A 144,179-nucleotide genomic window follows, 5' to 3' on the forward strand; every position below is an offset into this window, starting at 1 on the left:
ATGTCTATAAATATTAACTAGTTCATAGCATGCTGGGATGGCAGAGGCTCAATGGGGCATTGGGCCGTCCCTGACAACAGAAGGCAAGAGGGGGACAGGTTGTGTGTGTGTGATACTTTGTATGGGTTATGTTTATGTAGAAATGGTTAAGCAATGTGTACAGATTTGAACATTTATATTAATATAAAAATGTTTGTATGTAAGTAAAAACAATGTATGAATGTGCACAGAAGTGTTCAAAAGTCTCTGTCCACACCAAAATCTACATTTAAAATCTAATTTAACCCTTCAAGGGGGGGGGGGGGGTTCTCCCATTTTCTCCCCAATTTGGCATGCCCAATTCCCAATGCGCTCAATGTCCTCGTGTTGGCGTAGTGACTTGACCTTAATCCGGGTGGCAGAGGACAAATATCAGTTGTCTCCGTACAGTATTACAAATATTATATATCCTAATGTCCAAAAATGTCTCCAAACAAATACAACACAATAATTGTACATAAGAACTGATTACACATGAAAACACAACAATGACTAAAGGTATGCTCTATCTCCAAAGCATGCAGGCATGAGTAACTAGATCTCATTCAGTTCCCATTCTGTATCATTTGAGCCATCACTGTGTCATTTACTTGGTGCCATCTCCTGGTGGATATATGTAATTAGAGTGAATGATCCTCTATGCCCATATTTGAATGACTTCCACCTCTGGTTACAGCAATCTGAATCCTAAAACCTTTGGTTCAGAGTTTCATGATGTTGTCCACAACATACTACATAATGTCCAATAAACTCATTTGATCCAGGAAAGGTAACATATATTTAGCCAGATTGCACATTATGTGTTGTGTGCCCATTGTGTTTGTGTGGATTATATAAGGATCTTTGCATCCACATTTCGTTGTTTGTGCTTTCTTTTTAATGGGAATTCACTCTAAGTAATGGTATGTCATATTTTATGTTGTTTATTTTTCGTGAAGTTATAAGTGAAAATGCAGCTTAAAAGCAACACCTGTTTGTAACATGTATGTCAAGGACATGTACTTAGCTGTTTCTCGCTATATTTTTGTCTGTGAGTAAAATAAATATGCTGGTTGTATTCTACTCATTGAGTAGAAGTAAAGCTTCTAAGCTTTAAAATAATACCCATTTTGTTTTGGTTTTTTCTCAATCCAAGCTTAAAGGGTTAAACCTGGAAATTAACAGAAAGTTTCAGGATTTTGACAAATTTACAACAAAATAATATGAAATGAATAAGAACAATTTAATATTCTGCACTACTTCTAGGTCTCAAATCCAAAAAGCAAAGAGGGCTTCCTCTTATAATGTGTCCTGTTTAATGTGTCCTCCTCAAAGGGCCAAACTGTTTTGTCAGAAATTGTGTGATCCTGGTTTGAGAACGTTTTGAGGTTGATGAGTGTACGCTATGTTTTTGCATCTACTAGGATGGAACGTGGCAGACACACCCTCATGCTACCTGTGAGGATCTCCAGCAATCAGACAATGAAGCCACTGACACATCAAAACAGATGGAGAGAGAGAAGGGGAGAGCTCTCCTGACAGGCAGGAAATGATGCAGTGCACAATGCAGGTGTTGATCAGCAACCCTGTGCAATAGCAATATCTTTACTTGATATGGAACATTTCTTACTTTACATATGTTACTGTTTGTATAATGTAAATTTGTGTATGAGACTGTATATGTTTCTGTACTTCTGTTTTTATTAAGATGCAGTTACAGTATGTAGCTCTATATTTAAATATGGAGTGTTAGATTTAAAAACCTAATATTTGAACAATATTTTTCATCTCATTCTTGGATGCACTGGTTTCACATTATACTTTAAAAGTCCTAATAATTGTTCTAGTATATTGGAGTAATTTCTTCCATGGAGAACATGATGCAGCCTATAAAAGTATTATTTTCAATCTTCTTTCCAACAAATGAATGTATTGAATTAAAATTACTGTATTCATATAACCTGTAACTTCATATATGTACTTGCTTAGACTGGAGATTGTTCAGATAGTGGAATGCAACAGGATACATGAAACAACCACTTTTAAAAGGGTTGTCAAATGGAAATATAGAATGTATTAAGATCACATCGGGTTTTAATGTTCTCCTTTTTCTCATTATTTATATAACAGAGGAATCTTTGCACCCTTGATGTTTTCTTGATTTGTTTGTTTTGATGATTGTACCAGGTCTTTTCTTTTTAAAAATGCAAAGAGAGAAATTCAGTGAGGCCCAGTGTACAAAGGTTTAATGTAAATATCATGGTAATGTCTTTATTAATAATTAAAATAAAAAAATCATTTCAACCGTGGCATGTTGTGATTTTATTTTATTTTTTTTCCAACAAGTAGCAGCTATTAAACATGCAAAAAACACATATGTGAATAGGGGGACTAAGTTGTAAAATTTTAAATAATACCAAGCTATAGAAAGTCAACTTTTTTATTATGTTTCCAGGAGTGAAGGTTATTCATGTTTTTGAGACATTACAGCTGATTTTCTGTAAAGCTACTTTGAAACAATGTGAATTGGGAGCGGCACAAATAAAAAAGTATACAAATAAAAATTATTAGACTTGATTTGACTTGTTACAATGCTTTGTCTGCTTTGGCAATAAAATACAAAATAAATCTTAATGTTTTCTCTTTGCATTGTCAAACAAACAAGTTATAGCCAGTGCTGAAGCATTTTACCAATCAGAAATGACTATATTTGTAATATAAGTAATGGCCAGTATCGTAAAATCACAGCCAACCATGTTCAAATAAAATTATACATTATAAATTCTGAATCTATGACATGATTACCATTTTCCCATGTCTGCCAAACATGTTGAGTGGTTCAAACATCATATGCAGCCTGAAAGTGAACTTTTAATCAGATGTAAGGAGTGAATGCAATTGGCTTCATAGGAAAGCAATAGAATCCCTTTCTCCCTATTAAGTGAATGACTTAACCTCCAGTGTTCGCCGACTGATCTCCTTTTAAACTGAGATCAGTCGGTTTAAATGAAATGGAATTATGTGTTGCGTATAGCGAAGCCAAAATACAACGTCCATGCATCTGTAAGCCGGGTCACACAAGGCTATAGAATACAAGGCAAGTCTCTATAGTACAATGGTAATTCAAAGTTCTTTATTTAGATATAATAAAGAGAAATGGTAACAATTTACAGCAAGGTTCCATTGGTTAATATTAGTTAAGAATATTCATTCAATAAAACTAACAATGAACAATAATTTTACAGCATCTTGGTTAAATGTTACTCTCTATTAAATCTTGGTTGATGTTAATTTGTATGTGATTTGAATGTGGCTACTGTTGGGGTACATCTTCTAAAAGCTGTACATAATTAACAATGATAAAATCACAATTCCTATATATTAATAATATAGGAATGTCTTTAATATTATTCTAATCTATAACACCACGTTTATAACAAAGTTTTCATCCGCAACACGAGATGGCGATACATCAATACTGACGTTGGCGTGTCCGCCGGATACTGTGTTTTGCGCACGGTTATATCCCAGAATTCCTTTCTCGCTGTTCCTCTTTCCCGTTCGGCGGCAATGTCGAAGAGTGGTAAGAAACACACACGAAAATCCACAATCATCCATAACATGAGGTACAGTGCAGCATCCTAAAGTAACAAGTTGTTTTTATTTATTATAGGGCTTTCGCGGTTTTGGCATATTGTTGTCAATTCGCAATGATATCGTTGGTAAAAACAATCATTTGCTGCTAGCAGCCGAAGCCATGTTTACGAGGTACGCAGATGTGTTGACCCGTGTGGCTTTTCGTGTAATTATCAAGCTAACTTTTTCGAGCGGTGTGAAACATTGGTTTATGCTAAATGTATGTTTTAATTAAACACTGATATTTAGAGCTCCAGATGTGCGTGCAGTGGAGTTATAACAAGCGAAGACTCAAGTAGACACAGCTGAATGGTAATGAGGGAAAAACACGTTGGTTTGTTGGTGTATTGAAATGTAATAGATCAAGTTGAAATTTGCCAACTGTTTAAAAGGTTGAGTTCGCGGTTTATATTAACCGTAGAAAACGGAATTGTGTCGAGTCGGATAAGACCGTCAGGCATCCAATCTCCGTTCGCTAATTTAAACAGTAGCTCCAACTGTTTGTTTTGTAGTGTCTCATAAAATCGCTAGCTTTCTCGTCAATAAATGGTCTTTTAATTGAGCGACATCTTGGTCTTCAGTTTATTGGATGCAGGATTGTGTGTGTTGGGCAACTAAGTTGTCGTCGTTCTGTGCTGTTGTAAAACGTTGGATGTACTTTTTCTTTTGCTGTTTAGGACGTGGTGGGTCATCGGGAGCCAAGTTCCGTATCTCACTGGGTCTCCCGGTAGGAGCGGTCATCAACTGCGCTGACAACACTGGTATGAGATCTGCCAACATAAAGCATAACAATTTTATCCTTCTCTAAAGCACTTGCTTTGTCTGGTCAGTGGCTGGGTGAGTTGTCGTGGAAGGAAATAGCAAATACCATTGCTCTTGGGTGAGATGACTGTCGCCATGTGCTGTTTAATCTCAATCAGTGATGGCACAAATGTTTGCAATTTTTTTTTGGATGTAGCAATATATGTGCAGTATGAAGCATGCATTAGCGTTCCAGTCAGCGTAAATGTTGCATATATTGAAAATGAATAAATAAGGTTCTATTTGTTAACTTTAATTAACAGTGGACAATACTTGGGCATTTATTAAACCTACTTAATCTTTCAACATGGTAATACATTTTAACATCCAGATTGGTATACATTAACATTAGTTGATGAACTATAACCATAATATTTATGGAGTAGTTCACACAGAAATAAAAATTATCATTCCCTTACCCTGATACTATCTCAGATGTGTGACTGACTGTCTTCAGCAGAACACAAATTAAGATATTTAGAAGATTGTGCTCTGTCAGGTCCTTCTAATAGAAGTACACAGTTGGCTGCTGTTTAACAGTCCAAAAGTCATATTTAGGCAGCAGAAGTAATCTATTGGGATGCTCAATATTTCGGTTCACATTATATGCATTTAGAACTGCACCAGTGGTGCATTTGACCAGAATTTTAATAACTACTGTGAACTTGCCTACAAACGGACACGCAGGATTTCCTGGAGTTTAGAATGTCAAAATAAAAATGAGGGTTTAAAAAGTGCATGATTTAAATGTGTAAATTAAGCCAATAATATTAATTTATTTTTATTGTCATTTAGTATTTGTTTACAATTTATAACAAGTTGAATGAGTTCCAAAAAATAACCGTCTGAATGAAAACTGGACTGATGTATTGCAACTAAATTGAGCAAGGAGATCTGCATCCTTAAAGTCCAGATGCAAGTTCTTTTCTGAAAAGAAAAGGGCAAAAATAAAACACTGGTTTATTTTCTCCTGAAGATTGTAATTACTGTTAATTTTGCTGCTACATTATCCTGTAGACTAGTTAATAATATAAGCTATACATTTATATTGAAATATGTAGAGGTGTGTTTCTTTACATGTTAAATAGTACTCCCAATTAGTTCCACAATAATGTAAAGAGATTATCTGATGCTGATTGAAATGGCCAAACTCTCACGTGACTTTCGTTCTTCTGTTGTTAATAAGCGTAGTTTGTTTATCGCCGACGCAATTCCACATATGATATTAAATTTTGGGTGAATTATCCCTTTAGTGAACTACGAAGTGTTATTCATTTGCATTAAAAATATGAATAAATGTAAAATATATTGTTAGTAGTTTGTTCATGATACTAATGTTAACGAATGGAACCTTATTGTAAAGTGTTACTGCGTACTCGAAAAATGCACTTTTTTTTTATTTATTTTTTTAAAAACGATTTCTGAACTAATCTGTCCTCCTCGTCCCAAGAAGCTGTACATCATATCCGTCAAAGGCATCAAGGGTCGTCTGAACAGGCTCCCTGCCGCTGGTGTGGGCGACATGGTTATGGCCACAGTGAAGAAAGGCAAGCCAGAGCTCAGGAAAAAGGGTGAGTGTTAGGCCCACAGCAGGGTCTGGGCTTCTGTTAGCTGGTTTTGATTGCACATCAATTGTTGCCTTTTTAAACTAATGTTGCCTTTTATCATAGTTGTGATTTTTGGTTTTGAATACCATGGGTGTTCTGAATATATCTGTAGTTAGGATGCTGTGTAGTCTTGAGAGATTTTCAATGATGGTGACCTTATTGCCAGGTAAGCACTTCTACAACTGTCTGTTCTCTTTTAATCTAGTGCATCCTGCGGTGGTGATACGACAAAGGAAGTCGTGTCGGCGAATAGATGGCGTGTTTCTGTACTTCGAAGGCAATGCAGGGGTCATAGTGAATAACAAAGGAGAAATGAAAGGTGAGTTGTAAATAACTTATTTGTTTTGATCTCCTTCTCTAAAGCACTTGCTTTGTCTGGTCAGTGGCTGGGTGAGTTGTCGTGGAAGGAAATAGCAAATACCATTGCTCTTGGGTGAGATGACTGTCGCCATGTGCTGTTTAATCTCAATCAGTGATGGCACAAATGTTTGTAGTTTTTTTGGATGTAGCAATATATGTGCAGTATGAAGCATGCATTAGCGTTCCAGTCAGCGTAAATGTTGCATATATTGAAAATGAGTAAATAAGGTTCTATTTGGTAACTTTAACAGTGGACAAAACTTGGGCATTTATTAAACCTACTTAATCTTTCAACATGGTAATACATTTTAATGTCCAGATTGGTATACATTAACATTAGTTGATGAACTATAAACTAACCATAATATTTATGGAGTAGTTCACCCAGAAATAAAAATTCTCATTCCCTTACGCTGATACTATCCCAGATGTGTGACTGACTGTCTTCAGCAGAACACAAATTAAGATATTTAGAAGATTGTGCTCTGTCAGGTCCTTCTAATAGAAGTACACAGGTGCCTGCACTTTGACAGTCCAAAAGTCATATTTAGGCAGCAGAAGTAATCTATTGGGATGCACTGATCTGATACCCGGCTCCGATACTGAAGCTTTTAGACTGATCGGTTCTAGTTCCCACAAGCCTGATCCAAATCCGATACTGTATGTTAGTTAAGTTACTGTCAAGCTCCAAAAATGTCGTTGAAGAACCATCAAAATACAATTAAAGTAGCTCATATGACTCGTGCATTTTATTCAAAGCTACTCGAAGACGTGCGATAGCCCTGTGAATTACTAAAGACTGTTTAATAAGTAAATGTATTGTATGCATTAGTGAATAGTGCTGCTCTATTAACAAACTCACACACAGGCTGGTGATGCACTTGTTGCTATTTTTAACCTTTACAGCCATGCATATTATTTGAGCGCTACTCAAGAACACCATCTCATGTAGATGCTCAATATTTTGGTTCACTTTATATGTATTTAGAACTGCACCAGTGGTGCATTTGACCAGAATTTTAATAACTACTGTGAACTTGCCTACAAACGGACACGCAGGATTTCCTGGAGTTTAGAATGTCAAAATAAAAATGCGATGGTTTAAAAAGTGCACGATTTTAAATATATTACTGTTGTATTTAAATTAAGCCAATAATAACAATTTTTTTTTATTGTCATTTAGTGTTCAATTACAATTTATAACAATTAAGTTGAATGTGTTCCAAAAAAATAACCGTCTGAATGAAAACTGGACTGATGTATTGCAACTAAATTGAGCAAGGAGGTCTGCATCCTTAAAGTCCAGATGCAAGTTCTTTTCTGAAAAGAAAAGGGCAAAAATAAAACACTGGTTTATTTTCTCCTGAAGATTGTAATTACTGTTAATTTTGCTGCTACATTATCCTGTAGACAAGTTAATAATTTAAGCTATACATTTATATTGAAATATGTAGAGGTGTGTTTCTTTACATGTTAAATAGTACTCCCAATTAGTTCCACAATAATGTAAAGAGATTCTCTGATGCTGTTTGAAATGGCCAAACTCTCACGTGACTTTCGTTCTTCTGTTAATAAGCGTAATTTCCAAAATCTTATGTGGAATCGGCAACTCACTTGCATCAGGAAGTGCTTTTTAAAAGTTTATAAATGTATCGATTTGCTTCAGAAGACATTAATTGACTGGAGTCGTGTAGATTACTTAAGTCATATTTAGGCAACAAAAGTGCTGGCACACGCGTACTTCTATTATAAGGACCTGACAGAGCTCTACTAATAAATCTTTTGTGTTCTGCTGAAGAAAGACAGTCATACACATCTTGGATGGCAACAAAGTAAATTAGGGAATTTTAAATTTTGGGTGAATTATCGCTTTAGTGAACTACGAAGTGTTATTTATTTGCATTTAAAAATATGAATAAATGTAAAATATATTGTTAGTAGTTTGTTCATGATACTAATGTTAACGAATGGAACCTTATTGTAAAGTGTTACTGCGTACTCGTAAAATGCACTTTAAAATGTCGTTTTTTTTTTTTTTTTTTTTTTTTTTTTAAATACGATTTCTGAACTAATCTGTCCTCATCCCATTTAGGTGCCTAGAACCTGTACATCATATCCGTCAAAGGCATCAAGGGTCATCTGAACAGGCTCCCTGCCGCTGGTGTGGGCGACATGGTTATGGCCACAGTGAAGAAAGGCAAGCCAGAGCTCAGGTTTTTTGCTTAGGAGTGTTAAGCAAAAAACTGAGAAATAAACACAGGAGACATTTCTACATGGAAAAAAAGCGGCATACAGATAAAAAAAATACCATTTAACGCATGCCATTTAAAAGTCACTCACAAGACCTAACATCTTTACCAGTCTTTAGTGAAATAATTTACAAGAACAAAAACAAAACGAGTGACACAGGGTCTGGGCTAGTGTTGTCATGGTACCAAAATTTCTGGTATCGTAAATAATTTGAGTACTGACTTGGTACCGGTATTTTGACAACACTCGTCTGGGCTTTTGTTAGCTGGTTTTGATCGCACATCAATTGTGTTGACTTTAAACTAATGTTGCTTTTTATCATAGTTGTGATTTTTGGTTTTGAATACCATGGGTGTTCTGAATATATCTGTAGTTAGGATGCTATGTAGTCTTGAAAGATTTTCAATGATGGTGACCTTATTGCCAGGTAAGCACTTCTACAACTGTCTGTTCTCTTTTAATCTAGTGCATCCTGCGGTGGTGATACGACAAAGGAAGTCGTATCGGCAAAAAGATGGCGTGTTTCTGTACTTCGAAGACAATGCAGGGGTCATAGTGAATAACAAAGGAGAAATGAAAGGTGAGTTGTAAATAACTTATTTGTTTTTTATCTCCTTCTCTAAAGCACTTGCTTTGTCTGGTCAGTGGCTGGGTGAGTTGTCGTGGAAGGAAATAGCAAATACCATTGCTCTTGGGTGAGATGACTGTCGCCATGTGCTGTTTAATCTCAATCAGTGATGGCACAAATGTTTGCAATTTTTTTTGGATGTAGCAATATATGTGCAGTATGAAGCATGCATTAGCGTTCCAGTCAGCGTAAATGTTGCATATATTGAAAATGAATAAATAAGGTTCCATTTGGGAACTTTAACAGTGGGCAATACTTAAAATATTTTAAGTAAAATATTTATTAAACCTACTTAATCTTTCAACATGGTAATACATTTTAACGTCCAGATTGGTATACATTAACATTAGTTGATGAACTATAAACTAACCATAATATTTATGGAGTAGTTCACCCAGAAATAAAAATTCTCATTCCCTTACCCTGATACTATCTCAGATGTGTGACTGACTGTCTTCAGCAGAACACAAATTAAGATATTTAGAAGATTGTGCTCTGTCAGGTCCTTCTAATAGAAGTACACAGGTGCCTGCACTTTGACAGTCCAACAGTCATATTTAGGCAGCAGAAGTAATCTATTGGGATGCACTGATCTGATACCCGGCTCCGATACTGAAGCTTTTAGACTGATCGGTTCTAGTTCCCACAAGCCTGATTCAAATCCGATACTGTATGTTAGTTAAGTTACTGTCAAGCTCCAAAAATGTCGTTGAAGAACCATCAAAATACAATTAAAGTAGCTCATATGACTCGTGCATTTTATTCAAAGCCACTCGAAGACGTGCGATAGCCCTGTGAATTACTAAAGACTGTTTAATAAGTAAATGTATTGTATGCATTAGTGAATGGTGCTGCTCTATTAACAAACTCACACACAGGCTGGTGATGCACTTGTTGCTTATATTAACCGTAGAAAACGGAATTGTGTCGAGTCGGATAAGACCGTCAGGCATCCAATCTCCGTTCACTAATTTAAACAGTAGCTCCAACTGTTTGTTTTGTAGTGTCTTATAAAATCGCTAGCTTTCTCGTCACTAAATGGTCTTTTAATTGAGCAACATCTTGGTCTTCAGTTTATTGGATGCAGGATTGTGTGTGTTGGGCAACTAAGTTGTCGTCGTTCTGTGCTGTTGTAAAACGTTGGATGTACTTTTTCTTTTGCTGTTTAGGACGTGGTGGGTCATCGGGAGCCAAGTTCCGTATCTCACTGGGTCTCCCGGTGGGAGCGGTCATCAACTGCGCTGACAACACTGGTATGAGATCTGCCAACATAAAGCATAACAATTTTATCCTTCTCTAAAGCACTTGCTTTGTCTGGTCAGTGGCTGGGTGAGTTGTCGTGGAAGGAAATAGCAAATACCATTGCTCTTGGGTGAGATGACTGTCGCCATGTGCTGTTTAATCTCAATCAGTGATGGAACATTCATTCCTGAGTTTTCACTTCAGTTTTAAAATTTCACTTATTTTGCTAAATTGTAAAAAAAAAAAAAAATGTAGTCTCTATCACAGGACCCGTAGCCAAGGAATGTGCAGACCTGTGTCCCAGGATTGCTTCCAATTGCCGGAAATTGTGTGACCCTTGTTTGAGAACTTGTTGAGGTTGATGAGTGTACGCTATGTTTTTGCATCTACCAGGATGGAACGTGGCAGACACACCCTCATGCTACCTGTGAGGATCTCCAGCAATCAGACAATGAAGCCACTGACACATCAAAACAGATGGAGAGAGAGAAGGGGAGAGCTCTCCTGACAGGCAGGAAATGATGCAGTGCACAATGCAGGTGTTGATCAGCAACCCTGTGCAATAGCAATATCTTTACTTGATATGGAACATTTCTTACTTTACATATGTTACTGTTTGTATAATGTAAATTTGTGTATGAGACTGTATATGTTTCTGTACTTCTGTTTTTATTAAGATGCAGTTACAGTATGTAGCTCTATATTTAAATATGGAGTGTTAGATTTAAAAACCTAATATTTGAACAATATTTTTCATCTCATTCTTGGATGCACTGGTTTCACATTATACTTTAAAAGTCCTAATAATTGTTCTAGTATATTGGAGTAATTTCTTCCATGGAGAACATGATACAGCCTATAAAAGTATTATTTTCAATCTTTCCAACAAATGAATGTATTGAATTAAAATTACTGTATTCATATAACCTGTAACTTCATATATGTACTTGCTTAGACTGGAGATTGTTCAAATAGTGGAATGCGACAGGATACATGAAACAACCACTTTTAAAAGGGTTGTCAAATGGAAATATAGAATGTATTAAGATCACATCAGGTTTTAATGTTCTCCTTTTTCTCATTATTTATATAACCGAGGAATCTTTGCACCCTTGATGTTTTCTTGATTTGTTTGTTTTGATGATTGTACCAGGTCTTTTCTTTTTAAAAATGCAAAGAGAGAAATTCAGTGAGGCCCAGTGTACAAAGGTTTAATGTAAATATCATGGTAATGTCTTTATTAATAATTAAAATTAAAAAAAATCATTTCAACCGTGGCATGTTGTGATTTTATTTTATTTTTTTTCCAACAAGTAGCAGCTATTAAACATGCAAAAAACACATATGTGAATAGGGGGACTAAGTTGTAAAATTTTAAATAATACCAAGCTATAGAAAGTCAACTTTTTTATTATGTTTCCAGGAGTGAAGGTTATTCATGTTTTTGAGACATTACAGCTGATTTTCTGTAAAGCTACTTTGAAACAATGTGAATTGGGAACGGCACAAATAAAAAAGTATACAAATAAAAATTATTAGACTTGATTTGACTTGTTACAATGCTTTGTCTGCTTTGGCAATAAAATACAAAATAAATCTTAATGTTTTCTCTTTGCATTGTCAAACAAACAAGTTATAGCCAGTGCTGAAGCATTTTACCAATCAGAAATGACTATATTTGTAATATAAGTAATGGCCAGTATCGTAAAATCACAGCCAACCATGTTCAAATAAAATTATACATTATAAATTCTGAATCTATGACATGATTACCATTTTCCCATGTCTGCCAAACATGTTGAGTGGTTCAAACATCATATGCAGCCTGAAAGTGAACTTTTAATCAGATGTAAGGAGTGAATGCAATTGGCTTCATAGGAAAGCAATAGAATCCCTTTCTCCCTATTAAGTGAATGACTTAACCTCCAGTGTTCGCCGACTGATCTCCTTTTAAACTGAGATCAGTCGGTTTAAATGAAATGGAATTATGTGTTGCGTATAGCGAAGCCAAAATACAACGTCCATGCATCTGTAAGCCAGGTCACACAAGGCTATAGAATACAAGGCAAGTCTCTATATATAGTACAATGGTAATTCAAAGTTCTTTATTTAGATATAATAAAGAGAAATGGTAACAATTTACAGCAAGGTTCCATTGGTTAATATTAGTTAAGAATATTCATTCAATAAAACTAACAATGAACAATAATTTTACAGCATCTTGGTTAAATCTTACTCTCTATTAAATCTTGGTTGATGTTAATTTTTAACATTAGTATACTATGAACTAACGTTAACTATTTGTTAATTGTAAATTTAAAAATAATAATTTTGTATCCCCTTTTCTCCCAATTTGGAATGCCCAATTCCCACTGCTTAGTAGGTCCTCGTGGTGGCGCGGTTACTCACCGCAGAGGATAAGTCACAGTTCCCTCAGCTTCTAAGACCGTCAATTCGCGCATTTTACCATGTGGATCATTGTGCATGACACCGCGGAGACTCACAGCATGTGGAGACTCATGCTACTATCCACGGTCCACGCACAACTTACCACGCGCCCCATTGAGAGCGAGAACCACTAATCATGACCACGAGGGGGTTACACCATGTGACTTTACCCTTCCTAGCAACATGGCCAATATGGATGCTTAGGAGACCTGGCTGGAGTCACTCAGCACACAATTGTTAGTTCATGATCTATAACTAATGTTAACGAATGGAACCTTATTGTAAAGAGTTACAGAAAAATAGAAGACACATAAAACTATTTAAACCAACCCTTAACACAAAGAATTTAAATGGATTCAAATGTATATAAAAAATAAATACTTACATAAAAATCAAACATTACAATCAGTGATTTAGAGCAAAGTGTTCAGTCAAGGAATGCATACTACAGATGTGTTTTCAGTCTGGATTTGAATGTGGCTACTGTTGGGGTACATCTTCTAAAAGCTGTACATAATTAACAATGATAAAATCACAATTCCTATATATTAATAATATAGGAATGTCTTTAATATTATTCTAATCTATAACACCACGTTTATAACAAAGTTTTCATCCGCAACACGAGATGGCGATACATCAATACTGACGTTGGCGTGTCCGCCGGATACTGTGTTTTGCGCACGGTTATATCCCAGCATTCCTTTCTCGCTTTTCCTCTTTCCCTTTCGGCGACAATGTCGAAGAGAGGTAAGAAACACACATGAAAATCCACAATCATCCATAACATGAGGTACAGTGCAGCATCCTAAAGTAACAAGTTGTTTTTATTTATTATAGGGCTTTCGCGGTTTTGGCATATTGTTGTCAATTCGCAATGATATCGTTGGTAAAAACAATCATTTGCTGCTAGCAGCCGAAGCCATGTTTACGAGGTACGCAGATGTGTTGACCCGTGTGGCTTTTCGTGTAATTATCAAGCTAACTTATTCGAGCGATGTGAAACATTGGTTTATGCTAAATGTATGTTTTAATTAAACACTGATATTTAGAGCTCCAGATGTGCGTGCAGTGGAGTTATAACAAGCGAAGACTCAAGTAGACACAGCTGAATGGTAATGAGGGAAAAACACGTTGGTTTGTGGGTGTATTGCAATGTAATAGATCAAGTTGAAATTTGCCAACTGTTTTTTAAAAGGTTGAGTTCGCGGTTTATATTAACCGTAGAAAACGGAATTGTGTCGAGTCGGATAAGACCGTCAGGCATCCAATCTCCGTTCGCTAATTTAAACAGTAGCTCCAACTGTTTGTTTTGTAGTGTCTCATAAAATCGCTAGCTTTCTCGTCACTAAATGGTCTTTTAATTGAGCGACATCTTGGTCTTCAGTTTATTGGATGCAGGATTGTGTGTGTTGGGCAACTAAGTTGTCGTCGTTCTGTGCTGTTGTAAAACGTTGGATGTACTTTTTCTTTTGCTGTTTAGGACGTGGTGGGTCATCGGGAGCCAAGTTCCGTATCTCACTGGGTCTCCCGGTGGGAGCGGTCATCAACTGCGCTGACAATACTGGTATGAGATCTGCCAACATAAAGCATAACAATTTTATCCTTCTCTAAAGCACTTGCTTTGTCTGGTCAGTGGCTGGGTGAGTTGTCGTGGAAGGAAATAGCAAATACCATTGCTCTTGGGTGAGATGACTGTCGCCATGTGCTGTTTAATCTCAATCAGTGATGGCACAAATGTTTGTAATTTTTTTTTGGATGTAGCAATATGTGCAGTATGAAGCATGCATTAGTGTTCCAGTCAGCGTAAATGTTGAAAATGAATAAATAAGGGTCTATTTGTTAACTTAAATTAACAGTGGACAATACTTGGGCATTTATTAAACCTACTTAATCTTTCAACATGGTAATACATTTTAACATCCAGATTGGTATACATTAACATTAGTTGATGAACTATAAACTAACCATAATATTTATGGAGTAGTTCACCCAGAAATAAAAATTCTCATTCCCTTGATACTATCTCAGATGTGTGACTGACTGTCTTCAGCAGAACACAAGATATTTAGAAGATTGTGCTCTGTCAGGTCCTTCTAATAGAAGTATACAGTTGTCTGCAGTTTAACAGTCCAAAAGTCATATTTAGGCAGCAGAAGTAATCTATTGGGATGCTCAATATTTCGGTTCACATTATATGCATTTAGAACTGCACCAGTGGTGCATTTGACCAGAATTTTAATAACTACTGTGAACTTGCCTACAAACGGACACGCAGGATTTCCTGGAGTTTAGAATGTCAAAATAAAAATGAGGGTTTAAAAAGTGCATGATTTAAATGTGTAAATTAAGCCAATAATATTAATTTATTTTTATTGTCATTTAGTATTTGTTTACAATTTATAACAAGTTGAATGAGTTCCAAAAATAACCGTCTGAATGAAAACTGGACTGATGTATTGCAACTAAATTGAGCAAGGAGGTCTGCATCCTTAAAGTCCAGATGCAAGTTCTTTTCTGAAAAGAAAAGGGCAAAAATAAAACACTGGTTTATTTTCTCCTGAAGATTGTAATTACTGTTAATTTTGCTGCTACATTATCCTGTAGACTAGTTAATAATATAAGCTATACATTTATATTGAAATATGTAGAGGTGTGTTTCTTTACATGTTAAATAGTACTCCCAATTAGTTCCACACAATAATGTAAAGAGATTATCTGATGCTGATTGAAATGGCCAAACTCTCACGTGACTTTCGTTCTTCTGTTGTTAATAAGCGTAGTTTATTTATTGCCGACGCAAAATTCCACATATGATTTTACATTTTGGGTGAATTATCCCTTTAGTGAACTACGAAGTGTTATTTATTTGCATTAAAAATATGAATAAATGTAAAATATATTGTTAGTAGTTTGTTCATGATACTAATGTTAACAAATGGAACTGTTTATTTGCATTAAAAATATGAATAAATGTAAAATATATTGTTAGTAGTTTGTTCATGATACTAATGTTAACAAATGGAACCTTATTGTAAAGTGTTAAAGCGTACTCGTAAAATGCACTTAAATTTTTTTTTTAAATAATATTTCTGAACTAATCTGTCCTCGTCCCATTTTAGGTGCTAAGAACCTGTACATCATATCCGTCAAAGGCATCAAGGGTCGTCTGAACAGGCTCCCTGCCGCTGGTGTGGGCGACATGGTTATGGCCACAGTGAAGAAAGGCAAGCCAGAGCTCAGGAAAAAGGGTGAGTGTTAGGCCCACAGCAGGGTCTTTGCTTCTGTTAGCTGGTTTTGATCGCACATCAATTGTGTTGACTTTTTAAACTAATGTTGCCTTTTATCATAGTTGTGATTTTTGGTTTTGAATACCATGGGTGTTCTGAATATATCTGTAGTTAGGATGCTATGTAGTCTTGAGACATTTTCAATGATGGTGACCTTATTGCCAGGTAAGCACTTCTACAACTGTCTGTTCTCTTTTAATCTAGTGCATCCTGCGGTGGTGATACGACAAAGGAAGTCGTATCGGCGAAAAGATGGCGTGTTTCTGTACTTCGAAGACAATGCAGGGGTCATAGTGAATAACAAAGGAGAAATGAAAGGTGAGTTGTAAATAACTTATTTGTTTTGATCTCCTTCTCTAAAGCACTTGCTTTGTCTGGTCAGTGGCTGGGTGAGTTGTCGTGGAAGGAAATAGCAAATACCATTGCTCTTGGGTGAGATGACTGTCGCCATGTGCTGTTTAATCTCAATCAGTGATGGAACATTCATTCCTGAGTTTTCACTTCTTCAGTTTTAAAATTTCACTTGTTGTTTTGCTAAATTGTAATTTCTTCTTTGTAGGCTCTGCCATTACAGGACCCGTAGCCAAGGAATGTGCAGACCTGTGGCCCAGGATTGCTTCCAATGCTGGTAGCATTGCCTGAGCTCAAATGTGGCTTGATTTAAATAAAACACTCAAAAGTTTACAAGTGTCACAGTTTGTTGATTGCTGGAATTTAGAGTATTACGAGGTGATTCATTTTGGATCACTTTGTGCAGGAGTTCAATAAGGTTTTACAGATGCCCACTAACCATTTTTAAGTAAAGCACTCAAGAGAAATGTTTGACTATAGTTCATGTGTTTGTAAATGCAGAATTGATTTATTTATTTTTATCTCCATATATGTTCGTTGAACTTGTAAAATTATTTGTTCTATTAAACTATTCAAGACTTTTTGTCAGATGTATAGGCCTATTTAATTTGCTTAGTTTTGATGATGGTAATATCAGTCATAAAGGGCTGTCTTTTATTGTGATGTGTCACATTCACATTAAAATCCAGTTGACATTCCCGAAACTTTGCAGAATGGCCAGAATAATATCAATTAGGTTGGATTGGAGTAATTTGGGACGATTTATGCAATTTTCTTATTTCAGAGCAACAAATGGGACCTCAACTACATTACAAGCTTCATATACTAGATATTTAGTACACAAATAATAGTGTGGAGCAAGAAATCTATAAAATGGTTCAGAAATTACACATTACACCATGTCCCATATTGGCCTAATTCACCCAATCTGAATGTGTTCTGGTTTCCTAAAAGGAATATTCTGGGGTAATTAATAGTTTAGATCAATCTACAGTATTTGTGGCATAATGTCGATTAAACTTAGTTTTGACTCCCTTAAAGCACATGAGTTTTCAGTGAGGCACTTGCAGTGATCGTGAATGGGGCCAATTTCTGGATTGTTTTAAGAAGGACAGATGAAACTTCTAATCTTCGAATAGCTTTTACATTACTACTTTTGCCGAAACTTGTGTATTTGAGCTTTTAAAAAACAAAATCGCATTTGAAGTCGTTTTGGTGTATTTGGCTGAAATAAGGGGACAAGTCGAAATCTATTTTTGTGATAAAAGCTGTCAAATGAGGTTAATTTGAACCGGATATTTATTTTCAGTATTAACAGTTGTTGAGTTAGTGTGTTCACCCTGTTGGCATTTGTTGGGCCGGTTTGATCATGTAATTTATGCTTCTCAAAATTCTTAATTCAGCTGCCAACTTTAGAATGTAATATTTTGTTTAGACAGTGTAAATTGGTAGTCATGACGATGAGTTTGTTATGGAAATGCTGCGTGTGAGCCGTAAAGTTAGCAGCAGTCCAATTTGGCTCACTGATGAAGTCGGCTTCTGTATATAGATAAAGGTAAATTGGGTGAATTGGTACGGTCGTATATTTAGGTAAACCGTAAGAGCAGGTATGGATAAGAATTTGTTATAAATTTCTGTGCCCTTGAAAAAGATCTGAAAACGGTTCTGGAAGCTGACTGGAAAGACCAGAGGGAAAACGACGTCGTGCATTACATCAAAATGTCGCCAGCTACTAGGAATTCAGTTGAGCTTTAAGCTACTTTGTCGCTGCATGTCACCAGTGGCTGGCTGTATAGTCACTAGTGGTGGGTATGGAGAGTCTAAACAGAACTTTCTTTACAATTAATATTATTATTAAAATATTAGGATTACGTCAGCTCTAGCATATTCTCTGGTATTGGCTGTCGTCCCCCGAAAATCGCTCTTTATTTGCATAAATTAAAACATTTCTCAACTTTGTCGCGTTGTTGGACACGCCCACATCCGGTCGCCAACGGTCATTGAAAATGAATGAGATGAGGTCGTTTTGTGGCTGCTTGTCGCTGGCAGTGTGAACGCAGCTTTAGTTGTATGCCATACTCAATATTTTACCAAGACAACATATGAAATACCTTATAAGGTAGTCAACCTCTCCAACAACCCTTATCTCGGTCTCACCTGATAGTATGCATACCCACGGAAATGGCTCACCCCGAAAACAGCCATTGAATACAATTGCTGCAGGAATAAAGCATGAAAGCCCCTTATTAGAAGAGGAGGTCCAGCTAAGATGTTCTAGAAACCTTTAAGTTCCTCACATGAATGAATGGCTAGTTTGCTATTAAGCATCTCATCTCTCTTGTGCATGAAATTAGTAACTTATTTACTATCTGTCTTTATTTTCAGACTATTACCTGAGATCCAACCAAGAAGTACATCAGAATTCAGTCATCACTGGCGCAGGTTTGCTGGGAGCTCATATGAAAAGTATAACCTCCTTGTCAGTCTGGGAGGCAAAGCTTTGCTGGAAATCTTCAGCACTGAGTTTGCCTTTGGCTTTCTAGGAGGGTTCATTCTGATTCTATCACAGTGTCTCAAGTCAGAGAACAAGGAAAAAGTGATCGGAGTGTTGGACGGGCTCTCCAAGACTGGCCGTTTTAGCCTCAACCAATCTCTGCTTAGTCAGGCGGAACAAAAATCCTGTGAGGAGTTTTTCAACAAGCTGCAGGTTGCAGTTGGAGAACGTCATCGTTCTAAAGAGGATTCTTCTTGCTTTTCTGTGGGCAGCAATAAACCTTCAGGGGTTTTTGTGAGCCAGTCAGCCAAATGTGAATGCAGATGACAATGGCATAATGGTAAAACTCAAAGTAATGTAAAAATATAGCCTCCAATATATTTAATAATAGTTCATATTGAAATATTACCAGTGTGTGTAGATTTTATATTTTTATTTCAACCACTTGTGTGGACAGTAGAGTCACTTGAGAATATATTCAACATTCTAGGAAGTATCCCGCTCTTAGGAAATGCAAAGACATGTGTTATGGCACAAATATGCTAAATGAAGTGCTTGTAATTAGTTTTTTGGCAATCTGCCCTTTGTTAATTTCTGCCTATGAGGCCCCTGAGGATAAACAAGACATCTTTGCAAGCAAGGCCTGTCCTGCATTTCTTGTCTTTGAGAATTTTGCCTTGCTAGTTGACATGACAATTGAACTGCCTTGTCACTGTAAGCCAGAGGAAGTTCACTCAGTGGTATGGTACTATCAAAAACAAATTGGCTCCATGAACACCAAGATCCTGACAGACTTTGAAGGTACCAAAGTGCTGGAATCTTCCAAAGTTGGCAGAGGATCGGATCTGCACAGGCGCTTTTCCATCCGTTTGTTTAGCCTTCTCATCTTCAGGGTTCAGAGAACTGACTCAGGGCACTATATATGTGGCACAGCCTCTGGGGAATTCTTCTATGGCCACAATGTTGATGTCCAGCAGGTCCATCAAGTTTTATTTCCCTGGAACCTCAATCAGAATACACAAGCAGCAGAACCCAGCACTATTAAAACCGAGCTGTTCCAGGTGTTCACCAGCTACAGAGCATGGTCTAATTGTGACCGCTGTGACATCCAGGGGGAGCAGACCCGTGTGGGCCTTTGTTATGTTAAAAGCATCTACCTCCATGTACGTTACCACCATGAATCGGACACAGTGGCTCCTTGTGGCTCCTCAGCTGTTCCCCAGAGCTTTGGACTTTCAAGCAGGAGTTTTGGAGCAAAGCTTGAGGTGAGGAACTGTCATACTTCCTGCCCTCCAAAACCTAAAGTAACCCCAGAGAAACAAGCTCTGTTGAAGTTTCTTGAGTATGATAATCGAGATTCAGCAGAAGTTTCCATCCACTTCCACAACCACCCTGTAGACTCTGATCTGGTCTTGACCTGCCCTGGCGCCAAACCACAGTATGCCGTGGCCTGGGATAAAGGCTCAGTACCGCTTTATCTCTCTCAATATATGGAGGGACTGAATAAGACTTCTCGTGTCTTCATTGATACAGGTCACCACCTACACTTCAGGCCAGTATGGTTAGAGGATAAAGGCTCATATTTCTGTTGGCTCCAAGGAAAGCTAGCAGCAGAGATCAGACTGGGAGTATATCTGCGCTTGGGTCGCTTGCGCCAAATCTATGACCCAGAGTCTGCGTATGCCCTTCAAGCAATACTTGTTTGCTACATTTGTATTTCTGTTCTGTTTCTCCTCACTGTGTTAGCAAGATTTGTTTGGCAGTTCATCAATGAAGAAAAGACTGCAGATATGAACAGAACTTAAATTTGTTGTAGTTTAACCAATGCATGATTACTGTTAAATGCAAGATGAAAAGGGAATAAATATACTGCAAAGACTATGAGTCATCTTTCAAACTACTTTTTAATGAATGTTTATGGTATTTGATCTTTCAAACACAAATTGAGAGTGATGATAAATAATAAACTGTTATGTGGTTTGTTGATGCTTAACATGTCCTTGAGCTTTCTTGTAATAATTGAAACAATGTCAGAAGGTTTAAATTAAAATGTATGTATATGGAAAAGTGTATATTACAGGTTGCCCTGCAGTGTGGCAGATTAATTTACAAATATTCCATGTAGTCTAGAGTCTAGATTGATGAAAAGGTGAACATTTATTAAAGGAATATTATAGGTTCAGTACAATTTAATTACAATCGAGAGCTTTTGTAACATGATTATCACAAAAATAATTTCAATTTATTTCCTCCTTTTCTTTAAAAGCAAAACTTGAGGTTACAATGAACCGCTTACAATGGAAGTGAATGGGGCCAATTTTTGGAGGGTTTAATAGCAGAATTTTTTTTTTAAAGCACTTACATTGGGGGCCTGTGTAACTCAGCAAGTAAAGATGCTGACTATCACCCTGGAGTTGCGAGTTCAAATCCTGGGTGTGCTGAGTGACTCCAGCCAGGTCTCCAAACAAATTGGCCCAGTTGAGGAGTCACTACACCACCATGTAGGCTAAATGCCTCACTGTAACCTAGATGTCGAAAATAATTTTTATGTTGATAAAAAGTATGCTATAAATACCATCGATTGAGATTAACTTGTACTAAACAAGGAATTGTCCTTCAATCAAATTTATGGAGGTAACAAAAAACGGTATGCATAATAATCATGAATCTTAAAAATAATGTTTAAAATTATTTTAGATGGAGCATAACATCACACCACTGGACATGCCAATTGAAATGCCAACTTCTCAAAAGTTTTTAAACGTAAACTATCCGTAATACATTACATAGTAATTGATCATTTACACAGTTAATAACGATTTAACCGGAAGAGGGCGATTCTTCACCACGTATGTTACAGCTCACAGCCACTGATGGGACTAGCAGCTTTACACTGTTTAATAACCAGTTTCCGAAATAAGCGCGAAGTGACATTTAGGGGTCCAGTAACTTCAGATGCTAATTAATATCAACATCTTTAAATTAAATTAATATGGCGACTAAATTAGCATAATTTCCTCATCCTTTCACACTTTCTCATCAGTTGTGCTGCGAACTTCTCGTTTGTGACAGAAGGCATGGCGGATGGTAAGCTGACTGACAGACATCAATAGTTTGCTGTCACACAGGGAGGTTTCCGGAGCTTAAACGTGTGTCTCTCTGCATTTTGCGCAATGAAGGACCAAAACGGAGAAGAAATAAAAAAAATACTGGAAGAGGCCCCCTCTGCTCGTAAAGCACTTGTAGAGAACTACGAGAATTTACACAAAGTAGCTGAATACTGCGAGAGGAACTACCTGCAGGTAAGACACTGAAATGCGCCCGAGATATGCGATGCAACAGGTTCACATGAAAGCAACAGGTTCACATGAAACTGTAGAGCAGATGTACCCAGATTAATTGATTTAGTTCACCTTTTTTGGGAACTGCTGTTTGTGAGATACAAATGATAAGTCTTGGAGTGTCTTGTTCTCGTTACTTGTGAAATGATTGAACAGACAGAAGCAAAGAAAAAACAGCTGAACTTTTGCAGTTTTACTTGACCTGTTCACGCTCATCTTGCTATTTATATGAATGACGTTCAATATATATATTTGCTCTTGCAGCTTACATCATTCTGGAAGGAAGATAAAGTACAGCAAACCTGTCTTCCTCATACATTAGAGATCATTTCTGTATTGTATGTCTTTTGTGTAGCTGTGTGTGTGTGTTCAGCAGCAGAAGTCGCTTTATACTTGCATCTAAAACATTTATTTCCTTTCATCTGGCCACAGAATTAAATTAAATAAGGGCAATGACAGTAGTTTGGTGTGAAATAGTTAATACAGTTTATTTAGCATGTACTGACTTAGGAATTGTGTAATTGCACACATACAATGTGACTTTGCAATAATGTTGTGGCATGTAAATCAAGATGAAGCGTGTATGTAGCTTGCATTTATATGTCGTTTCTGTATAACCATTGAATTAAAGGATGTTTCTAACCCTACAGTCTGGTAATGACACCGACAAAGCACTGGAGGAGACCAAGGCATTTACTACCCAGTCCTTGGCTAGTGTGTGCTATCAGATCAGCTCTATGGCCGCCAATGTGCTCAAACTGCTGGATGCACAGACCCTACAGCTTCGCAAGATAGAGTCATCCATCAACCAGATTGGACAGGTATTGGTCCCTCCTCAAAGTACAGCACAAATTGAAGTCAGATGTTTACATACACTTAGGTTGTAAGCCATTAAACCTAATTTTTTAACTTCTCCACAGATTTCATATTAGCAACTATAGTTTTGGCAAGTCGTTTAGGACATCTACTTGTGCACGACACAAGCAATATTTCCAACAATTGTTTACAGACAGATTGTTTCACTTTTAATTTACTATATCACAATTCCAGTGGGTCAGAAGTTTACATCCACTTAGTTAACTGTGCCTTTAAGCAGCTTGGAAAATTCCAGAAAATTATGTCAAGTCTTTAGGCAATTAGCCAATTAGCTTCTGAGGCTAATTGGAGTCATTTGGAGGTGTACCTGTGGATTTATTTTTTGGCTTACCTTCAAACTCAGTGCTTCTTTGCTTGACATCATGGGAAAATCAAAATAATTCAGCCAAGACCTCAGAAAAAGAATTGTGGACCTCCTCAAGTCTTAGGCCCTGTCCCAAATGGCGCACTTCATGCGGACTTTCGGTCTCGTGGACTTAAATTGCGCGTGCTCGCTGAGTCTACGAGTCCGTAGGCCGTCCCATTTAGCATTTTAACGCTCTGAAGTGTGCTCAGCAGCGCCCCCTTTGTACCCTTGAAGCGGTCTTCCGCGAAGCCCGCATAGATCCAGGCTTCATGCACTTCAAGTACCCAGGAGTCCTTGCGAAAGGCCAATCAGACAACTGGTGTGAAGAGCGCTTTCGCTCACAGACACAGACAATTGATAACATGGCTGAGAAGAAAATATTTAAGTGTAAGTATCATTATGGTTTTTATGACTGTGTACATTTTACCAGTTGTTACCTACAGTTTATACAAACATTATGGTTATCGACCAGTAGTTGATGTCTCAAACATAGTAATAGCGCGCTGAATAATAGGCTGATCGCATAACGATTCATTATATAGAACCGAATGGCAGGGCTTTACTGAGTCATATGTAAGTGAAGTATGGATATTTAAACCTGTAAATTAAAAAGCGACATAAAAAAACAAGGTACACATAAAAATATAAAATACATACATATATATGTATATAAAGAAAAAAGAAAATCAAACAGTAAATCAAATAATAATGACTTAATGCATTAACGACTTTTGACAAGTTATATGTTTATCTACAAAGTCAATAACATTTACTTGCTTACCCTTTCCTCCGTGCATAACATCAGCATTTGTATGCATGAAAAATAATCTTGTCTTCTACGACGTCGGAGCGTATAAATGTGATTTCTCTTCATGGCAAGCCATCTCGCAAACACAATAGTAAAAACAACAACAATAGGCAGCATATTTCCCCGAACCGAACCTGCAGCTCCTGTCCAACAATAACCACGCTTCACGATCGAGTCTGTCCCAAAAATACTTCTCAATGCGCCCTTGTGGACTTGCGCGAGGGGCCCTATAAGTCTGCACTACATGACGTCACCGAAGTGTGGACTCTGAGGAAGTCCACATGTCCGGAGTGTGCCATTTGGCACAGGGCCTTATTCACCCTTGGGAGCAATTTCCAAACTCCTGAAGGCACCACGTTCATCTGTACAAACAATAGTACACAAGTATAAACACCATGGGACCACACAACCATCATGCTGCTCAGGAAGGAGACACATTCTGTCTCTTAGAGATGATTGAAGTTTGTTGCAAAAAGTGCTAATCAATCACAGAACAACAGCAAAGATTCTGGAGGAAACAGGTGGACAAGTATCTATATACACAGTAAAACGAGACTTATATCGACATAACCTGGAAGGCTGCTCAGCATGGAAGTTGTCACTGCTCCAAAACTGCTATAAAAAAGCTAGACTATAGTTTCATAGTGTTATACAGATTCATGGAAAAATGGAAAATGTAACATTCAGAAATACAAAATAATTATTTTAGCCTGCATTGATATAATTCTATAAATTTATGACATTTAAAACACATTTGACAACCTCCCCAGATGAAAGCATGACAACGTTCCCTGACTTTCATGTAAAATACCTTTGTCCTAAGAACATATTTAAACATTTTGGGAAACAGCTGCCTTCATAATATAGTTTGCCCTTCCATTAGTGTATGCCAGTATGGTTTGATTATGTTTGCTAGTTATCCTTAAAACTATAACAAAATAATTATGATAGTAAAAATTTTACCATCTTTGGATGGTATAATACACAAAAAGTATTCAAATTTAAGAGGGTTTTGAACTAGGTGTTTAAAACCAACTCTGCTCTAGAAAACACAAATTTGCACCATTGGACTTTTGATTCCAAATCTTAGCATTACTGAGATATTTACTACTGATATACTACTGATCCTGTGGAGGAACAGTAGTCGTTACAGATAGGATGGAGGACTAATCGAAGTGGCTCTGATTGGCCATTGCCGTTTCATTGCTCAACGGACATGTTAGTGATTGGTTAGAATACTCAACCGCTGCAAAAACACGTTGATCCTTTGTAATTATTTTGGATTCATTGCATATTGCACCGCTCGCTGTGAACGGATTTGTTAAATACACTGCAAATGTGCAACATGACAAAACTAAAACGATCCCGTTCTAATCAAGGCACAGACGCAGTGTAAATAATTGATTTATTTGTTTTTAATGAGAGCATTCGTGAGAGTGCAGAACATTGAGCGGAGTGTCATGAGCTTGCATTGAAATGCAGGTCTCAATCAGAGTAAACCTGCAGTGAGTGACCGCAGTCATTGTAATGGGAGAGTTTGACGCATTGTTCGATTTCTGTGTACAATTTATTAAAAATGTAATTACAGTTTTGTTTTGTCATGTTAATAAGTAGACCAATGTGAATTTGATTTGTACAAAACAGCAATAAAATAATTCAGCTCAACTGTTCTAAGTGTGTTTGGAGGTGTAGCAAACAGAAAGAATATGGCATGAATAGCATATTTCAGGAATCACCGTCATTGTTATGCCATGCAGCTGGTATTGGTAGATTTAACATTTTCAGGAATCGCATAAACTCTGATCGCAAATGACTGTTTTTAATTTTCAAAGTGCAAATACTGAGGCCAAAAATTATCGAACGAAGATCTTGCATGAACAAGATCACCATTGAAGATCTAACGGGATGAATGGTCCCCTGTCTAGCCACCTAAGGGCTTACTGAATGCAGTTTGAATACTGAATATGCCATATTATTTACTGTACATGGACTTATAATTTAACCAGTAATTTAGCAATAATTCAATGTATTCTATACCATAGGTATCAATTTACAATAATTTTAATTTGCCTTACCTTAACAAACATTATTACAATATAAAATACAATACAATATAATGCTTAAAAGAAACTGGAATGCTCATATCCACCATTAAAAACTTCTACTCTGAAGAACCTCAAGGTTGCTTAATTTTTAACATTTTAATTGACATTAATAATCGCGATTACAATATCAAGAGCAAAAATCGACAATTATGATTTTTGCTATAATCATGCAGCCCTATGTAAAACCATCTGTCCCAGGAGCTTTGCCTGTAGGCTAGGCCTTAATTACCTTGCCGAGCTCCTTCAAGGTTATCTCAGAATTGAGAATTTGTTTGTTCAGTCATCAGTTTAGGCCATACTAATGGTTCCACAAAGTTTCTAATATCTTCATTGGTAGACCAAGATGTGTAACTGTAAAGATCATTATAGAATTCTTTAAAAGCATTATTAATATCAATGGCTGAGGTAAATATTTCACCACCGGCAGATTTTACTGAGGGAATGGTATAGAAAAAGACTCTCTGCTTTATGTATCCAGCCAAAAGCTTCCCTGCTTTGTCACCATACTCAAAGTATGACTGTCTTGCCCTGAATATCCAAAACTCAATCTTCTGCTAAACAAAATAGTATTATATCTGTATTTCAATTGAGTCAATTCTCTCAGGCATTAGATGACATTCGGCTCTGCCTTGGCACTTTTTATATTCCCTTCCAACTCCACAAGTTCTCGTGCTTTGGATTTTTTTGATGAATGAGGCATACTGTAGGATTCTACCTCTAAGAACTGCTATAAGTGCCTCCCAAGCCATGCCCACAGAGGATACTGAGGACCAGTTGGTTTTATTCCAGTTGTCCATTTAAACATTGATTTTAGCCTGTAACATTTATTGAAATTCAGGATTTTGCAAAAGGGATACATTAAAGCGCCAACTATATGATTCCTTTTTCTCCATATGTGGCAACACATCTAAACTCACCAGGGAGTGATCTGAGACTAAAATGTTTCCAATTGAGCAACTGATGAAAAAAATGTATAGTCCCTCCTAGTTGGGTTTAAAAGTCTCCAAATATCTGTAAGGCCAATATACACTTTTGCTTCACTATAATCAAGTCCATCAAAAGATTAATGTCTCCTCCCAATATTATATTATGAGGAGTGCCAGCGGCTTGCAACATCCCTTCAAGATCTATAAAAAGCTGTGATCATCAGCTTTGGGTGCGTATATATTAGCCAAAATCAACCTTTGCCCCTGAATTTCTGCTAAAATAATAATGATTCTTCCTAATTTCTTTAATTTGTTTGAGACATTTGAATTGTAGATGTTTACTTATCAATGTAATGACTCCCTTGCTCTTACTGCCCACCTCATATCTTGCCAAATTTTTCAGCTTGCTGCTGGGGATAGATGTGTTTCTTAAAGAAACACTGTTTCCCCTTCTGTCACTCACTCGACGTTGTGTCGATTGTTGTGATACAAGGTGCTACTTTCGGGAGCCTCGGATACCTCTGAATATGAAAAAGGCCAACACCATATTGGCGAACAGAATTTGCATTACCCGCCCCCGGACATACGGGTATAAAAGGCAGGGATCGTGCATCTATTCAGTCAGATTCTTTCTTCGGAGCTGAGCAGTTATGTGTGTTCAGCGAGCTGAAACCTCACTCTGTTCCACTCATCTCTAAGAGAGCTTTCCTGTTGGATCTACGGCGCATTGACAGCAGCTTTCTCCCTCCGCATGGCAGTCAAGTGTTCAGTGAGATAGGTCCACTAGGCAACAACATGAAAATCACCAAATTGCTTGCTGTGTATCGATTCTTAGTTTGGCCGGGAACATCATTGCAAAATTGATCTTCAGTTGATGTAAGTTTCTTGCATTCCTTTAATCGATCACGTTTCTCTCTTGTCGAATTCGCTAAATATTACAGCAAGATCCTCTAAGTCTGCAATGACCATCATCAACATTGCCGACACATTCATCAATTCACGCCGGATTTCTTTCAGTTCACCGTCCGAACTGAGTCTGGGGCTTTCAGCTTGAGTACATAAGTGTCTTTTAATAACTCCAGAGCCTGAGGATTTTGAATTCTTTGACATATTGTCTTCCTAGAACTGTTAAGAATCAGGTTGTATCGAATCTCACTGGTTTATGACACAAATAGTAATAAAACATAGCAAAGTGAGCAGAGCTTGCCGCGCACACATCCGCTCCTCGCATGGCATCATATGATCCATTTTTTATTTCATATTTATTAAAACCATTAGCCCTCGAGGGGGACATCATAAACTTTGCATTGCGGTGTCCAAAGTAATTTCACATGCTCAGAGTGTCGTGTGACTGCCCCTTTAGAAGAGATATCCAGGTGTTATACAATAATTGTGCTTTTATGCAGACGGTGGATATGCACAGAGAGAAGGTGGCTCGTCGAGAGATTGGAGTTTTCACGGTTGCCAAGAGGGTTCCACGAAATCACAAGATTGTCCCTCCTGCAAAAAGTACAGAGCCCAAGCCTGAGTACTCCCGTACACCCATCTCTTTCTCTAGCCTGGACTCTATTGGCCATGGCGTGAAGGTGAGCACACACAACTTCTCATGTAATGGAAGTAGTTAGTTCAGCTGTAATTATTTTGGGTCATTATTACGTTGAAAGCACATTTAACTGTTTAACACATTTAACACAGTTCTAGCTCTATATCTTCTCTTGTTCTCAATGTTTACATTTTAACTGTTTCAACTTGGAACTTTTAATTCCTTGCCAGCATAAAAGTAAGCTCTAAAAATTGTATGAAGTATTTCTTTGCTCTTAGTTGAAAGTTTGTACAATCCATTGTTGTATTGTCACACTTGACCACATCCTGTTATAAAGAAGTTAGGCTAACCTCGATTAACAGTGCAGCAACTGCACTTTCAAATACTCTCTTTTGCTGCCTCCTTTACTCCCTTCCTTTCCTTCAAATGCGCACAAACACACACACACACACACACACACACACACACACACACACACACACACACACACACACACACACACACACACACACACACACACAGTTAGCTGGCTACCAGCGTGGGAAAAGCTGCAAGTCTGGTGCTAGCCGTGCTGCTAGCTCACTGATGCTCATACAACCACAAAGCCACAATAATTTCACAAGTATGCAGCACATGGCAGGCTTGCAAAAAGATAGGCAAACACCATAGAAAACTGTTGATGTAAACCTTTATGTTTAGAACGTCTATCACTTAAGCACACACAGTTAGGCTTAAATTAAATGTGTGAATATTCTCCTAAGCACGAACACATTTTTCATATAAAGACACATCAAACCAAGTGGCATCTGCATACAAATGATGCGAGAACTTTTCTCAGAACTAACATCACTTTTTCCACCCATTTCCAAAATTACGTTTATCTAACTGGTTTACATTTTTTGTAAATGTTTGAAGTCTGTTCCCAAGTTCACATAGGTGCTCTAACAGAAAAATCACAGGTGTATTTAGTGAGTTTGGTGATACTTTTATTTTTGTCTTAATTCTGCCACGGCACACTTTTCACGACTAAAAAATTCTACGGCACACCACTATCCCACATAGGCGAACCATCGTCAATATTTTTCCTTTTCAAGAACTTTCAAGTCCATGTTTTCTGTCCGTCTTAGTAGCATGTTTACTTGTAATGTTTGAAATTCGGCTATGCAAAAATAAATACAAAAATAAATAAAAGAAACAAGTGACATACAGTGCTTGCATTAGACTTTCATTTTGATGGACAGGGTTGTAAAAAGTTAGTCATAATCTATTATTACCCGTCATTTTAATTTTCATATTTTAATGATAGTAACACTTTTAAAAACTTTTATTTTCATTCACATTTTCATTTTTAATCATGAACTTATAGGACGACCATATAGCAGATTATGCAAGTATTTATTTATGAAGAGAACAGATGAAAAATAGAGACACCACACGAAGCAGATGAATGATTTTTTTCCCCGCAGTGACAGCGGAGGCAACTAAAACACGACATAAGAACAACGCAATATTACAAAAAACAAATACAATTAAAATATGAACAAAACACGTTAAAAATTAACTGAACAGAACTCAATCGACAACTCAAACCTTCCTCCTGGTGCGCATCGACTTGCTTGTGCGTAATCAAATGCATCAAGGGAGACTGATGCTGAGAAATTGTTATTAAATTTAGCATCTTTGCCACGGACAGACGACTTCTCGTGGCAGTTTTAATTTGGTTCTGGAGGCTGAACCCAGCATCAAAACTGCAAATTTCTCGGAAAGGTGAGGAGTTTTAATCCCTGAAATTATTTTTGGTTCATGCATTTATTTATTTTGTGGAAACAATCTTTCACACTAGTGTGCCGCAGTGGTTGGGAATCACTGCTCTACGATCAGGTTGGAGAAAGAATCGTCATTGGCTAGTAAATTTTTGTTGTTACTCACCAGACTTTTGATGACATGTAAGCATAATGTAACAAAAAATATATATTAAGCAAACTGAGAGAGGGGGCCCCTTCATATATATTCACGCAATATGGTATATTGTTTTTATCAAAATCTTTTTTTAGATTTTGCTTTATGATTTTAATCACATTTCAGCTTTTTAAAAATGTAAAAATTTCACATTATATCAATTTATATGATGTCATTAAATCGCATTTTTAATAATGATACAAACTGTTGTCACTGTCTGAAATTTCGTACACATTTTAAACCAAAAATGTAGGAACCTAATTATGAAAATTAGGGGTTACTGGCTGACAATTAATTGTCAAACAAATAATTGTGATTATGACGAATAATTGCCTGTTTTAGGGCTATGATGATTAATTGTGTGTTTTAGGTGTTTCACGAATATGATGATTAATTACCATACAAACTCACTATGTGTGCTTCACGCACACAACAAAGTCATTTATACAAATTTAGCTTGGGTCATCTAATAAAATAATGGTATATGATTTCCTTTTCAGGCTTAAAAAAATGTATGAATGACAGTCAAATGTAAAAGTATAAATTTAAACGAATTAAAATAATATTTTAATGATCAAAATATGTCTAAATAATTTAAATATATCTCTCTTATTTGTCCAATTTTCTTTTGATCCATTGGAATTTTCAATGCTTTGTTTTCTTTTGCTTCTTTTGTAACCCAGCCAATCTGTATAGCAGTGGCGGCTGCTGGTCTTTCAAAGAGGGGAAGCTCATTTTCGGACTACATTATAAACTTATTTACCCTATTTTTTGCACTAAATCAATCTTAGGTGTTGATCTGCCCTGCTGTTTAATTCTAATTTTTTCCTCGTAAGGAAGACTTTCAAATGGCTTCACCAAAATCAGGTCGACAATATTAGCACCGTCTGCCATCGTGCGCAGTTTCACCCGTACAACGCTAGCCTAGCCTACTGTATGAATGAATGAACGAACGAACGCTCTAAAACAAAATATATTAAACTTGGTAAAACTGAAACAAGGAATGTGGTGTATAATTGTGTGAAATGTATTATGCAAATTGACTAGCAATTTCGCCAAACAAATATAAAGAAATAAGTTGCAGCAGTTTGTCTTTCGACTACACTTGAGAAATCCGCGATGGGACAGAGCGCAAAATAGCTTCAGTGACTTCTTATAGTACAGATTCGCTGTCAATCAAAAGGAGATGCAGTCTTTCGACAGATCCTCCAATCATCACGCTGAAGCCCGGAGTCCGGGCCAGCCCACTCCTCATTCACCCCCAGAGACGCTGAGCGTCCGTGGGCGGGACATAATCGCAGCATTTATCCAATGACCGTCTATTTTCGGAGCACTGAAAAAAACTGTTCAGAGCAGCCCCATTGAAGTCAATGGACGCTCGGCTTCAACAGGGAAATGCACTGACGCTACGGGAATGTATGAGAAGTAAATCGAGTCAGCCGACCTGCTATATGTAATGTAGCTGATTCTGAACGAACTCGTCTTCGAGATGAACGTGTTCTAACGCATTTTTAGTCCATAAATTGTTTACACAATAGTACATATTTGACCATTATTTTTCTGACATTATAGGGGAAGCTGAGCTTCCCTTGCAGTCTTAAAGAAATCCCCACTGCTGTATAGCTATTATATTATATTATAATATATTATATTAAATTAAATTATGCAATAGTAAAATATTTCTGCCTTAAATTCTTCTTTTTCACACATTATTTTAAGGCTCTCTGATTAACTCACCAGCTCTTATTTCTCGTGAAGGAAGACTTTGAGGTTTTGTTTCTTGCATTTGATCATCTCCACAGAAATAGAGCAGGGCATCTCCTCTCAATCACTGCCTGTTATTAACACTGCGTGAATAAACCCACAATGACCATGTATATTTGTCATTACATGGATGTTAAATGAAACCGGAGCACTTTGCGTTCACAAAATGTACACGTTTATACCTTGTTTACAGTCCCTGACAAAAGTCTTGTCGCTTGTGTACAAATTGACCTGAAGTGCCGCTGAAATATATTTCTAATCAAGATTTTTTTACAAGAAATGGCTCATTTTAATCCCAACAGCTTTTGTAATAATGTTTCAGTGCAAAACGAAACTGTTAAAAAGTATTCTAAAATTCACAGCTCGGTAAAGCCCATTGAGTCAATTTTTGCAAAGGCATAAGTGTTGTCGCCTTGTCATATGAGCTTCACCTGTGACTAATAATGGATCAATTAGGTCTCAGGTGTGTATAAAAACAACCCCAGTACACTAGGCCTTCACATCAACTGCAACTAGACCTCTGCAAACATGCCTAAGATTCACCCTGAGACTAAAGTTTTGATTATCAAGAGGCTGAAGACCAGATCCACTGCTGATGTGGCAGACACCTTCAATGTGTCTCAGCGTCAAGTACAGAGGATAAAAAAAACATCTGAAGACACTGGAGACATTTTTGACAAGCCCAGGTCAGGCAGACCCCGCAAGACAACTGCTCGAGAGGACCGTTTGTTGGCTCGAAAATCCAAGGCCAGCCCATTTTCCACTGCAGCAGAGCTCCACGAGACCTGGTCACCTGAAGTCCCTGTGTCAACCAGAACAGTTTGTCGGATTCTGTCTCGAAATGGCCTCCATGGTCGAATCAGTGCCCAGAAGCCAGCACTAAACAAAAGACAATTTAAAAACCGTGTGGCATTTGCCAAGGCCCACAGCCTTCTAAAAGGATGGACGCTGGAAAAGTGGAAGAAGGTGGATTTTTCAGATGAATCTTCTGTTGAATTACACCACAGTCGCCGCAAATATTGCAGGAGACCTACTGGAGCCCGCATGGATCCGAGATTCACCCAGAAAACAGTGAAGTTTGGTGGCGGAAAAACCATGGTCTGGGGTTACATCCAGTATGGGGGTGTGCGAGAGATCTGCAGGCTGGAAGGCAACATCAATAGTCTAAAATACCAAGAAATCTTAGCTACCTCTTATATTCCCAACCATTAAAGAGGCCAAATTCTGCAGCAGGATGGTGCTCCATCGCTTACTTCCATCTCCACATCAAAGTTCCTCAAGGCGAAGAAGATCAAGATGCTCCAGGATTGGCCAGCCCAGTCACCAGACATGAAGCATATGTGGGGTAGGATGAAAGAGGAAGCATGGAAGACGAAACCAAAGAATATTGATGAACTCTGGGAGGCACGCAAGACTGCTTTCTTTGCTATTCCTGATGACTTCATCAAGAAATTTTATGAATCGCTTGCCAAACCACATGCTCATGGAAGTCATACAAGATATTAAATTTGGATCTCACAGCACCACTACTTAATTTGCTGACATATTTTTGTATTTGCAGTAAATTTGTTCAATTTCTGTATAGGTGACAAAACTTTTGTCTTGACAAAATTTGACCTTTCTGTCTTGTTTAAATGATAAATCTTTTTTCAGTGAAACTAATTTATTTCAGTGCATTAATCATCATTTAGGAGGGTTTTAGCTTTTCATATGAGCTATTTCTAACACCAATTGATTAATAAAGTCAGGTTAATAGCAGGTGTTTCTACAAAATAGATAAGCGACAAGACTTTTGTCAGGGACTGTTTATATTTCGCCTCTCTAGACGGCGTGCACATCAGAGCGCTTGAGATGTGGTTTATCTTCACATGCTATCAAGAGAGCTGCTTGTGACGTCCGCGGCGTCCGCGGTGCAGTTCCCTGAGATGCTCGGAGTTCAACTGAATGAGACACAAGTGCATTTTCCTGCATGCTCATGAGACAGCATGCAGGGAAAGATGAGGCTGGATCCAGCTCCTTAATAAACTGCTTTTTATTCAGTAAAAGGGCCTTGGTGCTTTGACACTACACAACTCAATCACTGGCGAGTGAAAGGTTAATATTTACTTGCCAGTGGCTGGAAATTTACTCGCATAAATGAGTGATTTACTCGCAATGTAGAGGGCTGATATATATCTATTGCTTTAGTTTTCTTTAAAATAAATGACATTTGGTTTGATATTTTGTTAGAATGAATTCATGGTTATTTCTTGTTCAATATGCTTTGCATTCTCAGAAAAACACAGTAAGCATTAGAGGTTGATTAATGCCAATATGAAGGAGTCAAGGTGGTCAGTCTTTAACTTGTTTGTGTTTTGTTCTTGTTCTGACAATATAAATGAATTAATTCTAGAAACCACTAATGGGCAGATTTGTTGTTTTCAGGATTCTGAGCAGCCACAGTTAAAAACAGCGACCATGACGCGCAGCAGCAGCACAATGAGGTACGTCCAATGCGCTCGGGTTCTCTGGTTCTTATCTGTCACATCTTGCAGTAAGGCAGCATTATGACCCATACAACCTCAATAGTCCTGTCACTAACTATCATGGTAGTCATCTTATCTGTCAGTTCTCACGAATAGGGTACACTTTGGTGTACCATTACTTTACAAGTGTCATCATCTTGATTGTTTTGTAGTAAATAGCTGTTTTAATTAATTTGTGTTATTTTAAAGACCAACAATACAGTATAATATTTGGTTGTGTCCCATATTTTAAGTTCAACCATGTAACTGCCTGATTTCCCTCCTATTACAACGAAGAAACATTCTTGCAACACCCAAGAAATAACAGCCAGATGGGCTGGTTTGAGTATTTTTGTAACTGCTGATCTCCTGAGATTTTCATGCACAACAGTCTCTAGAATTTACTCAGAATCATGCCAAAAACATAAAACATCAAGTTTCCAACAATCCATTTTCCAATTAAATTAGTCAATCTTTCTGAAATCGATTTATTATAAGGGCTTTTCTAAGGAAAAGTCAATGTAGATATGTGCCAGACTGATGCTTTTGGAGTATATCACTTTGGTTGTGTCACAGCATTTTTAGGTCGCTGTGTCAAGTAAAGCATAGTTTGAAACGTAGAAATACACATCTCGAGACACTGTTGGCTATTGATAGGCTTATCAGTGTGGTTTGTTCTCTGTAAAGGTGAAGTTTCGCTTTCTGCCCCCTGCTGAAAACCTTTGGTTCTGTTTCATTCCAACTGACCACCAGAGGCAGTGCTAAATACTGGATTATCACCACTGCCTCTGGGAGTCAACCGGAATTCACAAAAACCACAATTTCATGCGTACCTAGCTCACTTCAAGCTTGAATTGGTCTGATGGTAGGATTATTTATTATTGCGGTCTGAGGACATTATTAATTAACGTGTTCATTTTAATATAATTAATTACACTGAATTAACATGTTAATCAACAGCCCTAATATACATACAGTATACACACACACACACACACACACATTTTATCTGGTTAATTTTTATATTTATTAAATATTTATTGCTAGAAAATAATAAAAATTGACTTTTAATTAAATGTTATTTATGTAAAAAGAATGTTTACATTTGTATACATTTTTTGAGAGTTCAGACCTTGATTTGTACCTTATTCGTGGACTATCTGCTTAAGTACATCTACTTTTATTCTGGATAATATCCGCCACTGTAAAGGTCTCCAGTTTTTCATTAACTCCATACCTAGAGTATAGTAACCCCACACGTCTCAGGCTACTGTTCCTCTTCCTGTTCAGTCAGAGGGCCTTGCTGGAGGAAGTGATATATTTTTGTTATACTCATTTCCTCTCTTGTCACGGACTGAAAATATTGTGGCAATTTCAATATCTCAGCACATGCACATCATACTATAATGCTGCTCCTTCCTACAGTCCACACTATATAAAATATGAACGTGCACATATAATATGAACTGTATGACAGAACTAAATGTTTGGTATGTTGCAGTCTCAATATGTGTTTCTGTGTTGTGCACGCAGTCGGGGCAGCCATCCTCCTGATCCTGTCCAATGTCCTGTGGCACCCACTCTGTCCCGTGGAGCATCCGTCAATTCACTTAATGACAAGTTTATTTCGTAAGAGCAGATAAAGTGTTTTTAATTTAGCTACTATTAGTGTATACTGTATGTTTTAAAGGGACAGTTCCCCCAAAAATGAAATTTCTATGAACATTTACTCACCCTCATATATTTCCAAATCTGTATTACAGTCTTTCTTCTATGGAAAACAAAAGGAGATGTTAGGCACAATGTTTGTCTCAGTCACTAGTCACTTTCATTCTATAGAAAAAGAAGATGCAATTTAAGTGAATGGTGACTGAAGCTGTCATTCTGCCTAACATTGGAAAGGAATTCATAAGGATTTGGAACAACATTTTTGGGTGAAATATCCCTTCAACATTTCTTACTGTAACACTAATTTCACACTTTCACAGTTTTGCAATTTATTAGCTGGATTACTTTCCTTATTTCAGTTCAAGCTTTGGTAAAGCCGTACCACCTCCTGTAGTGCCCAGTTGTCCCACCAGTTCTGATGGTGATGGTGACATCATCAGCACCCTGCTGGATGAAGTCTCACCCCCTCCACCCCCACTGATGGAGACAGAATTTGAGCAGGATCATCTGCAGGATACTGTTCCACCTCCACCTCCTCCACTTGACTGTGCCGACATCCCCCCACCCCCTCCCATGCCCTTTTCAGTGAACATATCTGATCCAAGCAGCCTGATGACAATACCACCTCCTCCACCAGATCCACCTCTTGAAACAGGTTCATTTGTGTCTGATTGTCACAACAATTTCAGCATTAACAACATTCCAGGCAATTCAAATGTTTCACAATGTTAGGCTCTATGGGAATTATAATATATTTGTTTTTTCTAGTGGCTTTAGAGAATGGATTTCCGCTACCAGGGCCTCCTATTGACATGCCTCCTCCACCAACCCCTGATAGCCTTGATCTTCCAGAGCCTCCACCTCTGCCTGGGGATAATAACATTGAAGGTAAACAATTACCATAGAAAAAGTGCAAGTTCATCTAAAGCTTGTATTTTACTTAAAAGGTAAACTACGTAATTCTAGGCTCTCTATTGACATCTACTTTACATTTACATTTATTCAATTGGCAGATGCTTTTATCCAAAGTGACTCACAAAAGAGGAATAATACAACAAGCGATTCATCAACATAAACATTTGTAGTTGAAACTCAAAAAAGTTACCTGCAAAGGAAAATTGTTTTGTTTTGCTTTGACACTGCTCTTCTGTCCTTGGGCAAGACACTGAATCCTAAGTTGCTCCCAATGGCAGACTAGCGCCTTGCATGGCAGCTCTGCCGTCATTGGCGTGTGAGTGTGTGTGTGTGTGTGAATGGGTGAATGAGTCACAGTGTAAAGTGCTTTGAAAACCTCTAAGGTTAAAAAAAGCGCTATATATGTGCAGACTATTTACCATTTTTACTTTTGAGGAATCTATCAATTTAAATTAAATTGATCATTGTGGTGCATTTGTTCTCTCTGCTCTAGTGTTATCAGTTCTGTATATGTTAATATTGTATGTCAATGCACATCTAGACCTTGAGATTCCACCTCCGCCCCCATCTCTACCAGTAGAAAGTTTTGATAACTTTGAGGACATGCCTCCTCTACCGCCCCCTATTGATTACGACATGTCAGCACCAGCTGACTATTTGGAGAAAGGTAGGCCACTGTTTGCGTCAACTTGTTTTAGTCAGTAATTGTTTGTAGAGTATGTGGTCATTCAAGTAAAGGATTTGCATTATGAATCCTAATAGCATAACTAATATTGCAGCATTAGGTGTTTGCAAAATTGCTATATTGACATAAGAGCTGAGCATCATTATTCAGCTGAAACTTTTCTGGATACTTTTGTTGTTAAATTCCGAATTTGAGACTGCTAGTTCCTCACAAAAAACAAAAGATAAAAAAAGCTCTTCAGTTACTGATACAGTAGTACTGATTTCCTATTGTAATTCTTTCTCCTACCAAGTGGTGGCACTATACAGCTACGACACAGGCAAGCTTGGTGACTTGGTCTTTCAGGAGGGAGATATCATCTATCTTACCAGCAGGAATGAGGATGGCTGGTGTGAGGGAGTTCTGCATGGGGTTAAGGGTTATTTTCCTGGCAACTATGTGGAGTCAACTGCTTAACCGAATCTTCTAGAACGTGAATGTCATGGGAACCTCAAAATTAGAATATGATCAAGAGAAATATGGGAAGAATATAGTATAAAAATTATTCCCAAATGCATAAACACTTATCCATCAATTTGATAAATGTCATGCATCTTACTATCTTCACACAAATGCCTTTCAAATTGTATCTGTGAAATTCTGAATTAAATGAATGTGCACTTATTAGTACAAATAGAGAAATATTTGTGAATACATATGCTCCCTTTTGTATAAATGTAACAATTTGCATATCTAACCAAATGAAGATGTTCCAAATTAAACACAAAATGGCTTTGTGAAGCATTGAATGTGCATTTGTGGCTCAAGTGATGCATGCGTTCATCATGCAAATGTTTTTGTGTCTATTCTGTTTTATTTCTTTGAATTTGTCTTCTGCATTAATGCTTTTTATTTCTCTCAATAAAAAATTCTAAACAGTGCAGTAAGGTTTGGATACTCTTATTGTGTTATATGTGCCCAAGAAGTAATAGCTTCTGACTGTGAGACAGGATGCCACAGTGCCAGGTGTTTGGGTATGTGGGTGATATGACCAAAATTCTATATCACAGTAACAGTATATATCACAATATCAGATTTTTTCCTGGAAAATAAAAGGTTAAATAACCATGTGATAGGGGTGGGCGATAAAAGCAATAAAGTATATGTTAACTGAATTAAAAAAAAAAATTAATGATATGTATGATATGGAATATAGTGGATGGAATATTAAAAAAAAATCTTTTTTAAGTTATGCCCAATGTAGCCTAATGGAAGCCTGTCATGCCCATTATCACAATGAAAAACTTTATCATTAAATACATTTAAAAAAAATAATATTGGATCTGCTTTATCTATTTTGCATCACTTTTCAATACAAGCCCAAATAAGCTTTTCTATTTGAATATAAGCATTTGCTTTGATTCTGAAGCAAAGCCCTCAATCACTTTTGTTTTGGATTTTGTCTTCCATTAGATACTGGAAACCGTTTTGGTAACTAGTCTACTTGATATAAATGCACTGTTGACAGAGGTGATATTTATAAATTCCTGATGTAATTGCGATCACTTCTTTCACCATGCTTTTCTCCATCTATCTCCATGTTTGTTTGTTCTTTTGACTCACTATCAGTCTCACCTTCAGCCAAGTGGAGCATTGCATGCACAGATATTTGCATACCATGATACAGACAAATACATTTCTACCGATTGAGACTTCATTTCGTTGCCACGATATATCACGAATTTCAGTCTAGAAACGTAGTTAAGATAGAAGTAGCAGACTCTAGCTTGCGAGTGACTTTGTGAATAAACTACACCCCACCTGATGGTACATCTGTAAAATGAGACCACTGTCTAGTGGTAGCTGCTTTTATTACACAAAGTTATGTGTGAATCATGCAAGGCAAAGCCAGTGGAAAGGAAGTCTCAAAATTCAAATGAATGAAATGGAAAACACACAAAGTGTTGTCAATGGATGCATGTGTGCAACTTGATCCACAAATGCACATTCGATGCTTCACAAAACCATTTTGTGTTTCATTTGGAACATCTTCATTTGGTTGCATACACAAACTGATTTATTTGTACAAAAGGGAACATTTATATTCACAAATATTTCTCTAGTTGTACAAATAGCTTCACATTCAAGTAAAAAGACATTTGTACACACTAATAACACACAATTGTGAAGTTTTCCCAAATTGATGGGTAGATGTAACCATACTTATGGATGAATTTAGACTTATTCATTGGTAATTGTTTGTGTGTGGGTCAGTTATGGTAAAAACAGCAAAACAAAAGTCTCAGAATTCAAAGAAATAAAACAGAATAGACACAAAAACGTGTCAATGAATGTATGTGGGTCACTTGATCCACAAATGCACATTCAATGCTTCACAAAGTCATTTTGTGTTTAATTTGGAACATTTTCATTTGGTTGGACATGCAAATTGTGTTTCATTTAAACTAAAGGGAACATTTATTTTCACAAATATGTCTCTATTTGTGCAAATAGGTGCACATTCATTTAATATAGAATTTCACAGATACAAGTTGAAAGGCTTGTGTGTGTGGATAGGAAGATGCATCATGTATGTTCAGCATGTATGATATTTATTGAATTGATAATGTTTATGCATTTGTGAATAATTTTGATACAATATTCTTCCCATAGTAAAACACTGTAATCTACCGAATGATTGGTTGTTTGGTGCCATAGAAATGTTCACCCTCTTAGAATGATGAAATATATATATATATATATATATATATATATATATATATATATATATATATATATATATATATATATATATATATAAATATATATATATATATATTTTAAAAAATATATATAAAAAGCACTTTCTTTCTACTGCAGAACACAAATTAAGATTTTTAGAAGAATATATTGCCTCTGTAGGTCCATACAGTGCAAGTGAATGGTGGCCAGAACTTTGAAGGAGATTTTATAGCAAAAAAGGACTTAAATATTTATCTGTTTCTTACACACACCTATCATATTGCTCGGGTCTTCGTTTGTGTTCAGCAGAAGAAAGAAGGTCATACACCTCATGGCATGAGGGAGATTAAATGATGAGAGAATCTTCATTTTTGTGTGAACTATCCCTTTAAATCACCTTCAAATTCAATATTTTAAAAACTCATATTCTTTGTTGACTTCTCTACCTATGCCAATTTTCTTTTTTACTCTGGGAACATTTAAGAAGTGAACATGTTCATGAATATCTGCACAATTCATTGTTGCAAATTCACTGTTTTGCAAAACCAAGTTTGCTTAATTCCTATAGAATCAATCAAATGTCTTAAACTATTTTAATGTCTGGGAGTAAAGCTCTATTACTTTCACATTTGCTTTAAATTACCAGTTGCCTTTTTTTTTCTCGTTATTGCTTACTGCTATAGCAGTATATAGATTCATTTCTGCGTCATTTTTGATGAACTGGCTTCTCAGCACCAGTAGCCACAACTTATGCTTTCCTTTTTGCTCTTTTCTGTTTTACTTTTTTTTTTTTACTTGAACATGTTCCTTGTTATTTTACAAAAAATGGGGAAAAAATTAAGGAGATAAAAATGTGCTATTCGAAATATACTGAAAAGACCAGCATAGCTGATCACCAGCCAATGTTGTGTTTTTGTTGCTGGTTACCAACAAGTCATTTAGCTTCACCAGTGCTGGTCCTCAAGCTATACCAAAACTAAATCAACCCAAACAAGCATAAATCAGCCTGGACCCATAAGGAAATTAATTCTGGTCTGTCTTTTTAGCAGGGAGAGACCATATAGAGTGTAGTATAGTAAATCAGTGAATATGAATGTTACTGTAATACTGTAATAGAGTATTAATCTGTGTTTTACATACAGTAGTAAATAGATGAACAATAGTCTTCATAATGGGAGTATCGTACTGGTAACACAGTTTTGAAAGGGACAAGCAGTGAACTGAGTTATTAAAGAGGCCTGTCACCACTGTGCCTTTAAACAGTATAGCTACAGATTTTTTTGGCTCTCTACGAAAAAGCACACTGTTCCTTTTACTAAACCAAAATCTTTGAGACAATAAAAAACAAATTGGTTAATTAACAGTTAGTATTAATGAAGTGCTACAAAGACAAACGTCTTGACATGTTTATTATGGAAATGACTTGAATAGGTGCTGTGTCTTTAAACACCAGCCTGTGACCATAAAAGTGTTCAAACTTTACTATCAGCAAGTTAAACCCTCCCTCAGATAAGACTTGCTCACAAATCAGAGCTGTTTACTAGAATCTATATTTGAGTGCTGTGATCACCTGCCTTTTGAAGAGGTAAGAGTTCTATTTGTCTTCCGATCAAATACTTAACAACTGGTCAATTTTAGTTGTTTAAGAAATTAGTTCACTAACTACAATAGTAAAATGTGTTGTGTTCTTCTGTATGCTCAGAAAACATCACATGTGACTGGTCTGGTGTAAATATACATTATGATAAATATCCTGAAAGCAGTTTTCTTCTGATGGCTCCAACTTTTCAATATTATCCAACTATTGTTGTGTTGTCTTTTTTATTTATATAATTCTTGTTTTTTATTTATTTTAACACTAAGGACAGGTGCTTTGTGAGCACAATGCTGGCAGTAGAAAACTAGGACAAATTAAAATGGCTGCTTTTGCCTTATGATAACAGTAGAAAGATTTCTGGATGGTTCTTGGACATTTCATATTACATAGGTGACACCAAAAGTGATCCAACTTATACAACATAGTGATGATGGCAAATTGTCTAGTGAATGGAAATTGACAATTAGTGTAGTGTGCCAAGCTTCACTTTCATAAAACCAATATTATTTCTCCAGAAGATGTATCGACCTACAGTTACCTTTTAATAATTTATTAAAGTATAATGTTATGTGATTTGTTGTCCTATACATCTGCCACCTATTTAGAATAGGGGCACTTTGTTTTCAGGGCAAGACTATCGTGTCTTACATCATTGTCTTACAAAAGTTTATTGTGAGGGTTAAAGGCGGTCAAAGAAGTTACACAGGGGTTATCAAACATAGGACCTGAAAATGTATACATTTATGTGCACATGTGCTCTAAAACAATACACGTGATCACAACATCACATGAATTATGAAGATGGAGGACAATAATGTCTGTGATCACTAAATATGATTTATTTCCTGGCAGAGGTGCCTCTGAATTGGGGATTTCTTCATTGTCATGGAAATGAGTGACCCATTTCAAGTTTTTCAGTATGTATCCTTCCCCTGAACAAACAGATTAGTTAGTTTGCTCACATTTCCATTTAGGGTACAATGGAGCTAAAGGCACTATTGATTTTATTTTCTCCCAAAACACTCCGACAGTACTTTCCCTAACACCTGTTTGTCACTATGCACTGCGAAATGTTCCTGATCCATGAGAACTTGATTGAGGTATTTTTGATCTAATATTTAATAATTTTTAAAATGTGAAAGTATAGTATTTGTGCTAAAAAAATATACCTAAAGGGTCCTATAAAACATGTTGTTTTTCTTAAGTGGGTCGAATAGATTTGTTATGAAAATCTTTCAAATTTGGTTCACATTGACTGATCCAATCACAATGTAGATTCAATTGTTACTTGAGATGTTTGTTATGAAATGTCAAAATTTGCCCTACAACTTTTGTCCCTATATTAACTGGATATCACTTATACCCCCTGGGGATCTATTGCCCCAAATGTGGGGGCTTTTGAAACAAGTGTGGGGTAAAAGACTTCCTCACCATTTTTTTATTTAATCCTAACCAGAATTTTAATCAAAACAATATTACATTATTATTTATTTTCACACAAATTATGTTGCTCCATCGATTTTCTATAAAATGACTTTATACACTTTGTAACCAGAAAAAAGCTAATTTTCCTGAAGGTGTGCCTTTAGCTCTGTTGTACCCCTACTTTTCATATCCTCTGTACTTCTGTCATTTATATACAGAGTATGTTCCTGATCACCAGAAGAGTACAGTTAATTTTTTTTTTCCCCCCCAGGATCTTCATACCTATTGTAATGTGTGGTTTTGTGGCAATATGCTGTGCTAGTTTCTGTAAAATCTTCCAGCGGGCCCGTAAGGAGCGCATGGAGCGTCTTGCGGCTCAAGCCCTGGAACAAACGCCTGTCTATGTAATTCCAATCTCTCTTTCTGAAGATGAGCTGCACAGACCACCACTATACAGCACAGTACACTTATACGACCCACCTCCTGCTTATAATGAGGTAATTGATGTTGATTTTACCAAAGTTTTCTAACACTGGGGAAACTTCAGGAAGCTAACACTATGAGGGAGTGTCTTTCTATATGACCTAGTTGAAACCTTTCTACAATAACAGAAATTCTAAAACTGGCTACGGTGTTTAAGCTCTGCCCTTTTAGGCGGGAAGCTGTCTGGTATAAAAACAGGCTAGCAAACACCATTCCTCAGAATTTTCTTCCTTCAAGACTGCGATTCATCTCTCGTCACGAAACCTTCTACTAATTCGCCATCGACATACACGAGTCAGCAGGCATGATTTTCACGGCAACGAGAAGAATCTCCACTCACCTGCAGTGTTCAGGCAAACATCCTGCATCCTGATTCCCTGCAGCACTTCGGCAGGAGTTTTGTATCCTTTTAAGTATATATAAATATTAGCTGTGTGTATATATAAACATTAGCTGTCAAACGATTAAAATATTTAATAGCGATTAATTGTACAAATATTTTTTTGTTAATCACGATTAATCATAATATCTTTATAAACATGAGTGGACAAAATGTGCTTCATCCAGATGTATTTTTCAGTCATCCACACAAAACCTTCCCCACCAACAGAGTTGAACAACAGAAAATGAACACAACACAACTCAATTTAGAATCAAATCCTTTAGAATCCTTTATTTTGGTCACACATTATACACACAGTTTTTTTTGCATATATACAGTGAAATTTAGTAGTTTTCACATATCCCAGCTAAGCTGGGGTCAGAGTGCAGGGTCAGCCATGATGCGCCCCTGGAGCAGATAGGGTTAAGGGCCTTGCTCAAGGGCCCAACAGTGGCATCTTGGTGGTGCTTTGATTTGAACCCCTGACCTTTTTGGTCAGTAACCCTGAGCCTCAACCGCTGAGCCACCACTGCCCCCTACTTATGTACAAAATATGATAATTGTAAGTGTATTATGAAAGGATTTATTTGCTTCTTTTTCTGGAGTTTTGACAGACATGCAGAAAAGTCTGCACTTTCATTTACAATTGACAACTCTGTGCAAAATACATCAAACACTTGTAAAAGATCCCGGTCACAATAGTAACCGGTGGGATTACACGAGTTGTAGATTACCTGCAGGGTTCCAGCAATGCCGCCAACTTCTGCATTAACTAGTGCACTACCAAACAGACACTGTGAAAACCTTGGAGACAGAAGCAGGGTTTCTGTTAGCCGGTAAACAGTACCGCCGCTCCCTATGCGCACATTAAGCAGTCTGCGTAGGGCACCGACTCCCAAGGGGAGCACCAGAAACTGCACCAGCTGCCTTTACTGGCACGTTATATTTTATTCAAGGACCTGGTAACAGTCGCGGAACACAGACGATCGCCTCGCGCTCACACTTTAACTACGTGCTCGCACCGAACCTCGCAACTTTCACCCTCGTGCTCGCAGTGCAAGGCTGGTGTTCAGATTGCAGCTGTCTTGCTGCTGCAATGAAGTTACAATGTTTTATCTGTGCTTTGTGGGCATGTTCTACTACTGTGCTATATTGATAAACTGCTTGGCGCGGGTCTCAGCATAATGTCTCCCACCATCTGTTTTCCCGACGGCAATGCATGTGACATTAGCGGTGTTTGTGTGAATTGACTCACTTGTCATGAACTGCGTTAAAAAAACATGTGGTGTTAAAGTCATTTTGCGTTAGCACATTAATAATGCATTAACCTGGACAGCACTTGTAGTGCAGCGTAATAGGACTCTGTTCCCCATAGCGTCAGCTTCCTGATGCAATGTCAATACTGAGTCTTAAGGGAACATCTCGGTTACGTAGGCTATGTAACCTCGGTTACCTGATACGAAATGAATGAGACATTGCTTAAACTGGCAGCATTACAGACTCAGAGGGTTTTGAGTTGTGAGTTTTATTTATATGACTTTATATGATTTATATTTATATTTATAAAACAATTTATATGTGCTCTTGCCCCTCAGTCAGAAAATCCTGAGGAATGGCGTTTGTGCACCTGCTTTTATCCCTGACAGCTTCATGCCTAAAGGGGCTGGGCTTAAATCCCAGGAGATCAGTAGTTACAGAAATACTCAAACCAGCCCATCTGGCAACAACAATCATGCCACGGTCCAAATCACTGAGATACATTTTTTCTCCATTCTGTTGGTTGATGTGAAATTTAACTGAAGCTCCTGACCCGTATTTGCATGATTTTATACACTGCAATGCAGATAGAAACACCTTGTGGATGAGAGAAGTCAGTGGAGAATGGTCAGACTGGTTCAAACTGATAAACTCTACAGTAACTCAGATAACAACTCTGTACAATTGTGGTGAGAAGAATAGCATGTGATGACCAGTGGGAGTAATATACAGTATTCAGTCCATCTTGACAAGAATTGCTGAAAATTATTTAGCTGTAGTTTTAAAGAAAAAGTTCTTTTTTCTGTACCAAAAATATAATTCATAACTTGTACAAATTCTTGCATGGTTGGTGTCTTAGGCTGCAACAATTTCTTAGTAATTGATGCCAGTAAATGCATAAAACAAGAAACATTTACTTGAGGCAATTAAGGATACATCTAACAAATAATTTAGTGAGGTTTATGCTCGAAACATGATTATAATAAATTCTAAATTGGTTCTAAATTCATAATTTTTTAAGGATGTTTAAATAATGATTCATCACTCAGAGTTGTGTTTACTTTTGCAGCTGAAGCCTGAAACCATTCCTCTGGAACCTCCTCCTGCATATTCAGAGTCTTTCTCTCATTCACCAGCAGATTCATAACCATACACAACTGTGTCTCAAGATATACAAGATGTGAATATGTGAAAAATCCCTCCGAAAAATTTAGGAAACTCAAAACTTCTTAAGACCTCTCCAAGGACTCATGTTACCCATGCAAAGGTTTAAATTATAACAAAGTCAATGTTTTACAGTGTCATTCTGATGGGATTTTGAGTTGGTCCTACAGAGTCCTAGAGACCTAATTTTGTTAAAAGTTTAAATGTATATTTTATCTTTTGTTTTGCGAATACTTGTATATTTGTACATGTTGTATATTTAGCTGACTGTGATGTGAATTGTGTTCATTTATAATGTGAAAAAAGCTAAATGGTTGACTGATGTGCAAATCAGTTGAAAACTACAAGGATGGAACAAATACATAAATAAAATTTTTGAGGAAATACTGCCTCTTAATAATCAAGTCAATATGTACATTTCCATAACTCCTCAGTCTCATATTAAAGACGTTACATCCCTGAATATTGTTAAATATTGACTAGAGATGCTGTTAAAAATATGTGTCTTTATCAACTGTCTGAATGCTCACTCTTCATCTGTCAACATACCAACCCCACCCCCACATGTACTGCACCCTCAAAGGCCAAAGTCCTGTGCTGCTGTTACAACAGAGTAGGTGAAAAACCTACTGCATTATGACTTTGTGAGTTCCTGTAACTGTCCTCACTATCCTAGTTACTGTGACATTAGTCTTACATTTGGCATATAATATCCATAGGATACACGAAGAGCTTCAAAGTTCATTTAAAAAAATGTTGTTGGTGCAAGCGACACGTACTGTACAAGTATAATGCTTTCACAGGTTTATTGATTTAAATTTGTTTGTAGAAAATCTGCTTCTAGGTTTCCTTTCTGTTAACATGGAGTTCATAGGGTGTTGTTCATATTAAAGCTATTTGCACATTCACAATTAAACATATAAACACAATCACATACAGTGGCCCCCAAAAAGTAATTGGACATGTAAGCTACACTAAAAATGCAAGCTCCTCTCACTGAGCACTTTATTAGAAACACCTGTACACCTACATATTCATGTGATTATCTAATCAGCCAATTGTGTGTCAGCAGTGCAATGCATAAAATCATACAGATACAGGTCGGAGCTTCAGTAAATATTCACATCAACCATCAGAATGGGGGAAAAAATCTCAGTGATTTAGACTGTGGAATGATTGTTTGTGCCATACGGGCTGGTTTGAGTATTTTTGTAACTGTTGATCTCCTGGGATTTTCACACACAGTAGTCACTACAGTTTACTCAGAATGGTGCCAAAAACATCCAGTGAGCAGCAGTTCTGTGGATGGAAATGACTTGTTGATGAGAGAGGTCAACAGAGAATGGCCAGACTGGTTCAAGTTGACAGAAAGGCTACGGTAACTCAGAAAACCACTCTGTACAGTTGTAGTGAGAATAGCATTTCAAAATGCACAACACGTCGAACCTTGAGACAGATCGGCTTAAACAGTAGAAGACCATGTCGGGCACTTTATAATGATAACAGTGTTCCTAAAAAAGTGCTCAGTAAGTGTATATGCATTTATTAAATAAATAAATAAATAAAGCACAACCACACCTTTCAAGCAAAACAGTTAGTTTTACTTTAGAAAACTATTTATACAGTAAAACTGAAAACCACAATTATTACAATCCATGTGCAACATTAATAGAACATGCTCATGTATAACTTGGGGAATTGACTTCATAGTTCATACATGCAGTAACAATGACCTTGGGAACCAGCTAGTGAGATGATGACCCAGTTAGTAGTGAGAAAATATCATAATTTGTTTGTCTAGATCTAAACAACCTGTGACATCGGCCTCGAAATTCACATTTTTGCCACCATCTTCATTTCACACATATAAGAGAAATTCTTATAAGAGATTGGATTAATGTTAATAAAAAGAGTAAAGATATAAGCTTTTATTGTGTCTTGGTTGTAAATATGCATTGTAATGAAAGATGTAATGTACTGTTTACCTGCACAAAGTTTAGCATTGCAATTGTACTTTTACACCAAGTTTAAGACAGTGGAAAAAAAGCATAAAACACGCCCATGTCATCATCCCCTAAACAATGTAATAAGAAGTGGGTCATATGACTTGCAGGCTATTCTCAGAAATTACACCAATAGACTGTCATAACGCGAAGAGTGTTTGAAACATTACTGTATGTCCAAAAGATACACCTTCAAAATGTCCTCTATCAAATTCTCTTCTTGCCCTTTTTCCCATTTGCTCTTGCTCCATTTTATCCATTTGTCCTAGTTGTGTTCATGCTTTCTCATGCTCTTGCTTTCTGTTACTTGTGCTTTTGTCCTTAGTCATCAGGTCAATATAAAGTTAATGGCTGAGAACACCATGCACAAGGGCAACTTGACCTGCAGAACAAAGAATGACTAGCTCTCAGAATATAAGTTATTCCCGCTCAACAAATACTGACTTTTTTCAACCAAATCTGTGCTGTACTGAAGCCATATTCACTTTCACTTTGTTGTGCCTGGCAAAGGACTCTTCCTGTGTAGTTTGACCCCTTTACTGGCACCTCTAGGGTTCTTGCAGCAACCTCTAGGTTGGAGCAGGTATTCACATCCACATATGAAGAAAAGCAAGATATGTTAGAGATGGGAGTAGTGCCTAAACATAAATAACAGTTGGAACCACAAGTAAGGAGGTATAAAATACTGTGTAAAACACCACTATATAAGGTAATGGCTATTTATATAAAGGACATGCAAAATGATAATTTTCACTGGAAAAGGGCAAGGCCTTGCTTACTGTCATGGGAATCATTCAGATTGACTCTCGAACCGATTCAGACAGCTTTCCTATCACGTGTGTCTAATTCATTTTAAAGGACCGACTCAAATGAGCGTTTCATGTTAGTATGATCGGACTCTGTTTTGCCAATTTAGCAACTTTGTCGCTATATTTAGCAACTTTTTGATCACAAGCTCGTGTGATATTTTATAACACAGCAAAAAAAGATAACACTGGTCGCTGTGGATCTACAAGCAATGGAAACGAAACCTGCAAATGTGTCCTATCGTTTGCCAGTGATGAAGAAGTTCTTTATAAATTTCAACACATTTGCAGCTTGTAAACGACTTCGGCAGGAAAATATATTTTCCAATCAAAAGAGTATCAAAACACGTATTAGCCTACACTAAAACACATAAAAAAGTACCATGACATTAGCATGTTTTTGACATGTACCATTACCTGGAAGCTCTATGTTAAAATACAATGGTAAGCTATATGACTATTGTAATAATCATATAGAGAAGTACCATGATATTTTTTTTATTACCTTGAAGCACCGTGTAAATACAGTAGTCAATTATGATAATCATATATCAAATTACCATGATAGCCTACTAACATGGTATTCAAAGTACTTTGAAGCACCATGCAAATACAGAATGGTACATAAATAGTTGTATATCAAAGTACCATGGTTTTACAATGACAATCCCTTGACTTAGGTTATGTTTAGGCTATAGGTAATGCCTACTTGGTCCTATAGTGATTGCCTCTATAAAATGCTGAAGCTGATGATAATAGCATACATTCAGAGCTAATTTTATGGTGTAACTGGCCCCTGCCACATCTGGTACTAGTCTGTGTGGAAGTCAAGACATTAAAGTACATTCATTGCTGTTTGAGCAATACAGATGAACAAGCAAATGGTGCATACAGTGCTTTCAGTAATATCCTAAATTGCCATGCACTCTCAAAATAATAAACAATGCAAAAAGTAATTAATTTGACACATTATTTCCCCAAACATTTTATTTCAGACAGCAGGCAATTTACAGATTGTTCTTCTAACCATATACTGATTTTGCAAGGGAAACATGATGACTATATTTGCCTCTAGTTTATACCATTATGTGACATGTAAACTATTAGGAATATCAAAACTCAAATCCTAATTTCAACACTGTAACAAGGAGGACAGGGTGGCCGGGCTGTGAGGGTTCACTGAATCAACTGATCAGTGGGAGTGCGAGATAAAGGAGAGATGCACGTGTCGACGTTGTGTGTGTCTGTGTTCATGTTTGTTTTCTGTTGTTTTAAGTTGAGGTTTACCATTAAACTTTATGTTGACTGTTCAGCCGGTTGCCGCCGCACATCCTTAACTGTTACAGTGGTGCCCTCCCCTCTGGGAAGGGAGTCGGGTGATGGGGAGTGTGGCGAGGAAGAGGGCCGGGTCATGAGGACACACGCCCGGCCCTGAATCGGGCTAATCAGCCAGGAGGGGGATAAAGACTTGCCGGAGGCACCAGTTCGTGAGAGCCACATGCAGTCACTGTGAGTGTGTCCATATGTTTGTTTTTAAGTTGATTTAAGCTCATGTATGACATTAAAACATACTTTTACTGTTCAGCCGGTACCTCCTTGCCCACCTTAACCCATTACAAACATCTTACACATAAATATCAATAATAAAAACCTATAAATAATAGCTGCCAGTTATAATCAGTTACTATCAATTAGCACCTGAAGAAAATATTTAATCAGAAAATACATAATAAAAGTAGCGTGTGTTTGCCTTTAAGAAAAATATATACTCATCATAAAAGCATGTACAGCATTAAGAATAAATACAGCATAATGTTTGCAGAGGATCAGAGCAGATAACGGCATTACACGGACACATGCAGTGACTACATTTTACACCAACAGTATCTTCATAGATCTCGATAAACAGGTTTGAAATGTCATGCTTTAGCATTGTACTTTCCTTCATTTTCACGTTCTCTTCAAATCAAGGTATAAAAGCAAAGTTTGGTCTCTCAAACTTTTCTAAAGAAATGATTGCCACATGTTTGAATGAACATATGGGAATATACTGTTAATTGACTTAACTTGCTATATATGGTGTTCTACAAAAACAGCTGTCTGAGAAAAAAATAAATACATGACAGTATTGTAAGGTGAGCATCTGTGTATCAAACTATTATTTCTATGCATTATCTGCCCACTGTTTCTATTACTATACCCCTATCAGTGTGCTCTCAAAATTATCATTCACATTTCAGTATATTCTGTTACTAGATGCAGATAAAATAGAGCTGTATTGTGAATGTTTAAGAAAACAAACTGTACAAAATGTGACATACCAATAGTGGCTCATGCAAAATGGAGCCTTATAATAAAAATAGAATTCTGAAATGAAACTGTCTAATCTTCCAAACACCTACTATGCATAATATACAAAACATTGTTTGTTTGCGCAACCCTACCAGCCCAACACAGCAACACTGGCTCAACCAATGGCATGAGCCTGGGATGGGACTCTCTGTTCGACCATTTAATGGCAGACGGGGGGAAACCTGTTTGAAAACAATCTGCCATTGCTTTCAGGTGACAAAAATTACAAACTTTATTTTATTTATTTAAGATGCAAAAAATAATAAAAATTTGTGTTTGTACTAAAACTCATGCTGCTTATACAGTAAAAAAAATATAGGACTATGGCTAAATTCTGACACAATATTTGCACTGCGTGGTTCTCAACTTTGTATCAGGATGTAGCCCTGTTTGAAAAGTTTAGGAGGTAGCTCCACACACTCCCACATGCACTCATTCAAGAGACAGATCTCTTTAACCAGTAACATAATCAGGGTCTACCCTTGGCATAAATGAATGTAAAGTCTCACTTAAAACACCCATTAGTTGCTGTGTTGAGCTCCATGATCTCTTAACTCTAAAAGACCCACCAAACTGGAATCCACTGTTGAGCACCCTTTAACTTCTCTAAGGAGGCCTCGAGGTTCTGGTATGCCTGATCCAAACTGTCATTTACAATGGTAAGGTCAAAGTAGTGTTCATACACTCGTTGAATCTTGGCACTCTCATCCACTGTCCTCTTCAGCTCTATGTCCTATTGATAAAAGAGGAAGAAGAAAAAAAATAGAATTCCAAAAGAATGAAATCTGCATTAATGGGCAAAGTACTGTACATTGTATATAGCATGTTTATGTAGTTCATAATAATATATAGCTGTTAGTTGAGTTGAGACTCTTACTGTTAGGCATTTGGTTGCCACTCCTGCCTCGATCCCAGACCTGTTCATGGCTTTAAGCACTTCAAACTCAGGGGCTTTGATGAACACCACATATGGCAAAAACTCTGATGTCCTGAGGACCTTTAGGGACTGCGGCAGAAGAATCACATTTAAAGGGATAGTTTAAAAAAAAGAAAAGAAAAAAAAATGTTATCATTTACTCACTCTCATGTTGTTCCAAACCTGTATAACTTTCCTCCATTAAATTTTTTTTATGCAGAATGTTAAGGACTGGCAGCCTCAATCCTTATTATCTTTCATTGTATGGGGGAAAAAAAGTAATACAAGTGAATTGTTAGTCCCTAGTATCTCCTTTTGTGTTCCTTGGAAGTAAGAAGGTCGTTTAGGTTTGGAACAACATGAGGGTGAGTAAATGATGACAGAATTTACATTTTTTTGGGTGATCTATCCTTTTAACATGATTTTGAACTTGTTTGTTATGAAACACTACAAAGACCAAAATATTTTGCAATTTTGCAATATCACATTCTTATAAGACCTCATTAATCTGGTCAGGGTGTCAGAGGGCAGTCACCTGTGGGTTGACGTCCAGGATGCAGATATGGCCAGCATCCACTACTTCATGGATGGAGTCAATCTTGGTGCCATAGAGGTTACCATCATATTCACCATGTTCAAGGTAGCGGCCAGCTTTAATATCAGCTTCCATCTTACTGCGGGATGTGAACGCATACATCATATTATCTTCGTCCTCTGATTTGGGTTTTCTGGAGGTGTCTGTGGACAGATACCCAGGCCATATGGAATTTAGGGTATGAAAGTCAATGTAAGAAGAAGGTGGGTCCAAAGATATCCTGCATTGTCCTGTATTAGAGAACAATACACACAGAGGTAAGACTCACAGGGAATGGTGGTGCCATAGTGTTGAGGATCTGACACAAGCAGCTTATTTTTCAAGCTCGCCGGCCCACTCCCGGTGCACCAATCAGAACCAGCGTCTTCCTGCGAAATGGAGGTACTTCTGCTACCTCTTCATAGATCAGCAACTCATGCCTGTCAAACTCTGTGAGAAGAAAGGATTGCATTTTTTTTGGCATTTGTTGAGTTTCAAAAGATACAATGGTGATATACATGTGAAGATCAATTTTAACATAACCAAACCTGCATTTTTTGTAGTCAGATACATCATTTTCTTCTTCTTCTTGCCAACAATTCCAGTACACAGATTGGCTGTAATACACAGTGTCAATAGCTTGCTTTTAGTTTAAGTTTTAGATCTATTTTAAGAAACTTAAAAATCAGTATTACTGTATTTAAAAAAAAAAACTGTGCAAATGTCTGATAAGAGGAGTAGAGCAGTTAAGATTAAAGTAAAGAATCACTTGAAATCCACTAGGGGGCAGTATACACAAATAAACTATTCTATGATGACGTCAAGCAGGGTTTAAACAAAAAAAAAAAAAAGAACTACCTGCTGGTGAAAGCTCTACATCTCGCTTCACAAAAGCTTTCCTTTTCTCCTCTAGAATTTGACTGGGAATCAGGCCAGCACTGCCTCCCTCTACCCGACGGGCCTGTGGGTAAAAACATACTGTAACTTTAATGCACAGCTCTTAAGGTAATTCACACAAAAAACTGCTATAAACTATACAAACCAGTGATTGAAAACATTTTGTTAGTTTGATTATGTGCTACAATTTTTCTATTTGGAATTATCTAATCGAAAATCCCAAAATGTAACTCCTTACACTTGAAGCTTGCATGCACTGTACACAGACTCCACATTTGTCAAGTGCAAGGAAGTGAAATGGAGCTTATCTCATGAAGATTTATAGTGCTTAAAAAGTTACATTTTGGACTGTTATCTCCCAAAACCAATCGTACACTTCAGAAGACATGGATTAAACCACTCAAGCGTATGGATTATCTTTATGCTGCCTTTATGTAGTTTTTGGAGCTTTAAAGTTTTGGACCGCACTTACTTGCATTGTATGGATATAAACACATACATCCTTCAAAATATCTTTTTGAAGTAAATATTGTTGCCAACGCTTTACCATAAAGTTCCATTTGTTAACACAAGTTAACATGAGCTAACAATGAACAATATTTTACATCATTTATTAATCTTGGTTAATTTTCTTTTCAACATATAGTAAAACATTTTTTTAAATCAAAAGTTGTATACGTTAACATTAAGTAATTCACTATGAACTAACAATGAACAATTTTTACTTAACTAACATTAAGAAAGATTAATGAATGCTATTCATGATACCTAATGCATTAACTAATGTTATCAAATGGAACCTTATTGTAAAGTGTTACCAAAATGTTTGTTTTCCGCAGAAGAAAGAAAGTCTTTTCTCACCCTTTCCTCACCAGTTTGAGATGGCATAAGGGTGAGGAAATGATGAGAGAATGATCATTTTTTAGTGAACTATCCTAAATGTATACATAAAAAACGTCATTATATTGCAAAGATATTTTAGTGGTACTAAATTGACCAACAAACCTGCCACCAGTTCACATCTTCCTGGTTAACAATCTGTAGAATGTCTCCACTGGTGAACTGTAGTCCTGCCTCCTTGCAAGGGATGAGGTTATCATTAGCAGGATCATAATCAAAATGGCACTTCACAAAAACCTGTGGAGAAATGGGTTCAAAGATTACATTAGTCCAGATTCTGTATGGTTGAAGACTTCAAAAGTTACTAACAGCTGGTCTGAATCTTCGAATTAACTACTTTCAGTGGGTAAAAATTTGACAATTATATATTTAAAACATATATGAGAAATGTGGCCAGGTTTGATAGATCTCATATGGAAAAACTGATTCTAGGGTAAACATAATGATTTATATAAAACAGACCCTCTAAAAACTAAAATGATGCAGCCTGTCCACTCTGGACAGACATTTCTCCCACATGCATCCTGACTGATTCCCAGGCCCACACAGAATTTGCACACACAGAAAACTCTGCAGAGAAACCCCCCCTTCATTATTGTTTATTAGGCATTCTGGCTAATTGGATTGTGCTTTCAGCTATGTGTAGGAGTGTTGTAATTTCAGCTCAATTTAACACATTTAAACACGAATTCTTCAGATTTCTCCTTAAAATCAGCACAACAAATGTGAAAAATGCGCAAAATGATGCCAAACCCAGGCATCCAGGAAGTGAAAACACATTGATTGAGAAATTAAACATGTCATTTTCTTAGAAGGTACCTGTCTAGGTTGTTGTGGCTCCTGATAACTAGGAAGGATTTTGAGCACCACACTAGCACTGGCCTCCTGAAGCATCTCCTGAAGAACATATGGATCATCACCCACCTCTTTCCCGTTCACCTCCTTAATGATGTCACCCACGTGGAGCAAGCCCTGCTGATCGATCATCCCTCCGTGGAGAATGCGTGCGATCACCAGCTCTCCATTCTCAATACGGAAAGTGACACCCTGACACAACAACAACAGCATGAAAATAAATCATGATATAAGGAACTAGTGGTCAAAATACTCTATGCAAAGTATGTATAGTAATAGTAAAATAAATTGTTTTCTAAATGTTGTGTCTTATTTTCCAGTAAAGATATCTAAAAATCCAATAATGCAATCAAAATTTTACAGAAATGTAATTGTTTAAGATACTATAGTCAGACATGTTTTTTTTTAGAAAATATATTACACGGTGGTAAGAAAATGTATGTGAACCCTTTGGAATTACATTTACATTTATGCATTTGGCAGACGCTTTTATCCAAAGTGACTTGCAGTGCAATTATTACAGGGACAATCCCCCCGGAGCAACCTGGAGTTAAGTGACTTGCTCAAGGACATAATGGTGGTGGCTGTGGGGCTCGAACCAGCGACCTCCTGATTAACAGATATGTGCTTTAGATTAGCTGCAGATTAGACCGACACAACGTTCAGAAGTAATTCTGGACCTTTCTTCCTTACAGAACTGCTTCAGCTCAGCCATATTCTTAGGATGTCTGGTGTGAAAGGCTCTCTTGAGGTCATTCCACAGCATCTATATTGAGTTAAAGTCTGACTCTGACTCAGCCACTCCTAAAGGTGGATTTAAATTTTTTAAGCCATTCTGTAATGGATTTACTTCGATGATTAGGGTCATTGTCCTGCTGTATTACCCAACTTCTACTGAGCTTCAGCTGGTGCACAGCCATCTTGACATTATACTGTAGGATATCTTAATACATTTGGGAATACATTTTTCCCTTGATGACTGCAAGCGGCCCAGACCCTGAAGCAGCATATCAGCCCCAAATCATGATGCTCCCTCCACCGTCCTTCACCGCTGGGATTATGTTTTTGTGTTGGTATGCAGTGCCGTTTTTATGTCATACATAGTGCTGCATGTTCTTCTCAAACAATTCCATTTCAGTTTTATCAGTCCACAAAACATTTTCCCAGTAGCGTTGTGGTGTGTCAAGGTGGTTTTTGGCCAACTTCAGGCGTGCAGCAATGATTTAAATAATAATTATTAAAAACATCACCATGGTAAAAACACCATACCATGGACACTATGCCTGTTCATTGTTTTCCATATTGTAGAATCATTAACAGAGATGTTAACCAGTTTTAATGATTCCTTCAAGTCTTTAGCTGTCACTCTAGGGTTCTTTTTCCTTTTTTACCTCATTGAGCATTCTGCGGTGTGCCCTTTGAGTCAACTTGTCTGGACTGCCACTTCTAGGGAGAGTAGCCACAGCACTAAATCACCTCAATTTATCGACAATTTGTCTAACTGTGGACAGATGAATATCTAAGCTCTTATAGAGATCTTTGTAACCCTTTCCAGCTTTATGCAAACAACCATTCTTGATCGTAGGTCATCTGAGATCTCTTTTTATGAGGCATGGTCCACGTCAGCAGATGCTTCTTGTGAATAGCAAACTCAAAATGTTTGAGTGCTTTTTATAAGTCAAAGTAGCTCTAACCCACAACTCCAATCTTGTTTCATTAAAGCCTAGGGGTTCACATACTTTTAACAACCTACACTGTGAATGTTTAAATTATGTATTCAATATGTACAAGAACAATACAATTATTTTTGTGTTTTAGTAAAATTAGTTATACAGATTTAGAATGAGTTTAAACAGATTGTGTTTGTTCATTATTGTAACTGTAACGAACCCCGCTCCTTCGGTTCGCCCCGCTCCCTCGAGCTCACACGTTCGTTCTGCTTCCTCGAGCTCACATGCTCGTTCCCAATCTCCCCCCTCGGGCTCACATGCCCGCTCCCAATCGCCAGAGTATTGAATACACCTGCACTCGTCTCAATCATCCCTTCATTGTATACACCTGCACTCGTCTCAATCATCCCTTCATTGTATACACCTGCACTCGTCCCATCACCTAGTTATTCGTTTCACCTGCACCGCTCGTTTGTTCCCCTATATTTATCACGACCCTTTCGTCTCACTGGTGTTGGTTATTGTTTAGTTACCCCTTCGCTTTGCCAGCTCTAGTGTTCCCCTAGCTCCCCTGTTTATTCTACCTGTTAGTATTACTCGCTATTCTGATTCTGATTACCCGGCTTCGACCTTACGCTTTCCTCGACCACTCTATTTGTAGATTTGCCCCTTTGCCTTATCCTGATTCCCCGGCTTCGACCTTACGCTCCCCTTGACTACTCTTCTTCTGGATTTTCCCTATTGTACTTTTGCCTGCTCTTAATAAAAGCAGTTTTCATCTACATTGTGACTGTCTCTTCTTGTGCGGGTTACAGTAACTTATGTAGATGAAGATCAAACCAGATTTTAAGACACATTTATACATACACTGCCGTTCATAAGTTTGGGGTCTTTTGACTGAAATGTTTGAAATGTGAAATATTTATTTGTAGATTTTTTTAGTCACAACATAATTCCCATAGTTCCATTTCTGTTCTTCCATAGTTTTGATGAATTCACTATTAGATGTGAAAAGTAATAATAATAAAGAATGAGTAAGTGCCCCTAAACTTTTGACCAGTATTGTAAATGCAGGTAATTCCAATATACTTCTACTTACAATCTAAATCAATTTTAAATATTTTATTTTTCTTACCCCACTGGCGAAAAACCATAAAAAATGTTTTTCCGATTTATGCTTAAAACAAGAAAAAGACAAATTGCCATTGGGAAAGAAAAATGCAATCTTACCAAGTGCTCTCCAGCCACTTTGTGGATTCCCACCATGCGTATGGCATCAGGTTGCACTTGTACACTATTGATGGGCAGCTCCATAAAAGCACAGGGGCTTGGAGGCGGAGACTCACACGTCTGAGAGGCCACAGAGTCGTGGGTCTCCATCAAAGACTGAGTAAAGCACAGTGTCCGTCATTAATCAGGCTTTATATATTTCTCGTTTAATTTTACACATTTGTTGAGCTGCAGCTCTGTACCTGGAAGTGGGGCTGATTGAGGATGCGAGAGAGCTCAGCGGCAGAGTTGCTGCGATGTGTGAATGGGCTCAGCTCTCGCAGGATGTCCTGCACTAGCTCCATGTTGTTGTCCCTCACAGCCTCTAGACGTGTCTCTTCCAGACTCTCTATGCTCTGTGAGTTTTACGCAAAAATGTTTGTCTTTACAAATAGATTATGGTGCTATGCAAAATGCAGTAACTACACATTTTTGTTTTTCAAAATTGAGTTATGACCGAAATTGGGTCTTTGAGACTATGATCTGTCCTGTGATAGTTTGGTTTGGCTCAAATATGAGCTTATCCAACCAGTACATTATCATGTGTTTATGTACAACAAATTTGAGTGGACAATCAAAAATCTTTGAAGCATTTCTTCTTAATTTTACTGTTGGCATACTCACTGTGTTTTTTACCTTTGTAGGACAATATGGCAACATAAAGCACTTCAATATAAATTCCAAGTGGATGCCAATACACAGTGTTTGGTATATTACATGTGAAATGTAATCTGCTACTGACCACAAAATACACAACTAATATATTAATCAGTAATGTAATTTTTTAGGTTACACTTTTTAGTTCTAATATGATTACTTTTGGATTAATTGTTTTGATGAAATTCTTATTTTATGTGTTGATTTTATTTTAATTTGAAATAATTTACACACTTCTTAAAGCATGAAACTTGAAATCAAACAACAGTTTGCTTTTTGTAAAAAACAAGACTGATGAGTAATGTAATCAATATTTAATCAAGTAATCTATAATAAAGTAACTGCAATCTGATTATGAACATTTAAAAAGGTAATGTAATATACTGTAATTACAAGTACTTGATTTTTGTAATCTGATTGTGTCATACAGATTACAAGTACTGCATTATTAACCCAACACTTCCAAAATAAATATTCATGTCTATGGCAAGTTAACATTAATTAATTTAGGAAAGTTCACATGTCCTGCAGTGTAACATGCAATACCCCATCTAAAACTATTTTAAACAGCATTTTGCTATTTTTTTATTTATGTGAAACTAAATATATTAAAAATACTTCATACTTAAAAATACATTTTGTCACACCACAGGACCATTTAATGGCAAATAGGTGATTAAAATAGTAAAAGCTTGGTGACCAGTCACAGCACTTAAAATATAAACTTTTACAGTACATTTAACACAATCCTAACCTAAAATCTTAAAATAAAAAAAATACTCCTACACAAATATAAAAGCTCACTCACTAAGGTCCGGGTTTTAATATATTATATATTATACATTGTATCATTATATTGATAAACTGCTTGAATGACTCATTATAGTCTTTCAGAAATATGAGGCTGAGACTCGGGTGTCTGTAGTACATGGAGAAGCTGAGGAATGTGGAATTGTCTCATGCAGAAAGAATACTGACCACAGGGCTCTCCATTATGCCCTTGAGGAAGATGAGGTCCAGGTCATTGGCAGTGGTGGAGCTGGTGCTGTCACTCAGAGTGTCCAGCACCTGTGGCACTGCTGCAAGGAGAGAGAGACCTGATAAAACATCTGGTTCTGAGATACAAAGATATTCCATGATCAAACACACTGACTCAGACTTTAGATATTATAATGTTATATTTCAGGCCTACATCTTTTCAAGAGTAAAGCTCAACTTATTAGCATGTGAAAATATGAACTTTGTATATTTTAAGAGTTCAACAATAGTTAGTCTGAATACTTTATTTTGTACGGGCTGTGAAAAAGGTTTCATTCATTAAATAAGAGGCTGGTTCTGTATAATGGGAATTAAACATTAAATTGCGCTTAACTATTGCACGTTGACTGGTAGGGTAGGGATACAATTTAAAGGGTTTAAACTACAACAATGACCTTTTGCTGTAGATTACAGCTCCTTAATTTGATCAATTATAGTGAATGAGTTTAACAGAATCGCATTGTATTTATTAGCAGAAATTGTAGGGCAAGAAAATGTCAAGTGGATTTCAGGGAATGAAATCATTGAAGCTGGGCATCCCAGTGTCTCTGCCAGCCATCTGTGGCACAAGTGTGTCCATGTTTATAAGTACAGTATGAGGAAAATCTTCATCACAAACCATCAAATTACCTAGAAACAATCACTGCAAACAATCAACTGGAGTTCAATGACCACCATCTCTGTGATGTATCTGTTGTGATCTATTCTATTCCAGCTCTATTTCAAATTCTTGGAATGATTTAAACAATTTTGCTACTGTTGACGCCAGAGGCACAAAACAACAGTTAGAAGTATTGAGGCTGAGCCATCTGCATTAGTTCAAAAATAAGATGAAAGCACAAATACAAGAACAAATATATGTACAGTAATTTCTCTGATCTTTACGAAATTATAATGTGTGCTGTAAATGCATGCAAATTTACAGTATATATCAAGAAGCTGAATAAAAATGTAATTTTTTGGCATTATAGCATGAGACTTACCATGCTCTGTGCTGCTGGCTGCCACAGGCATGGTGGTAGAAATCTGCAACTAAAGCATCAGAGAGAGAGATTTATTACATTCATATTTAACACTAGAGATGGGGACGGAGTGCAGGTACATATATATATTATATAATACTTTCATTAAATGGACAACAAACTGTAATTAACTGTTGTTCCAGGGAAAAATATTCCAATATACAGAAGCTCTGTTAGCTTCTTAAATCCCTCTGAAGCCTCTTTCTTTTGAAGTAGCAAAATAATCTAAACTCAGATCAATATTTCACATACATATACATTTTAATTTACAGCCAGCTGGCCACTGTTGCAAAATTACCCTTTCATGGTGATATCTTACAGTTCATACAAAATCTTTGTTTAAACACTGACCCTTAACACTTACTTAGTTTAATAATTTTAAACCATTACTTGCATTATACATAATTAATATTGACATTACATTCATGATGTTAGTCAGAGGGGAACTGGCCCCCACAGTGAGTCTGGTTTCTCCCAATGTTATTTTTCTCCATTAACCAACATCTTGTGGAGTTTTGTGTTCCTTGACACAGTCACCTTCGGCTTGCTCACTGGGTTTCTAAATACAATTATTATTTAATTATTTATTTTTATACACAATTTACAATCATACTTAATCAAACGACACAATGATGACTCTAAAACTCTTATCACAGATATTACAGTTTCATTTTCTCTTAATGCATGATTTTCTGTAAAGCCACTTTGAAACAATGTGTGTTGTGAAAAGAGCTATACAAATAAAAACTATTTGACTTGATACAAGACTTGATAAATAGTCCATATCACTCTGTCGGGCTTTATTTTGGCCTAATGACTTGTTGATTCTATACGATCCTTTTCATGATATACACTCACTGAGCACTTTATTAGTAACACTATGGTCCTAATTAAATTCCTGACGTGGTATTCTGCTGTTGTAGCCCGTCCACCTCAAGATTGGATGTGATGTGCATTCTGAGATGCTATTCTGCTCACTACAATTATATAGAGTGGTAATCTGAGTTACCGTAGCCTTTCTGTCAGCTAGACTGACCTCTCTCATCAACAAGGTGTTTCAGTCTGCAGAACTGCCGCTCACCTGATGTTTTTTGTTTTTTGGTAGTTTTCTTAGTAAATTCTAGAGACTGTTGTGTGTGAAAATCCAAGGAGATCAGCTGTTACAGAAAAACTTAAACCAGCCTGTGTGGCACCAACAATAATGCCACAGTTGAAATCATTGAGATTTTTTCACCATTCTGATGGTGAATGTGAACATTAACTGAAGATTCTGGCCCGTATCTGTATGATTTTGTGCACTGCACTGCTGCCACACGATTGGCTGTTTAGATAGTCATATGAATAAGTAGGTGTACTGTACAGGTGTTCCTAATAAAGTGCTCAGTGAGTGTAGATAAAGAGTAGAGAAAAAAATTACAATCTTTTAAATAAACTTTTCTTTTAAAGTACTATGAACCATAATTCACAAGGTTTCCTTTTCCTTGAGAGACTTGAATAACTATAAATAGTATCCCAGTAGCCTGGTAAAAAAATCCCTAAAAGGGAATTAGAGGAGTTTAAAACCTGACACACCTTCTCTCTCTCAGTTGCACACACACACACACACACACACACACACACACACACACTGGATGTGTGTGGATGTTTGTTGTGTTTTCACAACACTTTATCATGAAGAGAAGCTGCACTCATATTTCTTCTGAACTACAAAACATGATGTATTATGTAATACATTTACTGATACACTGCTTAGCATGTTATAAATGTGTTTACTCTAGAGGCGATTACACTGCCTGCATTATTTCATCTTACAGAGGGATCTTCCCATGAGAGCATTAACTGCTCATGGTTCTATTGGCATTATGACACTTTCAACTCAAATAATGGGAGAGAAATACGATTCCTGAAAATCTCATAAATACACGCATGGAAAACGTTTTCACATGCACTGTGTGACGGAGGTGGTTGCTATAGCAATGCTTTTTCTCCCACATATTACGTAGGTTATTAGTTAAGTGACTGGTCCATCACTGTAAAAAAAAAAAAAAAAAAAAACAGCTGACTTACATTCCAGCTTCCTGGAATGTCTTAAGAATTGTATTAAGAATCTAGAATATTGCAATGCTACTACTACAGAGTGGAATTAATTGCTTCTTAAAACATGACCTACTGGGGGTAAAAAAGGTAAAATTAGTATACTTATGAAGACTCCTTTGTAGGAAACCCTATGAGCTGCAGTTAAAAATGCATTTCCTGTAAGGTCTTTATAACCTTTGAATGATTCAATTCAATTCACTTCTAAATTACTAATTTGCAGGGCCATTAAATAAAAACACTTTTGATCACATTTAAATAAATCAGCAAAACATACAAGAAATGGCATTGCATAGGCTCTCTGATCATGTGGCTTTCTGATGCCAGCAGGAATGTGTTGTTTATGTACTGTAGCTCTGAGATCAGTCCCAGCAGGACAGAGATGTCAGACCGCACACAAACCTCTGTCTCATTCTCACACACTTGCTTATTCACGATCATGACAGGGCTCAAAGTAATGCTGCTATACTGGGATGAAGTGTCAGTTCAGTTCAGGCAAACACAGAAACTCATATGAAATCTGACTCAAATATCTCACCCAGCTTATTTCCAGCAACACATTCCCCCATGTTAAAAATGGCCCTTTATACATTGTATGATGCTGTGCCTCCATAAGTATGATAGGATGGAGGAAAAAATGCTTATGATGCACAATATACAGTATGTATAAGCTAATGCTTTATAATAACATACATTAATAAGTGAATAAATAAATCCATTTGAATGAATATTACATTATTTTAAAAGTTAGTTTGTGTGAATGAAAAATTCTATTGAGTCAATAAAAAAATACAAATAAAAATGCAATTTCACACAAAACAATTACTTGAATATATATATTTTCTAGATGAAGATGCTTTCAATAGTTGAGTTAAAACTGTCATTTTGATATTTAGTCTTAAAGTAAAAATGTCATGTGGTGTAACCATCTGAAGACAGTAAAACATTTAAATACAAATCAAGCTGAAATTCTTTAAACAAGACATGTTGGCATGAGTAATGCAGAATAATCTATTTTAGATAAAAGTATATTTTATTTATTTTTTAAAGATTGAAACAAGTTTTCTTTCAAATATTATTAATAATTGAAATCAAAGTCATGTGAATGAATGATTGAACGTTAAATTTATATAGCGCTTTTCTGGCACTACACTCAAAGCGCTATACACACACAGTGAACAGGGGACTCTCCTCAACCACCACCATTGTGCAGCATCCACCTGGATGATGCGACGGCAGCCATAGTGCGCCATTATGCTCACCACACACCAGCTATTGGGGGAGAGGAGAGAGTATAGTTATTGAACCCATTAATGGATGGGGATTATTAGGAGCCCAAGATTGAGAAGGGCCAATGGGGGAAATTTGGCCAGGACACCATGACCTCATTTTAACGTCTCATCTGAAGAACCTTTTTACAGTATAGTGTTCCCATCACTATACTGGGCATTAGGATCAACACAGACCACAGGGTGAGCACCCACTGTTGGACTCACTAATACCTCTTCCAGCAGCAAGTTTTCCCCAAGAGGTCTCCCATCCAGGTACTGACCAGGCTAACACAATCTCATGGCGAAATCATCAGGAAACAACTTTCACTACAGCCAATGACATCGCTGGACATCGTTTCCATCTAATACGCTACAATTACTTGCTTCTGTCACACACAACAGTTTCATATCATCTTTAAACTCTACTGATTGGTTATTTTTAGATAAAGGTTTGGGTTAACGCATAATATTAATAATAATGTCCTTAACGCCTCGTGCACTGAACTCTCTTCTGTATTAGACAACTGGGAATTTGCATGTGATGAAGTCGTACGAGCGAACAACATCTTGCAAGATCATACGAAACAGCCAACTCGTAAATTATGTATGACTTTTCATGAACATGTAGGTTGTCATTTTGTAGCAAGATGACAAAACATAATATAGACAACACATAAAACATTTTGACATTTTTATTAAAAGGCTAATTTTGTACACGTCTTATGGAGTAACCCTGAGAAAACTTAATAGTCCTTACTCAAAATGTCATGATATTGTGAAAAACAAACAAACAAACAGAATACATTGAAAAAAATATGTTTAAAAACTGTTGAAATTAATTATTCAATTGTGTACACACTCATGTAAGTATTATTTAATTATTATTTTTTTAAATGTATAATAATCATTGAATATTTTAATACATTTTATTTGACATGTAATGTTTGAAGTTATTAAATCAGCATTTTTAAAGAAAATGCTACAAATATTAAATTTGTATATATGAAGCCAGCATAGACACAAGATTACATTCCTAAAAACTTGACTTGTGTGTTTTAAATTCGATTTATAAAAGATTTCTCATTTTTATTACCTCAGACAATTTTAAAAGTCAATGACCTTTTAGTTAGTTTTTTTTTTAACTAAATGATCTACGAAACATAATGTTTGTTAATGACTTGTTATAAAGTGTTAACATTTAGAATAATTAATAGTTGTAATAATAGCAAAATAAAGAATCCAAAATAGTATATTTGAATATGTGTAAAATTAGTCCAGGGTTAAAACAGGATGTTTCAGACCTTAGACAAAGGAAATTAGCCTATTAGATCTTAAAAGGATTACTAATGCAAAGAGCTTCAGAGCAGCACCGTCTAAAGCTGAAAGATCTGCTAATATTTGACCTCACTGACATCTGCAAGAGATGACATCCAAACAGCAGGAGATGCTTAGCCTCACATTCCAGTCTCATTATCAAATAAACCTGCTCTGGTGTGTTTTGTCTAGGTATGAATGCAAGCTCAGCATCTGAACGATATCATCCTGAGAAAAGGCACAAGGGGGTCTTCCTCCAGCCATTTGTAAATAGAAGGGATGGTGAATTTTTCATTCCTTAGCAACTCCTGAACTCCCCAGCCCCTTCCACTCACATTCTTCCAGCAGACCCCGCTGGATCCCCTTTGCGTGACCCAGCCCAGTCTGGCCCAACCCACATCACATGTAGCCATGCTCTTCATCTGCTCCCTTGAGCCAGAGAAAGGCATGGCCCATCTGTATCTAACACACACAAATATGTCTGCATCCCCTTTAAGGAACCATGCTGACTATGCCAGATTTTTCTTTGCTTTTAATCATCTGCTTTTGACAGCACATAATATTCGTGTGTGTGTGTGTGTGTGTGTGAACACTTTCCAAATCTGCTATTGTAACAGTGCCATGGTAACACTTTACAATAACATTCCATTTGTTACCAAAAGTTAATGCATTAGGTATCATGAACTAACAATGAACAATATATTTTAAAGCATTTAAAAATCTTTGTTAATGTTTGTTAATAAAAATACAATTGTTCATTATTAGTTCATAGTGCATTAACAAATATGAACATATACAACTTTTGATTAAAAATGTATTACTATATGATTAAATGAACATTTAAATGAATAAATTATTAATATTACTCATTGTTATTTCACGTTAACTAATGTAGTTAACCAATGTTAACAAATGAAACCTTATTGTAAAGTGTTACCAGTGCCATTAATGTGTTTTTGTACACTCACCAAACACACCATGCAGATATAATATCTTGGCAAGGATTTCATTTATTTTATAATTTTATTACGCTTTGCTAAACTATTTATTTTTTTTCATTTTGGCTAATCAAACAGGGCATTATGCATCACTGTGTAGCACTTGCAAAATATCATTATACAGCTCTTTATTTTGATATTATAATCATCAGAAAGAAAGCAATTTCTTAAAATGGACAGCGGATGAGCTACACTCAAATATATAAATGCTACTTTGGATTCCCCATGGTCAGATAATCTTTATAGTGGTTATAGTTAAAATTATGAATTGCTCAATTCATACAGAAGAAGAAAAAAATAGCACATTAAGTAAATATACTTCTATATAGACTCCTGTTTTGTTGACTGTTATTTTATTTATTTATTTTTACAATTGTGTGTGAATTACAGAAAGCAGAATTTAAGAAGTAAGAAACAGCAGGTTCACGCGCACCATTTCAATCATCGCCATCAATATGGACGCACGCGAGACAACAACAAATATCTGATGCAGCCCATAATGATCAAAAATACCATTCGCATCTGCACTTACATATGACGAATGAAGGAAAAAGAAGCTGATAGAGAAAAGCTACAGCCTTAAACCTAAATACGCCTTAAACAACAAAATATATTATTCATTTCTAATCATTCGTAACCACATATTAACAACAATACGACGACAACAAACACTATGGGCGAGTTTTGACTTTACCCTATTGATCGTTAGCATTGAATATCTTGAATGGAACATTATAATACGTTAGAGAACGACATCAAAAATAAGACTCTGAACATGAAATGTGTCTTATAAGAAGAGATACTAACCTTCCCCGTATCTTAAAGCGCTTCGTTACGTTGTTTTGATGAGGGGTCTGAATCGCTACTAAGCATCAAATCAGAGTCTAGCCGTTGCGTTGACATAAAGCGGCAACACTCACACGTCTCAGTATGTGGGACCCACCAGTCTGTTGTTCGGCTATGGAATGTTCTCGACAGCCCCAGCTTTAAACAGTCTACGTTAATTTATGTAACAGCGCCAATCAGCTAGGTTAGGGGTTCAATAGAGACTCGACGGACGTTTTCTTTTTATAAAGTGTTCAAAGACAAATTTTCAAAATGTTTTTATATTCGTAAGGACCCCACAAACTTAAAGCGAAACAAAATTTGTCAAATAGTGACCCAACGCCTTCAGACAAGCCCTGGTTTGAATTTAACTGACACATAGAGGCTAATTATGTGGTTAAAAATGGCTTAAACAGTTTTTTTCTTTCTTTCTTTCTTTCTTTCTTTCTTTCTTTCTTTCTTTCTTTCTTTCTTTCTTTCTTTCTTTCTTTCTTTCTTTCTTTCTTTCACCTGTTGGAACCGTCAGATCTGAAATCTAACTAAAATTACACTAGAACATTAAAGTAATTTACGTTGAAGTTAGACGATTAATTTATGTGGGATCAAACGGAATCTTATTTAACATTACAGGGGTGACATCTGCTGGTCATTTGGAAATAATCTGACATAGTGAATACGAAGAGAAGGAAACTTTTGGAATTTGTATTAATATACTGTAACGCACATATTTAGATTAGTGCGTTGTTAAAAAATATATATAATAATAATAATAATAATAATAATAATAATAATAATATATATATATATATATATATATATATATATATATATATATATATATATATATATATATATATATATATATATATATATATATATATATATATGTAGGCTTAGGCCTACTCCAAATTTGACCAGATAAAAGTAGTTATTTAGTTTTTTAACCACATATGAGTGATTTAAAAACTTAGTGTAAAAAAGAGCCCTATACATGCCTGTTCAAAGACCACCAAAACAAAATAAATCGACAATAAAGTTCATCCAATAAATGTTTAATGACATAGAAAAAAGTACACGGTACAAACAAAAAAGAATAATGTCTGTATGACACAATAAAGTATACACATGTACATTCCCATCAATAGCTTCTATTATAATATTTATGTACAAATTAAAATTATATTTGTTCTGTGAGCATGAAAGAAAAAGAAGGCCTTTATAAAGAGGTGAATTAGGTTCTTAGATGGTGACTGGCTCTCATATGGTTGTCTGGAGTTTTTCTGTGGGAGGCACAGGAGGGCTTAGCTCAGGACAGTTAACACACTGGGGGTCACTGAACTTCACCACATAAAAGAGTCATCATATCTGAAAGAGAGGGATATAGATGTTGTATTAACTGAAAACTCATTATGTAGTTCACTACATAATCCTTGTTCAATATGTTAAGACTGATAAAAAAAGAATAATCAGAGAAATAGCTGATATTGGGTCACCCTTTAATCAAAATCATTCAATCTTCTCATTAGCATTGAGATTTAATACAAATTCCACCATATAAATAAACACTTTGTTTTCTATAAGTTTTTTACCATTTTCCTTTCTGTAATGATTTTGGTGTCAGAATAAATGAGTTTTTCCCGTTTTCAATTAGTAAGCTTAAGCACAGTGTGATTTCTTCTTTTCTGAGGCCTAATTAGGGTTGTTAAATGTCAAGGTCTCTCAGATATTCTGTGTGCGTCATGTTCCCTTGCCCACTCCCTTTTTGACGGACAGAGAGAAAGCCAGGGATCCCATCTGTCTCCTGATTCCTCAACACACCACACGTCCTCAAGGATTTGAGAAACTTACACCGCATTTTGGGTAGCATAATCATAACTCTTACATTTGTTCAAAAGTAGACTGACTTATCTGTTAGCAATTCACATTAAATTTAATAAATGCAATCTCTCAAAAACTCTCATTGCAAAAGTAAAAAAGGGTTTGAATGCAAAGTCTCACCTTGATCTCTGTTTGTGGTCTGTGTCATCCCCGTACAGCAACTCTGCCATCACATCTTCAGAGGTGGACCTTTTTCCATACCTAAGTGGATGAAAATGACAATTTATTCTCTCATTACCTCATTACAACCATGTAGCTTACCTGAGAACATTTTCACTAGTGAAATAATGATCTCAAATTGCTCACACAGTGAGCTGTCTGTGATGTGCAAAAGTGGAGAGGTAGAAAGATAAAGTATGAAGAAGAACCATTCAGCCCACTTTATCTGTCAGTCGCCAATCACTGATAAAAAGTCTTTTCACCCCCATATCTCTACATAAATCTAATTTAGGAATGATTTTAGACTGCTTGTCAGCTGAATGTGCTAGAATGACATGACCCAGCAGACTCTTACAGAGGGGGGAAATTAGGATTATTTTAATTGGGGGCATGGCAAGCATTTGTCTCTTCATCGGACTGGGAAGGGGACGAATATTAGAGAATGATTTCTCTAACATCTCTCTAATATCTTAAAAAAAAAACGACTTCTCTCGAGAAGACTTGGTGGAAATAGTGAGAAGTTTTAGATGTGTTCCTTCATGTTCCTATGTTTACTAATTGCTTTCTTTCAGAGCAGAATCTTTGAGATGAATAAGCTAAAAAAACTAAAACCTAAAGGGAGGCAGTGCAGCACTCAAATAAACAAAGTAATTTCATGCTTAAATTCATCCTCGATAGAGGCCTACGAGTAACATCAGTGAGTCTGAGACAAACCTAATGTGAATGTTATTTCTGATACATGACTTCTACAGAATCTCACCTGCTCCTCGTCACAGACACTTTATGCAGAGGCCGCTTTTTATTAAATGCTGTCATGATTCTGCTTGACCTGTCAAGTCTGTATGTCTATCTCAGATATTCATAATATATCATCTGAAACCCATCACTGTTTTCATTTTGATCTGTTACATCCGTTGCCTGTTTCTTTTGTGGAGTAATGGTGTCAAAGAGCTGAAATGAAGGTTCTCTCTAGAAATGCCAATGCAGACATTTAAAAGGTACCAACCTAGAATTGAGATATACGGTGAGGGTGGAAAATGTACAGTAAAATTGTATTGGAATGTGCCACTCACTGTCTATGTCTTAAATGTCAAAGACCTGTTAGAAGACTATAAATATGTAAATTAACTTAGTCCAATAGGGCAGAGCAGAGAAAAACATTCATCTATGATAGCTGAGTAGCCTATTGAATTTCATAGGCTTCTCAAATGTGTATCTCTTTAGGTTTTATCACTTAAGTGTGTTTTATGGAGAGTCTTTGGCTGGACCATAATGACATTTTGGAATCCTAGCAGAGGAACATGTCATTTTCCCAGATACATTATGATATTTGAGGGACCAATAGTAGCCTATACCAACGGGAAATGATCTTTATCATGGTCACTAGATGTTTAAAGGTTGGGCAATAAAAACGTTTAAAGCAAATATGTATAGTTACAGGAAAGGTTCAGTATATGCGTGTACATTATTCTATAACACAGAGTATCTTGCTCACCTTTGTCTCGTGATAAGGTTGATGTAATGTCTCAGCGCGGTGTAATATTTGGCAAGCTCCTCCGGAGGAGCATCATCACCAGGATTCTCTGGTTTAGGCGGATAGGCTTCCACAAAGGTCCCGAGACACAGGAGCACGCACAAGAGGAGAGTAGCGATGACGGTCCAGGGCTTCAGCATGACGGCCATCTGAAAAATACAAATCTCGTTTGCCCCTTGCACAAGGTAAAACACATGTACACTTATAACGGTTAAATGAAACAAGAGTTTTAGCTATAAGTCGTCTCTGAGGAGATGAAGAGAGTAAAAGGAAAAGAGAGCGCGAGCAACAACAGGTGGAAAAGCATATTTTTGACATGAAGAATTGTACCGTCTACCTATATAGGCTAGTAGTTGTGCAAACCACAGTTTTAAAATGTGCATGTTTCACGGTGCATGTTTCAGAGCAATCAACTAATCATTCGACGGCTTAAAATTAGGCTAATAGGCTACTCACAAACTAATTTTAAATCATTTATTTTTGGATTTCGATTTTTTTTGACGGAACTATTATTCAGATGGACCAAAAGACTAAAGTTAATAAAACAAATAAAAGCAATGCAATTTGAGCAGCATAGCAACGAACAGCTGTATGACGGATACCGTCTGTTTTAAAGCACGCGATCAAATTAAACTTCTATGTGTCTATAGTTTCATATTGTTCCTATTATTCTGGACAATCAGTCACTTTTCCAGTGAAGTATGAACTTGGACCAGTTGTTGAAAACTTGGAAAAGCTGTCCATGGTCCTGAACGCGCTCGCGCCAACACAAATGACATTAAAGTTCACGTGCTCTAAACATCTTGGTATCCTGCATAATAACAAATATGGGATAAATATTTCACATAAAGGAAAACGATTTCCTACTGGTAAATGTTTCCTGGCACTAATAATAGCCACATCTGGTGTCCGAATTCAAATGTAGGCTATTTGCGAACCTTCTCAAAATAAAACGCAAAGTTTTGTTTACAAACTCCACAGACAGAGTTCAGACAAAGTTTTGTCTCGAGACGCACTTTTTTTTACCTGACAAGGCGCCTAAAAACGCTGCGCTCCTGTGCGAGACACTGAAAAAACCGAACAATATGTACGTTGGAAAACAATGGAAAGAGAGCGCGAGCGGACACAAAAACGTGTTATGTGTGAAGGAGACAAACTTACTTTCAACACCTAAAGAGCTGTTTTCTCTGGATTGCAAACTTGAAGTTTCTTGCTCCAGTGTGCTTTTCAAGCAATCTTCGCCTTCTTCTTTTGCGAGGTTTTTCAGAAATAAGTTGTCCACTTGCGGATCTGTCCAATACCCGCTACCCAAGTGCTTTATATACGCTGCTGTGCCTTGTGTAAAAAGGAGACGGGCGGTGGGAATGACATGGGTTCTGCCCCCAACAACGCCAACGTCACTGATAAACACATGAGTAATAGACCTACAACTCACGTGACGAATTTCTTTTATGATTCTTGGTCATGCAGCAAACATAATAGATTAATGAAATTATGCAACTGAGACATGATTAAAATTAATACAACCCTTTCCCCCATTTTAATCACTTTAATCAAAGCTCGGAAGGCATATGTATTTTTTCCTGAAACTTTTTTTATTAAGTATGAACTTTTCTACAGACATCTGACACGCAAGTGTGTTTTAATTAAGTTTAGAGAACCTTGCGTCAGTAGGCTACGCACAGTAGCGGTTTTAACCACCATGCCAACCACGTAATCGCGTGGGGCCCGGGACGTATCGCTCGAGTGATATGTCTGTTCGCGAATACGCCGTTGTCAGCACTCTTAGAACGGTTCACGTAAGAGGTCCGGAAGGTTAGGGTATGTTTTTCAAGTAGGACTTTGGGTTCGGGTTTTTAATTTATAAAACAATATATTGGATTTCCGAACTTGTTTCGCCCACGCGTTCTCACTCACAGACGCGCGCGAACAGAAGGGTTAGGGGCCGTTCACACCGAACGTATTTTGCGTGCGTCTGCTCTATTTATTTTTTTATTTTTTTATTGTATTCCTGTGTAAACACGGGAAGGACGAACGTCCTTGACTGCTGCACTGCATCTCGCTGTTTCTTCAGTGTCTCACGCAGGCACATTTTTAGACTGTGTCAAGTGAATAAGAACTTCAGGTTTCAAAAACGCATGTCGAGACAAATTGTAAATACGAATAGTTGCCTTAAAAAGAGTGTCTACACTAAGTGCAAACAGCCCATATTATAACAACTGCTCAGACCAAACTAAAGACAGCCATGACATATTTATTTGAGGTCAACTGCTGATCAAATCCAGTTAAATCCAGACATTAAACTGGTTAACGGGTTAGACGGGTGTGTTCACACTTGAGTTCAGTTCTCTTGGTCTGGACCAAAACAAAAATAAATAAAAAAAAATCATACATTTAGAACTGGTTCGCTTTGCGTTCACACTGGCATTTTTAACACAAACCTAAATATACAAAACAAAAGGCATTAGGATAAGGTCACAGCCTGATTGGCCAGCTTTTATGGTGTATATTTTGTGACGAACTTGCCGAACATCCAAAACAATGCTGGCTGCTGTGCTAAATGTGCTCGTTGGACCCTTTAACCTATCACTGAACATTTTGAACACTTGAGCATTTTTGTGCATTTTTCCAGAATATTGAAATATGCTCATCAAACCAAATGTTAATAAGGAACTTTACATCCTCATTGCTCCATGTTTGCCCTCTACTTATTTTGTTTTGTGTACACCTCTCTTACCGCTCTATGTTATCAAATCACATGATTTTTAGTGTCGCATCTTGTGACATCACATCCTGTTATTGGTCCATTTAGAAGTCTTTGGTCCATACTGCGTTTATATATCAGTCAAACTGCACCAGAGTTCGTTTGGAAGCTGACCTAGGCCCACTGTTCAGGGGTAAGCACCAAGGATCGGATGGCAGCATTCACCCTTGTTCAAATGAACTGCACTTACAGAGCAATCGCACCATAGTTCATTTTAATCAAACCAAGCCTGCCAAGTGTGAAAACACCCTTAGTGGATTAAGAGATTGAATAACTAAGTGACTATTTGTGCTCCAATAGTCTGGCGTTCCTACGCGTAGCTGTAGTAGCTTTGGATGTAACAATGGTATGTGTAGGCTATGTGTTGTCATGCTGGAGATGCGGGTTCGAATTCCACCCTTTGATATACTTTTTCCCACTTCTCTACTTGTAATATTTCCTATAGTACTACTTATAGTAATAAATAAAAACAAAAGAGATCCATCGCAGTGATTTGGTCACAGTGAAGGTCGGTGTTGAGAGAAGGATTTGATCTGGATAAAATTAACCATGGTTTTACTGTAGTAATATTGTAGTAACAATGTGTTTTGTTGGAAACGATATAGTTCTGATATACTAACCATAGTTTTACTACAGTAACATGTTGTTAATAGTAGTTAATAATAACCATGTTTAATTTTGTGGTTACTATGATTTTACTAAAAAAAGACCATGGTGTTACTATGGTTACTGTGGTAAAACCATGTTTCATTTTTGTAATGTAGGGTTAGGGTTTGGTTTAGGTGTCTGTGGGACTCCAAATATACACAATAAAAATGCTGCAGTGATGCCATTATAGGCTACTGTATGTTAGTATTTAAACAGAGGTAAAAGAGTATCTGATACTATTTGCACTTAGTGCAAATAGCCTCTGCCTTAAATATATATTTGTAAGGAAACTTTACATCGTGACATGTTCTAAGAAGATGTTTATTTACATTTTACCTGCATTGGACTGAGTTTTTTACCCTTCGGGTTAGTGTTTTTTGTATAAAATAAATCTCTTTTTCTCTGGCCATTTCTTTACTGGTTCTCCTGCTCGACAGCATGCAGATCACGTGAAGAGGTTTTTCAGGCTATGACAGGAGGACATGTCCATGTGGGGGTATGCCTTAGAGTTTTTGGCATTATCCATGGGTCTGGGATACTATCAGGCCTGCCTTATTGAGCTTTTTAGGGCAGGTCTGACTGAACCTATTAGATCTTGTATCTCAGATCGGGGTGAGGATGGAGGTTTTCTAGATGTAGTCAGGCTAGCCATGAAATGGCAGGAGTTTATCACAGCCTGTGCCTTGGGAGACTTCCAATCCTCATCCCAATCCGAGGACGAGGGTACCCCCACACGGAAGTGGATGCCTCGTCCACTACAAACAAGGAGGCCGTTCCCCAGGCGCTGCCAGCGTTAACGACCACTGCATCTGTCGATGAGCCTGTCCTGTTCCCTGTGGTCATTGTGTCTGTCCAGTCCCCTGATGCTGTCGACGAGCCTGCCCAGTTCCCTGTGGCCATCGACGAGCCTACCCAGTTCCCCTGCGGTCATCGAGTCAGTCCAGTTTCCAGCGGCCACAGCACTGCAGGACCCTACACCAATGACTTATTTGCGTCTTGACCCTGGTCCAGCAGTCGCCGCCCAGTCCTCTGACCCCTGTCCAGCAGACTCCCAGACCACTCTACCTAGTCCCCTCCCTGAAGCCTCCCCCAGGCCACCAGACACCGCCTCTTCCCTGAGGCCTCCTGCCAGGCCGCTGGACCCCGTCTGTGTCCTGAGGCCTCCTCCCAGGCCACCAGACCCCACTCATTTCCTTAAACTTCTTCCTTGGTTGTTTCACCTTCCCTCCCTTTCTTTTGTTCTTTTTTCTGTTTTGTGTTAGTACTCATTCTGTTTGTCTTGTCTATTGATTGATATTCCCCTTTTTGGGATGCCAGGAAGCGTCCCTTTGAGAGGGGGTAATGTCACGGTCCTGTCACTCTGTTAGTCTGGGTTTTTGTGTGATAGGATCATGAAATCATTGTTCTATGTCTGTCTTGTGTTTTATTTTCTATCTTTGTGTGAGTACACAGCTTAGGTTGTGTTTTTTTCACTGCCGTGCGCTCTTCGGTTGGTCTTGTGTTTCATGTCCAGAGCATGGTGTCTGGATCCTGACTTCCCTGCCTGGTTCAGTTTCGGTGTTGGGATCTGGACACTCGTGCTCCATGTCTTGTCTTTTATTGGTGTGAGTGTACTGCGCTTATGCCATCTTGGCAGCATGTACTCATGTTTATATTTTGTGTCTCTCTTACGTGGACAAACTTTGTGTAGCGCTCGCTTTGCTCTGCGCGCCCAGGTTTCGATCTGTCTTCATGTTGCGCTGAGGTTCGGTCACTTCGGTCTGAGCTGTCAGGTTTATTTGTGGGCGAGCTCTCACAAGGGTGTCTTGTCTCGTGTTGTCGCCAGTTGCATGCTTTGCTAGATGTTTGCTTCTTGATGTACGCTCAGGCTTTGTCTAGTGTCAGAATGCATGGCATTGCTTTGGTGTTGCCTTGCATTCTCTCATCTTATCTGTTGGTTGGCATGAGGACATATTTCATTATTGTCTGGGCAATGTGCACTCGTGCCATTTGGGAGTTTGTGTCTTGTGAGAGCATGTGGTTTTGTTTTGTTTTTCCTTGTGTCTCTCAGTCCTCCGTCATACCGCGCCTCCTTGTTTGCCCATTGTTAGTTAATCTGTTACACCTGTCCTGAATCTAAACCTGTTGCTTTCTCTCCCTATTTTAGTCTCCTCTTGTGTACTGTCCAGTGCCAGTTCGTCTTGTTTCGCGTCTCATGATGGTCCTCTTTCCAGTGCCTTATCTGTTCTGTCAGTTCAGGTCGGTCCTGTTTCTGTTCGTCTGCCCCAGTCTCGCCTCAGAGGGTTGCCTGCATTGGACTGTGTTTTTCCCGTTGTTTTTGGCATTAAATAAATCTTCTGTTTTTCTCTCTGCGTTTGGGACCTGCCTCCGCTACTGCAAATCGTGACAGTATGTTATTGCTGAAAACAGATATCGCAAAGGTCACTTTGGGTCATATTTGCCACTAGCAGTGTCTTAAGTTCCACAGAATTAAAGAAAACAGATCTGTTTCAATATCATTTAAAAATATACAGTGACACAATTGCATAGTTTCCAAATTAAACTTGTAATAAGATAGTGGTAAAAAGAGATGATAGAGACGTATGGCTCTTGTCTCGATTTGGGTCTGTAATACTAAATCTGATTTCTCTGCCATGTAGTTGCAAGGTCCCTTGAGGCATATATAATAAAACTTGCTTCCAACAGACAGATTATGTTCCAACTCCTTAGTGCTCCCATACACATAGAGCTATGTGATAATTCATTTATGCCTTTATTTGCCGTCCGTTTGTATTTGCTTTTCAATCATTCACTGTCTGTGTGGTTTAATTACAATTTAGTAACAGCATTATTGATAGCATGAGTTAACAAGATCAATATTCAACTAACTTTTAGATAAGCACGCCATCAGAAACTGACCACTGACTTCACATGCTGTAGAGAAGGCTCTGATTGCAATCATGGATTAATAGACCAGGGGGGAAACTAATCAGTGTTGATTTTGCAAACATACTGCACAAAATAATACTGCGTAAGAATACAAGAATAACACTTTGGTAACAAAAGGTTGTTGTTAATGGTAACAAAGGGTATATTCATTTTTGTAGTGTTCCATAAAACATTTGCATTAAAAATGTATACTAAAAATCTTTTTAATCATATATTATATTCTTTTAAGTATGCTAGACAAAATCCATTTCATAAATAGCAAAAACACAGCATGTGCAAAGTCAGATTTCAGCTTACTGTCCATGAGCATTTATTCAATTCTTCTACTGACTTAAAAAAGGTTGATAAACATTTAATCTAATTTAATAATACAAATAGATAATTAACTCTGCATGTCTCATCATCATCATTGTTCAGTGGTATTAAAAAAGGTCAACTAACATCTGACTCATTGTGACAACAGGCATGTGATTAGTTTTTTTCAGTCCTTTCAACTTTTCTTTCTGTTGTATCATGTCTGCTACGTCAGGATACTGGATTTAGACCGATGCTGGCTGACGTGGGCTGCTCTCTCATACACGACCCCAAGTAAAGAGCCCCCACCCTAGGCATCCTAATTGTCCTATAACAGCACAGGAAACGTCAATAGGGCTTGCTCATTCTAACTGCTCCTCCTCAGCTAGGTGATGATGTTCAAATGCTTCACAACGATCACAGTTTGGAGGCTTGTTCAGCCCCCTCAAGGTGTGATCTAGTCACTCAATCTAATGCACAAACTCTGAGACATCATAGAAAATGCATGCTTTCATTTGAAACTGAGTCCTAATAAGTGCTTTAACACATTGCATTAAAATGATAAAAAATTCCCTCTGTAAGATAAGAGACAAAAACCTTAGAATTCACAAAAAGTATGCTTTTACTTTATTTAAACTTTACTATGACAAGGACAGCTAATTAATAACAGTAAAGCTATCACACGTATAATTAACAAGCGAGGCCAGATGTCCCCACATTACCTTTAATGAAAAACATTACCAGTTTCTTAACAGTCTAACATTTTAAAATGTCATACAGGATTGTAATGAATGTAAGTGACAGTAACACATTTTGAAGTGACAACCAAATTGCAAATCTATTTCTTGCCTTGTGATGAGTAAAATGTCATCCTTCAACATTTTAAAGCCTATAGTTGTTAATCAAAAGTTAATGTTAAACCAATATCAAACAATCTGACCAAAATATCTTGGTACAAAATGTGAAAAGTTCCTCACATTTGTTATAGACAATGAATATGTGTATATTCTATCTGGCTCTGAATTAGTTATACGTATGCTGAGCCTGGGTAACTCTGAGTATAGACTACACTGGCAAAAGTTACATTTAAAAGAATATGATGGTTTGTTTATGCTATTAAACCAAATATTTTTGTAAAAGTTCTAAAGGCATTTACATGTCAATAAAATTTATTAACTTCAGAATGTAGAATTAATATTAAATTCAGAATTTTGTCGACTGAAATTGGGATGATATTTTGAAACATTTATATTTTAAAGAGGTAGTGAAAGATACTCTGTAAAATCTAATTAGTTGACCTAACTTTTAAAGTATGATACGTTTTTCTTTAATTATTAAATTGAGATATAGCACATCATATACAGTATAAAAGAAATTATGACTGGAATCTCGATTAACCATATTGGATTCTGCTGTAATTCTTAGTGCACATATCTTGTAAAGTACAACTGAGTGAAGAAGAATGGCATAAATATATCAGGCTCCAAGTTAACCAGAGGTAACACTTATTACCTACTGTAGATGGTGAGTTCACACACTATAAACAACTATCAACCAGCTACAACAAAACAACAACAATAATCATAAGAATTAAATTGATATACATTTTTCAATAACAATCATTATTTTTCTGCATAAGTTTCCTTGTTTTGATCACACATTTATAATTTATTCAAGCACAAGGGCTAATGGATATTCCACACAGTCACAGTTTTGAACTTGATAATTGTGAGTTAGTTCTAATTGAAGCCAAAATTTAAGGAATGTATATATCTGAGTCATGATTCCAAAATGTGACATTTCAAGTACAGTTTAATTAGGACCACTTAAATATTTTCAGTAATGACAACTTTAGGGTTTAGAGAATACCGTTAACTTAATTAAAACTAGTAAGAATACCAAAAAGTAAGCTTAATTTGAGTGAACTATTTGTTTTCTTCACAATTTGAGGTAACTTTTTGTGTTTACAGTTGAATGTATATCTCAAGCTGCTTTTCAGCAATAAATGAAGCTATCGGATACCAATGCCTACAGCACAAACAAAGTAATGAGAATAACAACACAATCGTGAAACTTTGGGATCAATGAACTTCATTAAAACCTGCTTTTGTGTGTCATAAGTGCTTTGAACAGATTTCAAAATAATATTATGATTGCACTAGTGCTGTGGGCAAGATGCTATCCTACTTGACTGTTACAGAATACATTTGAAAATAGTAAATATTTGGAAATGTCTGTTTGGAAGAAAGACAAAACAAACATCTGCAATACCTACCAAAAATATCTCATAAATTCCTTTGACTTGATAATAGAACGTTAAAGCTAAGAGGCTGAGAGGCAGACTTGGATAAAAAAATGGCTCATCCTTGTAAAAGGAAAATCATTTTCTCTGAGATTTATGAAGAGATCTGAAAACAAAACCATATGAGAAATGTTTTTTTTTCATTGTACTGTATGATACTGAAGTTAATTTACTGTTTATCAGAAGGACATATTATAACAGCATTAAAGACATAATATAGCACCTTTCCTCTCCTCCAACCTCCAACGGACGACTCGGATGGATCAGATGCAGTCTTCCGGCCCCTGGTGGACCGCTGTGTTCTCGGGAAACAGAAGTAGTCTCCCCCACCCCTGGCAGTGGTTCTCCAGCCCAGGAGGTCGGCCAGGAGCACCTCCCATCTCACGGTCGGCGGTCTCATACCCCGCCGCGTTTCAGTGGCTGGTAGGGGTCTCCTCTGCCCTAGCAGCGGCCCTGACCACTCCAGGCAGGTGGTTAGGATCCACTTCTGCCTTCGCGGTCGTGGCCGTTCGTCCGCTCTCAGGTGGCCGGGCTCCTCCGTCCATCGGTGAATGGCCGCGGCTGCTCTGTTGGGGTGGATGGTAGTGGCGAGGACTCTACTACGGCGCATCTCTCCTCCTTCCCGGGTTTTGGCACCAGTGTAAGGGGGTTAAAGGGAAAGGAGGAGGCGAGGACCGGCTTGACGAAATAAATAATACTTTAATGAATAAGTAATCAATAAGACAAACACACAAAGGTGTTGGACAGCTGACAGCTCGTGTCCCACTGCAGTCTCCAGTCAGCCTTTATCCCTCTCTGAGCTTGATTAGCCTGATTAGGGGCCAGGTGTGTGGAATCACAACCCAGCCCCACACTACGCCCTGTCACATTGTACTTCTATGCCATAGTATTACAGTACTTGTTTCAGCATAAAGCTGTGGCTAACACAATTAGGATGTATTATTCCTGTGACTGTGAATAGTGATTTTCTATAATGGCATCAGTAACTGAAAACTATTGCATTTGAATAATGCTGCATCCATGACCCTAGGTGTCAGTGTAAGTCCAAGATGACATGAACAATAAATTACTGATTGCACTTTTAATGGCACTTACAAAACACTGAAGTTCATGTAAAAATATCATTGTATGGTAAACTGGCAAAAGTGTTAAAGAATGGGCTACTGTGACTCAGTCTGTGCCTGTTGGAATGCTGAGATTTTATTTCACTGTCCGCCTCTCAGGGTTTTGCCACATGATCAACAAGCCTTTTATTAGCACAATAAAAACAACGACAAACTGTCTGTTTGCCATCTACACAAATCCCAAAGGTCTTTTTGATTTATTGAGGAATTTTCTTGAGGATTCAATAACCTCACGCCAGTAGGAAACCTGATGGAGAGGTTATGTGTGTGCTCTTTTCTCACCAGGATATTAGCACAGTAATTCTGCTTAGAAAATAAAACTTTTACTCATGTCAGATTGGCCACAAATATTGTGAGGAATTTATACATCTGCTTTACACAACAATGCTTTTGTCTGATTAATGTTTAAAAATGTGAATTCTGCCAGAAATACAATAAATAGGCTACTACTACAACATGTACATCTTATTAAAGGGATAGTTCACCCCAAAATGAAATGTCTCTAATCATTTATTCACTTTCATGACATCCCAGATATGCATGATTTTCTTTCTTCTGCTGAACACAAAGTTTTTTAGAGGAATATTTCAGCTCTGTTGGTCCATACAGTGCAAGTGAATAGGTACCAAAATTATAAAGGACCAAAAATCACACAAAGGCAGCATAAAAGTAAGCCATGTGACTCCAGTGGCTAAACAAATATCCACGGAAGCGTTGCAATAACTTTGGGAGAGAAACAGATAAATAACTTTCACATTCCAAATGTAAAAAAATATTTAAATATTGATTTGTTTCTCATCCACACCTATGAAATCGCTTCTGAAGATATGGATTAAACCACTGGAGTCTTATGGATTACTTTTTTTGCTGCCTTTATGTGATTTTTGGAGCTTGAAAGGTCTGGTCACAATTCACGTGTTGCTTAGTGTAAATAAAAAAGTAGTGTTAGATGCTATTTGCTCCACTAATTAAATACCACCATACATTATACGGGCATCAACATGTTTATTGTGTTTATTATATAGAGTCCACACAGACACCCTACACCAACCCCTAACCCTAAACCTAGCCCTAACCTTCCCTGTTTTGTTGAAAAACTATATGCTTTCTACATGTATTTTATACTTCTAAGCTGCACATTCACACAGTTTACTGAGAACCTATAAAGGATTTAATTTGAATCATACTAGCTACTGATATGATTTGTTTTTAGCTAATAAACTAATTGTTATGAAAAAAGCAAATGTAAAGGGGCTACAAAGCAAGAATAAGAAATCAGCCAATAAAGGCTTAATAAATACTTTATTATGCCAAATAAGTCCATAACTAATCACTTACAAGTGTAATTATTTGTCATGAATTACTGTCTATTTTCTGATCCCTAAAATAAAGTGTTACCTCATCTTAAAATCTATTTTTTTTTCCTTTTATTAACTTTTTAACAACATATATTACACACACACCAGGAACAAAAATACAAAATACAAAATGCAGTATAAACACATATTGATGTCTTTCGCATCATTACAACTTAGCATATCTCAATTTGTACAGGACTCACATCCTCAAGACTAATTAACTAAAAAAAAAAAAAAAAATATACATACAAACTATTAAGGCCTCCTAATACAAATACATCCTATAATCTCACATATCTTCAATTGTCTCTTTAAACATGTCACTATCCTCCTTCTCTATGAAGGATCTAAAGGGATTCCAAACATCTTCAAAAGTCTTTCCCTTTCCTTTAATAATATATGTTATTTTCTCCATTGACATATTCAGTACCATCTCCCTGAGCCACCTTTTTATGCTGGGTGGTTCTAGATTCTTCCATTGTAATGCAATGAGGCGTTTAGCTTGTAAGATACACATAGAAATAAAGATACATTCCTTTGACTTAAGCTTAGGATACAAATGCAGTAGAAAAATCCTTGGTCCAAAAGGAAGACTCACATTTATAATTTTACCAATCATATTATGCACTTCTTTCCAGAATTTCGATATTTCTTCACATTCCCATATACAATGGAAATAGGTACCTTTACAAACATTACACTTGGGACATGTATCTGGTATATTTTCATAAAATTTGTTTGATAATACTGGAGTTATGTATACACGCATAAGCCAATTATATTGCAACACCTTTAATCTTATATTAACTGTTTGTACTTGAGCATCTTGACAAATCTCACTCCATTCATCTAGTGTGATCTCCTCGTTAAGATCCTTACTCCATGCTCCTAAACGAGAGCTAGAAGACTCCGGGGAGCCCTCTACCAACATATTATACAGAAGTGAAATCCGACCATTATCATAACAATCTTTGGTGACTACTCTTTCCAAGACTGATACTGGTGGTATATTTCCAGTATTTTTTTGAAATGATCAAATGAAACTTCTTATCTGTAAGTACCTAAAAAAATGACTTTTAGGTATATCAAATGTATTACTCAGTTCTTGAAATGACATAAGATTGTTTTCCTTATATAAATCTTTTATACTTTTAATACCTTTTTCTGCCCATGTCTTAAAACCTACATCTACTTTTCCGGGACTAAACTTAGGATTTCCCCATATTGGACAGTAGCGAGATATCTCACTTGTATAGGAGATATTCAAGTATCTCTGCGTCTCATGCCATACCCTTACCATATTTAAAACCATTGGATTCGTAACATTACCCTTTATTTTCTGTAAAATTTTACGATCTAAATCATATAAATATGATTCCAAGGGTATTTTATTCGGAATAGAGTTTTTTTCCATTTTTACCCATACGGGTTGTTCCTTAGATGTTGAGAAGAAAAACATAATAGATCTTAACTGGGCAGCAGTATAATACCCTTTAAAATTAGGGCATTGAAGCCCCCCCCCTATCAAATGGCAAATATAAAAGAGATAATCTAATTCTAGATCTTCTATTGTTCCATATGAATTTAATAATGAACTTTTTAAGTCTAGAAAACAGATTACTAGGAGGTGTGATCGGAATATTCTGAAATAGGTACAAAAATTTAGGTAAAATATTCATTTTTAAAATATTGTAGACAACGGTAAAGAAGCCCATCTTTCAACCAGCGTCACTGTATTCTCAAAAATTTAATTATAATTCTTTGTTACTATGTCTTCCAGTTTTGGAGTAATTTTAATTCCCAAATATGTGAACATTTCCACATTATTAAACATATCTACCTTACTGATAGAACTTTTCCTTTCTTCTTCATTCAGCAACATAACTGAAGATTTTGAATTATTGATCCGGTACCCTGAGATTTTCCCAAATGTCTCTATGATTTGAATTAAAGCCGGAATGGTTGAGTCTAATTTCTTTAAAAATAATATAACGTCGTCAGCAAATAGCGCTATTTTATGTTCACTGCCAAACATTTCTATACCTTTTATATCCCTTTCTTTTCTGATAGCAACTGCCAAGGGTTCAATAGCCATCAGAAAAAGGAGAGGGGAAAGAGGCGATCCCTGTCTACATCCCCTAGAAATATTAAATGATTTTGATATAAAATTATTGTTAAGACCTCTGTCGAAGGATTCTGGTACAACAATTTAACCCATTTGCAGTATTTATCTCCAAATCCAAACCGAATTAAAACATCAAACAGAAAATCCCATTCCACCCTGTCGAATGCCTTTTCTGCATCTAGTGCTAGTAATGCAGTATCTTTTTCCCCCTTTTGTTGATGCAGGATATTTAGCACTCTTCTTACATTATGACATCCTTGTCTATTTATCATAAAACCATTCTGATCCATCCCAATGACGTAAGATGCTACAGTTTGTAATCTTCTTGCCAATATTTTGCTCAGGATTTTAGTGTCTGAGTTGAGTAAACTTATAGGTCGAAAATTTTCACATTTATTGTTAGGTTTTCCTGGTTTAGGTAATAAGGTAATTATAGCTTCATTCAAAGACATAGGAAGTTTATTCTCCGCAAAGGCTTCTACTAGCATGTCTAACATAGGTCTTACTAATTTATCTTTAAATTTTGTATATATATATCTATGGGGAGACCATCAGGTCCCGCCGCCCTCCCCACTTTCATCAGATCGATCGCCTCTACCACCTCTTGTAAACTAATGTCTTTTCCTATTTCATCTTTATGTTCTTCTGGGATACTAGGTAACTCCAAATTATCCAAAAAAGGTTTTTGTATTTCTGAACCTGAAGTACATTCAGAATTGTATAGTTTCATATAATATGATCTAAATAAATTATTAATTTCTTGTGGGTCAACAATGATATTACCATCTGACTCTTCAATCAAATCTACAGCCCTCTCCATTTGCTTTTTTTTAATTTGCCATGCCAACACTTTACCTGTCTTTTCGCCTTGATCATAAAATGTTTGTTTCAGCTTTAATAACTTAGCTACAGTTTTATTTGCAGAAAGTACCTCATCTTAAAATCTAATTATATAAAATATTTTGTAATTCAGCAGCTGAGCAGGAAATTTGGGAAGGGAATCTGTAGCATCTTATGCTGATTGTTTATATGTAGTGATTCCAAGGAGCCTCTTTGGAGAACTTGGAATAAGATTATTTTCTGTTCTGGATGCAGCCATCACACCTGCAGTTGAGGGAGTAGGAGAACATGTGTAGGGGGTTAACATACTCTGGATCATAACACACCCTGAAGACTCACACTGTCAATCACGCAGTATTCTCTCTTGGCAACTGTGGCTTTCCTGCAAAGATTTTACTTGAAGAATAAACTGCATAAACATCTGGTTTGAAGAAAATAATAATCAATTCTAATTTACTCTGTTAAAGGGGTGCTACAAGGTTGAGACAAGAATGCAAATACTGATGCTGATGTTATAAATCAGCCTGTGAACTGGATCTTAAGGAAATAAGGGGTAGTTTTCACTGCTTGACAAAATGATGGTAAGTAAATGATGACATAATTTTAATTATTGGGTGAACTAACCCTTTAAGAGGTTGACACATGACAGGAAGTGGAGGGAACAGTGCTGAACAAACATGTGGTAATGACGTGGTGTCTGGTGTTGTTGGATGTGTGAAACCAGTTTTGCACTTTCCTTCATTCTTTAAACTGTTATAAGTGTGTTTCTATGAGAACAATTATCTAACAGCAGACCACCAGTGATATTTCAGTAATGGCAGGATGAGTGAACAGTCATTCCCATAGTGCCGATGGCAGAGAATGTTATAAAGATGGAGTGAGATCTCAATAACACTGACCCCATGTTAACACTGATTCCTCATCATTACTCAGCTACAGCCCAAGTGGCTCAAACAACATGAAAATATGAAACTAGCAGTGTAGAGACAAAGCAGGCATTGTCTATATGTTTAGATTATTGTCCAATTTTCCTACGGATTGCTTATTGTTCTAGGCTGAAAGTTGCATTGCAAAAGCAGAGAAGTATTGTTGTATTTGGTTTTATTGTTCTTGCAGACACATGAAAAACATTAGCAAAATGGACCAGTTAGCCATTTAAATTATGTCAGTGGATTTTCAGTTAGGGTAAACAACATATTTCATTTTATTTGATTGAAAAAGAGGCTGTGAGCTTTAACATTGTGTCCCTTGGTATTGATTGTTCAGTTGAAGAAACTTAAAATAGTCTTAAAATTTCGAATAAATCAATGGATAACATGGGTTGTGAAAACTAGAGGTGACCTAAGATGACATAAGAATATAAGAAATGACTTAAAAACAGTACAATCTATTGTATTTTTATTCCACAAAGCCTTTATTTTATTTCATTTAAATTAAATATAATATCTACATTGACTAAGGTATTATGTACACAATTAATTGGGAAATCTACTGGAAATTATTGGATGTAGTAATGGTCAGCTCCCTCTTAGAAATGTTGTTCTTGGTAGACTGGTTGTTTAAATCTTGACTACAATGTAATTACTGGAAATCTGCAGAGCTAATTAACTATTTCAAAGCTCTGGCTCACATAAAGTCCCATGGCTTACATATTTATTTATATATAAGGTATTTAAGGACACTGCTGTCTCCTGAACTCTTTGTTGAGGTAGCTGAAACTGAGGTAACTCCAGTTTTTATTCCAGCCCTCTGGTGTGGCAGTTGTAGCATTATACCTCGATTAAAGGGCTTGATCAAAACTGACAGCTAGGACCAAAGCCCTGAAGGCTTCATGCAACCTTAGCACCTGTGGCCTGTGCAATACTACACTCACGAGTTCATAACCCTCCCCCAGCCTCAAAGAACCATCCCTGCAAAGGGTGTACAAAACCATGATCTCAAGACTACTGATGTGTGTCAAGGCTTACCAGAATGGTTTTAAAGCAGAATAAATCTTCAGATTTTTATTTATTTATTTATATGTTTTTTTTTTTAACACACAAATAAACAAATCAATGCTGTGATACAATGAACATACAGTATATACTGTATGGATAGGAAATATCTATCTTAAAAACTTAACTTACAAAATATGCTTCATGTGGTAAAATCTAAATGAACTGGTTTTATCCAAATCAAAAACATTATTTAACATCACTGAATCCACCTAAATACATTACACTGATCAGCTGCAACATTAAAACCACTGACAGGTGAAGTGGATAACATTTATTATCTCGTTACAATGGCACCTGTCAAGAGGAGGGATATATTAGGCAGCAAGTGAACAGACAGTTCTTCAATTTCATGTGTTGGAAGCAGGAAAAATGGGCAAGAGTAAGGATCTGAGTGACTTTGACAAGGGTTAAATTGTGATGGCTATGATAGAAAGGTACAAGAACACAATGCATCGTAGCTTGCCGCAGAAAAGGAAGAGAGTCATCCACCTCCGAAAGTGCTTTCAATGGGCATGTGAACATCAGAACTGGACCATGGAGCAGTGAAAGAAGGTGGCCTGGTCTGATGAATCACGATTTCTTTTAGATCATGTGGATGGCCGTGTGTGTGCATAATTCACCTGGGGAAGAGATGGCAGCAGGTTGCACTATGGGAAGAAGGCAGGCCGGCGGGTGCAGTGTGATGCTCTGGGCAATGTTCTGCTGGGAAGCCTTGGGTACTGGCATTCATGTGGATATTACTGTGACACGTACCACCTACCTAAAGATTTTAGCTGGCCACGTACACCCCTTCATGGCAATGGTATTCCCTGATGGCAGTGGCCTTTTTCATCAGCATAATGTGCCCTGCCACACTGCAAACATTGTTCTGGAATGGTTTGAGGACAAAGCGTTTAAGGTGTTGACTTGGCCTCCAAATTCCCCAGATCTCAATCCGATTGAGCATATATGGGATGTGCTGGACCAACAAGTCTGATCCATGAAGGGCTCACCTCTCAACTTACAGGACTTTAAGGATCTGCTGCTTACGTCTTGGTGCAAGATACCACAGGACACCTTCAGAGGTCTTGTGGAGTCCACGCCTCGACGGGTCAGAGCTGTTTTGGTGGCACGAGAGGGACCTACATGATATTAGGCAGGTGATTTTAATGTTATGGCTGATATCAACAAAACTCATTTATACAGGTTAGGTCAGATATAAATTGCATGTTTTACAGTGTATATATACATATAATTTTTAGTGTATAGTAACAAATCCACTGAAACTATCTTATATAGTTAAATTACAGAAAAAAAAAAATTATTTACAATATGCGTTTTCGGCCGCTCTCTACCGAGATGCACTCATTGACAAGGTTGTCAAAAAAGTAGAATTAGAATGAACTGACTGGGTAAGTCACCAATCGTGAGTCGCCACGCCATTAAAGCCGTTCCAACAGCACCATTTTCTGTCCTGAGCGTGGTTATCTAACCGTGGTGAGAATTCTGAGAGGCGAATTTCTGAAATATAGGATGGCAGGTGAAGAATCATATATATATATGAAGAAAGCCATAACTGATGGCAAGAATCAGTAATATTCAGCAAAATACCCTTACCAATCAGGTGGCGCTTTCCTCATAAATACTGTAGTTATGCCTCTTCGCCGGCCATCCTACATTTCGGAAATTTGCAGCCGGGAACGGTTTGTATTCGTACTGTATTGAACCATGCTCAAGTAAAAATTTAAACCAGCATTCAATGGTTTAAGCTGGTTTATGCTGGTTAGTGCTGGTTCGGTGCTGGTCTAACTAGTGGACCTGCATAGCCATCCTTTTCACTAGCAAATACTAGTTGGTGAAGCTGGTTGACCAACATGGCCTTTCTCACTGGTGAAGCTACACTCACTGAGCACTTTATAAGATATATCTGTACACCTACTTCTTTATGCGATTTTTTCGAATCAACCAATCCTGTTGGCAGCAGTGCAATGCATAAAATTATGCAGATATGGGTCAGGAGCTTCAGTTAATGGTCATCAACCATCAGAATGGGAACTTCCGTGGTATGATTGTTGGTGCCAGATGGGCTGGTTTGAGTATTTCTGTAACTGTTAAATGCTAGTATGTCTCTAGAGTTTACTGTGCAAAAACAAAAAACATCCAGTGAGCGTCAGTTCTGCTGACGGAAATGCCTTGTTGATGAGAGAGGACAATGGAGAATGGCCAGACTGGTTCGAGCTGAGAGAAAGGTAACGGTAACTCAGATAACCTCTCTGTACAACTATAGTGAGCACAATAGCATCTCAGAATGCACAACACATCAAACCTTGAAGCGGATGGGCTAAAAAAACAGAAAACCATGTCGGACACTTAATTAGGATAATAGTGTTCCTAATAAAGTGCTCAGTGAGTTTATCTGAAAATCCTGGTAATCTTTGGGCACCAGCACCCAAAACTCAGCATAAGCTGGTGACCAGCAATTTTCAGCAGGGAACTGCTACTCACAACTGTTTGGCCCAATGATAGAAAAGCACTTACAATGAATTATGTACAATGGACAAAAATAATGATAAATAATAAATATGAGGGCGTGTGGAGCAAAGAGGAAGAACACATATGCTACATTTAAATCCAAACTAGGGATGCCAATAAAGTTCCCTGTGGATGATCAGGAAACTAAAATGTAAACAAAAAATGACAGATTAAAATCAAAATCAGTGAAGCAGCCCTGATGTGTTAGTTTGTTGTAACTAAAAATGGATTAAGGTTAAGGTCACTCTGGAAGCAGGAATTATTGGGAAGATGATGAGTGGAGACTGAGAAAAGAGGCCAGAGAAGCCTGTATATTGCTAGGTTTATACCAAATGCTTTTGAAATGTATCATCTCTCTACACTGAAAAAAAATTACCTATAAAAATGTGCCTCATGTGGAAACATCTACATCAACTGGTTTTATTCAAGTCCAAAATACGATTTCACATCACTGAATCAACCTGAATACATTAGATTAGACCAACAAACCAAATTGTAAGGATTAGATCAAGTAGAAATATGCTCCTTAAGGTAACATTTGCAGGTTACCACTTTTACAATGTAGGTCTTAAATCAACAGCAAATCATGACCAATAAAATCCCATATCTTCAATCATATCTTCATTGTTTAAGAGTGCAGCTGATATATGCAAGGGGAAAAGGTTAACTGTACAAAAGATTGGCAGTGATCTTTCCTGCATATGGGGATAAAACAAATTCTATCTCACCTTAATTTTCCAACCTGCCATCTCTGATGAGGAGAAGAAGATGAGCATATGGAAATGTTTGCAAAGCCATGTGTTCTGAAGATACAAATGTGATAATAAAAAATATATACTGTAAATCAAGATTAACTCTGAATACAAAGCTCTGTGAGAGCACAAGGAAAACATGAATAATTAACAAACATCTGTTAAGCACATTTTTTCATGTACGAGGGAACATCAAGAAATGGTAGAATGAGAAACATTTTCTTAACTTTGTTTTGTACTTTAGATTGGGGAATGACTGGAGGCAAGAGAAAGATTTCTGTGCCACATCATTTGGTAAAAGGCACATAAAAAATACACAGGCACCATATTGTAGAATGTGCTTTGAATGTAATTGTGAAAAATTAAAAAAACAAATTTCTTGTCCACAATAAATTGGAAAAGAATTAGGCAAGACTCAAATCAAACCTAGATTTGATGGATGACAAGCTTCCAGGCCTTCCACAGTATTCCCAAAAGAAAAAAATACCATAACAACATTTCAGTTTGATTTCTATATGACAACATGAGCAGTTGAGAAGTTTTAATTTTTTGTACTCATGGTAAATTATAAGCATAATAAGCAACATGAGAACCTGAGGACCCTTTGTGTCTTTGAGAACCTGTCTTCATTTTACATAAAGGGTTAGTTCACCCCCAAATTTTGTCATTCCAAACCTGTATGAATTTTTGTTCTTCCTTGAAACACAAAAGGGAATGTTAGTCAGAATACTAAAGACTGACAGCTTCAGTCATCCTTCACTTTGATTGTACGGGGGGAAAAATCAATGAGAGTGAAAGGTGACTGAGGCTGTCAGTCCCTAACATTCTGCCTATTATCTCTGTTGTATGTTCCACATTTTTGTTCCTGTGAAGTATTCATTTAAATTCCTTGACAGATAAAACTGAAGCACTTGTATTAATTGTCAAGTAGTGACTTTCAAAGATGATATACTCTGTAGGGTCCTGTGAGGCTGAGGTATGTGTGGGATTAAGGAGGATTTCTCGGCATTACAGAGATACAGAATTGAGGGGTTCACCACACCCAGGCCAAACATAGAACTCTCTTGATCCTAGATTGTCAATTTTTACTGCCTTGTTTGTCGACCAGATGAGAGCAGATTGGACAGTTTAAGTATTAGATGCCACTTTGAGAGGATTGCTGTCTTGTTTGTCAATAAAGCAAACGATTGATCTGGGCCAACATAACAATTAGATAAATCACAATCTTGAAAAGCAGTGGATGCAGAGGGTGAGTAGATGCTTGTTCAATGTTTGGTAACACATATTTGTTTTATATTTATACATAGAGTAACATTCTTTTTCATTATGATTATAAAAACAGATTCTTTCAGTTATTTCTAGACTTGGCTAGAAAAATTCCTCTTTTTAAATGTGTACATCTCTAATAGAGCTGTTCAGGTTGTAGTTCAAAAACCTGAAAGAGAAATTGTCATGGTTTCCCTCAGGACTTTCCTATGAGCTTTTAATGATTGTTTTTTTTCAACTTATGAGTAAAGGTCTGTGGTAAACAGCATTAATTGACAATACATGTTCATTTTGTTCTAAATTCACAGTTGAGGTATGAAAGTTTAATTTCTGTTGTAAAACAAAACGTTCACATTTCTTCAAGGAATGTTTACCACAGACCATATTTTACTTATAGGTTGAAAAAATTAATAAAATCTCATAGGAAAATCAGACTTCCAAGTTCACCTACAAATTGATGTCACAGCACCTTTTTAATTGATTAAAATTGAAATTTAAAATATTTTGTTTTTCATTGTTAAATCAATGCTTTTGCTCCTGTTGTTGCACAACTGATTGAGGCAAAAATTTGCTTGAAAAATTTGCTATTTTACTTTTGTTGTGTTCTCTGATTTATCGCTTGTGTTCGACAAATACATTGCATTTGGATTCTTTTGAAAAGGATTGCCCATGTAAATACTTCAATATTTTGATATGCATTTTTATATGACAGGTGAAATCATGAATTTGTCATTATTTTGTTACGACTGTTTCCTTTCATATGTTTGTACTAAGAAGTGCTGGTGCTTAATAGTAAAAGTACTCGTCTAGTCTGATATCGATAGGAGTTTTTCCTCTTTTTGATGTATTGTTACAATTGTCCTAGCTTTCCCTGAAGGAGGAAGTAAATGATGACACCTGCAACAGCAACTTACATTTAACTCTTATTGAGCCAAAACCATCCTGCCACTAGCATAAACAAGCCTGCAGCAAAATTTTAATTATGGCTATTGATCTTGGCAAGATGACAAGGGCAGGCCTTAAGATAGACAAAACACATTGCTATGTGTAAATAAACGTAAGAAAAAAAAATCATGATCTAGTGCCGGGATACCATTTTGATACCACTTTGACCACTGTAAAAAGATGTAACCTGCAATTGTTACTTAAAGGAGCTACAGTACTGAACCTGAGTTTTGCTGGTGTTTCAGTGATGTTAAATAATATGCTTGACTTAAATTAAAGTTAGTTTAGATGTGACCACATGACCACATTTTACTGCAGTTTGATTTAAAAGAGATATAGAGACATTCATATACAGACATAAATATTTTCTCCAGACACAGAACAGACTTAACAGCTTGCTACTTAAGGAAATGGTTTCTGTTTACATACTCACTGAAAGTGAGATGCTACAAGCATCCATGGTAATCTAGACATCTTAAATCATCTATCACCTGCCTAAAATTTCTGGTACCCACTGATCTACCAAATTTTGGTGTGCTTTTTGTTTATAATCCTACCATCATCTTCCCGATGTTCTATTAAAGCAGATTCTGAGAAAATATGATGCACAAATTGATAAATCTCTGCACTTCTGCATTATTATTGTGACATTTGATCTTTCTTTTAGCACAAAACAGTTCTCTGTCAAACTAGAGGTATTGTGTGTTGTTTTCAAGATGTTTTCCTAGTTCTTCCATATGTGCAGCATTCATTGGGATTAATTAAAATGCTTTCAGCATCTGTACTAGATGAAGCAGGCATTGTTTTTAAAGTGAGCTCTTCTTTCTTTGAGAGCCTTTGTTTTTACATGTCTTCAACATGTTTTTTGGAATTCAATCAGTCATGTACAGGACTCTGTTTCAAGAAATGGCTAGAAAGAGGATCTAGCTTTAATTAGGACATACTTAATTCATCAGGGCAATTGGGCATCTCAATTTTCAAAAAAGTGTTAGTAGCTGCAAAACTACCATTTTTAGGGGTGTGGAACTGGGTTTGAAATGGTCTCTCTCCTAGCAGACAAGCTATCATCTTCTATTTTTCTCAGATTAGGTAGTGTTTGATTGCCCTATTTAAGGGATATGGAGTGCACCAGTGTATTTGTTGGATAGTGTGTTTCCAGTTCCCTAGATTGCTCTCAACACTGCAGAGGAACGTGAACACCACACATTTTTACAAGTGAATACGTACAAGACAAAATTGATAAAAATCCTGCTCACATTTTCTAAGGTGCATGCAGTGAGGAGACCAACACCACTTCACCCAAACCATCATCACATTCTTTGCAGTTAACAGCATAAGAATGCAAAGAGACTTGCTTATGAAATCTCCCAGCCTGCTTATATAAGGCTACTGTATATGTAAGTCTGTGGAAGTCTAACAGTCAATGTATATTACTTAAAGGTCAGTCATGGAATTGAATTAGGTCATGGAACGTGATAAGGTAACCTATAGCCTTTCGATAGAAAAAGAAAGCAAAGCATCTTGTTTCTTCACTAACAAAACAAAAAAAGAGGATTTTTGCTGCTTGTTCAATTAACTTAATTTAAATTAACTAATGCAACACGATTCTTGAAAATTTTGTCACAGCTGTATTTATTTATGTTCTATCCATTGAAATTTGTGAAATGGAAGTTTTCTTAATCCATGTGAGTGAACACTTTTTGTGGTGTTAATGTACTATTGATGAAACTGTGCAGGGGATTTTCATTTCCCAGCATGTTTAGCATGGGACACAATGGGGAGCGTAAATGTTAAAATGAAGTGTTATTTTATGTGTTTTTGTGCAAGATGAATGATACTTGAGGGGATACTTGTTGGTGTTAAATGTTTTGTTATGGGGTTACCATTATGGTAAAAAGTGGAGCATGAGGATGCGGACAGGTAGATGTTGCATATAAAATTGATTGCTTGCTTCACTGAGAAATTGCTGTGCTACCCATATCATATAATTAAACTACACTCTGTAGTGCTTCCAACCAGCATGTATTTAGCATGCTAACATTTCCTTTTCACTAATTAGCACATAAAGAAATAAAAGAGATTTATTTTAGTCATATTGACATGTCTAATTTTGTTGGGTTTACCCAATTAGGTTATTTCTACACAAAGAGTTTGTGAAAACATGAAATCACTGTTCATGATTCATCCGAAGAGCTATTTTTTTTGTGTGTAAGTAGTCAACATGATTTATATATAATGACAATTATGGGCATTCTAAAGAACTTGTATGAAACTTGTATGATTTCATATGTGAAGAATTAAAGAACAAAGATTTACTTTTCATCAGAAGATTTTAATTTGAATACTCACACAATAACTTGCAATATACGCAATAATATTACCTCTTTATATAGTACATGTGTCTATACAGTATTTTCAGTTATATATTTGACATTCTTGTTTATTCTACTGCCCGCCTTCAAAATGTTAATGTTACTGTCATGGCCACCGCCACCAGTATTGCCAGTATTGCAGTGGCAATGCTACTTTTAGATTGAGTATTGCCCAGCAATACTACTTATCTCCATTATTTTGGCTTTATTAATCTGCATTTTTAGCTCTAGTAGTTCAAAATAGAATCCACATATGTGATTCAGTCCTGACATTACCTTTCACGTTGTGATTGGAATCATTGTGATTGGTCAAAATCAATTGGTTGCCCTGCCCTGCTGCTTAACTGAATGTGCTGCTTTCCTAGGACAGTCCCATATTTAAGCACTTTCTCTAGTGTTTTCTCCTCTCCTAAAATGTATCTGTTGCCTATGTGGCTTTCTAGTCATGTGAGTATTCTAATCAAAGGTAGCCAAGGACAATCAGTTTGAAAGGGCACGCAGATGAAATTGCACCTGGAAAAATGTCAAGGAAGTGTGCATGTACATTTAATGAGGATCTTCAAAAAGAGTTTACATTTCTAAAAAAAAGGTGTCACAGACAGAGCCTAGTAAATTGAAGTGTGAGATTTGTGGAGCTCTCTTTCCCATCGCCCATGGAGGCCACACCAACATTGCGTAGCATGTTCATACGAAATAGCATGTGGATGTTGCTAAAAGTAAGTGTGCCACACCAAGAATTAGGCATTTATTTGTGAAGCAAAGTTCTGAATCTGACAAGGTGCAAAAAGTTAAGGCCTAGCCATATTTTTCGGTCGGTTGACTGCACTGCTAAACTGATCAAGAAATTGTATGATTTGAAATTTTCTTCTGCCCGCACCAAATCTAAAGCTGTCATATGCAACATACTCGCTCCTTTGTCAGAGGAAGAAATTCAGAGTGATTTGGCAAGTGCTCGTTTGTCACATTGACTGTGAATGCCTCCAATAACAAAGACATAAAATTGTTCCCTGTACGTGTGCGTTACTTTAATCCACTAGACGGCATAAAAGTCCAAATAATTACGTTTTCGTCTCTGCCAGGTGAGACATAGGCTTTGCAAACTGACTACATTTCCAACATCATTGAAAAACATGGCCTTGATCAAAAACGAATTGCCCTCTGTGCTGACAACACCAGAACAAATTTTGGTGGTGTTAAGAGGAATGTAAAGGCAATATCAAAATGCAGTCAAAGCTAGCAAGGGATATTTTGGGGATTGGCTGTAATGCACAAATAATTCCATATCTACACAGTGCACATGAAGGAGCTCACAGACTTTTGCGATTTTGTGCAGCTGGACTATCGGAAATGACTGCAGCTTGGCAACACATATTTACTCTCTCTTGGTCCAGCTCTTGAAAGAATACTACACATTTTCAATGGTCTATACTTTCTTTCTCAAGAAAAATACCCAAAGTTTCTAAGAAACATTTTCAGCTATCCTGGCACTACACTTTTGATTGGCTTCGCACTCAGGCAAACAGTCACTTTTAACCGTGTACTGGAGATAGTAGAGAAAGACCTGTGCACCTTCATGACCTGAGAAAAGTCTTGCAGGCCAGGCTGGAGGAATCATTCATACCCTCTGATATTAAAAAGCAATTGGATGCCCTGGTTGAATCTGGTGACATGCGAGCGGATGATTTCTTTTGTGCAGTGAGAAACTTTTATTCAGCATCAGTGGATTACCTCTAAAATTGGAACCACTCATTGGAGAACACAGAAAAACATGAGTGGGCCCTACTGAGAGACATCCCAGAGTGGAAAGACATTCAGAGCAGCCTTGAACACTTCTACTCCAGAATCCCCGCTCTCAGTTTGATTGAAGAAACCACACACTTTGATGAGTGGGCTTGCTCAAAAAACATTGTCACTTGTCACATCAATAAGTGGAACATGAACAAGACAGCCGTGTCTGAGAGATGGACAGACATTTTTTGTGAGCTGGAGAGCAAGACCATCAACTTCAGAGTCTTAGCCATGGTCGTGGAGTTTGTTTTATGCCTGCCTGGGACATCTGCATCTGTGGAGCGTATGTTCTCATTAATGAACGAAGCATGGACACCGGATAAATCTCAACTCAGTTTAACAGTCATGAAGGCAATGCTTTTCGTATTTTGGACTGGACTGCTCTGCATTTTACGATAAACTCTTGAAAGACAAGGTCACATTGAGAAAAATTGCTGCCAGCAAAAAGTACAAGGTGACAACAGTTACAGATGAGGATGCACCCTCTACTTTGCATTGATCTGTGCCTAGGTAAGGATACATCAATTTCATTTTTGCTGGGAGAGGGCTGTCCTGTTTTCCTCAAGCAGGAATCTGGTAACCTTAAGCATGAGATACGTATGTGAAAGGATGTTGAATTTGTATCATTGTATTATTCTAAAAGACTAACATTTACCCATACATGTATATAGCATGGCTGAGTGTAGTAGCCAATATACTCACATTTAACTTGATAATCAGTGAAAATGTGGCAAAAAAAAAGAAAAGTGGATTGTCATATTTAGCATTATTTAAATTCTTTATTTAAATTTGCTTGCTAGCTTGGCAAATGTTGGCTGTTGATTAACTTTTTAGCTTTTTTCTATGCAGGAGTGGATACTGCTAGCTAACTAGGTTTTTGTGAGCCATTTCCAAAGCTACCATGAAGCGTGCACATGCAGCTCAAAAGAGCATAGTTTATTTCTTCAAAATATTTGTCAAGGGATGTGGGAGGCTAAAAGATAATGCCAAGAAACAATTTTAAGTGACTTGAGGTGGGTGATTACATCGATATATGGACAGAAATGTGTCAACCACAAGAAATGTTCTTGTATCCTTGCTATTGCGGTGACTCAAAATGCCGCCGTTTGGTAGGGAATGTGCATGTGTAGCCATCATTAGTTGATTGTACATTATTTTTCATTTAAATGTGCATTTTTCTCGGCATACCGTGCTGGGAGAGTGAAGACACCTAAAGATGCTTATAATGAAAAATGAAAGCGGGCATTGATATTATTTTATTCATCAATATTACAATTTTTTTGTAAATATTGAAACAAAGACCTTGCATCTAATTATTAAAAAATATATATTTTATTTCATTGGACATAGTGGATATGGAACTTCCACCATTAATCTGGACATTGTTTTAAATAAAAAGGAACTTGATTCTCTCAGAAGTCTAATAATTTTTCTAATCATTGTATATCACAATGGTTCACCAAAGGTGTTAAGAATTTCACAGTTAAATATTTGTTACATCGCCCACCCCTATAAGTGACAATTAAAAACACCAAACTTAATGAGAGTAGTAAGATGTCAGGTCCAAGTGGTGTTTTTGCAAACAGACAAAAGCAACAAGTGGTGACCACTGGCACCTCATCATCCCGCAGTGAGAGTTTGAACAGGATAGTACACTGCAAAAAAATGATTTTCAAGATAAGTATTTTTGTCTAGTTTTTCTATAAAATTATCTAAACATTCCTAAAACATTATTTATTTACTTGTCAAGCAAAATTGCATAAGATATTATCTTGTTTTAAGATAATATTTTGACAAAATTTTGTGAACTTCAGACTTAAACAAGAAAAAAATAAATCTGCCAATGGGGTAAGAAAAATAAACTTTTCCCTTTTAATTAAGTTTATTTTTCTTACCCCATTAGCAAACATTGTTTTTTTTTTTCTTGTTTTAAGCATTTATCGTACTAGATTCGGATAGATTTATCTCAAAACAAGACTTTAATTCTTAAGGCAGTTTGCTTGTCAAGTAAATAAATCACGTTTTAAGAATGTTTAGAAATTTTTACTAGAAAACAAGACAAAAATACTTGTCTTGTAGTGTAAATAGCTTAGTAAGTTCGATGAAGTAACTGTTCAAAATAAGTAAGTTAAGAGATGATTAGAATCATTAAACCTAAAAACACCTTAAAACAAAATGCAGCAGACAGTGAAAAAATTATATGTTATGATCCCCTCAAAAAGAAAAAAAATATTGAACCGTTCAATTATCTATATTAATATATGATTTTATGTTGCTTGCAAAAAATAAAAAAAGTGAAAATATTTGGCAATACTAATTTGTGGCATGTGATGGCACCCCTAGTACTGTTATTCAATTTCTCAATACAATATATGTAACAGCTAAATGTTGGGTGGGCACACAAAGTAAGATTTTATTGTACAGTGAAACCTTTTCCCCCTACTTAAACCTAAACTTTTCATATGGACAAAAATTAGATGAAAAGGGCTTTATTTAGGGGTATTGTTTTCGGTTTGGACATCTGTTTAAACAATCATTCTTTTAATTGAACATTTTGTTTCATTTGTGCATCTAACACCCAACAGGTTATAAGCTAATAAGTTTATATAAATGTGCATTTTAAAAGGCATCTATCAGGTAATATCTAAGCACAAGCAATAACATTAAGTTAAAGGAAATGTTTGCTATTCATCCGAAGCACATTCAAGCCAAAAGACGTGGTTAATGCTTTTGGTTAGAGCAGTAGGCGTCCTTGCACTGAGAGATCATAATCATCGCTGATGTGCCGTGAGGGGTAGGTAGAGTCAAGACCAGGACAGACGCTTCACTGAACCCGCTTCTCCGACCGCTGGACAAATCAAATCAGTGTCGGGGACGCGCACTCACTTGCAGCAGAATACATCTTTATTACTAGTTCATATCTGTCACCATGGAGGCCTTTCGGGTTTGGGTGCGATAGAGCACATTTTATCCTGTCGCCCCGTGACACCTATTGCTTCAGACTGTCATGGACCCTCATAAAGGCTAAACTGCAAAATGATCTAATTCAAACCTACATGGACCTTCACCACAGCTGATTGCCCTAATTATGTTTCTCCCCTTTCAAAATGAGAAACTCTCCAAGGGGAACAATTTACTAACCTACTACTGATGTCTCCATTATTTTTTTATGTTTTTTTTCCCTTTAAGAGCAAGGATGAATTAGAGCAAAGTAAATTGTCTCAGTTTCATCCACTTTTCCAGTCCAGTGTTTAGTGGTCATTAATATTTGTGATGAGCCTGTGACCCTTAACCTTTTAATGACTATTTGATTAGTTAGTCAACACTCTCTCTTTCTCTCTGTTTCTCTCTCTCTTTGTTGCTATCTGAAGTAAGCCAAGACAGCTGCCCACTGTATTGAACATTTTGTTTATTAGAATTTACCAATATATTAATTAATATATTAAAATATAACTCTTTATTGGATATGTTTACAGGGCATTGGTCTGGGTCTATATTAACTTGTTTTTTTCTCTTTTTATTCGTTTTTTCTAATTACTCTAGAAAAATAGTTAACCTAAATATGTGCTTTATGTGGTAACATCTAAATTAACTGGATTTATATATATATATATATATATATATATATATATATATATATATATATATATATATATATATATATATATATATATATATTATATTTAGACCAAAAATGACCAAAATGGCAATTGCAATTGGTGGACACGGCCACCCATGGCAACCCCCCTAGCTCCGCCACTGCTGCAGTGTACCTTAAACTTCCAAATCACTTAAAAAATGGTTAACTGGACAGAATAAAAAATTCCCACATTTTCTGTAAAAATTCCATGATCCCAATTTAGGGAGCTACAACCACAATACTTCTTTTAAAGGAAGACTTCACCCAAAATAGAAAATTCGGTCAAAATTTACTATTTTACTTGCCAGTTATGTTGTTCTAAGCCTGCATTACTTTTTTTCTGCCAGGGTAAACAAAATAAGAATTTTTTAAGAAATATCCTGGCCACTGTTTTCAATTTAATTAAAGTAAATATGGTCTTCCCCAAAATGAAAAAAAAAAAAATGAAAAAACATTAAAGCAGAAGTGCGTAATTTCTGCGCCACTAGAATCATCAAACAGAATTGCTAAAATGAACATTGTTTTCAAACAGCATTCCGAAAACACACATTGATAGTCCTGCCCCCAATTCACAACATTGGTTGAGTCAGTATTGTTGTGTCAGGCTGGATGGACTCCTCAGACAAACAGAGGCATTTTTAAAGCGCCACACAAACACAGTGTTTACAGATTTTGAGAAAATGTGCCTATAGTTGTCTCTGCATATTTAGATGGGAAAGGAGAAAATATTTTAACACTGAAAAAGTTACACACTTCAACTATAAAGTTTCATAAATATGGTCTATACTCAGGGTTGGAGATTACATATTTAAATACAAAATATAAGTAACTATTCCACTACAGTTACAATTTCAATAATTGGTAATTAGAATACAGTTACAATCAAAAAGTATTTGGATGACTGAAGAGATTACTTTGCATTGTATTGTCATTTGTTTCATTTAATATTTAGTCCTTTCAGATGAAAAACATTTATACATATAAATGATGCGATCCAAAGTGCAATTGAACAGCAGCGAAACACTTTCTTATGATGTGTTACATTCATACGAGCAGACAGAGAAGTAAGTTATGTTTGGAGAAGAAATAGAAATAAATATATATTTTTTTCTTTTATAAAATGTTAACTTTACGCTAGCTAAAATGCTATTTCTAGCCATTTTACATGCATATGTTACTAGGCACGATCATACTTTTTAATCAAAAAAATTCAATAATTTCATATTTTTCTAGTAAGATCTTTGATATTATGGCAAAATTTTTATTCTTTTATTGTTTTCCTGTAAAAATATCCTTAAAACAAGATCAGTTTGATTTGTCTTGTTTTAGAAACAACACTGCAGAAGATATATAGGTTTTTCAGAGAATCTATTTTTAACATGTGTATTTTGTCTTACTGTACTGACAGAGTTCTCTTACGAGAGGTTCGCTCGTATTGCGTAAGCTAGTTTACGCTACGGGAAAGATTAATCTTTTCTGAGATATTGAAGCCAAAAAATGATCCTTAATTTTGTATCCATTGTCAACGCAGTGCAGCAACTGCATACCTTGAGCGGGCTAGCTAGCGAGCTCATAGGTTGCTCTGCGGCAACTGCTGCAGCCTATAGACGAACTTGAGTGAACTTGCGTCCAATGACAGGCGCCCGCGCCGTCACTGCATCAAAGCCCGACAAAATGGGCGTGGCTAGAGAGCATATAAGCGTAAGTTCGTAGGCTGGAACCCTGATTTTCATCTATTCAGTGAAGCTCTTCGCATCTCTGAACTGCAGAAGCCGCGTCGCCGTTCGAGGGGCATCTAGCAAGCTTGGACAGCGCTCGAAGAAGCCGGCCGTCTTCGCCACCTTCAGCCATCCTGCGAGCTACGCCATCCGGCGACGTATCCTTTTTAGAGCAAGCAAGTTCCCCACCTCATCTGTGCTCTCTGCCTGGGATTGGATCCCTCGCTGACGGCGGATGCGACCTCGGCAAGGAGCTTCCGATGTCGACCCTGCGGGCTCGACTCGAAGCACTCAAAACCGAAGCCGCCGCGCCGCCTTTCGTTTCGCCGCACAGAAAGAAGCGCCGCTCCCAAAGGCTGCCGGAACTGGTGTTAGAAGCGACTACCTCGCCGGAGCCTCTCCCTCGAGCTTCGCTTTCACCCTCCCCGCCCTCCCGGGACGCGCAGTTGCCGCCGAGCGGCCGCACTGTTGCCATCTCGGATGACGAGGCGGAGGATAAGGGCTGCTGTTCCATCATGGCTTCGGACAGCGAGGAGTGGTCAGGCTCCCAAGCCTCCTCGGCCCAGGAATCCAGCAGGACCCGCGCCGGAGTCGAGGAAGAACTAACGCGCCTCCTCACACAGGCCGTCGACCGCCTCGGGCTCGAGTGGTCACCGCCCTCTGAGCAGGCTCCCAACAGACTCGATGGCTGCTTTCTTCAGAGCCTTCGCCGCGCCCTTCCTGCCGGAACTCCACGCCGAGCTCTCTAAATCGTGGAATGCGCCTCTCTCGGTCAGGAACCGATCCCACGTCTCCACCTCTCTTGCTCTGGTGGTCGGCGCCACCGAGAGGGGCTACTCTTCCATCCCCCCGGTCGAGGATTCGGTAGCAGCACACCTTTGCCCGCCCTCCGTGAGATGGCGGTCTAAGCCAGTGCTCCCGTCTAAGGCCTGCAGAACTACTTCCGCCTGTGTTGGCCGCGCCTATGCCGCCGCTGTCCAAGCCGCATCTGCTCTGCATTCCATGGACGTTTTACAGATCCTCCAAGCGGACCTTCTCCGAGAATGGGATGAGAAAGGCAGGCACCCAGAGGCTGTTTCAGATCTAAGGAGCGCGACGGATCTCGCCCTTCGCGCCACCAAAGCTGCAGCTCAAGCCCTAGGGAAGTGCATGGCCGCGCTGACTGTGACCGAGAGACACCTATGGCTAACACTAGCCGATATGTTAGAAGCTGAGCGCTCGACGTTCCTCAACGTGCCGCTCTCTCCGTCCGGTCTCTTCGGTTCCGCGGTGAGTGGCATTGTTGACCGTTTTTCGGAAGTCCAGAAAGCCACCCAAGCCATGAATCTCTTCCTGCCTCGTCGCGCTAGCTCCTCTGCAGGCCGCCCATGTGACCAGCCTCCTGCACGAGCCTCTTCACAGCGCCCAGCTCTGCAAAGCCAGACTTCTCAGCATCGACAGGGCGGCTGCCCTAGAACGCGCTCAGACAGCCGCCGCAGACCGCCGCCCCCCTGCGGGCCTCGGCCTAAGATTGCGTTGAAACTTGAGCAACCGAAGTCCTCCTAGCTTTGTTAAGGAAAGTCCTCCTAGCTTTGTTAAGCCCTTATTGCCCTGGGCAGTGGCCGAATGATATCAAAAGCTCCTTCACATAAATTGTCTGGAAATGATAGCGGTCGAGTACGCGCTCGTGCGCTTCCTCCCGGTCATTCAGGGTCACCACGTCCTGGTCCGTTCGGACAACAGATCTGTGGTATCCTATCTAAACCGTCAGGGCGGTGTCAGATCCAGGAACCTCTTCCATCTGACAAAACACATACTGAGTTGGTCCCAGTGCCACCTGCGCTCGCTGAGGGCGACGCACGTGCCAGGCCACCTGAACGGCGGCCCAGACAGACTGTCCAGAGACAATATTTCCCCAGATGAATGGTCCCTGCACGCTCAAACAGTCCAGATGTTATAGAGTATATTCGGCAGAGCAGAGATAGACCTCTTTGCATCAGAAGAGAATTCTCACTGCCCAGTATTTTTCTCGAAAAGCGAGGACGCGCTGGCCCAGGACTGGCCCAACCGCCCGCTTTACGCCTTCCCTCCTGTCTCGCTATTGCCACAGGTAATGCAGAGGATCAGGGAAACGCGTCACTTGGTGCTCCTCATAGCCCCGGCTGGGAGAATCAGACATGGTTCCCGAGCTTACGCGGCTGTCACTGACAGCCCCGTGGCCCATTCCAGTGAGAGCAGATCTCCTCTCTCAAGCTCACGGCACGATCTGGCATCCCCACCCAGAGCGCTGGCGCTGCACGCTGGGTGATCAACGACTACCCGTCGCTTTGCCAGAAGGAGTAATAAACACTATCATACACGCTAGAGCCCTTTCCACGAGAAGACTCTATGCGTCCAAATGGTCTGTGTTTTCAAAATGGTGCACTGACAGAGACCTGGACCCACGGACATGTGGGGTGTCGTCGCTGCTCGTGTTTTTACAAGAGCTGCTGGATAAGGGCAGATCCCCATCCACGCTCAAAGTGTACGTGGCGGCCATCGCGGCGTTCGCTGAACCCCTGCACAGCCAGTCACTGGGAAAAAAGGAGCTGGTCATCCGCTTCCTCAGGGGAGCTAGAAGGATGAACCCCCCGCGCCCCCCATCGGTTCCTATCTGGGATCTTTCCGTAGTTCTCGAAGCTATGAAAGCCCCCCCTTTCGAACCGCTTCAATCCGTGGTTCTCTCTAGAAGAGGGAACGAGTATTGCGTAGCCGGCCGTGCTCGCGCCACGAGCAATTTTCGCTTCATTCAATGAAAACCAGGGTTCCAGCCTACGAACTTACGCTTATATACACTCTAGCCACGCCCATTTTGGCGGGCTTTGATGCAGTGACGGAGCGGGCGCCTGTCATTGGACGCAAGTTCACTCAAGTTCGTCTATAGGCTGCAGCAGTTGCCGCAGAGCAACCTATGAGCTCGCTAGCTAGCCCGCTCAAGGTATGCAGTTGCTGCACTGCGTTGACAATGGATACAAAATTAAGGATAATTTTTTGGCTTCAATATCTCAGAAAAGATGAATCTTTCCCGTAGCGTAAGCTAGCTTACGCAATACTCGTTCCCTCTTCTAGAGAGAACCGAGGTTACGTAAGGTAACCGATTCGTTTTTAAAGTCAAAACAAGTGAAAAAATCTACCAGTGCTGAAGAAGTAATCCAAAGTATTTAGAATATGTTACTGACCTTGAGTAATCAGACAGAATACATTACAAATTACATTTTACAGCATGTATTCTGTAATCTGTAGTGGAATACATTTCAAAAGTAACCCTCCCAACCCTGTCCATACTGTACTACAATGTCAAGCTCAAGGCCCACTGACCCAATCCCGCCCATCACATAATTTCATGTGAACCGCAAGCTAATTTCCAAAGTGTAATGAAACAGCACTATTTGCTACATGGACCAATTAACAGCAATATAATAGACAGGGGTGCTTAAGCACATATCACGTGCGTTTATTCATAGACTGGTTTCAACTGTGCATTGCAGACCATATTAACAGCACTCATGAACAAGAAAGACATGCGCGAAACACATTTGAATGTGGTATAGAATTTTCTGTTGCAAAACTCTAAATGTGTTAGAGATTTAACTAGTTAAAAACCATATCAACAACCCGAACATTTTAAACAGCACTGACAAAAACAAAACAGGAGAAAACACATTCATGCACAGACATAAATAAGAAGGCTTTTCACTCCACACATTACAACCCTTAAAAATATTTCCCATGGGTTTAGTAGTAACACTAATGGTATTAACTATGGAATTTTGGCAGAAATAAGGGTGGCACGGTGGTGCAGCGGTTAGCACTGTCGCCTCACAGCAAGAAGGTTGTGGGTTCAAACCCTGGTTGCCCTGGCCTTTCTGTGTGGAGTTTGCATGTTCTCCCTGTGTCTGCGTGGGTTCTCTCCGGGTACTCCGGCTTCCTCCCACCATCCAAAAGACATGCAGGCTAGGTTAATTGGTGTCTCCAAAAAATTGCCCTAGGTGTGGATGTGGATGTGGAGGTGAGTGTGAGTGTGTGTCTGTCTATGTGTGGCCCTGCGATGGACTGGCGACCTGTCCAGGGTGTCCCCCGCCTTTCGCCCAATGTTAGCTGGGATAGGCTCCAGCCCCCCGTGACCCTGTACACAGGATAAGCGGTTGACGATGGATGGATGGATGGATGGATGGATTTTGGCAGAAATAGCTTCTGACTACTGTTTTTCATTACAAAAATGCCATTATTTGATATCAAAACCATAGTTACTAACCATGGTAGTGAGGAGTCATGCATGGTTTTACTTGTGGTTACCATGGTCTTATTACAAATACCATTATTAAAACTCTGGATGCTATGGAACAACTATGGTACATTTTCCTAATTATTATGGATCAAGCTATCAGTTTTCCTTCTTTGTAAAATCTGTTCTCTTCCAATGATCTCTGATTGTAGGAAAATGTAACTGTTTCTGTTTCCCTTCAGAAATATTAAGAGATCACTCTATTTGAATCAATACAGTTATTAAAATACAGTGATCTCTTAACATTTGATGACAGGAATCTGTACAGGAGACACAATTTAGTCACACTGTAAGAATATATCAATTTAGCTCTATATAAATTAGGTGTTAATTGTTTCACAGATGTTACTGTTATCAAGACAATAATTTACATCTGCATCCCAACCTCAAAATCAATGTAATTAGCCAACCCTTTTAAGGGCACACACAGGGTCAGACACACGCATGGGCTAACCTGGGCTGCAGCCAAGGGCCCTGGGTTGCAGGGGGGCCACTAATCTCAGCCTCAGTCCACAGTCCATACTCTCTAAGTCATAGGTCTGGCTACTGGAGACAAGCACCCAAGCAAAGATTCATTGTGGATTGAGCACATGAACTTGACATGCCAAAAACATGCATGTTCCATTCACATAAGGAAAAGAATAAAGGCAGAAACATTCTTCACTCAAGTACGCAAACGCAAGTGCTTGGCCAACGCATGGCCAGCGCATGGTCCAGTTGTACATAATTACGTGCTCTCTTCTGTTGCTGTGGCAGTTACAAACCTCAGACCACAAGAGGGCAATAGATTTTTAGGTGTGAGCACGAAACCGGTGCTGTATCCGAAACCAGGAAAATGCTGCCTTCAAAGGATGTATACAGATACATATAGAGCATTAAAATAAGGTGCTTTTCAAACTGTTCGGAGATCAGTTCCATTCATTCAAAACAGCTGCCATTAACTGATTAGGCAGCAAGTCAGCTACCTACGTTTTCGGCTTTAGCCCGGATGTGGTAGATGAGTCTAGTTGAGCAGTGGGGAGAGACAAAAACAAGTTTATTTGAATGGACTAGGGACAAAAAGTTGTATATATTTTCGAAAAGATAGAACTGAAATTGCTGCCCGAGTCCACCATGACAGTTGTGGATTGAAAGAAGAAAATCCACTCTAGCGCCCCTTGTGGCAATGCTGAGTATGCAGTGCGTTCTTGCTTTGTGTTATGAATTGAGTGCTGACACATTTCACAACTCAACGACTTGAGAACTCGATCTTGCATAGCAAGGTACGTCTGCGTTCACCTACTTCCGTAGAGTATATTAGGGCCTTAAAGGTGGGTTACTGTATGTCTTTTTTCCCCAGAGTACATTCAATTGATCTATAAAGGCCTATATGCCAAATAAGGTTATCATGACAAAAGAATTTCCAGGATTACCACTTACTGTCATCGCCCGCCTGCTCTTGTGAAGGGAATTAGTTCACCAGTCAGTGACTGCAGCTGTTGCACCAGATGTATTTCTTTATTTGTGTCAAATTTTATAAACTGATTTTAAAGAAAATGTTCCCTATATGCTTACCATTTTAATGATGGCTTTCCCTCAAGAGTTACCTGCTGTAAACTTGTGAAAGTCTTAAGGCTTGTGAGAGTTGTTATACTCTGTCAACATTTATTTTTATTTTCATTTTAATAAATTAATAAACAAATGGAGGAAATGAGTATTAACAGACTTTTCTTTTAACGTGTCACTAGTCCTACAAAACCTCACCGGTGTGATGATAATAATACTGTATTTAATAATAGTTCTCTGCATTCATAGCAATGGGAAACACCCCAGGTTTCAAATGTAGGTAAGGCCTATATGTCAAATTTAAATGCAAATTCAACATGTTTTTTCCCCCTCAAAATAAGTGTACAATGCACTGACCTATTATAGATCTGTGGTACAGTGGCTTTACAAGGATCAAAATATGTTAACACAATTTATTAATGGTGCACTCAGTAACTTATGTCTTTGTGACATCTTGGACGTCTCCTTGAAGACGGCCCTCCTGACAGTGTGCGCTTCCATCAAGAGGGTTGGGGACCTGCAAGCGTTCTCTGTCAGTGACAATTGCCTGGAGTTCGTTCCAGCAGATACTCACGTCATCCTAAGACCACGACCAAGCTATGTGCCCAAGGTTCCCACAACCCCCTTCAGGGACCAGGTCATGAACCTGCAAGTGCTGTCCCGGGAGGAGGCAGACCCAGCCTTTTCTTTGCTGTGTCCAGTACATGCTTTGCATATCTATCTGGACCTGACGCAGAGCTTTAGATTTACATTTACATTTATGCATTTGGCAGACGCGTTTATCTAAAGCGACTTATAGAGCTCTTATTACAGGGGGACAATCCCCCTGGAGCAACCTGGAGTTAAGTGCCTTGCTCAAGGACACAATGGTGGTGGCTGTGGGGCTCGAACCAGCATCTTTCTGATTACCAGATTACCAGTTATATGCTTAGACCACTACTCCACCACCACTCACTTTAGATGTTCAAATGCGTTGGAGATCGCCTTCTCCAATGCATTTCATAGCGTTAAGATATCCCCAGACACTTTACGCTCTATGCAAGAAACATAGAGAGAGAAAAGGCCACAGCTGGCTGGCTTACTCCCATAATGGTCATGTTGTGCCTGTTCCCCCCTCAGGGGTGCTGGGAACCTAAGGTTTGTATATGACACCTTTTTCTGGGGGCGTTGGGGAGGGTTACGTGCTGCCGATACAGTTGCTTCTAGCACGCAGCAGCCTGCTTGCACCTGTGTCAGCAGTTCACATAACACGGTCTAGTGCATGACGCTTTTAAATGGGACCCCTTGTGTCACTACATTCAACACAACGTCAAGTGAGTGACAGAAGGGGAACGTCATGGTTACTGTTGTAACCTCCGTTCCTTGATGGAGGGAACGAGAAGTTGTGTCCACTTTGCCACGACACCAGACCTACCACTGTGATTGGCCGTAACCTTATTCTCGGCTCCTTGGTGCAAAAACGTCTGGGTTACGGATGTAACCTCCGTTCCCTGATGGAGGGAACGAGACATTGTGTCGAAGAAGCAACACTAGGTGTCTCTCTTGAGAGCCTTTTGCATCTCTGATCTATGAGAAAAGAATTTGCATGTCCCGCCCCCGGACATACGGGTATAAAGGGAGGGAAATGCATCTGTTTCATTCAGATTTTTCTGAGGAGCCGACAATGAGGTTCGGCCACAACAGTGGCTTGGTTCAGCGACATGGCTGGGAGGACACAACGTCTCGTTCCCTCCATCAGGGAACGGAGGTTACATCCATAACCCAGACGTTCCCCGTCTGTCAGAAGCGACACTAGGGGTCCAATTTAAATCACGCCCTGAGCCGTGTATGTGTACTGCTGACACCGGAGCGGGCAGGTATTATACGTGCCAAAGCGACCAACTGTGCCAGGCTTGACATACCCTTCCCCAACGCCCCATAAAATCGTCAAAGCCTTCTGGTTCTTACCCCCGACAGAGGAGGACAAGGCGATGTGCCAAGCATGGGAGCAGGCCGCACCAGCCGCACCTTTTCTCTCCACACCTGCCCAGACTGGGGGAGGTAAAGAGTGGTGAAATACATCACATGGGCTTTTAGGTCACATGTGGAAAATAGCGCAGTGGTAGATCCGACCTCATGGGGAGGGAGGAGGTGCTACAAACACAGCGACCGGGGTCCATGAGGACTGCCCAAGGGAGACGCGGGTCCACTCGCAAGGGGACCATACCGCGGATATATACGCACAGGGGAAAAGTCCACTTGGGAGCCCGTCCTGTGGAGCACCTATTCGAGTACAGGGTAAATTGAGTACCCGCATTGGTCTTGGTCGGCGAATTCCTCCGCTGAATTTGTGGACCAGAGGGCAAGGGAGGAGACATCCAGGGAGCCCCACTCCTGTGAGGTGCTCGACGCTAGGGCTGAGAGCTGGGCCCGGGTTGAGATGGAGCTGTGTGTTTCTTAGGTGCCGCAGGGGGACGCCCTCGGCAGATGGACGGGGCAGAAGCGGCCTGTCCGGTGGCGCTGTAGGCTTTGGAGGTCAATGAAGACGTCATCCTACAGGCATTGGAGGGGAGCACAGGGCGACCCCGCCAGGTGGTGGCATTGGAGGGGCACAGGTGGATCGCAACTTCTCTGTCCACCTGAGGGACCGCGTGTAACCATGGGCTGCTCTGCCGTTGAGGGTAGTGAGAGCAGATGAGTGAGAGGCATGGTGACGGGTGGAGAAGTGTGTTCTCCACGAACTCATCAGCTCATCATGCACTTCCGGGAAGAAAGGAACGGGGGAGCTGGCTGTGAGCAGCGCGCAGACCCGAGGAACCAATCATCCAGCCGCGAAGGCTGTGGGGGAGGACGGAAGGTTCCAGTCCAGCCCCACGCTAACAGCGGCCCGGGAAAGCATGTCGGACATCTGGGCATCAGCCTCAGACTGGGCGTGCTGGCCCAAAGGCAGCAGCCGCGACCGCAACGTTGCCATGGTCATGTTCTCGCAATGTGAACATGAGCCATCCACAAACGCTGCCTCGGTGTGATCGCTGCCCAGACACACGAGACAGCGCCCTTGGCCGTCAGGAGCGGAGAGCACTCTACCGCATCCAGTAACTACACAGGGGCAGATGGGCATCTTTATAAAGACTGAACACCAGCTGTGTATAATGCTCTTTTAGAGAAAATAACTCTTTTAGAGAAATAACTCTTTTAACTGCGCTGTCAAAGCGCCCAGGGGCAAAGCTGCACTGCAGTGCAGAAAGGGAGAAAGCCGCTGATGTGCGCCATAGATCCAACAGCAATCGCTCAGAGATGGGAGGAACAGTGTGTGACTCGCAGTTTGCTGCAAACACAACCGGTCGGCTCCGAAGAAAATTTCTGAATGAAACATGCATTTCCTTCCCTTTATACGCTGTTACGTGCTGCAGCGTATATCGATTGTCTTCTTTCCTCTCATTCATCTTTACTGTCATGATTCTTAGGTTCAGTGATTGGTTATTCATCTTGTCAATCTTCATTAGTCTACGTGACAACACCCCCCTAAAGGAACCAATTCGGACTCTCCTTCTCTCTATAAAACCAGGAAGTGACAAGAGGATGGAGGCTTGTTTATCTCTTGTTTGTCTTCGGACTTGTAATAGCTACCTGTTTGTTGTATTAGTGAGACAATGATTTTGTTGTTTAAGCTGTATTCCGTAATGGTTTATTTTTCCTTGGTTTATCTGTTGCGACATTGTTTCACTTAAATCGATCATTCAAAACTGACTTTGAGAGGAGGGATATGGTAGCATGTCACATGATCTACACTACACAACGTAGGATTTGAGTTTGTCTAAACACACCAGGTAAGGAGCAGGTGCTACCCTCTGTATTAGCTGCCCTCTGTTTGTTTGGTTAGTGTAGTTTAAGTATTGTTTTCATATTTTTATTTTCTGCGTTAGATTGAGACTTAAAGATATAAGATAGAAGTTTTGTTTTGTTGATTTAATTGCTTTTGCACCACTCATTGTCCTTCACTCCTTTGTCTGGTTTGTCTTTCTCTTACCATTTGTACATATTCTGTAAATAGTTATTTGTTATTTCACTATTGCGCTGTAATTATGATTGTGTGTATTGCTATGATTTGTTTCAAAAATAATTATATTTAGCAGTAACCCATATCTGTCTCTGCCTGATTCATTCCATCACACAAGTTTTCGGTAACTGAACCCGTTTTCTTTTTATTTAATTCTCTTAATTTAGTTAATCTTTTCACATATGTTACATACTCTTAAATTCTCTAGACAACTCTAGAAACATACACGTATGTCCGGGGTGGGCAATGCAAATTCTGTCTGCCAATTTCTCATTGGTCTTTTCTCATAGATCAGAGATGCAAAAGGCTCTCAAGAAAGACCCCTAGTGTCGCTTCTTCGACACAACGTCGAAGTGAGCGACAGACATGGAACCTGACTGACAGACGCACGCCCGCTTTCCTTTATACCCGTATGTTCGGGGGCGGGACATAGAAATTCAGTCTGCCAGTTACTCATTGGCCTTTTCTCAAGTTCAGAGGTACGTGAGGCTCTCAAGAAAGACCCCTTGTGTCACTACATTCGACACAACGTTTTGTTTCCTCCATCAGGGAACGGAGGTTACAACAGTAACCATGACGTTAGCCATGATTACTTTAAACAATGAGTGAAAGTGTCCAATAACAGGACGGTTACTGAGATTAAGCAAGTAGTATTTGGCTGGTCATGTGATTTTAACATGGCAGTCCCCATGTGTGGACCCCTCCATGTAGAATAAAACAGCTTTTATAAGGTTACTGATATGACTGGAGTCCTCATTTTTATGTGAGTGGTCATGATTTCTTACATTTATTGCAAAATTACAATTCATGTCTTTAGGAGTAAAACTTTTTTAATGAGGAAAAAATTACTGAGTGCACCTCCAATGTCACTTTGTCTCTTATAAACTAAAAGATGCAAGAAAGATCATTGCACATAATGTAGTTATGAGTGGTCTGAGCCTCACAAATGGTTTTATGTGCGACTGAGGTAATGATGCTTTTGGGAAATGCACTGTAGAGATTGAGTGGCTGCTACTTACGCAATTGATGTTCTTCTTAGTGCTTCAGGAAACCTAGCCATGGTCTATTTTTATTTATATTCGTGACAATTATAGAGGTATGCCATTCCATTTATTTATGTTTATTTTATAATATAGGGGTGGGATACGAAAAACCCAGAGCAGAGTTTAAGCAAAGTGATTACAGAATGCTTTGAGTGGGGAAGGGAAATCCACTCCACTCACATGCACTGCTTCGGTTCTCTCTGTTTGTAGCAAAAGTCTGAAGAGTTCAGTGATACTTTTCCATGGTTCTCTCAGAAATACCTTTAAAGTTTTTTTTTTTTTTTTTTCTGAAATAATATATATTTTGTGGTGTAGACAGGGCCCCAATGAATCCAGCAAAGGGTCCCCCCCCCCCCCAAGTCCAGTCCTGGACACACATAACGCAATCTGAGTTTGACACCCCAGCTGTACAACATGTGCACTATATTCTAAGTCAGATGAAATATTTGTGTGAGAAACAGAGCCATTTCAATTTAATTATTTATTGAAAATCTTCCTCTGTAGTTCTCAAAACTGATATGTCCCCATTATGCACACTGCTTCAGGTTTGACATCAATGAAATGTGGTCATGAGACACATAAGATCAAATGACGTTTACCGTTAATGGAATCAAATGGCATCATCATACCATTTTGGTGAGGTCCATTATACTTTTCTAGGATATAAGGTTATATATGATGACAGAATTGTCATTTTTGGGTGAGCTATTCCTTTATATATTTTGTATGTGCTAATTTGGCTAAGGGTGTAGAGTGTGTGCTGGGAAGCTTGCACTGTCACATTTCAGAATTTCATTATAACCGTGTTCTTTGGAACAGGTGGTCTTGAAACGTCTTCCTAGGGGAAAAATAAAAGACTCATTATATCAGCAGTGCCAGTGACCAACCATCTGAGTGAGATGACTGAGCTAGGGAATTCTTCCCTTTAAACGTTATAGCCTTTGCTTTGGCATGGCTCACGAAAGACTGGTTTTAACAGCTGGTGTAACAACAATGCTCACAGAGGTTAGTCTGGACTGATAGGTTAGATCTTTACACTATCAAGAAGAAATGACTAAGAGACAGAAAGAAAGCATGTTTTGAAAAAGATTTACGTCAGAACACAGAGGAGAAGCTCTCTTGTTGCAGTAGTGCAGATGACACTAGCTGTCTAGAGAATAAGTCTTATCTCCCTGTGGCATTGAACTGCCTGGGAAGACAGTGGACTATCATTAGTGCTGGGTGGAAACGGGATCAATAATTTCCTGCTGGTGTGGGTCTACACTCCTTATCCAAGTGATTACCCACTAGGATTGCTTGTCAATGTTTGAGTCATCTATTGTGCTGCAGGGCAAACAAGACCATTAAAGTTTGTGAAAAAGATTGGGTGGAGATGTGTGCCAGTTGAGAGCACCCATTAAAAAGTTTTATTTAAGTGTGCAGGGGCTGTTGACAACCCCTATCAATGATATAAATGATTTTGCAAACACAAGCGGGCAGGATAGGCAGCATCATAAACATGTTATTTGGTGATGATGGGTTATGGCCAAGGTGGCAAATGTTTATACAATGATGTAAACACCATAGGCATTGAGTGGGTATTCAGAACACTTTATGAGCGCTATGAGAGCAGCTCAAACACAGTGTCACATGTGTTCACGCAAGAACTTGTGATATTAAGCACTAAAAACAATGCAGAAACAAGTTCTTGCGATCAAGCTTCTCTCATGCAATCATTAATGTGCAACGGACATCGAGATATTCACTGAAACATTTCTTACATTTTGGGATCTTTCTCAGCAATATCTATCATATGTTTTCAGAAGACTTTGAATATGACGTATAAGTCGCATGGACACTTTTATGATAATTTTGGGTCCTTTTAAGGCTTTAAATTGAGTTTCTGTCAACTACCATTGTATTGGAAAAACAGTTCAGCATATTCATTGAACGGTTTGCAAAGACTTACAGTTGAGTAAATTATGACAGAATTTTGTAGGTGAACAATTCCTTAAATCAACCACAATTCAGAATATTTTGGGAGAACGGGTCCCCCTCAGTATCTATGGTTGTTTAGGCTCCTGGTTGTTAGTGAAAATGGGAAATCCAATTCCATTGTACTTAGCTTCAATATCACTTTTGCCATCTCAAAGACAATTTTGTGCTATTTTATCATCTTGCCAACACTCTGGTAAAAGCAGCAATCAGTCTTAGGTACCTGCAGGAGTAGAGAAGGGACATGAGCAATTGCCTTTAATTTGTTATCTCACTTTCTCAGCACAGACGTTATTTCTCATTAAAGGGAACCAGATCAAAAATATCTATGTCGCTGACATTTAAATTAGACAGGAGGCATTTTTGGTTTCCCTTGTGCGCTTCATCTATCTTGTTGCCTGAGGCTTGCACACATCAAATATTAACCGCTGTGTTTTGTACTGCCACTGCAGCCACAACAACTGGTGTCCCCCAGGCTGGAAATGTCAGAGAAACCTTTACAGACTCCTATTTAGCTCCTCTGGTGAATTGAATGTAATGGCAGCTTTTGGCCTCTTCATCTCATGATTTTCTGGTGTCAAATTCCCCTGCTGTCCAATCCAAAAATAACTTTTATAGGCAGCTGACTGTTTCATCCAGAACTTTCATCTCTTGATCTTTTGCTCTCTGGCATCTTGACAGGATTTAGGGATTGTCAAAAGATCTTAAAATGCCCCCATTCTTCGTGTCAAAGAAAATAGTTATGTGTCAAGTACAATGATGGGAAATAAATTGCTAATAACCATTGTAAGGTCATGTAATGATTAGGTTACATTTGACCACTATAATGGCTGTCCTTCTAAAATATAATCAGATATGAAAGATACAATTTGTGTAACAGTCATCAAAAATCAATCTACTATATACTGTGGTCTCTTCTTCTAAATAGAGCATTTATGACACAGAAACATTTACTCAAGGAAGTGCTTGTGATATCTCTTATACCTCCATCCAGTTTGCTGAGTGTTGTCCATGTTAAGCTTTTCCAGCTTCATAATGAAAATACATACACACACACACACACACACACACACACACACAAAACTTCACTTTGAAAAATTGAAATTACCCAGTAAAAACTCTATAGTGGTCACACTTCCTTATAGCTGAGAAGATAGATAACTAAGTGAAATAAGATAAAACACTTAATTGAGGCTGACTGGTGATGTCCTAAAATAAATATGTTCTTGCTATTTCAGAAATTTGTAGAATGAGATGAATTAAACTCAAATTGCACTTTTCCACCATGATTCTTTGCACGGAGAGTAACCGTTACCTTGATCATGTGCCTATAGCGCCATCACCTGTCCTGGTAGGCTTACTGTAAGGCCTAAGATAGAAAATTGTTCTGAAAGGACATTTCAGTCACATAAAACTATTTCAATAAAACACTGACAAAAACATTTGTTTGAACGAGTCAGTCCATCCTAACCGCATTTCTACTCTGCAGTTTCAAAGTGTTCATTAAGAACATCAATGACATTGGTAATAAAAAACAAAAAATTGGTTAGTTAAAATTGGGTAGTAATTGGCACAGCCTTTGTAAACAGCCTCCAGACTCATGGTTTCTCCAAAATCCATAACCAAGACCAACCATGTAGGATTTTGTATTTATTAATTTTTTTGTCAATATGGGGAAGTCTGGGGGTGATTTAAGAAATTGTGATTTGTATTTGTCTCTGATGTTTTGGTATGTTTAATAGTATAAAGGATGTGCAAGGATGAGGTGGGGAACCGGCTGAACAGTAAACAAAGCTAACGTAAACAAACGTGCAGCGCGGCCGCGTACATCTCTCTATCGAACCGGCGCCTCTGGCCGCCCCTTTATCTCACTCTCCCGCTGATGAGCTGATTCAGCACCGGTCATGCACCATCACGGCACAGCACGGCCATGCCCTCTCTCTCTCTCTCTCTCTCTCTCTCTCTCTCTCTCTCTCTCTCTATATATATATATTATTATTATTTATTTTTCTCTCTCCACATGTTAGAATAAGTAAAGTCATCAAAACTATGGAATAACATAAATGGAACTATGGGAATTGTGTTGTAACTAAACAAAATCCAAAATAAAGTCGGACTTCAAAGTAGTCACTTTTGCCTAGAATTTGCAGAATACTCCTGACATTTTTCAACCAACTTCTTGATGTATCACCCTGGGATACTTTTTAAATAGTATTGAAGGAGTTCCCATCTATTTTGGGCACTTATTGGCTGCTTTTCTTTATTATGTGGTCCAAGTGATCAATTTCAAAAACATTTTTTTTTTTACAATACATTTTTTATTTTATAATTAATTAATCAATAATTACTGTAATATGGTGGCACAATTATATTTTTGTCTACAAAACAAATTTCAAACATTTAAGCATATGCCTTCAGATCAAAAGATTTTTAAGATCATGAGAAACATTTCAGTCAAGTGTATCAAAACTTTTGAACAGTAGTGTACGTGACATCGTACATAGAGTTGCACCAGCTGTGCGTAAGTTGGAACGTAAACTCACACTAAGGGTTTAGTTACTACTAGTTTGTAACTAAGTCAGTGCTTAGTTTCTTCTTCCTTGGTGTTTTTATGGCAGTTGGAATCCAAATTGTTGCATTACAATTGTTGCAACCTATACTGTCTTTCTTTAACTTAGTCCTTGTTAATTAAATTAATCCTTCCAGCCCAGTCCTCCTTAGGACATGAATAAAATATTTCCTTCCTTGATCATTATTTCCAAATTCTATTGTACTTCTAATATTCTACTCTCCTATATCCATTCTCCTAAGCTGTTCCTTCATCTCTTCTTATTCTTGTGAATATCTCCTGCATGACATAAAAAACTGTTTAACTGTCTCCTCCTGATATTCATCACATAAACCTGTAGTATGTTTTCCTATGATATGTAGAGTTTTATTTAGCTTGCAATGACCTATTCTTAGTCTACTTATTATAACTTATTTCCCCTCTCTCTTACCATATCTTCTTTGTTTTGAACACTGTACAGATGTATCCCTTTCTTTTCACGATCCCACTGATGTTACCATTTTTCAATGATCTTTTTCCAAACTAGACTCTTCCCTTCTGATTTTTATATCTTAATTTTGCCATCAACATGTCCCTTTTTTGTTGCCTCTTTGCCAATCTATCAGCTTTCTCATTTCCCTTTATTCCCACAAACACTGGGGCCCACATGAATGTAATACTTCTCCCTAGTCTGCATATTTTTTCCATCCATCCATCCATCCATCCATCCATCCATCCATCCATCTTCAACCGCTTATCCGAAGTCGGGTTGCGGGGGCAGCTGCTCCAGCAGGGGGCCCCAAACTTCCCTATCCCGAGCCACATTAACCAGCTCTGACCGGGGGTCCCTGAGGCATTCCCAGGCCAGTGTGGAGATGTAATCTCTCCACCTAATCCTGGGTCTTCCCCGAGGCCTCCTCCCAGCTGGACGTGCCTGAAACACCTCCCTAGGGAGGCGGCCAGGGGGCATCCTTACCAGATGCCCAAACCACCTCAACTGACTCCTTTCGATGCAAAGGAGCAGCGGCTCTACTCTGAGCTCTTCACGGATGACTGAGCTCCTCACCCTCACCCTTCTCTAAGGGAGAAGCCCGCCACCCTTCTGAGGAAGCCCATTTCGGCCGCTTGTACTCGTGACCTAGTACTTTCGGTCATGACCCAGCCTTCATGACCATAGGTGAGGGTAGGAACAAAAATTGACCGGTAGATCGAGAGCTTTGCCTTTCGGCTCAGCTCTCTTTTGTGAGGGGACAATGGAGCGGGAGGTTGGCCGGAGAATCGGGGCAGCGGGGGCGGTATTGCACTCGCTCTAACGCACCGTTGTCACGAAAAGAGAGCATATTTTTTAGTTTGTAAAAAAAATTTCATTCAATAATTCTTGATGAATTCGAGTTACTCCATACTTAATACTCATAAGAGATGATACAGAGTCGCTACATATAAAAATTTCTTTCTTTCGCTTCTCCTTTTCCCAACATTTCTGTAATAAATTTTTCGTTGGATGGTTATCTCCATGTCCTCCGATAGTTGTTTGTCAATTGCCTTCATCGTAACCACAATGGCATTTCACATGCTTCAACCTGTGCACATACTAGGGAAGTTCTGATTGCCCCTAAGCCTATTATTAAAGCATGTGCTTGCACAATGTCCAATTTAGCTAACACAGATTTTGCTGCTGATCCATATACATTAAACCCATAGTCTATCTTAGACCTTATTAGAGCCTGTCTCATGGAGACAGACTGTGCTCACTGTGAGGACATAAGTCTCAAGTCGCTTCTCTCACGAATCATCGTCGTTCTGAGGGACGATTCAGCCTCTCGTGCCCTCCCACCCACCTCTTCTCTGATACCCAAGGGTTCACATGAGGAGGCATGGCAGGGCAGCGAGGTTGAGCAGGACGAACTTGAGGTGGAGTTTGTGCTGGCACACATCCCACGAGGCCCTAAATCTCCACGAAGTGCATATTTCCCAATACGCTATGTGCAAGACGAGCTCCGGCCCTCTGAAGGAGCGTGCGGCCTCGTTTCGTTTGGTGGGTCTGACGCAGGGGATGATAAGGATTATAATGATGATGTCATATCTCTCGCCGCATTGGGCGACTGGTCAGTGGATGATGCTACTGCCCCTCCACCCAGCGAGGGCGAGGACCGTGTACGCAACACTGACAGGGAGATGCTTTGTGTCCTTGCAAGGGCGGTCGAAGAACTCAATCTCGAGTGGTCTCCCCTATAGGTACCTGTACAGTCTCGCCTTGATGAGTGGTTCTTGCAGTCCGGATGCCTTCAAGCGGCCGCATCCCACAGATCTGCCCCGTTTTTCCCTTAGGTGCACTGCAAACTATCTAAGTCCTGGCACGTGCCCCACTCAGCGCGCACATGTAGTGACTACATTCTCACGAACGTGGCTACGGGGACAAGAACGGCTATGCCCCACTACCCCCAGTGGAGGAGGTGGTAGCGGCACATCTCTGCCAAATGAGTAGCAGGGCATGGAAATCACGCCCCATTCATCCTTCTAAGCCATGTAGGCAGACATCCACACTGGTGGGAACAGCCTTCTCTGTGGCAGGACAAGTTGGATCAGCACTCCATGCAATTGCAGTGCTCCAGGTGTTCCAAGCGAAGCTCAGCAGATAAATGGAGACTTTTTAAGAGCTTTGACTACACGCCACGAAAGTCCATGGGTAACCTGGTTGTTCTGAAAAGGCATATATGGCAGACCCTCATGGAGATGAGTGACAGAGATTAGACATCTCTATTGGCTGCCCCAGTGTCTCCAGCCGGCCTCTTTGGCGGCACAGTGAGTACGTTTGCTGAGCACTACGTCACGACTCAGAAGCAGTCACAAGCCATAAGGCACTTCATGCCCAAATGGAGCATAGTGCAGACTGCTCGCCCCGCTCTGTCTTAAGCCAGCGCTCGGCTAAAAGACCCATGTCCGCTAACTCAGTGCCTGCACCGGCCCCCACCGAGCCACCAGTGAGGCCACGTATGGTTCTATTAGTCTATTAGTTGCGCCGAAATGGCCCAACCAGCCATGGTTTCCGGAAATAATTCAGATGCTGTACAGCCCACCATGGGAAATACAGCTGAGGAGGGATCTCCTCTCTCAGGCGCACGGCACAATCTGGTATCCCCAGCCCCAGCTGTGGAACCTTCATGTGTGGCCCCTGAACAGGGTGCACTACATGCGCCAGAACTGACACGTTAGGTCATGAACACCATTTTACAAGCCAGAGCACCATCCACAAGATGCCTCTATGAACTAAAATTGAAGGTTTTCACTGACTGGTGTCTCTCACATTGTAAAGATCCAGTAAACTGCCCCATACATGAAATCCTAATATTTATTCAAGAGTGATTAGACGCAGGACTCACCCCGTCATTGCTCAAAGTGTATGTGGCAACTATATCTGCGTATCATGCACATGAAGCCGGCACCTCTATAGGCAAGCATGATTTAATCATAAAGTTCCTAAAAGGAGCAAGACAATCAAACCCGCCTCGGCCAGCTACAGTCCCGAATTGGGACTTAACTTTAGTCCTAAAAACTCTTGCAGGGCCCGCCTTTGTGCCTTTGGACTCTGTTGATTTGAGCATACTTTCCGTTAAGACCGCACTACTGCTGGTTCTGGCCTCAGTAAAACGGGTCGGTGACCTACATGCATTATCAGTCGACAATTCATTCCTGGAGTTTGGCCCTGGTCTTTCAAGAGCCACTGTCAAACCCAGAAAAGGCTATGTAGCCAAGGTCCTGACCACACCCTTCAAAGCACAGGTGATTCACCTTCAGGCCTTCTTCCCTCCTCCATTTAATTCAGATGAGGAACAATCATTGCATTTGTTATGCTCTGTGTGGGTGCTACATACATACGTTGAGCGTACTTGACAGTTCAGATGGTCTGATCAGCCCTTTATACACTATGGATGATGCACAAAAGGAATGTCCGTCTCCAAGCAAAGACTTTCTCACTGGATTGTCGATGCAATTACCCTGGCTTACGAATAGCAGGGTCAGACTTGCCCAATTGGTGTTAAAGCACACTCAACTAGAGGCATGACCTCCTCATGGGCATAGACGAATGGTGTGTCCTTACAAGACATATGTTTTGCAGCAGGATGGTCCTCACAAAACACGTTTGCACGTTTTTACAACCTAGATGTAACGTCTCTTTCTTCACATGTCCCCCTTTTTAAGTATGGGCTCTGCGTCATTTACACAACCACCTGCATTCAGGCTGTTATAATTCCATAAGTCACAAGCACTTCATTATAAATAAACTCCTTTCCTGGCCGGGTTCATAGGGAGTAATTCATACTATATGGCTATAGCTCATATATTCATTATGAGTGCTCTCCTCCTATATCCACTGGAATATTTAAGTTAATATCATTAATCATTATGGAGAATAAAGTTAGACTAATTGCACTCCCTTGTGATATTACGTTTTCTACATGATATTGTCTTGATATATCTGACCCTCTCTTCACCTGTATATTCCTTCCATTTAAGAAATCCATGATCCAGTTGAACATTTTCCCTCCAACTCCCATCAAGTCTAATTTAATTAGAAGTCCCTCTTCCCATAGCATATCGTATGCCTACTCCACATCAAAGAACACTGCTATTACTTTTTCTTTATTTATTTGACCTTTCCTTGTTTCCTCTTCCAAATTTATCACAGGATCCATTGTGTTTCTTCCTTTTCTAAATCCACTTTGACATCCAGCCATTATATTTCTACTCTCTAAGAAATACATTAGTTTTTTATTTATCATGCATTCCATTATATGAAGTTAACAAGTTAACTAAAGTTCGGGAGCGGACCACGCCTCAACCAATCAGCTTCTGCCCGTCAACGCACTTAAACTGAACCAACCTCCTCAGCTCCGTTTGTCTCAGTTTCTCGACCAACGGTCTCACTCACCATGGATCCCGAGATTCAGATCAACCCTTCCGAATCAGACGAAGATTTATTTCGAACAAATGATCCTTCACCCAAGAAATCGTCTCAACAGTCCTCACACAGCCAAACTCCACACCGGCTGCGCTCTGCCGTTCTTATTCCTCAAACCCACGGGCATTCCCATCCAAGCTCACTGTCAGAGATTTCTCCAACCCCGACTCTATCACAGGACCGCTCTTCCCTGCTCACGAGAGCTACTATCAGAGATCGCCACAGGCACGGTCGCGATCGACCTCCTCATGAATGACCTCCTCAGCATCGCTCTCATTCATCCACCCGCAGTCCTCCACGGCGAGCTTGCGTTCGTGTTCACAGCACATCTCCAACGGACAGCATTAAGGATTGCACCGTAGCCCACCTTCAGCGAGCTCTTAAGGATAAAGGCATCCGCTTCAGCCGCTCCGACAATAAATCAAGATTATTTCAACTTTACACAGCATCCAACAACACATCAGCATCTACAAACCCGAGCCCTCAACACATCCAGCATTCTCACGCGATCCTCCCACTGTCACTCGTGACGTCACCACGCTTCCTCCACAGCGGCCTCAGCCAGCAGCATCCGCGCCACCTAGTGGAGTCCAAGCACAAATTCCAGTATTATCTGCTCCTACCTCAGATCTGTCCCAGATCATTACATCTTTCTTTTCATCCCTATGCTCACAAACAGCTTCAAATCCTCACGCACTTACATCCTTTCATCCCACCATCCATTCCTCTACCCTTCCTTCATAGCAGCACGGCTCCCGTCATTCCTAGTTCCTCTCCATCAACCTACCCAAATCAAGTTTCCTTTGCAGTATACCCTGGAAATCTACCTCTCAATGGACCTTTTCAACCTCATCCTATTTCTTCTTTCTTTTCAACTAATCCACCCCTTTTCCCCTCCCTCACCCATCCTAACTCCACCCCTTCCCAATACCCTCACATCCTGCCAATAAACAGTAGCCCATATACCCTTGCTACAGCAGCACCACCTCCTCGCCCAGCTTCATCAATTCATCGACACTCCCCAGTTTCTTCATCCTTATGCTTACAAATCCTATCAGGTAACTACACCGACCTAGCCCAACTTCTTCAGCCATCCCTCTCAAATATCAGCCAGACCAGAGAGCTGCAAACCAGTCTAGGCTTAATGCAGCTCAGCCACACAATAAATTCCCGCTCTAAAGACCTCATCCCTACCGAATTTGCTTTAGCTTCTTCAATTTTTTTAGATAATTTGCTCCGTCTATCCGGATCGAAGCACCAGGCTAGACGACTACCTATCAGTCATACTAGACATGGCTGTACGTTTTGGAGGGACAGGCTTCTACAACTACCACATTCTTTTCACCACTCAAGCAGCAGGTCGGTAACAGCAGTTCAACCAAGTATCATACTGGGGTACCCTCGACGCATTTTCGCAGCCCGCACTTCACTCTCCTGCGAGCTATGTGGAGCACCATCACATCCAGCCTCAGCGTGCACTGTCATCACACCCTTCCACTCTCAACCCTCCTCAGCATGCAAAAACTCGGTAATCAACCGACTATCTACAGCAGCCCCACCTCCTCCCATTATTCCAAAACCCCTCGATATATGCCCCACAGCTCATGTTCCCTTACCCAAAAGCATCGACAAAAGAGGACGACCAATCCTCTATCAAGGAGGCAGAATGGTATGTAACAACTTCAACCACCTCGGCTGCTCCCATTCCAACTGCAGACTCCTTCACACCTGCTCCTTCTGCGGCGCCCACGCAAGGAACTCTTGCCCCCACAACCCAACCGCTCTACCAGAATGACTACTTAAGTCTCTCAGTACACCAGTTAAGGTAAAAGCCCTAGCCACCGCCTTACTAGATCACCCCGACAGAGAGTTCATCGACTTACTTACCAATGGGTTAAAAAACGGTTTCCATCCAGGTATAGAAATACTGTCACTCATATCCAGAAAATGTTTGTTCCCCACATAACCTGCAGTCCGCACTCTCTGAGTCAGACACCGTTGACTCACTAATAGCCAAAAGAAGTCCAGCAAGGATTCATGATAGGCCCATTCAAAGAGCCACCATTTTCTCCATTCCGCGTTAGCCCCATTGGCATCGCCACTAGGAAATACTCCGGAAAAAAGAGATTAATCATCGATCTCTCTTCCCCCCACGGCACTAGCATTCCTAGTAATAATAGCATCATTCCAACCCCCGACTTCTCTATGCAATATGCAACCATCGACCACGCCATCACTCTCATCCGCAAGGCAGGCCATGGAGCATGGCTCTCTAAAGCAGACATCACCAACGCTTTCAAAGTCATGCCCATTCACCCAGATTTACTTTGGAATATTCTGGAAAGGAGCCTATTATTTCACAGTGCGCCTTGCCTTCGGCTGTAGAAGCAGCCACACACTTCTATCGAGTTTCTAGGTATCACTTTATACTCCGTCACCATCCAAGCTTCTCTGCCTCCCACGAAAATACATTGCATATCACTGCTCCTACCAAATTACTTTCTAGCAGTCAGGTGCACAAAGCAACAACTGTTAGTGCTCCTTGGTCACCTTAACTACGCCATCAGAATAATTCCCCAAGGAAATTGTTTCCTTTCCAATCTCCTAACAAAAGCAGCAACAATCCCCTCTCTCCATGACAAAGTCACTCTGGACGAAGCTTGTAAAATGGAAATGCACCTCTGGCAAAAGTTCCTATCTTCATGGAACGGCATATCCTTCTTCTATAATGACTACATCACTCAACCAGAAGACCTTCAGCTGAACACAGACGCAGTGCCTTCCACCGGCTTCGGGGGATACTACAGCGGTCGTTGGTTCGCTTCCGAATGGCCGCCCAAGTTTAGAAGCGTCGTCCAACAATCAGACGTTCCCCCATCATCCGCATTCTATGAAATGTATCCCGTCATCATAGCAGCCATCCTTTGGGGGCACTAATGGTCCAGACACTCCATACTCATTCACTCAGATAACTCGGCAGTAGTCGAAATCATAAATAAAGGCCGATCTCGTTCTCAAGCCATCATGCCATTTGTTCGCAGACTAACACTAATATCCGCCCAACACCAGTTTCTCATTCGAGACAATACCATTGCTGAACCTTTGTCTCGTTTTTCCTTCCAGAAGTTCAGAACCTTGGCTCCAGAATCAGATATCCATCCCACGCCAGTTCCACCGTTTTCAGCCTCCATCTTCAACTAAATCCACAATTGGAAGATCTTTCATACTGTAACATATTTTGTCGGTCCAGTTTTCCCTGTCCTGTTCAATGCTCTTTGCAGTTCTCTCATGCTAAAAGGGACATCTTGTCACCATTATTTTTCCTACATAACACATATTCATTCTCTACTTTTGTTCTTTCTCAACCTCTTCTTCCTTCTTCTGAAAAATTATTAGAGCTGTTTATCTTAACAAAGGCTTTTGCCATCATCACTACCTTTTCCTTTTTTGTTACTGCAGTTTTATTTTCTTCAATCATAATTTGATAGCTCAATTCTCTCCTATCACCCCCATCTTTTTAATCATACCCCATATTTCTTCAATCTGAGTTGTGTTTCCAATTAAATCACCATATGTTTTCCAGAATGTCCTTTTTGTTTGTCTTATTGTCCTCCTTACTACTTTCTGCCTGAGCTTGGTTATACTGAATCATATACTTTCGTGTTGAAAATTATGTGTTCTTATAACTATCCTAAATGTTTTATTCCTATTTTTTACTACTACCTTAGGATTTGTCATCCCACCATGGTACTACTTTCTTTTTAATTCTTCCTTTACTCTTGGGAATGGACTTTGCTTTTGCCAATATTATACCTTGATTTTGTTGTCTAATGTTTCATTGTTCATTTCAACCTCAATTTGCTTTAAATATCTACTACTTTAACCCTGAAATTTTCCCCAGTCTGCTTTCTTAAGATTCCATTTCTCACTTCTGTTCTCTGTCTTCCATGCTACCTCTATATTTATTTTACACCACAGTGGATAATGATCACTACCTATTGTTCCTTCTTGATACACTGACCAATCACATATTGCTGCAATGTTGTTTGATACGTAAGTTACGAAAGATAAGTGGTTGTAAGGTCCAGTACTGATTCTTTCCCTGTATTAACATCTATTCTTATGCATTCACCATAATTTTAGCACTCTAAACTCTTCTCACCTAACATTTCTTCAACTATTTGTCCATTATTGTCTATTCTTTCACTCCCCACAATGTATTATGACCATTAAAATCCCCACACCAAACTATGTTGCTATAATTTTGTCCCTCTATCTCATAAAATGTCCTAAACTCTAGTTGTAAAAGGGTCCACAGCAGAATGAAAGGAGGAAACGGGTAGTTACACAAACTCATTAGCTTCACAGATACGAACACTCATAAACTCGTCAGCTTCACAGACACCATGCACTTCCTTGTGCCAGCTCTCTCTCTCTCTCTCTCTCTCTCTCTTTGCTGGTGGTGTGGCTACTTATATGCCACTCTCCCCATGCTCACTGGAATTAGAGGCAGGTGTCAGATATAATCTAGCTCAGGTACAAGCACCTTTACCGCTTTCTCTATCTCCGGACGGATGCTTGACCATGCCCCCGCTGCCACACTAGTCTTTTACAAGGATCATAATAATTTACAATCATTAACTCTTTCTTTTCAACCCACACCTTTACTACCACATATTCTACTTGGTACGGTATTCCTTTCTTTATAAATGTAGCACATCCTCCTCCCCCCTCTCTTTTATCATGTCTTACCGCCACATAATCATAAAAAGCAAAATCCAGTTGAGGTTTTACCAAGTCTCTTGAATGCAAACAATCTCTGGTTTTCCTCCCCTACTAGCTACAAACTGTTTAATATCTTGTCCATTAGCTATCAAACTTCTCGCATTCCACTGCAAGATTAGCATTATTAGTACTTAGCAAGATTAGCAAGATTAGTACTATCACCCTACACATGATATCTTCTGGCTTCCTTGCATTATAAGTTCATCATTTACTTCCTTCCACTTCAATCCTATCATGTCCAAATTGTTTTCCGCCACTTTCACAATCACCTGCATTTCAGTTATATCTCGTTACTGTTGATGTTCAATCCTTGTTTGCTCATAACTGTCAGCTGTAATAAATTATAACCACATTAAAATACGATACGTAATAAAACAAGATTTAATTAATGGTAGGCCTATATTTAGCATATGTAAATTACAATATTCAATAACTGTAATAACTAAACCGAATAAGGGACAATAAATTAATAATTATTTACAGGGACGGATTATGACTTGCAAACGCAAATTTCATGGTCAAAAATAGAACATTTATTCATTTAAATATCTTATATTGTATATGTTGAAACTTGACACCGTACACAGGAATGTGCACCGTTAAATCAAGTTCATGCTGAAGAGGTAATTTTTTACATAATGTTTTCTCCCATAAATGTATACGAGTATAGATGGCAACCTCATCAAATACACATAGAAAGGATTGGTGCCTGTCACGCAAAACATGAGGTCATTGATGTCATAAAATATCAGTCTGTTTGTTTTTCCATCCAATACTCCCGGTCAGAGACTTCCATAAATATTTAGTTTATATGTAGGTTTATGTCTTACCTAAATTAAATGGTGCAACACTCAAATATTTAGTAGAGCATAAATTGTGACTTAGTGCCCATTTACGCCACAACTAGGCTAAGTTGTAACGCAACTAGGGCACTCTTTTTCGGGTTTAACTCTTTGGTTTGTTGCACTTTCCACTGAAGAGTGTTTTGTGTGCTGGATTTAAGGTGTTTCCAAAAGTTGAGGGCTCTTTTTTTTTTATATTAATGACTAATGGGTATCTACCTAGTTCTGCTCTGCTAGCATTAGTTTGAGTTTTTCTTTTAAGATGTACCTGTAGAACTCAATGTGTAGGGATTCCGTTGGATGTTTTCCCCATTTTGTATATTCTTGTTGTCTAAGAGGACACCATATTTCACTACCGTATAGCACTATTGGTAGTATTACGCTGTCAAATATTTTGCACATATTACAGTTTTTTGCAACACACTCTCATGGCGAAATCATCAGGATTTGAACGACTTTTCTAAATTTGCCTAATTCGTATGATATTTTGTGACTGTACTCGTTTGAATTCCTACAACTTTCACTACAGCCAGTTTCCATCAAAAACGTGACAATTACTTGCTTCTGCCACACACAACAGCTTCCTATCGCATTTTTATCAAGATGCCCTTCCGCCTTTGCGTTGTTCCTGGATGCGGCAGATTTCTCTCCGACTCGCTTCTGATGGCCATAGGCGCTGCCTTGTGTGTCTGGGTAGCGTTCACATCGAGGCAGCGTTTGTGCATGGTTCATGAACTCATTGTGAGAACCTGACCATGGCATCGTTGTGGTCGTGTCTTTCCTTTCTTTTTTTTCTTTTTTTTTTTTTTTAACTTGTTTTTTATTGAAATCAAAAAAAGTGCAATTCACAACACACAAATGCGATACCCTGGATGGTACAATACACATGGATACATCCCATACAATATACATGTCCATCACTCTCCTAAAGCCTTTATATTGTCCATAGAGAAAAGGAAATAGATATATATATATAGCCAGCATAAGCTTCACAGTACATAGGTATCATGGAATATACATTTGGATGGGGGACCACTGGTCCATAAATAGATCCGTTTTCATCTGCAATCTTGCTGTAATTTGTTCCATATAGTACACTTCCTTCACCTTGTTTTCCATTGAGAAATTGTGGGGGGCTGCGGTCTCAGCCAGGAGACTGTAATCATTTTTTTTGCAAGTACAAGCAGGATTTTCAAGAGATGAAAATGATAATTCGTCCTAATTTTGTTCTCAAAAATTCCCAGAATAATAAAGGATGGGTCCAGTGGAATCTTAATACTCAAACATTTATCAATTTCTTCTTGTATGTCTTTCCAATAGTTCAATAATTTTGGACAATCCCAAAATATATGAGTGTGATCTCCCACAAGACCACAGCCCCTCCAACATTTGTCTGAAGTCCCACTGAACTTAGATATGATAAAAGGGGTCCTAAAGAACCTTACTTTGATTTTCCACTCAAATTCTCTCAGCATTGGACTACTTGATATTTTATGCCCCTCTTGAAACATTTGTTCCCATTCCTCATCCGTAATTATTATATTCATTTCTAGTTCCCATTTCTCCTTTATAACTTTTGTATCCTCTGTAGCTTCTCTTTGTAATATTTTGTAAAAGTGAGAGATATATTTAGTAGTTATTGTCCCTTTTGTTACTGATATGAAAAATTTCTCAATGTCAGACGGTGGCTTTTGTAAAGTTTGCCAGTCCTTATGTTTATGTAAATAGTGTCTCAAATGTAAATATTTGAACAAGTCCTGGTTTGGGAGGTCATACATATGTCGTAGCTGCTGGAAAGACAATAGACCTTCGTTCTCAAACATTTAACCCAACAGAATCAACCCTTTTTCCGTCCAGTTATTTAATCCGGGTGCTGGGAGAAACTCAGTATTATGGTTTATTCGAATAGCTCTACATAGTGAACCGGGAAGAGTCAGTGTCTTTTTAATTTTAGACCAGGTGGTAAGTGTAGCCTGAACCCATTCATTGTTAATTTTATTTTTAGACCATGTGTCTTGGTTGACAAATGGAAGAGTATCAAGAAATATATTTTGACAGTCCCCTTGTTCCATCTTGTACCAGATTGCCTCTTCATCCCGACAAACCCAAGTGACCATTGATCTAAGTCGTGCAGCCCAGTAGTAATTTTTTAAATTTGGTATATTAAGCCCACCAAGCTCTTTAGGGCACATAAGAGATTTCAATTTAATTCTCGGACGTTTGTTTTGCCAAATAAATTTTGAGAGCCATTTGTTTAATGTAGTGAACGTGGGCATGGGGTCATGTATAGGTAATGATTGAAAAAGAAAGAGTAATCTAGGTAGAACGTTCATTCTAATGGTTTCTATTCGCCCTATAAGTGAAAGAGGTAATATTTCCCATCTTGCTAAGTCTTTCTTGATTTCATCCAATAATTTCCCATAATTTGCTTTAAACAACTGTGATGATTGAGGGGTTATAAAGATTCCCAAATATCTAAATCCCTGATTAGACATTCTAAATTTAAATCTACTCTTTACATTAGTGGGTAGGTGGCCATTTAATAACATTGCTTCTGATTTAGATTGGTTAATTTGGTAGCCCGAGAGTCTGCCATATTTCTCTAACGTTTCAACAAGTGAGGGTAGAGATGTGGCTGGATCACTGATATATGCAAGAATGTCATCTGCAAAAAGTGAGATCTTTTCTCCTATTTTTATCTACAATACCCTTAATTTCGTTATTCAATCTAATCGATGCTGCTAGGGGTTTGATGTTTATAGCAAAGAGTAAGGGGCTTAGGCAATCCCCCTGACGCACTCCTCTCTCAAGGTAGAAGAACTCGGAACAGCAACCATTTACCCTGACTCGCGATTTGGGATTTGTGTATATTACTTTTATCCATTCCACAAACTGTGGGTGAAAACCCATAGATATCAGTGTGCTATACAAAAACTGCCAATTAACTGTATCAAATGCTTTTTGCGCATCAAAGCTGATCAGCAGGGAATCTTGTTTATATCCTCTGGCCTGTGCTATAACGTTCAGAGTTCTCCTTATGTTATTAGCACTCAGGCGGTTAGGAATGAACCCCGTCTGATCCGGGTGAATAAGTTTTTTAATGTGTTTCTGTATCCTTTTAGCTAAAATACTAGTCAGAAGTTTTAAATCTGTACATAATAGGCTAATTGGTCTATATCCTTCGCACTGGGTTGCATCTTTTCCTTCTTTATGGATGACTGAAATAATGGCCTCCGACCACGAAGAAGGTAGTGTCTTTCCTTTCTTAAAGGAAATGCCACTCCAGCCGCCCCCCACGTTGCTCCTTCTTCCCACGGGATTGAGAACGACCCGGCTGGCTATTGAGGCGATTTGGGGAATACAGCGGGCGCGGTTTTGCCAGGTAAATGCCAGGTAAATGCCAGGTAAATGCCGGGTAAACAACTTAAACTCCTGACGCAACACTACTTGCTCCCCACCGCTGTGAAGCCCCACCGTGTATGTCAGAAACATATGTCACCTTTAGTGCCCCTCGCACAGAGCTTGGACGCGTGGCTTACGCTTTGTAACCTGTCGCGCTGGCTGACCAGGACCATCTGACTCGGCTACGTGATTCAGTTCGCCAGGCATCCGCCCCATTTCAGTGGCATCGAGAATACATTTACATTTACATTTATGCATTTGGCAGATGCTTTTATCCAAAGGGACTTACAGTGCACTTATTACAGGGACCATCCGCCCAGAGCAACCTGGAGTTAAGTGACTTGCTCAAGGACACAATGGTGGATACAAAGAACCAGTGACCTTCTGATTAACAGATATGTGCTTTAGCCCACTACACCACCACCCGGCCATTCCTCGGTGCTCACCGGAAGAGCCAACACCCTACGTGCGGAAATACCATTTTGCAAACTGCGACAGAGCCTGTCCCTCCAGCCAATATAGTTGGGTTGAGACCAATCTTGGACCTGCGAGTTCTCAACTGCTCTCTGCACAAACTCCCATTCAAGATGCTCACATTCTAACGTGAATCCGGCATTGAGATTGGTATCCGTGGCTTCCGAGTATTTCACTCACATTTGCCCCTAAAAATAGATATGTGCCAACCGGAATTATTATTATTATTAAATTATTTATGAGCACAGTGTGCGCTTAAAGATTACAAATGTCAGGAAACCCGCATCTGAAATAGTGATGGGTCATTTGCGAACAAGTCGGCTCTTGTAGGTGAACATTGGGAGCCGGCTCGCTTATCAGAATCTATTTATAAAAAAATCTAAAAAATGAAGATATGAATAATCAAAAGATTTCAAAATAAATAAAATATTAAATAAAATAACATAGGCCTAAATTCTCAACCGCAAACATTCGTTCTGACTGTCCGCTCAGACTAAAACCTGCCTCACCTGTTGTTCCTGTCAATCAGACACGCAGTGTCAACCAATGAACCAAAGATGCACGAGGGAGGGCGGAGCCAACTTATTATGTTGTTCAGATTGTATTTGTTTTGAATTGTTACATTTATATGCACTTTGTTTATATACATTGAAAAGTTATACTTTAAATGCACATGTGAAATAGCATCCTTCTTTTTTACATTTATTTCAATTTGTGGGATGCTGCAGTTTTGCAAATTGTTATTTATTTTTCTTTGATTTTCTCTGATATGGTGCATTATTCTATTATCAGTACCGCCGCTACCTACATGCATACTATGCAGTTTGCGTAGGGCATGAACTCCCTAGGGGGGCACCAACTTACCCTAGGATGGCACCAGAAAGTCTAGCGGCTGCCCTTACTTGCTTGCTATACGTTATTCAAGGACCCGAAAGTTTATGTTACTAGCGTAACCCCCGTTCCCTGATGGAGGGAACGAGACATTGTGTCCCCCTTACCATAACACTGTACCAAGCTGCTGTAATGGCCGAACCTTGTTCTAGGCTCCTCAGTGCAGAACCTGACTGAACAGAAGCACATCCTGCCTTTTATACCCATATGTCCGGGGGCGGGACATGCAAATTATGTTCGCCAATTTGGCATTGGCCTTTTACATATTCAGAGGTATCCGAGGCTCCCGAAAGAAGCCCCTTGTGTCAGTACAAATGACACAATGTCTCATTCCCTCCATCAGGGTGTGGGTGTTACACTAGTAACCTAAACGTTTCTTGTAAGGTTTTGAACTGAAGTTTAACAAAGTATTGAAAACAGTATGCAAACACGTACAAAAAAAATCTGCCTTTACATAAAAGTTTAGCTGATTGCTGAAAATGAGTGACAAAAGATTTCATGATTTTTCATAGATGTGGTCTTACTGAATGGATTTTGCATTAAAGCAATGAAAACTGGTCCACAGTTTAGTCCACATACTGATGTTGATGGGGGTATTACTGAGGCTGAATTGGAATCTGTGCTGCTGGCATCTAGGTTTCTTCTGGAATATCAATATTCTTGTTTTCTTTTGATTTACTGCTAGGGCCCGATTTTGGCAGATGGATGCAGTTGGAGACTAGGTCATCAGCATAGAGTACAAATTTGACTTCTGTGTGCTGCAGACTGAAGCCTTGAGCTGTGGACTGTTCTAATTGTAATCCGTCCATCCATCCGTCCGTCCATTGCCAGAATGCAACCACTCTGTCAACCTTAGCAACCACTTACTGTAATAATGCAATGTCTGCCTGTTTGAGTTATGTCTCTCTATCTGACTGTCTGTCTTTTCTGTCTGTCTTAATGTAATGTCTGTATAACCTCCAAACTTCAAACTTTTAACATCAAACTCTACTTATCTAATCTAGCTTTCTCCACTCTATTTTCAAATGGCTCTATTATACGAATATTAGTTCATGTTGCATGCACTGCTTGTCTTATACACACAGACTTTCAACAATATTAATGTCTAAGGATTGTGAGACCATTTCAAAACTCTAATCTTTTGTATATCAAAGTAGTTTATGTTTGAAGTCATATACCAATTACTATTATTTATTAAAATAATTTTAGAATAAAGAATTTACAGTTAAAGCAAGCATATCCACTGGACTAATAAAAACAATTGTGTAAAAATCTGGAAGAACTCTCTGTGAAGGCCTTCACTGAGTTCATTCAGCAAGCAGTCACATATATGAGGCTCTGTATTAGCTGGGCTCTACAGTGAAGGAAGTCCTCTCTGAATGTGGAAAGAGTCATGCTGTGCCAGGGTCACAAAAAAAGATGAGTTTGCAAAGAAAGCGACATCCATGAAGAAGCTCTCTGTTTGGGACATTTCTCTCTTATGTGTGTCTGGGATATCAAAAAAGCCTCTGGAGGTAATGGTGTTGTCTTGAGGGCTTGGTTGTGCTCTGTCCAAAGTGCTCTGAGTGCTTAGTTTATTTATTCCTGCTAATTTTACACTATGAGGTCAGTATGAACTTGAAGCGATAATAAAAACAATGTCAAAGGCACTCTGAATTCTATAATACGTTTATCAGTTGTAATCTGATTTCAGGATCGGTGTCACTTTTACTGTCTCACAGCCTTCATTGGTCCCATTCTCTCTTCCAGCAGGCATTGGAAATGCCCAATGACACCTTACTCATGCACAGAGAGTAACCTCACCTCACTAATTGCACCCTATGTGTTTTTATGCCCTGTATGCAAGAACTATGCTGAATACAGTTATGATACCATTACCTAAAAGCAGGAAGATTATATAAAAAGCCATCAATATGAAATATTTATTTACAAAATAATAATTCCAAAATATAAAATCGGATAAAATATAAAAATCAAATGTATTTATATAAAAATAAGAAAATTCTTCTTACATAAAGCAGAATCTAACTTGCTGGTTACAAAGAACAAAATCAGTAAATGCTTTAATTGTAATATAGAATAGAATCCTTTATTTTGGTCACACATTATACACACAGTTTTTTTTTTTTTTTTGCATATATATATACAGTGAAATGTATTAGTTTTCACATATCCCAGCTAAGCTGGGGTCAGAGTGCAGGGTCAGCCATGATACAGCACCCCTGGAGCAGATAGGGTTAAGGGCCTTGCTCAAGGGCCCAACAGTGGCATCTTGGTGGTGCTGGGGCTTGAACCCCTCACCTTCTGGTCAGTAACCCTGAGCCTCAACCACTGAGCCACCACTGCCCCTTAATCCCCTATATATTGTTCCGTAAATTTATTTTGAATGATCTTACAAAACAAGATTATAAGTAATGGGGGCGTCTGGGCTGCTCAGCGAGTAAAGACGCTGACTACCACCCCTGGAGTCATGATTTCGAATCCAGGGTGTGCTGAGTGACTCCAGCCAGGTCTTCTAAGTAACTTAAAGTTGACATACTTTTGTTTGGTTCCCCTTAAATTTAATTCTATAACTTTGCCTAACACTCCTAAATTTAATATGGTGCATAATTTGACCTAAATAAAATGTGGACTTTGTTTGTCTTCTCTATATGCATTGTGTCCCCCTTAAATTCCCCATGAATGAGAATTACCCTGTGAGCTAATCCAGAAAGCATTCAGCTAAACTCAGGACATAAGCTGTGACTAAAGCTTCCTAAACTTCCAGAAGGAAGAGCAGATTTGCTGTGCCATGACCACTCATCTATATTTAACACAGAGATATATTTACATTTGACACAGTTCAGGCCTATGACACACATTTCGCAACTGTTGCCCAAAACCAATACCAGTTAATTCTGAAACAGGAATGAACTAAGGATCAGGTAAATTCTTGAATTTGAAACATGCAATTAAAGTAAACAATATAAAAAATATAAACAAGGTGTAAGAATATACGGTTCATTTATTCTTAAATAGAAATGCAAATTCAATTTCTACCTTTTTTATATTTATTTACTCTATCAATATTTAATTACATTTACATTTATATTGGCCTCGTCAAGCCCAGTAATTTTAATCTGTTATTGAAAAGAATAAGTCTTTTTAAAAATACCAATCTTTTCCAATGTAATTTTTGCTACAAAGTGCAAAAATATTGACAGTGAGTAATATGGTGTGACGTAGTTAGGTCTGACATAGGCTAATTTTACAGCCAACTCTGTAATGTTCAACCCCAAAACATTCTGAATGAACAAAAACTGGTGTGTATATGTGTATATATATATATATATATATATATATATATATATATATATATATATATATATATATAGTACATGTTTGTGTATATGGGTGTGTGTGTGTGTGTGTGTGTGTGTGTGTGTGTGTGTGTGTGTGTGTGTGTGTGTGTGTGTGTGTGTGACTCTTCAGATTTCCTAACCCTTTTTGGGGGTTGAATATTACAGGGTCGAATGTCAAATAATTAATATCGGCACAGGTGGCACAATATCCTTAGAATGACCCATATACTTCAGATTAATTTTAGTATTCTTGATATATTTGAGTTATTTTATGTAAAATCATATAAAACTTGAAATACAATGAAAACAGCAAAGACAGACTGAATCTGTTATTTAAAAAAAACAAAAACATTTTAGACTGTTTTTTATTTTTTGTTGTTTAGTATGCTTGTGAAGAAGCAATTTCAACATTAGGTGGTGCTATTAGCTAAGTATCTAAGCATGACTCATCCAAATTTACCACATCTCAGACCTTCCCACTTCTTGTGCAGCTGTCTGCGTGTAGAGGGCGTTTAAGCAGTTTTATGAGGCTGTAGCTTTTGGATCTCTGAGATATGACAATGCTTGAGAGAGGGGAGGGGGGCAGTATAATAACAGCTTGCCATAGACATATTCACGATCAACCATACAGACTTGATTGAAATGAATGAAAAAATATGAAAACCATTAGCATTGTTTACCGAATCACATGATACAGACCAGGCACATTACAGCTGGCATGACAACCAAATTAGCAAAACACACACACACACACACACACACACACACACACACACACACACACACACACACACACACACACACACACACACACACAGTAGTGTTTCCATGTTTTATGGGGACTTTCCATAGACATAATGGTTTTTATACTGTACAAACTTTATATTCTATCCCCTAAAGCTAACCCTACCCCTAAACCTAACCCTCACAGAAAACTTTCTGCATTTTTACATTTTCAAAAAACATAATTTAGTATGATTTATAAGCTGTTTTCCTCATGGGGACCAACAAAATGTCCCCACAAGGTCAAAAAGTTCGGGTTTTACTATCCTTATGGGGACATTTGGTCCCCACAAAGTGATAAATACACGCTCACACACACACACACACACACACACACACACAAATGCATTTTGTAAATATATATATATATATATATATATATATATATATATATATATATATATACCTTTACTGCTACCACACCAAGATCATATGGGCCTTCTACTGGTACTATAAAAACTTTGCTTTTAGTACATCCCAGCAGGGAGGGTTTTTCCCTCTGTTCACATCAGAGCAAGAAAGGAAATCTATTAGTCTGACAGCTCCCCCAAAAAGCCTGGCCGCAGCCGGTCCCCTGAGACCTTCCAACTGACAGCTTGCTGGAGGAGGGAGGGAAGTGATGGGGGAGAGACAGGGAGATTGGGAGACCGGAGCGGAAGTAGCAGGGGGGTGGGTTGGGGTAGGAGAGTGTTTTGAATTGAACTGCAATTAGCTTTCAAGATTATCTTTTGAATTAGCATTTTCTCTGAACCTGTTCAGATTATAAACACTGAACTGACAGCACAGAGCAAGTGTTTCATCCTGACAGTCGATGTAATGGTGCTGAGACAGAGCAATGAACTAATGTTACTCTTTTGGAGGCAAGGTCATAACTGTAGGGAGTTAGCGCTTAACCTTCAAGGACTACATGTAAGGGCTTTCTAATACTAAAAGACCGAAAAGAGAAGGTTGCGAGAGAGGGAAGGAAGAGACAGAGATAATTTTATCATTTGCAGCAGTGGATGAAATGACTGAGATAGTAACACTGTTTCTCTGTCAACATAGGTCATGTGTCACCGCACGCTGTTGGTATGGCATGCAAAGCAGAGAAGCTCTAAGAATTCCCTGTAAAAAAACATCACAGTATTTTACAAATATAGCTTGATGTTTACAGCTTTTTTTTGTGATTGAAAAAGAGGCTGTGAAAGATAATCTGTTCAGTGGGTTGTACTATTTAATACATTCGTGTCGATCGTTCACTGACGAAACATTAAAAACATGGCATGCCAAAAGAACTCTAGTTGACAAAAAACTCTGTGATAATTATACATGATATAGAACATTTAGATCCCAATACATTAACAGACATTTTTCCATATACAATAAAACTCAAGTTTTAAACTTGAGTGTTATCTGCTTTTGTGTTCCACAGAAAAAAGAAAGTCATAGAGGTTTGGGTGAGTATATAGTAACATAATTAAAATTTTTGGGTGAACTGAACTTTAAGCTGAGAATAACTTTTGAAGCCCACTATTAGGTGATTTGAACATGCACTACAATGAAAAAAAATGGAAGGGCTCTATTGAAAATACTAAACCAGTACACTTGAAATCAACTTAATACATATATGTTTGAGATGAGAACATACTTACATATTGATCACATTGCTATGAAATTTTCAGATGGATTCAAACAGTGTTCGCTCAACTTGATTTTTACTGCTTGACCAATTAACTTATTTCATATGAGCTAATGTAACACAAGAAGCCTACCCCAGTGCAGGACAGGACTCAACTTGTGGTGATGGGGTGGTGGAGGTTGCTGTGTTAGCACACTGAAACAGCAATGTGATAGATTGTGAGCAGACTTTAAAAGCAATGATGTATAGCTGCTAGTCTTCCCACTAGAACTACGCTACACTTACTTTCCATTTGGATTAAGAGGAGTTTCTATCTTGTTTAGTTTGTAGAGGTTACTATTGTGGAGAAGAGTGGAAAAAAATGGTTAGCTCGAGGTTGTGTACATTATTACTGACAAATCAGTGTGAGTTAATGTTCTCATGAAGCACATATTGAGGGTTTGTCTGTAAAATTACTATTCGGGGATCTGTAAACTTTTAGCATTGTCATACTTGTTATTCAGTACAAAATGATATATATATATATATATATATATATATATATATATATATATATGCTATGCTAGCTAGCAACAAGCTGGGAGGTTCATCAGAGTTTGATTTTGTGGAACCAATGTTCACAATTAAATTCAGTAAAACCAACAACTAAAAAAAATTCAGACAAGTTAGAGAAGGAAAAAGCAAAAAATTATAGAAATGAATACATGCTGTGGGAATAAGAATGGAAAATGTAATGTACCAAGAGAGAAGAGCAAACATCACAAAGGTTAGAGTGCAGATACACAATGAATGGGAGGCAGCTGTTTTCGATTTTATATTTCTAAACTTCAAAGTCTACAGTTCCAAAGAGAAACTGAAAAGGTTACAGTCCCTCTGCCAGAAAAAGAGCAGACTGCCTTATCTCAAGAGCTGAGAGTGAGGTTTACGTGAGAAGGCTGGCCACGAGAGGAAGTAAAATGTGTGAGAATGGCACTCACCACAGTCTCATCTCAGAACACTCACCGTCAACTCATGCCTGCCCTCACTCTCAAATCTATTGCTCCAGCATTCACCCCTCTCACTTCCTGTCTCATTTAAAGCTTCTCTCTGGGTGTTTGTAGTGCCACTTTAAACCTCAAAACACTGTTTAACTTTATAAGAAAGATGTACATAAAGATGGGCTGGTTGAAGTTTTCTTTTCAGCAGGAAAATGAACATTGCTATAGCTGCTTCTTCCTTCTCCAAGTTATTTGATGGTTTTTGATTCCTTGTATTCATGTTGTGTGTAAGTGCACACACACACACACACACACACACACACACACACACACACACACACACACACACACACACACACACACACACACACACACACACACACACACACACACACACATGGTAACATCTGGTCTAGTGGCTGCAGATCCAGGCCCATTAGCTGAGTGGTATCCAATAAACTAACAGTTGCTCAGATCTCAAAGAGAATTCCTGCCTTGACCTGACAACAGCTGCCAGCCCCAGTCATGAACGCATTTACATGCACACCAATACACTGCTATCTAAAAAACAAAACAAACAAACAAAAAAATCTGACAATGCAAGAAAATATGAAAGTTTAAATAATCGGGTTATTCTCTGCTTTTGACGTCAAGTCAAAATGCAAACGGTCATGCCCACAACACTTGTGCACATTGGATAAGCAAGTAAGTATGCCACTAAAGTTGTTTACATGCAATGGGAAATTGGAAATGGGCAAAAATCACAGGTGTTTATGTGTTTATACTTAAACGGTTTATGATCTTACCCTGACAAAGGAAAGTCGTTTAAAGCTTTATTTTCATATAATATATGAAAACATGATGATTTTTTTATATCAAGAAAAAACAATATATGAACATATACAGTATATATGTGTTTTGCATATATTGTCATATCAGATTTCTCTGGGACACCAGCACACCTCTATCCTAATCTTTAGACCAACATCTAAAACACAACATATGATGTTTTGTTTTTGTTTGTTTTTTTATCTGGAGCGCAGTAGAGATTTTCTAATGATACAGAGATTTTTTCACACATTTCAACAAATGTTACAGTAACTTGCAATAATTTGCTTTTAGAATTCTAAAATTCACAGTGACTGCTTGCTAGACTAACCATGCATGCTCTGTACACAAACACAGAAAACAACAGTATTTTGATTATTGTGAATTGATACTTGAACTAATATTTTTCATATCACATCCTCAAAGCCAGTCATAGAGTTCAGAGAGTTCAGAGGTTTGCATGCCCCAGGTGTATGTATGCCAGCAATTTCTCATGACCTTGAGTACTTACATTCTCATCAATGACTGAAACTTTGATGCCTGCCACCCTCTCTGCCACTTCCTGTCTCAGTACTTGCATCCTGTATTTTCACATCATGACCTTGAGTTACCACACCTAGATGGCACATTGACTTTCATAATATGTTCTCATGCTGACTTTGTGATACAGACTTGTACTGTTTTGTTAATGTTATTCTTCGTAAGCAAGTGTCCAGAGAAATTTATTTACAATATTAGTGTCTGAAGTTCAGTACTAACACAAACGTAATTTGCATCATTATGTGTGTGAGCGTATGTACAAAGGGGACACATAAAATCCTTAACACTCCCAACAAAATCTTTTAGAAGTTCTTGATCTTTTTAGTGTTTTGTGAAACATACTAGCTATTTTTCCTTGCTAATGTCTTTAAGTTTGAAGAATTCTAAATCTTAACACATTGAACAGCCAGTATTTAGTATGGTTTGTTAGGGTTCAGGCAGGCAGAAGTAGTACAGTGATATCTGTCCTTTGAAATCATGCTCAACCCTCATTTGAGATTGACCTCGCATTTTTTATGCATTGGATCCTAGAGATGCCAATGCTGTACAAATTGTAATGTAATTTGGACACTTTTCTTTCAATTCCAGTAGCTAGAAATCATAGTTATGTCACAAAATAGACACTTTTAATTTTTCAGAAATCTAAAGTAATGTTTTCTGTTTGAGGTCATTTTGAGTGTAAAAGACAGAGGTGGAAAGTAATAAATTACAAATACTCTCATTATAGTACTTGAGTACATTTTATAGTATAAATAAATAATAGTACTTTAACTTGAGATGATTAAAAATTAAGTATTCAACTTCGCTACAATTATTTTTCACCATAATTACAAATTTCCTGAATTTTTGGAAAGAAGAGCGTTATAAGAGCTAAATCTTTTTATAAACTAAAGCGCTGTGTGCAATACGACGGAAGCCCACATGGCACAGCATCACAAGCACATCAGCTTGCATAAACTGCCGCTGATGTCCTCTCTTCTCTAGCTTCTCCAAGACTTTCTGCCCTGACACTAAACAAGAACTATAATACGGTGATTTTCTGCATATTTCATTTTATTCTGGTAAGGAGCCGTTCATTCAGGTACGAGGGAACAGTCGGGATATCTTGTTTACTTGCTACTATATGTCTAAAACAATATAGGCTACTATATTTCTTTATATAGGCTACCTTAAAAAGATACAATGTAAACAGTGTTGGAATTTAACTGAAAAATTTCACCGAAATTGACAAAAATATCCCAGAAATTCAAAATATGGGGCAATAAAATGCAGATGCAACATGTTTCCC

At 38.3% G+C, this 144,179-nt stretch overlaps 6 protein-coding genes, 1 long non-coding RNA gene and 2 pseudogenes across 9 annotated transcripts; 7 read left to right on the forward strand and 2 right to left on the reverse strand.

Annotated features, from left to right (window-relative positions):
• The first annotated feature begins 3,728 nt into the window (after window positions 1-3,728).
• On the forward strand, window positions 3,729-12,073 carry LOC127652328 (60S ribosomal protein L23-like). The gene is made up of 6 exons (XM_052138449.1): window positions 3,729-3,740; window positions 4,386-4,415; window positions 5,909-6,026; window positions 6,268-6,381; window positions 10,470-10,553; window positions 10,936-12,073. The coding sequence occupies exons 1-6, from the start codon at window positions 3,729-3,731 to the stop codon at window positions 10,971-10,973; spliced, it is 396 nt and encodes a 131-aa protein (XP_051994409.1). The 3' UTR covers window positions 10,974-12,073.
• Window positions 12,074-13,665: 1,592 nt separating this feature from the next.
• LOC127652949 (60S ribosomal protein L23) lies at window positions 13,666-16,967 on the forward strand. Its single transcript, XM_052139416.1, has 5 exons — window positions 13,666-13,740; window positions 14,474-14,557; window positions 16,113-16,241; window positions 16,485-16,598; window positions 16,840-16,967. Exons 1-5 carry the CDS (start codon window positions 13,728-13,730, stop codon window positions 16,920-16,922), a joined length of 423 nt encoding a protein of 140 aa, XP_051995376.1. The 5' UTR covers window positions 13,666-13,727; the 3' UTR covers window positions 16,923-16,967.
• Window positions 16,968-18,085: 1,118 nt separating this feature from the next.
• LOC127652329 (coiled-coil domain-containing protein 103-like) lies at window positions 18,086-19,464 on the forward strand. The gene is made up of 3 exons (XM_052138451.1): window positions 18,086-18,095; window positions 18,250-18,335; window positions 18,937-19,464. The coding sequence occupies exons 1-3, from the start codon at window positions 18,086-18,088 to the stop codon at window positions 19,450-19,452; spliced, it is 612 nt and encodes a 203-aa protein (XP_051994411.1). The 3' UTR covers window positions 19,453-19,464.
• A 182-nt stretch (window positions 19,465-19,646) lies between these two features.
• LOC127652915 (Ig-like V-type domain-containing protein FAM187A) lies at window positions 19,647-20,996 on the forward strand. The gene has a single exon (XM_052139368.1). It carries the CDS (start codon window positions 19,647-19,649, stop codon window positions 20,928-20,930), a length of 1,284 nt encoding a protein of 427 aa, XP_051995328.1. The 3' UTR covers window positions 20,931-20,996.
• A 1,022-nt stretch (window positions 20,997-22,018) lies between these two features.
• On the forward strand, window positions 22,019-39,520 carry LOC127652911 (ABI gene family member 3-like). 2 transcript variants are annotated; one of them, XM_052139364.1, is made up of 10 exons: window positions 22,019-22,212; window positions 22,305-22,427; window positions 23,117-23,287; window positions 28,934-29,113; window positions 35,218-35,276; window positions 36,831-36,926; window positions 37,325-37,620; window positions 37,734-37,853; window positions 38,422-38,547; window positions 38,858-39,520. In XM_052139364.1, the coding sequence occupies exons 1-10, from the start codon at window positions 22,210-22,212 to the stop codon at window positions 39,019-39,021; spliced, it is 1,338 nt and encodes a 445-aa protein (XP_051995324.1). In that variant the 5' UTR covers window positions 22,019-22,209; the 3' UTR covers window positions 39,022-39,520. The 2 variants fall into 2 exon arrangements, with proteins under 2 accessions (XP_051995324.1, XP_051995323.1); XM_052139363.1 differs by having other exon boundaries at window positions 22,019-22,427.
• Window positions 39,521-41,479: 1,959 nt separating this feature from the next.
• Window positions 41,480-56,122, forward strand: LOC127652963 (uncharacterized). Of its 2 annotated transcripts, XR_007971762.1 has the most exons (6): window positions 41,480-42,871; window positions 43,736-43,800; window positions 44,580-44,805; window positions 44,949-45,192; window positions 51,750-52,968; window positions 55,159-56,122. It is a non-coding gene; the product is annotated as an uncharacterized LOC127652963 (long non-coding RNA). The 2 variants fall into 2 exon arrangements; XR_007971761.1 differs by lacking the exons at window positions 44,949-45,192; window positions 51,750-52,968; window positions 55,159-56,122 and adding an exon at window positions 47,500-49,501 and having other exon boundaries at window positions 41,527-42,871.
• On the reverse strand, window positions 53,298-69,164 carry LOC127652888 (MAGUK p55 subfamily member 2-like; annotated as a pseudogene).
• Window positions 69,165-70,110: 946 nt separating this feature from the next.
• On the reverse strand, window positions 70,111-73,909 carry LOC127652959 (peptide YY-A). Its single transcript, XM_052139418.1, has 4 exons — window positions 73,788-73,909; window positions 72,588-72,775; window positions 71,054-71,134; window positions 70,111-70,420 (listed from the first exon to the last, which is right to left on the reverse strand). Exons 2-4 carry the CDS (start codon window positions 72,773-72,775, stop codon window positions 70,396-70,398), a joined length of 294 nt encoding a protein of 97 aa, XP_051995378.1. The 5' UTR covers window positions 73,788-73,909; the 3' UTR covers window positions 70,111-70,395.
• Window positions 73,910-125,702: 51,793 nt separating this feature from the next.
• Window positions 125,703-127,611, forward strand: LOC127652330 (uncharacterized; annotated as a pseudogene).
• Window positions 127,612-144,179: the final 16,568 nt, after the last annotated feature.

This window comes from Xyrauchen texanus, chromosome 12 (genome assembly GCF_025860055.1).
Source record: "Xyrauchen texanus isolate HMW12.3.18 chromosome 12, RBS_HiC_50CHRs, whole genome shotgun sequence".
NCBI classification, from domain to species: domain Eukaryota; kingdom Metazoa; phylum Chordata; class Actinopteri; order Cypriniformes; family Catostomidae; genus Xyrauchen; species Xyrauchen texanus.

What these genes read in the sequence shown, in the direction of transcription:
- LOC127652328 (XM_052138449.1), top strand. An exon ending in CAACTGCGCTGACAACACTG is followed by an intron (nt 4,416 to 5,908) that starts GTATGAGATCTG and finishes CGTCCCAAGAAG; the next exon opens with CTGTACATCATATCCGTCAA. An exon ending in CAACTGCGCTGACAACACTG is followed by an intron (nt 10,554 to 10,935) that starts GTATGAGATCTG and finishes TGCATCTACCAG; the next exon opens with GATGGAACGTGGCAGACACA.
- LOC127652911 (XM_052139363.1), top strand. Translation starts at nt 22,299, where the DNA reads ATGAAGGACCAAAACGGAGAAGAAATAAAAAAAATACTGGAAGAGGCC. An exon ending in CTATTGGCCATGGCGTGAAG is followed by an intron (nt 29,114 to 35,217) that starts GTGAGCACACAC and finishes TGTTGTTTTCAG; the next exon opens with GATTCTGAGCAGCCACAGTT. An exon ending in AGCTGACTATTTGGAGAAAG is followed by an intron (nt 38,548 to 38,857) that starts GTAGGCCACTGT and finishes TCTCCTACCAAG; the next exon opens with TGGTGGCACTATACAGCTAC.
- LOC127652949 (XM_052139416.1), top strand. An exon ending in GCCAGAGCTCAGGAAAAAGG is followed by an intron (nt 16,242 to 16,484) that starts GTGAGTGTTAGG and finishes CTTTTAATCTAG; the next exon opens with TGCATCCTGCGGTGGTGATA. An exon ending in TAACAAAGGAGAAATGAAAG is followed by an intron (nt 16,599 to 16,839) that starts GTGAGTTGTAAA and finishes TCTTCTTTGTAG; the next exon opens with GCTCTGCCATTACAGGACCC.
- LOC127652329 (XM_052138451.1), top strand. An exon ending in ACCAGAGGGAAAACGACGTC is followed by an intron (nt 18,336 to 18,936) that starts GTGCATTACATC and finishes TCACATGAATGA; the next exon opens with ATGGCTAGTTTGCTATTAAG.
- LOC127652915 (XM_052139368.1), top strand. Translation starts at nt 19,647, where the DNA reads ATGTGTTATGGCACAAATATGCTAAATGAAGTGCTTGTAATTAGTTTT.
- LOC127652959 (XM_052139418.1), bottom strand. Translation starts at nt 72,775, where the DNA reads ATGGCCGTCATGCTGAAGCCCTGGACCGTCATCGCTACTCTCCTCTTG. An exon ending in AACCTTATCACGAGACAAAG is followed by an intron (nt 71,135 to 72,587) that starts GTGAGCAAGATA and finishes TCATCCACTTAG; the next exon opens with GTATGGAAAAAGGTCCACCT. An exon ending in GACCACAAACAGAGATCAAG is followed by an intron (nt 70,421 to 71,053) that starts GTGAGACTTTGC and finishes CCTCTCTTTCAG; the next exon opens with ATATGATGACTCTTTTATGT.